Genomic DNA, 136,850 nt, shown 5'->3' with positions numbered 1-136,850 from the left:
TATGAGCAGCAGCGCAGGCGCTGGGAGGCCTGCAAGCTGGGGTGCGTATGGTCTTGCTGGGGAATTGGTCATGAGGTCTGTAGGACGGAGCTGGGATAATCACGCGGTGTTTGGCCTTTCACAGACGGGGCAAGGGTGGGGAGGTGGCTTTCTGTTGCATTTGTTTTTGTTGGTGGTGGAGGTTGCAAGCAGAGAAATCTGGTTCTGGGTCAGCTGTGTTATTCCTGTGACATACTGAGATATGGATCCATCTGCCTTTCAGTTGACTGACCAGTGGAGATGTGTGCGGGGAATCGGCATGGGTGGAGAGCTGGAGCTCAGGGAGAGGCAAGGGCCTGTGTAGGTCACACCTACAGCCCCTGGGTGTGGTGCGCTGACCCCTGTGTGTCAAGTCCCTGGCCCCTAGTAAGCAATCAGTGCCGTAGGTTTTGTGGTTATTGTTACTGGGTGTCCACTCCCCCTGCCCCCCACTGTCTCCCCTCCTCTCTGACATCTCGGGGTCTGTTGGTGTGGGGAAAGGTGTGTGCTGAAGCGGGAGCCCACAGTGGAAGGCTGTGGGGCAGGACCAATGCGTTCTTTGTCTGGAACGTCCCTGGCCATCTTGGCCTTGGCCTGAGCTAGCTGGCTCTTTCGGGGGGAGCAGAACAGGCTTCAGGTCCACTAGGCTGCTTCCTCCTGGAGCTGGCTCACCATCAGCCCAGCCATGTTCATCCTGGTGGTCGGAAGGCTTGGGGTGCCTCCCTCTCTGAAACCCCATCAGCCCAGACCCCGAGGGTGAGACAGTGCCTTGGTAGTCTACCACAGTCCCCACAATCCCACCCGGAAGCAGGGACACCTCGGCTCAGTCTGGGTGGCAACTAGACCTGGGGCACTTATGTGGGGAGGTGGCTGAGGGGAGGGTCTATGGAGTTCCTCCGACCTTCCCCTCAGCATCAGGTGCCTTGTTTGTCATGGAGAAAGCCCTGGCACTGGAGTCCAAAGACTCTCAGGATTCCGGTCGTGGCTTTGTGGCTAACAGCCTGGGCAGAGCCCTCGGTGTCACCTGCACCGTGCAGCGGCCAACAGCTCTGACACCCTGTTCCGAGCTCCCCCACCCGCCCTGAGATGAGAGAGCACACGGGCCTGGATGTCGCAGCTGGCGTCCCTGGCTGCGTGGGGGCGGGCGGAGGTCCTGGCAGGGCCCCGGGCCAGCCCATGTGCCGCCTTTCTCCGCAGTGCACTGCCAGAAGATCGTCCACAGGGACATCAAGCCGTCCAACCTGCTCCTGGGGGATGATGGGCACGTGAAGATTGCAGACTTCGGCGTCAGCAACCAGTTTGAGGGCAACGACGCTCAGCTGTCCAGCACGGCCGGGACCCCGGCGTTCATGGCCCCAGAGGCCATTTCTGATTCTGGCCAGAGCTTCAGTGGGAAGGTGACTCCCAGGGCCAACGCTGGGCTGGGGCTCAGAACAGCTTGCAGTGGGGACCCAGTTTCCAGCCTGAGGGTGACCAGGTCCTGGTGTCCGGGGTCGTGATGTGTTTCTCTTCCTTGGAGCCTCCTCACCTTTGACCTCTCCTTTACCAGCAAAATGGCCCCAAGTCTGCCCTGTAGATATTTCCTGCCGGTTACTCTGTCCTGGGCTCTGGGCTGGGCTGTGAAACAGGCAGAGCCGAAACTGTGTGGCTCTCTGCCCTTCAGGGTGGACAACAGCATGTGGGATTCATGGTTAGGGGATCTTGGTTGTGCAGGGTTTGAACTGGGCCTTGAAGAACGGGGAGGATTTGAGCAGGAGGTACAACCCAGAGAAAGTGCGAGAGAATGAGGGCATGGGGAGAGAGGCCCAGTGGGGTCTGGGCAGGCATCAGAGGGCCTGGAAGCTTGGGCTTTCTCCCTGAGAGACAGGGGCAGCCGCACTGCTTTCTGGGTAAGCGGTGACTGTAGCACCACACACGCCCTGGGGTGAACAACTGGTTTCACCTGCCCTGCTACACGTTGCCAGAGAGGTGAGAGTTAGGAGGCATTTGGATGCATGTGTGGCTCTGGGGCTCAAGACAGGTCAGGGAGGTGGATTGAGGTTTTAAACAATGTTTTATTTTTGTAGAATTCATGATGTTTTATTTTGAGAAATCCTTTTTTTTACTAGAATATATTTTTAAGTTTTTTAGTTTGTTTTTATTTTATTTGGAAAGCAGAGCGACAGAGAGATCTTCCATTTACTGATTCACCCCCCCCCAGATGCCCACAACAACCAGGGCTGAGCCAGGCCAAAACCAGCAGCCAGGAGCTCCCTCGGGGTCTCCCATGTGGGTGGCAGCGGCCCAAGCACTTGAGCCATCACTGCTGCCTTCCAGAGTGCACATCAGCAGGAAGCTGGATTGGAAGCAGAGCCAGGACTTGAACCTGGCACTCCAGTATGACAGGTGGCTGCCCAAGCAGTGACTTAACTGCAGAGCCACATGCTTGCCCCTAATTTTGATATAATCCTAAATTTGCAGAAGCATTGTAAGAATAGCACAAAGAAATCCCGTAAATCTTGTCACCCAGATCCACCAATTATCAACATTTTATCTGATTTGCTTTCATTCTCTATTTGGATGTACTCACATTACTTTTTTTTTTTTTTTAATGCTATTACTTTACTTATTTGAAAGGTAGAGTGACAGAGAGAGGGAGGGACAGAGAGAGAAAAAGAGATCTTCTATCTGTTGGTTCACTCCCCAATATTGGGAGGTACAATAGCCAGGGCTTGGCCAGGTCAAAGCCAGGAGCCTGGAACTCCATCTGGGTCTCCCACGTGGGTGCAGGGGCCCAGGTACTTGGGCCGTCTTCTGCTTTCCCAGGCACATCAGCAGGGAGCTGGATCAGAAGCAGAGCAGTGGGGACTCAAACTGGTGCTGCTATATGGGATGCAGGTTTTGCAAGCGGTGGCTTAACCCAAGTGCACCACAATGAGGGCCCCTGCTCCGTATAATTTTTCCTGGTCCAGGATCCAACCCAGGGTCACTTGTCATCTCTCTTTGGTGCCCTTTGATCTGTCTGGAAGGGTTCCTTGGCCTTTTGTTTTTGACTGTCGTGACCTTGGCATTTGGGAAGAGAACAGGCCTCTTTTGTAGCCTGGTGTCAGCTTGCATTTGTCTGGCATTCTGACTGGTTCAGACGGTGCACCTGCAGCTGGAGCAGGAAGGGAGAGATGGGAGACCCACACACATAAGGGACAGAGGGCAGGGGCGGGGTTGGGGGAATGTGAAGCGAGCACTGTTAGAGTCCAGGGCAGGGGGGGTGCCCGTTGGTGCCTGAAGCAGGGGTGCGGGAAGGTGGTCGGTGGCTTGTCCAGTGGGTTACTGGGAGGAGAGCTGACCCCTTCAAGCCAGAGCTGAGTTCGTGAGTGTAAGTTCAGTACACACCATCATTTCTGGGATGCACCTGTGTCGTGGGAGCAGCCAGAGCGACCCTGTGGATGTAGGAGGCTTTGCACCTGTTGAGCAGGAAGCCTACCTGGTTTGGGCCTGTCCTAAGAACACTTTAAATGCCTACAAGGCAAGGAACCCTGTTCTGGTCGTCCTAGATGACCAGCACAGGGCCCAGCACAGAGCAGACACCTGGCGGCATTTGTTGAGTGAATATGTGACTGGAGTGGGGTGGGCTGGGGTGCTGGTGCCTGCAGGGGGCTGATGTGGGCATGCTTCATCCTAGGCCTTGGATGTGTGGGCCACTGGAGTCACACTGTACTGCTTTGTCTATGGGAAGGTGAGTGCTGGGCGGCCGGCAGGGCAGGCACGGGCCCCGGCCCTGACAGAGCAGCTGGGCTCCATGAGCCAGCCCCTGCCTATTGCAGGAGACCACTTCACTTTGTCCACGTGGGAGGGATTCTTGCACAGGGGTCCTGGGCAGGGAGGCACGGGGGAGGCACGGGTGGTGGCGTTGCCACCTCTCCAGCCAGAGAGCTCCCTGTCCCGCATCCCTTGAAACCGTCCATTCAGTTGCTTATTCTTCCCAAAAACTGCCCTTCACCCCTGCCCTGGGTCAGGCTGCACCTTGGGGACATCCAATGATGACATGGCCAAGATCGCTGCCCATGGGTGCTACCACTCAGGGGACCTGTCCCCAGACTCCAGGTGCTGGGAGGGTACCCCGGCCTCATGGCTCCCACGTGCCACGTGCCAGACTCTGCACAAGTTAGATGAGCTCCTTCCCATTCCCATCTATGGGGGCCCCAGAGCCACCCAGCCCGTCCCACATCACTGGCCGAGGCCCTGGGCCTGCATCCGTTGCCTGCCCTCTCCGCCCCACAGTGCCCGTTCATCGATGATTACATCCTGGCCCTGCACAAGAAGATCAAGAACGAAGCTGTGGTGTTCCCTGAGCAGTGAGTTGTTCCCCCCCAAACCCAGGACTGAACAGTGGGGCTCCACCCACTCCTGGGGAGGGGCCTGGGTTTGAGCAGGGCTGCTGAGGGCCCCGTCCTGGCCTGCAGAGGTGGAGGGAGGGGTGCTTTTCCCTGAGCACCTAGAGGGCTGGGAGGGTGGAGCCCAGGGTCTCTGAGATGTCGGGGGCAGGTCTCACTGCCCGGAGGCAACCTCAGAGACCCGAAGCTCTCCCCCGTCATGGGGTCACAGTCACACCTTCACACCCTTCCTCTACCTGCCTGGGCTCAGTGACGCACCCCCACCCAGCCCGTGGACTCAGGGGGACCTCCACTGGCCCCACACAGGATGGGGGGAGCATCCAGATACCAGTGTGCGTCCCAGTTCACAGAGGAGAGTTGTCACTAGGGCTGGGACTCGAAGCTCCTCGGTCGTCCCCGCTCCTGCTCCCGTCGTGACTGGGCTGTGAGCTGGGGGCCGCCGGGAGGCCTCCCTACTCCTCCCTGCTGCTTCCGAGTGTGGCCTTGGCTACTGAGGCAGCGGCCTGAGTGCCCAGCTCCACACTTTCAAGACCCTTCTCGCATCTGCATGAGGGCCAGGGGCAGGTAGGAAATGGAAGTGGCCACTTCCGGTCTGGTCCACCTGCGGAGTCCAGCTCTTACCTGCGTGGAGGCTCCACTGGCCCCTGCACCCTGCCGACTTCGGCTGCAGCCCTGCTCCCCAGAGCCACCCGTCACCTCCTCCGGTGTCCGGACGAGCACAGGCTGGGTGGCCGTGTGCCAGCCTGCTGACCACTGGCCTTCCTGGCCACGTCCAGGTGGAGGACAGCATTAGGTGGTGAGAGCAAAGGCCGCTGTGTCACACCAGGCGATCTTTCTCAACGATCTTCGCCACCTGCACCCCCAGGGCCTGTGCAGCGCCCACGGAGCGCCGCGTGTCCGTGGCCTCTGCCTGAGCGAGCGGTCACTTCCTGCTCCGGGAGGAGATCTGCACTGCTTGTTCTGGAACTCTTCTGGAGCCTCAGGAGCCCCCTCTGAGGATCGAGGCGTGGCCGTGGCCACAGGGTGGGTCAAGCTCACCCTCATCTCCTTCCTTCCCTCTCTCTAGGCCAGAGGTCAGCGAGGAGCTCAAGGACCTGATCTTGAAGATGCTGGACAAGAACCCCGAAACAAGAATTGGGGTGCCAGACATCAAAGTAAGGGAGCTAGAGCTCTTGGGCTGGGCCAGGTCTCCTTTCTGGAGAGACCGGCCCTGGGATGTGTGTGTACCGGGTTCGGGTTGTGGGCTGAGGACTTTCGGACTGAGTGCTGGTGGAATGCCTGCAGTCCTTTGCCGACTGGGTGGCCATGTGCCCGTGGCCCTGCCCCACTGCTGCCCTCTTGGCCTCCACAGTTGCACCCTTGGGTGACCAAGAATGGGGAGGAGCCTCTTCCCTCGGAGGAGGAGCACTGTAGCGTGGTGGAGGTGACGGAGGAGGAGGTGAAGAACTCGGTCAAGCTCATCCCCAGCTGGACCACGGTGGTAAGAGGCAGGGGCGGAGGCTCCCTGGGCCCGGGAGGGCTGTGTCCTTGCTGTGCTGCCTGGCCTGGCCTCTCCTCCACACCATCCTCCCCACCTTGCTGGCCGGGACTTCCAGCCTGGTCTCGGCCCCTCCGCTCTGCACATCCCAGCCTGCCGCTTCCTCTGTCGGTTGAAATGGGTCAGCATTGCAGCAGCTGCCCTTGGGGGTGGGCAGCTACGGTGGATCTGGCTGCCTGGGGCCTGTGCGCCTCATACCGACGCGTCCTCTCCAGATCCTGGTCAAGTCCATGCTGAGAAAACGTTCCTTTGGGAACCCGTTTGAGCCGCAGGCACGCAGGGAAGAGCGTTCCATGTCTGCTCCCGGAAGCTTGCTGCCGTGAGTGCCGTCGCCTGTGGGTAGCAGTGGGGGGACCGAGGCCCATCCCCCCAGCTCTCACTGTCGTCAGTTCTGTAGGCTGAGCCCAGAGCCTGGGGCTTCACTCAGGTCTCGGGGCCGGGCCCTGTTTGCACCTGTCCTTGGGGCTAGCTGGGGCTCGAAGGTTGCTTCCTGGGCCTGCCTTGGCCTCAGTCCCAGGCCCAGCAGCTCTCGTTCACATCCTGCCAGGGGTGAGGAGCTTGCTCGGGCTTCCATGGAACAGGAAGACTTCTCCCTGTCGTGGGGGCTGGCTGTTGTCACACTCTCCCACTGGGTCCAGCTCAGCTCTTGGGGGCTTCAAACCCACCGCCCCTTAGTGCCTGGCAGCCTGGCAGCCTGGCAGAGGTTTGCAGACAGGCTTGTGGCTTGCAAGAAGCCTGTGGGTGGAGGGGCACTGCTGCTCACAGGTCCTGCTTTACTGAGTGGCTCGGGGCACCTGCAGCCCTTGGGGAGGCCGTGTGCCTAGGCGGTGCCTGGCGGGTGCTTTTGTCCTGAGGAGGTGTGGACAGCCCCCAAGGACTGGGCCAGGGCACGGGAACCCCATTGGCGGAAGGCTTTGTGAACCACACTTTTGTGGGTGCCCCACCTCCTGGAACAAAGGCATTTGCCCAAGCCTCTGAGCCCGTCTTCAGCCCTCCATGTCTCCCACTGCAGTCAGAGTCCCCAGAGCCTGCTGGAGACTGGATGCAGACCTGAGCGAGGCCTGAGGGGTCCTGGGCCAGGGCGGCCTTGTGCCTCGGCCCCTCGGGAGAGAACTTGCACCCGTGCGCCTCCAGGGTTTCCTGTGAGGTTCCTGGGGAGGTCAGGGCCCATCACAGTGGATACACTGGTGTCTGCCCCCTGCTGGTGGCTGCTTGCAGCTAGGGCCGCCCGTGGAGCCATGGCCAGGGCCTGGAGGAGGCCTGGTAGCCCCAGCTGCAGCTTTCCATCTCTTCCGGGAGGTGGTTGGGTTTGGGTATGGTGGGGGAGGATCCCTGAACTCATTGAGGCCGGAAGGCCCCAGATGCTGGAGTCTTGCCTAACAGTGCAGATCACATATAACTTGGCATCCAACGAGGCCACTTCTGAGAGTGAAAGGGGAAGCTACTTATGCTGGTGCCAGGACAGCAGGCAGAATCTGCACAGCACCGAGCAAACTGGCCACTGGGAGACTCTAGCTCAATGCCTATGTCCCAGCGCCCCCTAGTGGCGGGATGAGCCAATCGCGGGTCATAGAGCACCGAATTTGTACCCTGCAAGCTGTGATGGTGACATTGGGCTTAGTATTTCCCAGCTGTAAAATTCTAGAACTGATTCAGGTTTAATCTCAAAAGCGGATTTTACCTTCTCATCAGGTCTATGTTTGTCCTTGATTGACTCTCGGATAATTGGTGAAACTGTAGTAGAGTGAAATGGGATTGGTTTTTTTTCAAGATAGCAAAACCCATTCACTGGCTATTTTTCAAATATTTTTTTTTATTTACTTGAAAGAGTTAGAAGAAGATAAAGAGAGAGACAGAGACACAGAGAGAGACCTTCCATCTGCTTGTCACTCCCCAAGTGACTACAATGGCTGGGACCAGGCCAGGCTGAAGCCAGGACCCTGGAACTCCATCCAGGTGTCCCATGTGGGTAGCAGGGGCCCCAAGCACTTGGGCTATCTTCTGTTGCTTTCCCAGGCACATTAGCAAGGAGTTGGATCTGAAGTGGTGGAGCCTGGACTTGAACCAGCACTCATGTGGGATACTGGGACCACAGGTGGCGGCTTAACCAGCTGCGCCATGGTGCCGGCCCCACACTCTCTGGGAGGGAGAAATCAGATAGAGGAACCTGCCAGATGTGTAGCAGAATCCCGAGACTGGCGGATAGGAGCTGCGCACTGGGCAAAGCAGATGCAGAACAGAAGCCCCTCTGCCCAGCCATGGGAGGCTCGTGGAGGCCTTGACCTTGCTGATTCTCTGAGGATGCAGAGAAGTGAGCTGGCGAGAGGCTCTGGAGGCTGGCTGGGAAGTTTAGACTTCATCTTGGGAGCCACAGAGGGGTGTGGCCTGAGGCTGGGCGTGTGGGTACCAGCAGGAGTGACCACCATGATGCAGGGGCCGGACAGAGGCTGGGCTTGGAGGGGTCGTTGAGAGGGATTCAGATGCCTTGTGAGTGTCCCCCGAGGGCCCTCTCTGTGTCCCCTGAGGGCCCTCCCTGTGTCCCTGAGGGCCCTCTGCCCCCGTGTCCTCTGAACAGGAAAGAAGGGTGTGGCGAAGGGGGCATGAGCTCGGAGCTCCCCGGCGTCCAAGAAGACGAGGCTGCGTCCTGAGCCCCTGCATGCGCCCAGGGCCGCCGGCAGCACGCTCATCCTGCGCCTCCAGAGGCCTGCCGCCCTCCTGCGACAGCCGCCCCTGCGGGCAGGGGGCTGGGCCCTGCAGCCCCTCTCCTGGCCCCTCCCCCGTCGTGCTGCATGACCTCCGCGCGTGCACGTCCAGGGACAGGATCAGAATGTGTGTCGTCTAGGGTGTGGCCAGGGGGCTCTCCCTGGCCTGACTCAGCCCGTGGAGGAGCCTTGGAAGCCCCTCCCCCCGCTGGTGGGCAGGGCCCAGGGCAGGAGGTGGGAAACCCAGAAGGCAGGTGGAGGCCTGGCTTAGCACAGGGGCGGAGCCCTCCCACTAGGGTCAGCGGCCACATGCCCTGCCCCCTCAGGGGCTACCCAGAAGGCTGCTGCAGAGGCCCTGGGCTCCTCCAAGTGTTCCTGGGCTGCACCAAGCAGAGGGCCAGTGTTGGGAGAACTTGGATTCCTTTTTTGTCATCTCTTCTGTTTTCAACATGAGGGATGGGAGGAGAAACTATGTGATAGCATTGCATAGTTACCAGCACAGGAGGACTGAACAGGCTGTTTCCCCGTCTGGAAAATGGGCTGAACTGAACCGAGCGATGGCCTGAGCAGGAGCCACCGACTGCCCTCCCTCCTGCCTTCAACGGCTTCCCAGAGCCAAAGCTGCCGAGGAGACAGCAGGGGCCAGCCCTGACCGAGGGCCGGGAGCTGCGCACAGGGCTGTGGCCCCGCAACTGCTGCAGTAACTGGAATCCAGTCGCCGGGCCTGCGCTGGCTTACCTGTCTGGTCCTGGAAGCCTCCATCACATTCCTACGATGAAGGGAGAACTGCCCGGGTTGGAGGCATTGCTGGGTGAGGGGGCCCAGAGGGCTGTGCCCCCTGCAGGCAGCGGTCGGCCTACGGCCTCACCCTGAGGACAGTCAGCGGCCAGCCTGCCTGGAGCAGCTGTGGACGGCCCTTCCAGAACGCTCACCTCTGCGGGACCAGGGCCTGGCCGGCGGGAACGCTCGGAGGGGCTGACTCCTGAAAGGAGATGAGTCGGGCCTCAGACGGCATCCCCGAACACATGGGGCTCCGCATGGGTTTCCGATGCACAAGGGCTTGTTGGGAGGAGGAGAGGGAGCCGCGCCGGAGGAGGGCCCAGGTCCTGCCGCGTCCCACGCACACGCACACGCGCCCGTGCGTGCCCATCTGCTGCACGCAGCGCATTCGCATGTCTTGCCCCGACCAGTACATGCATCTGTGGTCGAGTTTCTGTGTCTATTTAGGCCTGGGAGCAGGACGTGGCCATTGTCGGGGGGCCCACACTGCTCCCCAGCTCCCCTGCACTGAGCAGCAGTGCGACCCAGGGCTTAACAAATGCTTCGGCGCTGTCTTTAAGAGCACTTTATGGGAGCCACTGGGGGACCAGGGACCCTCTGTGTGCTGGGGCCCAGAGGGCCACGGCTTCAGGGAACTCTGGGTGGGACCCACCTTGGAGGAAGCTTGGAGGCGGGTCTGGCTTCAGGGCCCATGGCGGAGCCCAGTGGGTGTGTGCCTGTGCCCGGGGGTTTCGCAGGCAGCACAAGTGATAAGCAAGCTCCCTAAGAGTGTTTTAAACATTAACTTCCCAGGAAGTGAGCTAAACACAATAAAAGCCCTTTCTTGAATTAAAAGAGTACAGCTGTGTGTGTGTGTTTTCTGCACCTGGAGACCTCTTCTCCTGCGCCAGCTGGCTTTGCTCATTTTTCTGGAAGGATCTGAATTGCCCGAAGTCCCACCTGCGCAGGACGGGAGTCGTGAGAGGTGCTCTTAGGGGAGGTGGGGGCGGGGAGGACTGGCTCAGGGTCCAGGACACAGCTCAGACCCCTAGGGAAGTCCCATGGCTCCTCCCTGCGAAGAACTGGGTATTTGGGAGCTTAAGATGCCTGTAGGGCACCCTGCCTGTTTCACAGGGGCTCTGGACAGGCCAAGGTCTGGTCCAGCTGGGAGGCATCACTGCTCCTGGGCCAGAGGTCCCCGTGGAGTGGCACCGGCCCCCGTGTTGGGCACTGCAGCTGCCCTCCCAGAGCACGGCCTTCCAGGGTGGTGGTGAGAAATCCCCGGGCACAGCCAGCCCTGAGCCTGAAGCCAGGCTTTGCTGCTTAGTAACTGTCATGGGAGGAGCCTCCGTCTCCACATTGGCATAAGGCAAACAGTACCAGCACTTCCTTCCATGGGTTCTGGACAGGAAATGAAGTCCCTGTGCCAGGGCACTGGGCATGTAGTAATCAAACGAGACCCGAAAAGAAACATGGTTTTCTGCCTCTCGGGTGGTCAGAACCCGGCTCAGCACGTGCGGCACGACTGGTATTTGGCCACTGTGCAGCTTCCAGCCGAGTGGCGCTGGAGGGCCCGGCATGGCAGAGCAGGCAGTAGAGTGAGTCAAGGCTGCCCCATGTGACCGGACTTTCCACCCGAGACCACAGCTGCCCCTGCCTGCCTGCTGGTCGTCCTTCGAAGCTCCTGTTGGCCTTCTCCTGGTCGGTGCTGGCGGCCGGGGAGATGCTCCCCTAACACCAAACCCAACAAGCACTTCTCCACGGCTCTGTAAGTCCAGCCCCCACCGGCTCGCAGCCCCTCACTGGTGTCCCAGCCTCAGTGCTCAGCCCTCAGAGCCACACCTCGCCGCCTGCTGGCGTGATGTGAGCACCTGCATGGCCAGGCCCTGGCCCCTCTCACGACCCTTCCACGGTCCTTACACTGCTTGCTCGGCCTGGTGTTTGAGGCCCCCAGCCATCTGGCCCCACTAGCCTCTCCCGATGCCCTTCTAACAGGTGCACCTACCTCCCTTCACCCCTTGGTCACCGCTGCTGCTGGGGCTGGCCCATTCCTCCAGGGAGCTTCTCCCCCTACCCTCTAAGACTTATGCCTCAGTTAGAAAAAACCGCTGGGATGGTCCATCCAGAGGGCCACCAATCCCTGGGCCAGGGGTCCGACAGTCGGAGCATGAACGTGAGAGCACTGGGGAGGGCCACGCTGCTTGGGAGCTGCACTGTGGTGGGGAAGCTTTGGCCCAGAGAGCAGTGGCTCACCCAGGGCTCCCACAGTCCCCTAGGTCTCCCCATCTCAGCTGCCAGGAGAATGGGGGCCTGCACACATGGACATCTGGGGAAGCGCGAGAAGAAGCCATACCCCCAGACCTAAGTCGTCGGGGAGCTGCGCCCGGGGCAGGGCCTGGGGACAGTTGGGTGTGCCCTGGGAGGCCTGGGCGCCTCTCAGAGGACAGCTCTGGGCTCCGGGCCTGGTCTTTGCCTCCCCACACCTGTCAGCCCATGGGGTCTCACGGTGGGAAGGGAGGGTCAGAGGACAAGACCCCAGGGCAGCGTCACTTCTGTCCAGATCCTGCTCACAGATGTGTCTTCTCCCCTTGCCCTGCCCCACTGCCCATCTCCAAGGCACCTCCACCGGGAAGCCTTCCATAGTCTGCAGCTGTGGCCTGGTGCTGGGCTTACCCTCTAGGGCTGTCTCCTGCGCTGCCTATGCACTATGCCACCCGCTGAATCCCCTGCCCAGAGCTCCTCTTGGTGGAATCACAAGACCTAGGCCTCTCCTTTGGGGACCCCTTCTCCCTACTGACTCCTGGTGGGCCCCTTCTCTGACTCTCTGTGCCCTGCCCCTCGGCCTGCAAACTTGCTCAGGCCTCTCCCCCAGGGATGAGCCACAGCTCTGCCCCTCTACTTTCAAGGGCAGTCAGCAGTGGTTGTGCGACACCCTCTGCGTGGACTCCCGGGTCTTCACCATCCCACCTCCGGCAGGCCTGTCACTCTCCGTCCTAGCTAGCTGTGGTCCCTACGGTCGGTGCTGCCTGCACTTTGAGCCCCGGGTGTCTCCATCCCCCGTATGCGGCCATAGTTAGCAGGGAAGGAATGGATCTCCGTGTGCAGATCTGCAGCATCAAGGGCGCTCCTTCTTCTCACTCCGATCTCCTGCAGAGCCCGAGAGGGGCGCTGCCTAAGGCTGGAGCTTTCGCAAGGACAGGGCTCCCCCTGCCTGAGCCCAAGCTGCTCCCCCTCCTCCTAGGCAGTCTCCACCCACCACGCTGGGAAGCCTCCCCAGAGTTGAGAAAGGGCGCCCCCCTGTGGTTGGCCTGGTCCCCACGCCCCTCTTCCCGGTTTTCTTCACCTGGCCACACACTAGCTAGGGTCTCCAGGGCAGCTTGGGACAAGTCCCAGTGCCTGCGTTTGCTCCCTCTCTGAGCTTCACATTCGAATGTGCTGGGACATGGCCCAGGTGTCAGGACTAAAATTAAAAAAAATGAATGGACTTCTTTTTTTGGAAAGAGTTTTAAGTTCACAGGAAAACCAAGCAGAAAGCGGACAGGTTCCCCGCGTGCCCTTGGCATCCAGTTTTACCAGCATTGTGTTAGCGGCTCCTGCTGCAATGGATGAGCCGACGCGGTTGTTAGCTACAGCCCATGGTCTGCTTGGTGTTGTAAGTTCTAGGGTTCTGACAGACGTTGAAGGCTGCACCTGCCATCACAGCATCATACAGAACATGTCACTGCCCCACTCCCTGACTGTGTCCATCTGTCTGCCTTTTCTGGAAGGTCACGGACAATCACACGCCACATGACCGCGTTTGCACCCACAATGGGCTGCACAGCTGACGGCAGTCCCGTGAGATGGCCCTGCCTGGCGACACGGTAATCAGCTCAGTGTGTGTATGTGTGGGCCCGCATGCTCACGTAAGGACCAAGTCACCCAATGGTGCACCTGGCGACACGCCCCGTCACCAGTGCTGCCTGCCTACAGTAGGCAGTCTGTCACCTCTCCAGCTCCCCAGCTGGCTTTTGTTTTTACTTTATAGTCTTGCTATTTCCTTTAAAAATATTATTTATTTGAAAGGCAAAATGACAGAGGCAGAGAGGGAAGGAGAGAGGTCTTCCCTCTGCTGGTTCACTCCCCAGATGGCCACAATGGTCAGGGCTGGGCCAGGCCAAAGCCAGGAGCCAGGAGCTTCACCCGAGTGTCCCAAGGACTTGAGCCATCACGCACTGCCTCCCAGAGTGCATTAGCAGGGAGCAGGGTTGGAAGCAGAGTGCGTAGGACGTAAACAGGCACTCACGTGGGATGCTGGAGTCCCAGGCAGTGGCCTGACCCACGTGCCACCATGCCCGCCCTGTTATTATTTTTTAATTAATGAATTAGTGTGAGGTGGACAGAGAGAAGGAGAGTTTCCATCTGCTAGTTCACTCCCCCAGTGCCCACGCTGGCTGGGGCTTGGCTGAGGCCAAAGCTGGGAGCTGGGAATTCAACTGAGGTCTCCCACACGAATGTCAGGAACCCAAGTGCTTGAGCCACTGCCTGCTGCTTCCCAGGGTGCACATTAGCAGGAAGCGGAAGTCAGGAGCCAAAGGCAGCTGTCAATCCAGGCACTGCGATCAGGGATATGGGTGTCTTAGCCAGCGTCCTAACCACTAGCCCAGTGTCCACGCGTCCCAGGTGGACTCAATGCGCAGCAGAATGGACAGCAATAGCTCGGGCCCAGAACGGTGAGAGATGGTAAAGGCAGGCCAGGGCCTTGGAGCTCTGTGCTCCTGGACCCAGTGTGGCCAGAGGCCTCGTTTCCCTCTGATATGTCCGTCCAGCAACCTCTCAATATTGCCCAGGACTTTCTGCAACCAGACGCTGAGCTGGGCACTAAGCCAGGCTGTGGCTCTCACAGCCCACTGCAGGAGACAGACACGAATGTGTGTGCCTGGATGACTTTGAGCCGACAGAGGGGCTGCACAGGAAAGGCCTGTGGCAAGTGGCTCTCTGAGGACGGTTAGGACGGTTTCCCAGAGGCAAGAAGGCTCCGGCTGAGACACAAAGCTAAAACTGAACAGACCAAGGTGGGTCGGGGTGGGGGGAGCAAGGGAACACAGCTCTAAACTGACAGACCAGCTGGTGCAAGGGCCCTGGGGTAGGAGAGTGTGATGTTTCCCAAGAACTGGAGTGGTGATGTCAGGGGCGAGGAGTCAGGAGTGGAGCAAGATGAAGATGGAGAGTGAGCAGGAGCTGGGAGGACGTGTGCTGAGAAGGCCGCTCTGGCTACGGTGTAGAACAGGAGTGGGGCCGGCGTGGCGGTGCAGCGGGTTACACCACCACCTTTGCTGCCGGCATCCCTCATCGGCGTGCCGGTTTGAGTCCCAGCTGCTCCGCTTCTGATCCAGCTCTCCCTGCGGATGTGCCTGGGGAAGCGGTGGAGGATGACCTGAGAGCTTGGGCCCCTGCCACCCACGTGGGAGACCCAGATGGAGTTCCAGACCCTTGGCTTTGGCCTGGATGAGCCCTGGCTGTTGCAGCCATTTGGGGGAGTGAACCCGCAGACACAGCATCCCTCTCTCTCTCTCTCTCTCTCCTTCCTCCTCTCCCCATCCCCCATAACTCTGTCTTTCAAATAAATAAATAATTAAAAAAAAAAAAAAGGAGTGGAAGAACCAGAAGAAGAGAGGGCCCAGAGGTGAGGCACTGAGGTGTGCAGACAAGCGATGGTGTGATGGTGGCTGGGAGGATGGAATCGAGGCAGAGGGTGGGGTGGGGAGGGGAAGCAGGTGGGCATGAGCCATCCTCGAGAGGCCACACCCCTGCTATGCCCGGGGGTGGGGGGAGAGGAGGTGGTTTGGTGCTTCCAGGCTGCCCCCCTGGAGTGGCCACTGTGCTGATCAGGGATGGCCCCAGCAGGGTGAGTCTGAGGGGCCTCAGAATGTTCCAGAAAAGACTCCAACAGGAAGCCGGACATGAGGGTCTGCAGCTGTCCGTGCCTATGATGCTGAGTGGTCAGGGGAGGCGAAGGTGGGGGCTCGGATGGAGGACTTCCCTCTGAGGGCATGGGGGACACGGACCCAGCTCCTCCACCAGGCTCGGCTACCTCATGAACCCTCCCTTGACTATCAACTTGTGTGTGGTCCAAGGAGACGTGAACCAGGGGCCCTGGGTTGGGTGCGTCCCATTTAAAACCACGGCACAGCATCCCTCCCAGCCGGGCAGTGCCTGGGCCACCTTCCTGCCGCCAGCAGCCGCTGGTGTCACAGCGAGGGCGTCTTGTCTCCAGATGGCTTTGCCCTTTGTTACCCCAGGACAGGTAGGGCTCCACCATTTTTATTCCCCTTATCCTTGGGTGGGAGGGGGAAGGATAAAGGAAAGGGAGGGGCCAACTCCAGTTAGAGGAGAAAAAGAAAAGGGATGCTCACAGGGACCACTTGGCCACCCTCCCCCACACACGTCTCAGCTTCTCAAAAGGGCTGTCCCTGCTGCTCAGCTCCCAGCATGGACCTGCCTTCTCCAGGGCCATCGGGGCTTGAGAGCCAAACCAAGCTCCCCCGGGGAGGTGCACCTGCATCTGACATCTGCTCATGCCCTCCTTGAGACCCGCTCCCCCATCTGCCCCAATGGCCCACTCTCCTGGTCTTCTGTTAGTGACCCGGACTGAATTCCGGGCTCCTGGCTTCGGCCTGGCTCAGGCCCGGAAGTTGCAGATATTTGGGGGAATGGACCAGCAGATGGAAGATCTCTGTCGCTGACAAATAAATGCAATTAAAGAAAATTTTAATTAAATGCAGGCCACGCATCCCGTCTAAGATCATCATTACCTTGTGCGCCATCCATCAAACAAATGCAGACCACCAAGGCTCAGACCAAGGTTTTATCCCTTAAACAGGCATTACCCTGGGCAAAAGTCTCTACCTGCTTCCTCCTGTGTGCAATGCGGGTTATAATAGGAACTAACTCCTAACTCCTGTTTAAGGGTTCAAGCGCTTGTAAGCATAGAGTAGTGGCTCGGAAAAGTTAGCTTTCAGTGCAGGTGTAGTCCTCAAAGCATTGACTGTCCGGTTTCTGTAATCACAAACCTCACCCGCTCGCCTCCGGCAGGCCCGCCCCCATCCCCACTCGGTCCCGCCTTCTCCACCCCAGACCCCGCCCCAGCTGGCTGGGGTCCCTCTCGCCGCCAGGGGGCGGCGGCGCTGTGGGCGTCCTTCTGACAGAGGCAGACGACGCTCTAGGTAGCGGCGGCGGCTCCTCTGTGGGCTGTGGCGGCGGCGCTCTAGCCGGCGGGTGTGTGGGGCGGGCTCTCAGTGGTGCGGCCGGCGGGCAGCGATGGCGGCCGTACGGGGCCTGCGAGTGTCGGTGAAGGCGGAGGCCCCGGCCGGCCCTGCCCTGGCGCTCTCGTTGCCTGAAGTAGAGTCCGGTTTGGAGCGCGGAGAGCCGGAGCCCATGGAGGTGGAGGAGGGCGAGCTGGAGATCGTGCCGGTGCGGCGCTCGCTGAAGGAACTGATCCCGGTACGGGCTGGGGGCGAGGAGGAGGTCGCGGAGCGAGCGTCCCGTGCCGGAGGGGACTGAAGGGGGCCGAAAGGAGTCGGAAGGGGGGGTGACCGGCGCCTCAGCCAGAAGACTGGAGAGCGGGGGAGAGGGGCGCGAACGCCGGGGGGCGGGGGCACCCGGCTGGAGCAGGGACGCGGAGCGAGAGAAAGGACGCCGGGGCGCCCGGAAATGGGTGTCGGGCGGACTGGAGGAGGGGGAGAGCTGGGAGGTGGCCGAGGACACCCCGTTGGCGGTCCTTCGAGCCCGGCCGTGCTCGGGAGTGAGCGAGGAGGGGCTGGGGCTGAGGTCGGCGGGAGCCCCTGGCGGGAGCCGAACCAGGAGCGGGCCCGAAGGGACAGTGAGGGTAGCGCCGGCTGCCAGGTCCCGCTGCGGGTCCTGTCCTGTGCCTGTGGGGTTGGTGTCCGTTAGACATGGCCCTTACCCTTTCTCTGGAAGGCTAGGCTTGGCGGCGGCCAACACTCGCCATGTTTCTGCTTGCTGCCACTCGAGGGTCGTCTTTCCCCCGCGCAGCTCCACTGCGGTGTAGCCCCGCACCCGTGGCGCCGGCATCCGACCCTTAGTGAAACCAGCCATGGGCCGGGGTGCCTCTGTTGCGGCCGTGGGCGTGTGGCTTGGTGGCCGTCTGTCCGGCTGGTAGAACTGGTGTCAGGCTGCATGGCTCCTTTCGTGTACTTAATTTTTAATTTCCCACACAATACCAGCTATGGGTGGTTTTTTTTTTTTTCAAGCTGTATCTCAGCAAGTCTTGTTACTATGATTTTTTAATTTTTATTGTTTATTTTCCTTTATGTGAAAGGCAGAGAGAGTCAGAAAAACAGAAATTAGCCACCGGCTGGTTCAACCCTCAAATGCTGGCAACAGCCAGGGCTGGACTTGGCTAAAGCCAGGAGCCTGGAACTCAGTCTTGGTTTCCCATTTGGGTGGCAGGAACCCAAGCACTTGAACCATCCTCTGCTGCCTCCCAGGGTGTGCTTTAGCAAGGAGTTGAATTGGAAGTGGAAGCAGCCAGGATCTGAACCCAGCGCTCCCTCCTGGGATGTGGGTGACCTAAGCCGTGACTTACCTGCCCTGTCAAATGCCTGCCCCCATATCTTGCATTTAAACTGAGTACGGGCAGAGGTTAAGGTAGGACACTGGAGATGACAAACAGCACCGTGAGAACAGTCTATTAGATGGCATTTCTCGTTTATTCATTACTTCATTTACGTTGTGAAGTGAGAATTATTATAGGTCATTCATTTAACTCATTATGTGTTTATTGTAAGCGCCACTGTGCCAGGTGCAGTCCTAGACGCTTGATCAGTGTCCTGATCAGACGCCCTCTTGGAGACACAATGAGTAATTTTCATTAGCATTAAATGCTGTGAGGAAAAGGTTAATGGGACAGGGGTGCAGGGGTGAGGTGAGGAGGGTTACAGAGGGGGAAGAGGAACATGGTAGGATGGCCAGAGAGAGGATGACCTCTGAGTGACATTTAAGCTGAACCCTCGGTGACACAAGGAGCCAGCCGTGTGCAGATTGAGAGAGCCTTCCCAGCAGGGGCACCTGCAGGGGTGGGTGGGAACTTGGCGCAGCCTTTGGGAGAGCGGGAGAAGAGGTCAGGAAGGTTGGCAGGTGCCTGGGCGGGCCCCGAGGCCTGAGGAGCGCCGAGGCGGTGTGTGGTATCCTGTGTGTCCGGGTCCAGGTCCCATCTCTCGCTGCGCTTCGCTGGGTCCCCCAGGTCTGGAGGAGTGCACGCCATCCTTGTGCTCCACCTGGTGGCCTGGCAGGGGACTCTTGTCCAGTCCGGGGTGGAAAGGCTGTGCCTCCTCTGTGACATTTTTCACGAGAACCTTTAGGTTTTCATTTATGTGGGTACCTCCAGCTGATGCTGAACAGGCTCTGATCTTGTTGGAGTGGTTGGTTGGTACCCTGGAGTCGCTGGGATGGGCTTCTTAATGAGGGGTTGTCAGTGGTGGGGAAGGGTTGCTGACACGAACAACTGTCCCAAATAACCAGATGTCAGGCTGTGTTTGTCATGGGTTTTTCCCTCAGTTACGGTGGCGTTTCTTACCCTTCCCTTTTGTGTTAGGACACAAGCAGAAGATACGAAAACAAGGCTGGCAGCTTCATCACCGGGATTGACGTCACCTCCAAGGTAAGAGAGGCCACGGTTTGTTCAGCTTGATACACAGGGGAGCTTAGTGAACTCGGTCCCTAGGACCTGCAAAACAGTGAATATTTTTAACCTCCTCCTTTTCTTTTGTCAGTGCATTAAACCTGAGGGAAACTGTGTGATACCGTCAGTGATGCCCTCATGCATCCTGAAAGTGTCCAGGCAGCGTTTTTGTGTTCCTCATCCACAAAAAGATCAAAATCACTGTACTTAGATGCCTGCGCTTAACCATTTCCAAGAAAAAGCTTTGTACCGAGAATGCTTTTTTTTGAGCTGTGTCTCTTCTTAGAAAATATGTATCTCTTCTACTTTAAATGAAAGAAAACATGAAAAGTGCCTGGCACGTGGTAGGTGCTTAGTAAATGTCTTCATTCTTCATGGGTCACAGACTTGAAAAACAGGTTTTCTGACTGTGGTGATCTAAACTTGACTTTATTATTTTTTTCATAAAGATTTATTTCTTTGAAAGGTAGATTTTGAGAGAGAGAGAGATCTTCAGTCTGTTGGTTCACTCCCTAAATGGCTGCAAGGACCAGGGCGGGGCCAGTCTGAAGCCAGGAGCCAGGATTTTCTTCTAGGTCTCCTACATGGGTGCAGGGGCCCAAGGACTTGGGCCATCCCTCGCTGCTTTTCCAGGCACATTAGCATGGAGCTGTGTCGGAAGTGAAGGGACCGGAATTCCAACCAGTGCTCACATGGGATGCCAGCCTTGCAAGTGGCGGCTCTACCCGCCATGCCACAACGCGGGCCCCACAATCTAAACTTTAAGAGCCAAGCCACCCGGTACCTGAGAGTATTACCTTTCTTCCACTGAATGCTGCTCAAACCCATGATTTTTGTTATAAATAGCTAATACATATTTGTTTTAAGCACTGATAGCCAATTTAGATATTCTTTCTGATTTTAATGTGTGTAATTAAGTTTGGCACAGAATTTTAAATTACACTTCTGAAAGGCCAAAAGAAAGAGAACTGATCATCTTTTAGACAGCTGTGGAAGTAGAATGAAATGAAAATGTTTTCTTAGTGCAGGGTTCTTAAGAGCCACTAGAGGCGGGCAGTTGGACCTGGATTTATCTTAGGTGTTGGGAGAAACTCACAACGTAGATGATTTTTCCAGTGAGGCATCAGTGCTTCTTGTCACTTAAAGGTGAAAACTGGCAATTCCGGGGACACAGGCTGGAAGAGTGGAGAGTGTGTCTTTGCATCAGAGTTATTTTTAAACGAGGATCTAGCTTTAGGGCGGGGACTGCTTGGGCGGATGTAACGTGGCGGAGTGTGCCAGGTGTGATTACTGTGCCCACAGATGATGGAAGTGGTGGTGATGGGGAGAGGCTCCTAGAAATAGCCCTAGAATCAGAAGCTTGTCCCCCTTAACGTGAGCAGGCACCTCCAGCCTTCTGACTTGGGCCTCAGTTCTGTACCCGGGGAATTGGAATGTTGAGGTTGTGTAGCTGTGATTTGTTGGCATCATTGCTAATAGTTCAGGAACTGGACAGCACTATTCGTTCAATCAGCAAATGCTTGCTGAATTCCTCCTGTGTCCCAGCCACAGCGATAGGCTGTGATAGAATGCAGAGTATTACAGTATACAGCAGTGTTCACGTGGGCCCTCCCACACCATAGACTATGAAATCCAGTGTTCTATAAAACTGTTCAGTTTCAGTATTTCAGATTTATTTTTGTGTTTAAATTAGTGAGAGGGAATAAGAGAGTTCCCATCTTCTGGTTCACTCCTCACATGCCAGTGATGAGCTGCCTGGGCCCAAGGTGGCAGCAGGAGCTCAGTGCAGGAGTGCAGTTGTCTGAGCCATCGCTGCTGCCTCTTAGGGTCTGCACGGATAGGAAGCTGCCGTCAGCACCCAGAGCTGGCGTTGAACTCAGGCACTCCTCACTCCTCGCTGACGGGCCAAGTGCCTGACCCCTGATGTGTTTTGGAGTTGCCGCCGATTCATGTGATAATTTAACTTTCCTTTTCCATGTTTCACTTCCTTGACTTTTTCTATACTTTCTAGGAAGCAATTGAGAAGAAAGAACAGCGAGCCAGGCGTTTCCATTTTCGATCAGAAGTCAATCTTGCCCAGAGAAACGTCGCCTTGGACCGAGACATGATGAAGAAAGGTACAAGGTGTTTCTGGGGGAATCTGTGCACGTTAACCCAGGGAGTGACTTTTCCCTGCCATTGCCTCATGCATCTAACCTTGCTTTATATGAGGAATCTTCTAAAAGTTCATGGTTGCACCAAAATAAACTTATCTTTTAACTCCATTTTCTATTAACTTTCTGAAGTACACACAGCCTGAAAGTAATTTTATGCAGTATTTTTAATGCACCTTTGTTTTGACTGTGACCTGTCACATGAAATCAGGTATATGATTTTCCATCATGTTCAAGAAGTTCTGGTTTTGGGGGCGGGTGTTTGGTGCAGTGGTTAAGCTACTGCTTGAGACACTCGCATCCCATATTGGAGTGTCAGTTTGATTTCAGTTTCCTGCTGCTGCATGCCATGGGAGACAGCAGGTGGTGGCTCAAGTACTTGGGTCCCTTCCACCCATGTGGGAGACCAGGATTAAGTTCTGAGCTCCTGGCTTCCGCCTGGCCAAGCCCCAGCTTTTATGGGCATTGAAGGAGTGAACTAGCAGATGGAAAAGTGCTTTCTGTCTTTCTCCCTTTCAAGTAGATGAAAATAAATAAAAATCTTCAAGAAGGGTTTGGTTTTGGAGCCTTTCATGTTTCAGGTTTTTAGATTAGAAATTCTCAACTGGTACAGCAATCTGTTCCAGTCTTCCAAAGCAGTGTACAGATAGAGGGAAAATTAGTACTCTTAGTGAGCCTATGTCCTTATTTATTATTCCACTCTAATATAAATATTTGAATGCAGAAGGCCCCCCTGTGTTGTATTTGTAAGTTTGTATGTGTTGGGGGGGGTTGGGGGTTTAATTATTTATTTGAAAGGCAGAGAGAGAGAGCGAGCGAGAAAGATCTTCCATTTGCTGAGTCAGTTCCCAAATGCCTGCAGCAGCTGGAGCTGGGCCAGACCAAAACCCAGAACCTGTCATCCGCACGTTGCACGTGGGTGGCAGGGACACATGCTTCCGCTGCCTTCCTGGGTACACTAGCAGGACTGTGGCTGGGAAGCAGAGCAGCTTAGACTTGAGTGAGCACTCTGATATGGATGAACCCACCGTGCCACGAAGCCTGCACTCAGTTTGGCTTTTTTTTTTAAGGGCTCCATGGCAGCCTCTGAATGTGCATGGAAGGTCTGTGTGTGCGAGCTTCTCCAGCCGTGCTTGGCTGATGGGAGCAGAAGCTCAGCACCATGTTGAGTGAAAGGAAGAATCGGGAATAGTTACTATTTCTTGGGAACTTGCTTTCTTACCAAGTACTTGTCAAGCACGTGTTGCATTTGTTTATTGTTTCCCACAACTCTATGAGGTATATATTTTTATCCCCATTTTACACAAAAAAGCTAGAACACATTCATTTAATGAAATGCCCACGGTCGCTCAGCTAGTAAACATGAAGCGGTGTTTGAGCCCAGGGTTGGGTATTTGGTGCAGCAGGTTAAGATGCTGCTTGGGACACCTGTATCCCATGTTGGAGTGCAGGTTCTCATCCTGGCTGCTCCCAGCGGTGACAAAACGTTAAGTTGTTAGAGTGGTGCTTGGCATGTAGGAGGTGCTCAGTAAATGTTATTGTCATTTACTAAGTGAGCAGCCTCTTGGGAGAATGGAGAAGTTGGAAACAGCATCTTGCTTCCTCCAGGTGACAAGTTGTTCATTCCTACTATGAATACCAATATCAATACCAATACCAATACCAATACTACTACTAATAAAAAATAACGTTTGTTAAATGCTGGTCACTCTGCCAGAAGTTAACTTATCCTTTCAATAACCTTATGAGGGAATGCACTTAGCATTTGTGTTTTACCTGAGAGGTTAAGATGCTTGCCCAGAGTTCTACAGCTAGGTTAGGAGCAAGGCTGGACTGAAGGATTGGCCTGGCTAAAGCCTGTGTTCCCACCCAGGCTGCCAGCACTGGGGACCATGCTTTGGGATGCGCTACACTACACTGTTCTGTCCCAAGAGTGACTTGCTTCTTTTGGATGATTTGATGTCAAACTCCTTCTGTCTTGTCCCCAACATCAAGGGTCTCAGGGATGGAAGGCACCTTAAAGGTCATCCAGACCAAGCTCCCAAGCCCAGGGCTGCAGGCCTTTTCCCAAAGTTCCTGTTGGTCCTTTGGCGTCTGCTTAAATGTTTCCTAGTGATAGCACTGAGAACTGTTTACAAGACAGGCAGCTTTGGTTTTGGATTCTTCCTTGTGTTGAAGAAGCATTGTCTTCTAGTTATTGGTTGTTAGTTATTGTGTGGCCCTTTGAGCCACACAATGTAGCCTTCATGTAATGAAAGCATGGGCTTACTGGCGTCCCTACGCTTCCTTTATATGACACAGCTTTCTGATCTCTCTTCTCTGGACCCTTTTCAGTTTCCAAATGACCTTCATCAGGTGAGGTGTTGATTCCAGACAGGCCTGGATTCTTGGAGAGTATGGCAGGACTGGTAGTGCTGTCTCGGTCCTGGCCAGGTCATGGCGGGATACTCTTTGTCTGGTCAGCTCTTTTCTCCCAGGAATTGCACCCAGCAAAACAACTTGTATTTGAGGCACCTTTAGAAAATCCTTTTTTATTTACCGCAGTTTCATTACATCTTGTGAATTGAAAGTGTGCGTGTTTAGTCTGTTGAGTTAGCGTTCGTGTTACTTCTGCCCTTCAGTGCTATGCCCTCCTGCCTTTGTGTCCTCTCTGCCTTGGTCCGCATGGCTTCGACTTCAGCCAGTTGTCGGTGAATGTTGAACAGCGTCTGGCTGTAATCATGCCGCGAACATAGATGCATTAATTATAAGTCTTTTCATTTTATTGTCATGAGAAACTAGAGCAAGAGCACCATCTATGGTATTCCTTGAATTTCTTGGCCTAGTAATCCTGTCAGGAAAGAAACGAGGTTAGTGTGCCTTTCTTACACAGCTCATGTCATTTCCTAAGGGAAAGACTGGTTTCTTAAGAGATCACATATTCTGTCTAATAAGCTATTTTTTATTTCAGAGACTTAGTGTAAGCTTTTAATCTGTGGTCAGATTTCCCTTTTCCTCCTCTATGAAAATCAGTAGATTAGTCCTTCTCAAGACTTTAAGGTGCTTCTTTGCTTCCCTGCCACTTTTAGAGATTACTACCTAATTTTGAAATCACAGCTGCAGTCAGTACACTGGAATGTAATTCTGGACCTGAAGGTTAAAATCTATTGAAACTAATGCTGGGGCCAGCACTGTGGTGTAGCAGGTGAAGCCACCGCCCACAGTGCTGGCATCCCGTATGTGCGCCAGTTTGAGTCCGGGTGCTCCACTTCCAATCCAGCTCTCTGCTATCGCCTGGGAAAGCAGTGGAAGATGGCCCAGGTCCTTGGGCCCCTGCCACCCGCATGGGAGACTCAGAGGAAGCTCCAGGCTCCTGGCTTGGGATTGGCTCAGCTCCGGCCATTGCGGCCATTTGGGGAGTGAACCAGCGGATGGAAGACCTCTCTCTCTGCCTCTGCTTCTCTGTAACTCTGCCTTTCAAATAAATAGATAAATCTTAAAAAAACAAAAACCTAATGCTATGCTGTCGTCACCTGTTGTGGGTTTGGGTTCTGTAACGACAGCTCTCCTAGCTGATAGTGGACTAGCAGAAGAGTTCAGCAGCTCTGCTTTGGTTCTGCATCATCTTCCCACAGCAGTGACGGCTGTGGACACTTAGACAGAAGAAAGCCGTCAGCAGTGGGGGTGAGCATGTCCGCCCCGGACGCTCACCTTTCTTCTTAGGTGGTTTGCAGTTTGTGCTCGTCAGGGAGCATTGGGAAAGCAGACTAAGGAAGAAGTTGCGGTAGCTCAGCGCTCACAGCAGGCAGTGCCGTGCTCTGTGTGCTTCCTTCCTGTCTCTCTTCTGGGAATTAACTTTGTTTTTTCCCTCTGTGGTCATACTACTGTTTTCCCTTTTCCATTTGAAGTAATGAGCATTTTGTCGTTTGTCGTTTAGCCTTTATCTGTCTCCTGTAGGTGTTCTTTGGTGAGTTGTGCTCACTGAAGTTTTGCAGCCTTCTCTTGGGTCACCTGTTAGGCTGTGTGTGACTGTATTTAGGGATTACTCTGATCTGAGGCTTTGGCTTTGGCCACTTTGTCTTGGGATTTTCTGAAATATGCTCTCCTAAAGGCTTGAATTTCATGTCTTACTGCCCGTTATTCATTTCTTCTTTTCCTGTTAGAAAAGCCCACCCTGACCTCACCACCTGGCTTGTGGTGAACACTCAGTAAACGTCCAGTCCTCAAACCCAGCGCCTGTGTGTTCTGCAGCCGCGGCTGTCGGCCGACAGCCCTATGGCGTGGGTTGGCACGCATGTGGGAGCCGTCTTTGTCTCATTGTTTCATTTTGGGAGCCGTCTTTGTCGCATTGTTTCATTTTGGGAGCCGTCTTTGTCGCATTGTTTCATTTTGAGCAGTGCAGTTGTCAGCGAGGTGCAGAAGCGTTGGACATTCTTTGGCAGCTTCCATCAGATCTGGAGCTGCTTGCAGTGGTGCTGTCTCGAGTGGGTCGTGCCGCTGTCAGTTTGGGACTCTTCCGAGAACGGACCTTTCTTGTCCTCTAGCTAACTAAGGCTACTTCAGCTCTGTGACGTGCCTTTGCATCTCTTTCTCTGTCTCTTTACTGCTTTTTCTGAATGAAATTGCCTGTTGTCCAGTTCTTAGCTGTGTGTGCCAGTCTCTGCGTAAAGATAGGCGTGTGAGGTCTGACAATGTGTTCCTCACGTGCCTTCCCTTTTGTTTTTATTTTAATTTCCATCCCTGTCAGCTTTCTTTTTTTAATGTAATACTTTGATAAAGCAGTGCTATGATGCTTTTTATATTTACTTATGTAATTTTTTCTTTTCTTTTCTTTTTTTTTTTTTTTTTTTGCCTTTGTTTTCTCTGCTTGTTTCATTTAAGATTAGTCTTTATCGGGTAATCCATCTCCTGCTCTTCAGTCCACCTGGTCTGCCACCATCAGGAGCCGTCTCTGTCCTCTGTTCCCTTCTGTGGAACCGTCGGCTCACTCCTCCAGAGTCACAGGCAAGAGCAGAAGCCAGCCCCTGGGCTTCACACCTTGCCTCCCATCTTACATTCGAGCCCCTATTACTCCTGTGCTGCCCCTAAAGACTTGTTGAGGTTCACAAGACTTGATGCCACTCCGTCTTCAAGAACCTGAGCTGTCAGGGAGAATATTTACCAGATTTGTCTGACCACACGGACACAGACTTTCAATAAACATGGGCTCTCTTCTCTTCCTCTTCAAAATGTAGTAACAAAACTATTAAAATTGTTTGTGTCTGTTAGTGTTCATATGTATTGTAAGTTTATTTATTTATTTTTATTTTTTTTTTGTAAAGATTTATTTATTTGAAAGAGTTACATAGAGAGGGAGAGGTCTTCCATCCACTGGTTCATTCCCCAGATGGCTGCAAAGGCCAGACCAGAGCCAGGAGCCGGGAGCTTCATCCAGGTCTCCCGCTTGAAAGTGGAGCAGCTAGGACTTGAGCCAGCACCCATATGGGATGCTGGCACTGCAGGCAGTGGCTTTTACCCACTATGTTACAGGGCTGGCCCTCTGGCCATCTTCTGCTTTCTCAGGCAGTAGCCAGGAAGCAAGATCAGAAGTTGAGCATCTGGGACTTGAACCAGTTCTTGCATTGGATGTTGGTGTCGCAAGCAGCAGCTTAACCCGCTGTGCCACAATGCCAACCCCTATATAGATTTCTTTTTTTTTTTCTTATTTATATATTGTCTCATTTCACAATTTAAAGGGTTAAATGAGATAATGTAATTAAAGTAGTAAAAAATTAAGATAGTTCTGCTAAGGCTCAAGTTCCTTTTTGACCCTAGCCCTCAACATTCTTCTTTTCCTAAAGGTAACAGTTATTACCAGAATGGTGAAAATCATATTATGCTTTTTTTCTGGGTATTTGTGTACACAAATGTAAACTAGAAAATGTATGGAAGTGTTTTATGTTCTTTTTTTAAAAATATTTATTTATTTACTTGAAAGTCAGAGTTACACAGAGAAGGAGAGGCAGAGAGAGAGAGAGAGGCCCTCCATCCGCTGGTTTGCTCCCCAGTTGGCTGCAACAGCTGGAGCTGCACCGATCTAAAGCCGGGAGCCAGGAGCTTCTTCTGGGACTCCCACTCGGGTGCAGAGACCCAAGGACTTAGGCCATCTTCTACTGTTTTCCCAGGCCATAGCAGGGAGCTGGATCGGAAGTATAGTAGCTGGGTCTTGAACCGGCGCCCATATGGGAACCGGCGCCTGGCACTGCAGGCAGCGGCTTAACCCGCTATGCCACAGCACTGACCCTTATGTTCTTCTTCAGTGTCAACACATTATATGTAATTTTCTACAGCTTGGTTTTTTTTCCTTTCTGAATGTGTCTTAGAATATTTCCATGGTATATAATAATCTCTTTTTTTGCTGTATAGACAAATCATAATTGATTACTCTGATAGCTACCAGGTTATTAGAAATAGTGCTGCTGTGGACATTCTGAGCCACTTTGTGAAATCAGGTGTGTTTGTGTCTGTAGGGTAGATGCCGGGACAAGAATTCCTAGTGATAAAGACACTCACCATTTGTCCTTCAAAGAGTTACAATTCATACTCTACCAGCAGGGGGAGTAAGTGTCCCAATGGATGGCCAAAAGACATAAACTGCATACCAAAAGACAAAACCTGGTTAATGAATTTGGTGTATTCTTGTGCTGGTGTGCATTTTCCTGATTACTAGTGAGGCCAACCCATCTCTTTGTGTTTACTAGGCTTTTGTATTTCCTTTTGCATAAATTGCTTGCTTTTGTTCTTTGCCCATTTTTATTTTGAATTACCATTTTCTTAACGACTTTCAGGATTTCTTTAGTTTCATACTATAGTTTCTTTACCCTAGTTTCATACTTTGATATATTTGAGGGAATGCCTGCTTTTCTTTTAGAATCGTTTCTACTGTTGTACATCTCTGTTTGACATACGTTTAAATATTTTGGAATCAGCTTGTCAGACTGAAGAATTATTAGGTTTGTTATTGTTTTGATTATAACAGGTTAATGTGTGGAGAGATTATTTGTTTAATCTTTTGAAGCTTAATATGCCTGTTCTAAATTAAATTATTTATTTAATGCTCTGTTCAGAGATAAAAATTAACTTACTGTCATGTCTCATGTTCTTTGGAAATAATTGCCATTTTATTCAGCATATTTCTTTTCTGGACACGTGTTATCTGAATGTTACAAAGGTGTCTGGTGGCATGTGCAGTGGCACATGGTAAATTCTGTCATGTCTTGTGTGTCTCATTTTTCTAGCAATCCCCAAAGTGAGGCTGGAGACAATCTACATTTGTGGAGTGGATGAGATGAGTACCCAGGATATCTTTTCCTATTTTAAAGAATACCCTCCGGCTCACATTGAGTGGTTGGATGATACCTCCTGTAAGTACACTGGCTTTTCTGTTGTGTATGTTTTTGTTTATGGTTTTTAAAGAGTTCTTGCCATCTGAGGTGGTAAATGATTATGACCCAGACTGTGTGTTTATGCCTTGCCTCAGCCCTTAGCCTAGGAGAAAAGAACTTGCCCATTGGTGAGGATCAGCATGCCTTACCCAGTCTGCCAGCTCACACGCCATGGGTGTTCCAGGTCGGCTCAGAGGTGGTGCCTGGGGCCCTAGGAGGCTGGTGGCCAGTGTCTGAGTCTAGTATACATGATGTGGCTTCTTTAACACCCAGGTTTCCTGACTAAGGGCTGCATTTTCAGGGCTTGCATGTTGTCATGGCTACTTGTCATAGAGTTATTCAGAGGGCTGGCTCTGCCTCAGTGTTTGGGACCTAGAACTAGACCAGAATACCAGACTCACCTCTGCTCACATTTGAACTGTGTTTTCTGGAACGTCATCTGCTTGCCAAGTACTGAGTTGTCCAACTTGTGGGCTAACTATAATTTTGATCTTGCTTCCCCACGCCAGGACTGGGCTGACTTGACTTGCTGCCTGCAGGCAGTACCCCAGATAGCCACCTGGCTTTCTTGACGACTTGCTGAATGTTGAATCAGTGTTGTCATTGAAAGAAGAAACACGACTGAGAAAAATATTTTTCTTCATTTTCCTTTCTGCTTAACTTTATGCTGTCCAGATCAGATGAGCAAACCTTTTTCTATAAAGGGCTGGACAGTAAATATTTGAATCTTTGCAAGCTACATGGTCTTTGTCACATGTACTCGGCTCTGCCAAGGTGGCAGGAGAGCACCCATAAACACTGTATGGATTGCTTCTGCTAATGATCCTGGCTCGGCTCGGCTCAGCTCTTCTCTTCTCTTCTCTTCTCTTCTCTTCTCTTCTCTTCTCTTCTCTTCGTCTTCCTTCCTCCCTTCCTCCCTTCCTCCCTTCCTCCCTTCCTCCCTTCCTCCCTTCCTTCCTTCCTTCCTTCCTTATTTATTTATTTATTTGGGAGGCAGAGAGAAAGAGAAGTCTTCCCTCTGCTGGTTCATGCCCTAGATGGCCACAACAGCCGGAGTTGGGCCTATCCAAAACCAGGAGCCGGGAGCTTCTTCCAGGTCTCCCACACAGGTGCAGGGGCCCAAGGACTTGGACCATCTTCTACTGCTTTCCCAGGCCATAGCAGAGAGCTGGATCAGAAGTGGAATAGCCAGGACTCGAACTGGCATGCATATAGGATGCCAACACTGCAGGCGGTGGCTTTAGCAGCTATGCCACAGTGCTGGCCCCAACTAATTTCATAGGAGAGATTTTATGGGTTGAGTGTGTGGTGCAATGGTTAAGATGCCTCTGGGGATGTCTACATCCCATACTGGAGTGCCTGGGTTCAAGTCCCAGCTCTGTTTCCAGTTCCAACTTCCTGCTGGTGTGTACCCTAAGAGGCAGCAGTGATGTCTCAAGTACTTGGGTCGCTGCCAGCCATGTGGGAGACCTGAACTGAGTTCTGGGCTTCTGGCTTCAACCTGGCCTAGCCCTGACTGTTGAGGCCATATGGGGAGTAAGCCAGCAGGTGGAAGATCTCTCTCTTGTCTCTTCTCTTTCTCTGTAACTCTGTCTTTCAAATAAATAAATTTTTTAAAAAGACATTTAAAAATAGATTATTTTTTTTTAAGATTTATTTATTTATTTGAAAGACAGAGTTGCAGAGAGGTAGAGAGAGAGAGAGAGAGATCTTTCATCTGTTGGTTCACTCCCCAGATGGCCACAGTGGCTGGAGCTGTGCCTGTCTAGAGCCAGGAGCTTCTTCCAGGTCTCCCACACGGGTGCAGGTGCCCAAGGACTTGGCCATCTTCCACTGCTTTCTCAGGCCATAGCAGAGAGCTGGATCGGAAATGGAGCTGCAGGGACTCGAACCTGCACCCATATGGGATGCCAGCACTGCAGGCAGCAGCTTTACCTACTATGCACAGTGCTGGCCCCAATAGATTATTTTTAAAAAACAGACTGTGCTACTACTGTCTACTCTCTACACTTGTTTCCTTCCTTCCTTCCTTTTTTTTTTTTTTTTTTTCCAGATAGAGTTAGACAGTGAGAGAGAGAGACAGAGAGAAAGGTCTTCCCAAATGGCTGCCACGGCCGGCACAGCCAGGAGCCAGGTGCTTCTCCTGGTCTCCCATGGGGTGCAGGGCCCAAGCACTTGGGCCATCCTCCACTGCCTTCCCGGGCCACAGCAGAGAGCTGGCCTGGAAGAGGGGCAACCGGGTCAGAATCCGGCACCCCAACCGGGACTAGAACCCGGTGTGCCGGCACCACAGGCGGAGGATTAGCCTAGTGAGCCGCGGCGCCAGCGTCTACACTTGTGTTCATTTTTTGGTGTGTATGTTGACTGATGGCAGTCTGTAGCTGGATGAGACCGCAACAGTGAATTTGATCTGCTTTCCAGAAATAAAACCAGGGCTGACACTGTGGCATAGCAGGTAAAACCACTGCCTGCAGTGTTGGGAACCCACATGGGTGTTGGTTTGAGTCCTGGCTGTTCCGCTTCTGATCCAACTCCCTGTTAATGCTCCTGGGAGAGCAGTGGAAGGTGGCCCAAGTGTTGGGGCTCCTGGCTCCTGGTCACCCCAGCTATGGCCATTTGGGGAGTGAACCAGGGGGTGAAAGATCTCACTGTCTCTCCCTCTCTCTGTAGCTCTGCCTTTCAAATGAACAGATAAATCTTTTAAAAAGGAAAATAACCATTTGGGCACAATGTGATATTTTATTTTACATTTTATTTTAGGTAATGTGGTTTGGCTAGATGAAATGACAGCCACACGAGCCCTTATTAATATGAGTTCTCTGCCAGCCCAGGATAAGATAAGAAGCAGGGACGCCAGTGAAGACAAGTCATCTGAGAAAAGTAAGAAAGGTAACTGAGCACAAAGGTGGGACCTGTGGCCTAAAAGTCCTGTTTTGCACAGTCTTGTTTTGGGCTTTGGGTTACAGAGCAGAGCATTGAAACATCCCGTCAATGAGTGTGTCTGATGTTAGCTTGAATGCTTTGGACCCTCAGTAGAAAGGATGTTCCTTTACCATGATATAAGATGGACTGACACTAAGGTTCATCGTCTTCCTCACATTCCATTTTAGATAAGCAGGAGGACAGCTCAGATGATGATGAGGCTGAAGAAGGAGAAGTTGAAGATGAAAACCCAAGTGACGCAGAGGTTAGTAATAGGGCGAAATAATGTGTAAGGTTTTATTGTGAAAGTTTCTTACTGTGCTAGCTTTTACCATAAAACCTTTTGGGGGTGCATCAGGCTCTTGGCCTTTAAAATAACTGTAACAGTTCATCTTGAGATCTAGAGTAGTGCTCACACTTCTGTGTCAAAGAAAATGGCTTTATTGAGAAGTACTTTAAAGTATTTCATCATTAAGTGATGGTATATTTACTAATGATTTGTATACTATTGTTGGAAATATTTGAATATTCATTTCTAAAGTATTTGCCAAGTTCCTACTGTATACCAAGTTCTAGGTGCTAAAGATATGGAATGAAGCAAAACAAAGCTCATTACCCTCTCAGAACCTACTTTCTGGTGGGAAGTTGGACAGTGCACAGGTCCTTAGATGATGGACCGTCAGGAGGGAGTGAGTGCAGTGCAGAAAAGGGAGGGTGGGGGCAGAGGATGATGGGACTGTTGCTTTAGACAAGGTGGTGTGGGAAGCCTCTGACCTGGAAATTCTGCAGAGGAACTGGTGCTGCAACGCTGATGGATTCAGTGCTGTCTTGATGGTAATTTAGCTACTAAGGAAATACTAGTGACTAATTTTTATGTTGAAAATGTGTTTCTCTTTTGTTAAGTTGGACACATTGTCTCAGGTAGAAGAAGAGTCTCTGTTAAGAAACGATCTTCGTCCAGCTAACAAACTAGCTAAAGGAAATAGATTGTTCATGAGATTTGCTACAAAAGGTAAATTTGATACTGATTTTTACTTTTAATCAAATGATTAATGATTGAATGGCGTCTTTCTCTTCTGATTAGACGTTAGGTCAGGTCATCTCAAAATTCCCTTAAAAGTGTGATATTCTGTGCTGATGAAATAACAGCTTGCTGCCTGAGTAGGAATTTGTGCCTTTGAAAGTGAAAGTTAATTGTGTATTTTCGTGACTTCTGGCTGAAGTAGATTATTTCTGTTAAAGCTGGTTTACTCTAAATGCTTCTTAGCCAGTTACCATCTGAACTTTGAAAACTTTAAAATTAGACTTTGTAAATTTTTTTTGAAAGATTTATTTATTTATTGGGGGGCTGGTGCCATGGCTCCCTTGGCTAATCCTCTGCCTGTGGCACCGGCATCCCATATGGGCACTGGGTTCTAGTCCCAGTTCCTCCTCTTCCAGTCCAGCTCTCTGCTGTGGCCCGGGAGGGCAGGGGAGGATGGCCCAAGTGCTTGGGCCCCTGAACCTGCATGGGAGACCAGGAGGAAGCACCTGGCTCTTGGCTTCGGATCGGCATAGCTCCAGCCATAGCGGCCATCTAGGGGGTGAACCAACAGAGGGAAGACCTTTGTCTCTGTCTCTCTCTCTCACTGTCTTTAACTCTACCTGTCAAAAAAAAAAAAAAAAAAAAAAGATTGATTTATTTATTTGAACGTCAGAATTACACAGAGAGAGGAGAGGCAGAGAGAGAGAGAGGTCTTCCATCTGCTGGTTCACTCCCCAGATGGCCGCAATGGACAGAGCTGTGCTGATCTGAAGCCAGGAGCCAGGAGCTTCTTTTGGGTCTCCCACATGGGTGCAGGGGCCCAAGGACTTGGGCTATCTTCCATTGCTTTCCCAGACCACAGCAGAGAGCTGGATTGGAAGTGGAGCAGCCGGAACTAGAACCGGCACACATATGGGATGCTGGTGCTTCAGGCTGGGGCGTTAACCTGCTGTGCCACAGCGCCAGCCCAGACTGTAAATTTTTTTTTTTTTTTTTTTTTTTTTTTTTTTAGTAAAAGGCAAAAGATTTATTCGATCTGAAGAGAAACCAGAGTATGTAAATTTATCATACCAAGATCCTTGTTGATGTACATGCTAACTTACCGTTCAACTCTAATTCCCTCTCACGAGACATTTTATGCATAGTAATCTTTGGTGGGTATTAGAAACACACACACAAACTCATCCAAGTCAGATGTTGCTGGATAGCGGGGACACAAGCTGAGAAATGCATTGTTAGGTGATTTTGTTGCTATGTGAACATCATACTTACACAAACCTAGATGATTGTTAGAATGTCTAAAATTATTTTATCAGATGAATTGATTTTACTGTTCCTTTTCTGATAATGAAAATAAGCTGCTGAATTGAGTGCTGTACACTCATTGGCTTATGCACACAAATGTCTCAGAAAAGTGGGCTATCCCCTGTTAATCACTCATTGTGCCTCTTGATGCAGTCAAGAGCTAGAAACATGAGGTGTGTGAGGTTGCTGGCTTTGGGACGTGACATACTGTTTGACAGGAAACAGAGGAATGTACTGTAAGGCTGATGAAAGTATGGTATAATAAACACATAAACCAGGGAGTCAGTCATTTATTATCATTACCAAGTTTGATGTATTACATGTAACTTGCTGTTCTATGCAGCTGGCGGCACAGCGGATTCGTTACACCAGCATTCCACAAAGGTGTGACTAATGGGCATTACCACCTCACTAGATCATAGAACACATTAGCTGTTGTGGTGGTCTGGGGCCACTGTTGTGTAGACAGTCCATGGTTCACTAAGGCGCCTTAGGCTGAGTGTGCCTATGTACACAAGTATGTATACATCCACATCTGTGTTTTTAGTCACTTGAGAGTTAGTCGGAGATAATACCCATTACCCCCTCGGTGTGTATATCCAGAGAACAAGGACACTCTTATACAGAGCAGTTATCAAGATTGGAAAATTTAACATTAAGTACAATACTGCCATCTAATCCATAGTCAGGTTTCTTCTGTCTCCCAAATTGTCCTTTATAGAGTCCCTCACCCCAGGTTTAGGATCCACTCCAGGACTGAGTATTGTGTCTTATCTCCTTAGTCTCTCTTTCTTTCTTTCTTTTTTTTTTTTTTTTAAGATTTATTTTAAATTTATTTTGGAAGAGTTAGAGAAAGAGAGCTCTTTTTCCAGTGGTTCACTTTCAGTTGCCACAATGACTGGGACTGGGCCAGGCCAAAACCAGGAGACAGGAGCTTCATCTGGGTCTCCCATGCAGGTGCAGGGGCCCGAGCACTTGGGCCATCTTCCATTGCTTTCCCAGGCCAAAGCAGAGAGCTGGATGGGAAGTGGAGCAGCCAAAATTTGAACCGGTGCCCATTTGGGATGCAGCAATGACTTAACCCACTGTGCCACAACACTGGTCCCCTAGTCTCTTTTTTATTTATTTATTTATTTATTTTTTATTTTGACAGGCAGAGTGGACAGTGAGAGAGAGAGATAGAGAGAAAAGTCTTCCTTTTGCCGTTGGTTCACCTTCCAATGGCTGCCACGGCTGGCGCGCTGCGGCTGGCGCACTGCGCTGATCTGAAGCCAGGAGCCAGGTGCTTCTCCTGGTCTCCTATGGGGTGCAGGGCCCAAGCACTTGGGCCATCCTCCACTGCCCTCCCGGGCCACAGCAGAAAGCTGGCCTGGAAGAGGGGCTACTGGGACAGAATCCGGCGCCCCAACTGGGACTAGAATCCGGTGTGCTGGCGCCGCTAGGCGGAGGATTAGCCTATTGAGCTGCGGCGCTGGCCCTTCTTAGTCTCTTAATCTGCAATGACTCTATTGTGCATTCCTTGACTGAGAGTTTTGGAGTGTATGGCCTCATTATTTAATAGATAGAATGCCCCTCAGTTTGGTGTTTCCTCCTAATTAGTTTTAGGTTGTGCATTTGATGTGAGCATACCATATTGGTGATAAATCAGCCATTTTCAGTTCATCATGTCAGGGGACACATGATATTTGTTTGTCCCCTTTCCAAGGATGTTATTTTTTCACTTAGTTAGAGTAGTGATGGGCTGGTGTTGTGTTGTAGCCAGTTAAACCACTGCTGCTTGTGACACTGGCATCCCATTTTGGAGTGCTAGTTTGGGTCCCGGCTGCTCTGCTTCTGGTCCAGCTTCCTACTAATGTACCTGGGAAGGCAGCAGGTTTTGGCCCAAGTGGCCCTGCCACCCACGTCTGAGATCTGGATGGAGTTCCTGCCTCCTGGCTTTGGCCTGACCCTGCCCTGGCTATTGAAAGCCATTTGGGGCCGGAGCCGCGGCTCACTAGGCTAATCCTCCACCTAGCGGTGCCGGCACACCGGGTTCTAGTCCCAGTCGGGGCGCTGGATTCTTTCCCGGTTGCCCCTCTTCCAGGCCAGCTCTCTGTTGTGGCCCGGGAGTGCAGTGGAGGATGGCCCAAGTGCTTGGGCCCTGCACCCCATGGGAGACCAGGAGAAGCACCTGGCTCCTGCCTTCGGATCAGCACGGTGCGCCAGCTGCAGCACGCCAGCCATGGCAGCCATTGGAGGGTGAACCAATGGCAAAGGAAGACCTTTCTCTCTGTCTGTCTCTCTCTCTCACTATCCACTCTGCCTGTCAAAAAAAAAAAAAAAAAAAAAAAAAGGCAAGCCATTTGGGAAGTGAACCAGCAGATGGAAGATTGATCATTCTCTCTCACTCTGCCTTTTCACTGTAAATTTACTGTTTTTCCATTTATAATGGGAGAGAACAGATTATGCAGTGCTGGCTGCAGGTCAGACTTTCAGGCAGTAGCATTAACATCATTGATGATTTCTAACTCCATCGTTTCTTTATTGATTGGCAGTCTGCCTTTGTTACGTATCTGTTTACTTATTATCTGTTTAGACTCCTGGATTCTTATTTATTTGGTGGATTATCGTGCATTGCTGTCATTATTTTGATAAACAGATGCTTCTGGATTGGGCCAGTAAAGCCCCTTCAGGCTGTGTTTTGACTCTAGACTTGCCCCATCATTCTTCGTCTGCTTTCCTACTTTCCTGCACAACACAAACTGTTGTGATTTGCTTTCTTTTTTTCTTTTTAAGGTTTATTTGATTTATTGAAAGGCAGAGTTATAGAGAGGCAGAGGCAGAGAGAGAGGTCTTCCATCCACTGGTTCACTCCCCAAATGACCCCAGTGGCCAGAGCTGGGCCAGGTCAAAGCCAGGAGCTTCTGGGTCTCCCACCTGATTGCAGGGGCCTTAGAACTTGGGCCATCTTCCACTGCTTTCCATGACAGAGAGCTAGATTGGAAGTGGAGCAGCCAGGACTTGAACCAGCACCCATATGGGATGTCAGCACTGCAGGCAGCGCTTTACCTGCTGTGCCACAGTGCCGGCCCCACCATTGTGATTTTCTAGATGCAGGTTATACTTACCTGCCCCAAATCTGGAATGAAGGAAGTGGTGGGTGTTTCTTTTCTGGGAAGTGTGCACTGCTGGTGTGTTTTGCACTGGCTGCATTACCATGGTGTTTGTCCTCGACAGTCAGAGTGTGTGTGGAGGTGTCAGGGGCCTTTACTGCTTTTGATAAAACGTGTTAGCCCTGATCACCTTTCCTCACTGGTGGCTGGCGTTTGAACCTGATGAATCTGATTTTTTTCACGTGTACATTCCACTGGAGTGGCTGTTGAGTACACACGGAAAGTATAGCATTATGCAGGCTTTTTTTAAGCCTTTTTGAAGAACCGTACAATTAGCTAGAAAAAAAAAGATGCACTAAATATATGGAATTGTGTCTCGTCTGTTTCTTTCTCTCTTATTCTATGTTAGAGTGTTGTGATTCACAAGCAAGAGTCTTTCAGGGGCAGCTTTAGACAGGTCAGGCTCACGCATCTGAGAATTTTACTTTTATTTTTATTTTAAGCATTTTTCCTGGTAAGTTAGTCATCTACATGACAGCTTTACCTTGGTCATCTCTATTTACCTCTATGCCTCCCACACTACATTGGCTTAGTAGGCATTCAGAGTGAATATAGTGAATCTTTCCTTTTGTCTTTTTTTTTTTTTAAGACTTATTTATTTATTTGAAAGAGTTACAGAGATGCAGAGAGAGAAAGAGACAGAAAGAGAGAGGGAGAGAGGAGTCTTCCTTCCACTAGTTCACTCCCCAAATGGCCGCAATGGCCAGAGCTGGGCCAGTCTGAAGCCAAGAGCCGGGAGCTTCTTCCGGGTCTCCCACTTGGGCACAGGGGCCCAAAGACTTGGGCCATCTTCCATTGCTTTCCCAGGCCATAGCAGAGAGCTGGATGGGAAGTGGAGCAGCCGGGACTGGAACCAGCGCCCATATGGGATGCTGGCACTGCAGGTGGCAGCTTTACCCGCTATCCACAGCACTGGCCCTGTGAATCTCTCCTGATTCATTGATTGCACTGATCTGATCTCAGCTGTAGAAAACTTATTTTTTAAACCATTCAACATTGTCCTCACATCCACAGGAAATCCTAGATAACTGTTGTAATTGATTTTTAGATGACAAAAAGGAGCTTGGAGCAGCCAGAAGGAGTCAGTACTACATGAAATATGGGAATCCTAATTATGGAGGCATGAAAGGAATTCTTAGCAATTCTTGGTGAGTCAAAAGCCATAAAGTTCAATTGTTTAAGTAGGACTTAAGCCTTTCTGAATTTTTAAAAAGATGGTGTTATTTATTTGAAAGAATTAGAGAGAGGAGAGATAGACCTTCTGTCCACTGGTTCACTCCCCAAATGGGCCATCCTCTGCTACTTTCCCAGGTGCATTTAGCAGAGAACTGGATCAGAAGTGGAGTAGCTGGGACTCGAACCAGCACCCATATGGGGTGTTGGCATTACAGGTGGCGGCTTAACCTGCTACACCACAATGGCAGCCCTGGATACTATTCTGTAGGGGAATATCAAAAGCTCAGGACTGAAGGGAAGACGGGAGGGATGAATTCATGTTTGTTAATGTGGTAAATGGTGTGAGGATGCTGAGTGTCCTTGTCATTAAAAGGATCTCTATTTCAGCCCCTAACATTGTGTCAGGGTTTAGTTAAAATGAATTAGCGGGTTTCAAGGTCCTCCTATCGGTTTTGATGATGTTCTTGTTTTGCCAATGTTACAGGAAGCGAAGATACCATTCCCGTCGCATTCAGCGGGATGTGATCAAGAAGCGAGCTCTGATTGGGGATGACGTTGGCTTGACATCGTATAAACATCGACATTCCGGTAGTTGCGTGCTCAGCTCTTGGTAGACACATATTTGGCTCGCAAAATCATATTTTTATTCTTAATACAGTCTTTTAAGGTTCCAAACTTTATCATCCTCTCTTTCTTGCCTTCACCCTCTGCCAACATATAGGAAAGTCAGTCAAGTCACAGTTAATTTTAAATTGTGCTTACCAAGAGGTCAAGTGATTTTATAAAGCTGTTCTAACAAAAAAGACCAAATGCGACATAGGGAAAATAAATAAAACTTTCCTTAGGAACCTGATTCTTCTGTGAATATCGACAGCTGCATGAAAAACAATTTTTCAGGTTATTTCATAAGATGATCTGATTTTATTGTTCCCTTTCTGATAATGAAACTAGGCTGCTGTGTTGAGGGCTTTAAACTTACTGTCTTGTGCACGAGGGCGCCTCAGAAAAGTGGGGTGTCGTGTCTCAGTTACTTTCTCCTTTTTTTTCATGGGAGGTGCTTTTTATGAAAGAACCATTTTCATTATGTTAACCTACTGTAGAATTTTTAGTGTGCCAAGGCAGCATACAGACAGGTAACAGGCAACATGTATGTCCTGTAGTAAGATAGGAAGAGATGAAATCTGCACATTTTTATTTAATGCAAATATACAAAATTTCATGTTTGAGAGCTGCATATTAATAATGTACATACTTTTTAGTATAGTTACATTTTTCCAATTTCAGTTGCTTTAAGATATTTTTATCATATACTTTTTCTATTCCTATTAAATATATCAAAAAGCAAATTACCTCTAATTCTAGCATGCTAATGGAACAACTGATTTCATTTTTTATATTTTTCCCATTTGTCTCTTTTAATAGTAGATATTATAATTTTTTTTTTTTTTTTTTGACAGGCAGAGTTAGAGAGAGACAGAGAGAAAGGTCTTCCTTCCGTTGGTTCACCCCCAAATGGCCACTGCGGCCGGCACTGCGCTGATCCGAAGCCAGGAGCCAGGCGCTTCCCTCCCGGTCTCCCATGTGGGTGCGGAGGATTAGCCAAGTGAGCCGCGGCGCCGGCCAATATTATAATCCTTGTGAATATATAATTTCCATCTTGCTTGTTCCTCTTACCATAAGTGTTCTTCCTTTAACTTTAAAATTACAGTTAATTTTTGTTGTTTGAGGTGAGTGTATTCTGTAAATACAGTTAGGGAACACTGAATCAGCAAGTACTGATCCATGTAAAGCCTGTGGTCACACCATTTGCCTCAACTGATTAGTATGTAGAATTGGTTTTTTATATGGTTTTCTGTTTGAAGACACTTTTTTTAATAAAGGAAATGTGTTATTTGTATATGTAAATTAATTACTGATTCATTAGCTGAATTCAGAACCACCAGCCTTGTGACTTGCCTAAGTGAGGCTCATTTCACGCAGGCGGTTTCCCTGCAAAGACAGATTAGAGCTGCCTTGTGCTTAAGGGCACTGGACCCCTTTCAGTGCCACGCCTAGGGGCCATTTGAAACAGGGGGCTACCTAAGCAAAAAGCACAGGGCTGTAGGACAGGTGGCCCTCAGTAGACTGTGGAAAGGATGCCTGTGTACAGGCTGAGGATGAAATAAGCAGAGAGCTGTTGCTTTGTGTGGGAATGTGTGTGTCTGCTGACTTAGGTTTTTGTTGTTGTTGCTCTGTACTCCTCTGCAAATGACGGTGGAAATACTTCAGGTATTGATTCTGGAGCTACCAGTAAATTTGCCAAGGTCAGAAATATAAAACCTGTGAGTAATGGAGGTTTACTGTGTTTTAAGTGACTTTACAGTATTCCGCTAGGCTGCTCAGTCATACTTGATCAGACTGTTCTTGGGCTGTAGACATCGCGTTGGTATCCAGTTTGGCACTGTTCTAGGCAGTGCACCAGTAAAATCTTGGAGGGAGACCTCATCTTATCAGAAGGTCACAGGTTGGAATGGAATGTTAGTGCTTTTCCTGATGGTCTTGGTTACATTTCTTCAGGACTGGTGAATGTTCCTGAGGAGCCCATTGAAGAGGAGGAAGAGGAGGAGGAGGAGGAGGACCAGGACATGGATGCAGACGACAGGGTGGTGGTAGAGTACCACGAGGAGCTCCCGGCTGTCAGGCAGGCACGGGAGCGGAGCGCATCCAGGCGGTCGAGTGACAGCAGCTCAGACTCGGATGAAATGGACTATGATCTCGAACTGAAAATGATTTCCACTCCCTCACCAAAGAAAAGCATGAAAATGACTATGTATGCTGATGAAGTGGAATCTCAGTTGAAGAGTATTAGGTACGGTGCTTTTTTTAAAACTTTTTCAACTTTAGCTTCTAATTTGATTTTAAGTATTAATTACAAGTTTGTCAATTCCTCTTAATCTTATGATCATTTATCTATTCTAATTTTAGTCCTTTGTAGCAGTTGAATGAAACAGCCGATTTTCCCTGTGTACAAGCGGCGATCCTTGTGTGAAAACTGTAGACAGAATAGAAATGAAATCGCTGTCCTCTCCTGATGTCAGCGGCTGTCAGCAGTTAGGTGAATGAGCGGCCAGCTGTTTTTCATGTATCTGCACAACTAAAGGAAAAGACTGTAGACGTATTTGTATCAAATGAGCTTGAGCTATTGGTGTTTGTGCTGTGCTTTTCCCATTTTATATATCATAGCCATCTATTATTTTACTCGACTGCAAGTAATTCATTGTTTGAAAGTATGGTTCTTTAATCCATCGTTGCTAGGCATTTTGGTCTGTATTCTTACTCTCTCACTAACTAGTTAAATTCTTTAGTTGTTTGACAGCAGATGCATGTTTTACAATGTGATAAGCATTGCTGAATTCCTCTTAGAAGGGTTTTCTCATTCACATTGCCACCTGTTAGCTACGGTCTCACCAGCCTTAGGTGTTAGCATCTTTACTCACTAACAGTAACAGGAAAGGTTATGTGAATGCGCATTTCTTCTTCTTTTTTAAAATTTAAAGATTTATTTATTGTATTTGAAAGAGTTACACAGATAGAGGAGAGAGAGAGAGAGAGAGAGAGAGAGATCGATCTTCCATTGGCTGGTTCACTCCTCAGTTAGCCACAACAGCCAGAGCTGCACCGATCCAAAGCCAGGAGCTAGGAGCCTCCTCTGGGTCTTCCAGAGGAAGACCTCTAGGTGCAGGGGCCCAAGGACTTGAGCCATCTCTCACTGCCTTCCCAGGCCACAGCAGAGAGCTGGATGGGAAGTGGAGCAGCTGGAACTCGAACTGGCGCCCATATGGGATTCCAGCACTGGAGGTGGCGGCTCTATCCACTATGCCACAGCTCCGGCCCCGTGAATGTGCATTTCTTTATTATTAGTAGGGCTGAGCATGTGGTGTATCTATAGCTCCAAGGGTTAGAGTCTAGGTCTGGTGTCTCTAAGGTGCCTTTGGAGGCATATTAGATGGAATAAAAAAAAAAGACTTTTCATGTTGATTTGTTTGTATGACCTTGTTTACATTTGTATGTTTAGTTTTCAGAGACCCTTCTGATAGAAACTGCTGCCAGAATCATGCTGCACCTAGCGTGGTAATAGATCTCTTTGACCTAGAAGTTTTCCTTGACCAGAAGAAGGGACAATAGACTCTGACTGTGTCGTGTTGTGGTTTTTTTTGTTTTTTTGTTTTGTTTTGTTTCCATTTGATTTATTTGAAGGGCTGAGATAGAAAGATAGTGAGATCTGCCATCCTCTGGTTCACTCCCCAGATGTCTGCAATGGCTGGAGCTGGGCCAGACCAAAGACAGGAGCTGCTTCTGGGTCTCCCACATGGGTGCAGGGGCCCAAGGACTTGGGCCATCTTCTGCTGCTTTCTGAGGCACATTTGCAGGGAGCTGGATTGGAAATGGAGTGGCTGGGACTTTGAACTGGCACTCATGTGGGATGCTGGCATTGCAGGCAGCAGCTTTGCCTGCTATGCCACAACCCTGGCCTTTGGATTGGATTTCTTAAAAATCATTTTCTCCGAAGTGGATTAACTGTGCCTTTTTTATTTTTAAAGGAACTCCATGAAGGCAGATAGCATTTCCACAAGCAATATCAAAAACCGAATTGGTAGCAAATTACCAACTGAGAAATTTGCAGATGTACGGCATCTGTTAGATGAAAAACGCCAGCATTCACGTCCACGGCCACCTGGCAGCAGTACAAAATCAGGTGGTATTCTTCATCTGAGCTCCGGCACGCAGATCGGGGCAGGGACGGGGTCGGGGCTGAACGTTCTGTTTGTGATGATGCTGTGCTGCTTTAGGATGTGAAGAACAGACTTTTGCCAGACAGGCTTTCAGTATTTTTGTCCCAAACACTTCTTTTACTCTATATGCCATTAACATAGTTTATACAGAAGAATCATAGAAATTAAGTTGAGTGGTTGTGTAAGTGGTTAGGAGTTTGATCTGGATCATTGATGTGCCCAGACACTCCTAGAGCGAGCATGTGACTGTGCCTGCTCTGGGCCAGGACTCCAAGACTGGGAACATTCCGAGTCCTCGGAGGGCACACCGTTGACCTCCAGGGAGAACAGTGGAAGGCGTCTCAGGGAAGGGGGCTTCAGAGCTAGGCCTTGGAGAGGGAACAGGGCTCAATCGGCAAGCCTGATTTTTTGACCATATACCGGCTTTAGAAAGATAACTTGGGGGTGGTTTAAGTAACAAGGGCCTGATCTAGGTCAAGGACAGTGGAGACAATGAGGACAAGAAGCCCCATGAAGGAAGATTCGGTACTGGGCATCATGGGAAGAAAGTTGGAGAAACCAAGGGCTCAGCCAGAGTCATGCGAGAAATGCGTGCTGCTATCAGAGAGCTTTCAGTGAGGTGGGCGAAGTGTGTGTGCGTGTGTGTGTGTGTGTCGTCTTGATCCTTTGCTTTCTCCTGTCTCATTATATTTATTGGTTACATATAGTAAGTTTATTGGAAACTACTTACGTGTTTAGATTGTGGCTTCTGCTCTTAGGAACTTGTAGTTTTGTTTGTTAGTTGAAATTTTTTGCTGCAATTATTTAATTTGCTTGGTTCTACCAAAAAAAAATTGATTCTCCTTCAAACATTTTTTTCTGGAGAATCAGCAGAGATTCTCCTCGTCTAGTGGCCTTTATCTCCAAATTTTCTTAGAGACATGCAAACAGATTCTGGAAAGAAAAGCCTTTTAGAAGCCCGAGCGTGTCGGGTGCCCAGTCCCCTTCAGGGGAGCTCCAGTCATCGGCACAGGTGGTAAAGTACGCACGTGGTCACAGTGCTTTTTCTCTTTTCCAGATATACGCCAGCGGTTAGGAAAAAGACCATATTCTCCAGAGAAGGCTTTTAGTGGTAACCCAGTTGCTCGGAGAGAGCCCTCTTCTGATGTGCACAGTCGGCTAGGTGTTCCCAGGCAAGATATTAAAGGCCTCTACTCAGATACTCGAGAGAAGAAGTCAGGTTGGTGACATGGTGACACTTAAATCTGCTGGGAGGGGTTTGGGTAAGAGCGGAGGGCAAATGGGTTAGCATAGAAGCATAAGGCAGGAAATGGCACATGCCAAGAGTGAACCATTTTTTCTCTTCTGTTATAATTGTTGTCACCACCACCACCATCATCATCCTAACAGTAAGAAAGGTTTAAAAGAACAGAAAAGTCCCACAACCCTGGTTCTTTCTGTTCAGCACAAATTCTTTTTCAGTTTCATGTGTTCTGTCTTTGTTCCACATATTCATACATAGCCTACTTCTTCCATATTGCATTTTATTATAATCATTTTCCCACGTGAAACTTGTAAGTGTGGCTGTTCCAAAGTGCTGCACACTTTTTTTTCTTGATGGTGTCCTGAGCAACTCCCAGTTCCCCTCCCCTCCCCTCCCCTCCCCTCCCCTCCCTTCCCCTTATTTATTTGAAAGAGTTACAGAGAGAGAGAGAGAGAGAGAGAGAGAGAGAGAGAGAGCTCTTCCATCTCCTGGTTTACTCCCCAAATGTCTACAATAGCTGGGGCTGGGCCAGACCAAAGCCAGGAGCCAGGAGCTTCTTCCTTGTCTCCCACATGGGTGCAGGGGCCCAAGCACTTGAGCTATCCTTTGCTGCTTTCCTAGGCACATTAGCAGGGAGCTGGATCAGAAATGGAGCAGCTGGGACTCAAACCGGCACCCTTGTGAGTTGCTGGCATCATGGGTGGTGGCTTTACCCACTACAACATGACACTGGCCCTTTTTGCACACTTTTTGTCTAATGTTAGATTTTAATAAGATAACATTTTAAAAAGTAATGGATAGTGGGCAGAAAATATGAATGTTCACAGTATACTGGGCCCATCAGTTCACAGAGTGTTAGAGCTAAAAACACATGAGAGAATGGCCCACCCACTCCTGGCAGACTGAAGTGGTACGCAGGTCCTGGTGGGTCTCACCAGGGAGCACAGCTAGCTGTGGCAGGAGACAGCTTCTTGGGTAATTCTTTGGATGTATGCCCAAGGGTAACAATATCCCTTTGAGTTCAGAGCCCTGCATTTGCAGGCCAAACTGCAGCCAGGGAAGTGGGGTTGCCTACCCAAGGCTGTGCTGTGGCTGCAAGTGCCACAGGCCACTGGTCTTTCCTGTACAGCAGGCATTGGCAGTGCCCCTGCTTCCCCAGCACTACCCGGCTCTTGGCATTGACTGCTGACTCAAGTGCCTTCTCACCCAAACAGGTGGCTTATGGACTCGCTTAGGATCTGCACCCAAGACCAAAGAAAAGAATACAAAGAAAGTGGACCACAGGGCGCCTGGCACTGAGGAAGATGACTCCGAGCTGCAAAGGGCATGGGGGGCTCTGATAAAGGAGAAAGAACAGTCTCGCCAAAAGAAGAGCCGGTTAGATCACTTACCATCTCTCCAGATTGAAGTTAGTCGGGAAAGCAGCTCTGGTTCAGAGGCAGAGTCCTGATGCCCCCGGGGCTTGTGGCAGCTGCCCTCAGGCCTGACCTTCTCGCACAGGGTGGGGTGCACAGTAGGAAGCTCCCCCTGCAGGAGTTGGCGCCCTCCTGCTCTGACTCACACAGTCACTGTCAGCTCTTGCCTCTTGCGCAAGACGTCTGTAAGAATGTGATGAGTTTTGAAGGGCATCGCTCTGGCTTTTGCTGCAGAGTTGTAGTTCTGGGCCCTCGATTCTCTTCCCACCGCCCCACAAGCTTTACCCTTTTGAGGAAAAGGCAGCCCTCCAGATTTTGTAGACGTTTTTCTTAATATTTTTAACATTGTGTCTTTTAAAAGAAATGTTTTACACAGTTCATCCAAAGAGCAGAGAACTGAACTTCTCACTATTGCCTTGGCCCTGACAGCTGTTACCAGCACCCTTTTCCCAAGAAAAGTCAATTCCCAGGTGCTTATTGGACAGCCTTCGAGGGGGAAGATGAGGGAAGCTGCCAGCTCACCCTTCCAGGACCCTAGTGTGGGGCCGAATCTCACGGACCTGACCTCAGAGGTGCACCAGTTCCGCCCAGGTAGATAAGAGACACAGCATTGATCGCCCTTCCATTCCTCCCCGGGGGATTTCTGTTAGAGGCCTCTTTCTGGCTGTCAGCTTGACGTGAAGATCAAGATGTTCAGTGCTGGGATTTTTAGGAACAAAAAACTGTGACTTCTGGATTTGGGATTGATTTTTGTGCTGGGGTGGGGTTGTGGGTTAATGTTGAACAATTTTTAAGTATTATGTTTAAGAAATATTAATGATTTAAAAGTTTAAATTTTTAATTTTTATATGTGGAAATTCTTCCTGTTGGCTACAGGGGAAGCTCAAGTAGTGTCTTCTTTTGTGCTGTTAAATATATATTATATACTTTGGAAGAAGGCAAAGAGAGGAGTCTCATTATTTTTAAATGACTCAGACTGTATAGTTTGTTCATTGTATGTAGAGTTCCGCTTGCTTTGGGTCCACTGTAGGAAAGGGTCCATCCATCCGAGATGGGAAACTGTCTGTCATCACTTTAGAAGTGATGCCTTAATATTTATTCTTTCTGTTTCCAAGTTGTGGCACTCTAAGACTGTTTCAAAACCTGCAAATAAGATACTAGTTACAGAAATTTTCGTTGCTTTAGTTTTAAACTCCTTTCAGATAATTTTCCTTCAAAAAGGAGATCAATTCATTTGTCGTCTGATTTTTATCTGGAAGTATTTAACTTTGTTTTCTTCTGCAGGCTTAAAAATAGTGTTTCAGTTCAGTTCACTTGAACTTAAAGAGTCAGAGATAATAATAAGCCTTTGTCCCTTTTGTGTTGTCTCCGCTCTTCACCTGCCTGGAGTGTTCTATTGGAGCCCTGGACCCCAGAGATCTTGGGGCTGAGCTAATGGCCATACTGACAGTTGATTCCACTGGGGTCCAAATGAATCCAGAACATGTTGCTAATAAAGCAAAGGGCTTTGTTTTTTTGAAACTTGAAAGCTGCGACAAAAGCTGCATTGTACTGTATTTTGTTGGTCACCCTGTTCTCCCCCTCCTTTTGGAAAGCTTAGCGCAGAACCCCTGTAGGTTCCAGCTTCCTGGGATTCTGCGAAAGGTATGATGTTGGTGTCTCTGTCAGCTGAGACCTCAGGTATCTGAGCTTTCTCAGCTCTTCTCGCCCAGGGTCAGGTTCTTAGGAGGGGCAGGGTTTGAGTGCTGGTAGAGTCAGAGACCTGCATGACAGCCCATGCTGTGTTCCATGGACCTCCCTTTCCCCCTGGCAGACGAGCGGGCTGCTCTAGAGCTTCTGGCCTTGTCGGCACATCTCAGCCGTGCTGCCCTGGGCTGCCCAGCGCTGGCTTCTGTTGCAGGTGGGAGAGGGCTCAAGGAGACAGCTGAGGGCGTGCATTAGCTTGTGGATAGGAACTTACTTAGCCTCATCCCTTTACAGTCTCTGGTTTTCCTAATGAGACAAAGATGTCCTTGTGTTCAAGGTCCCAGCCGGCTTGGTCGCAGGGTTTAGAAAAGGCCTCCCTTTTTGTCTTAGTCGTGACCCTCCCCCACTGGTAGTTGAGGCCCCTTTGCCCCCGAGCCTTTAGGTGCTCCCGGTCTCCTGCTAAAGATCAAGAAGACTACAGAAGGGGGACAGTGTGTAGCCACTGCAGCAGCCTTGCGCTTCCCGCAGAGACACCCCGCACAGGTGACTCCAGAGGCTGTCATTTGTTTCCCAGAGTTATTTGCCTGCTTACCCTTCTTCTTTCTCCCCAGCCTGCACTCAGGCACTCAGCGTTGTAGTGTTGCACGGGCCTCCTGCATGTCCAGGCCCTGTCTTTGGATCTTAGGAGTGCGGATGAGCAGTGAGGACAGCTCATGGCACTCCCCATCCATGTGGGCAGCAGGGCGACACGCTTTCTGTATCCCTCGTAGTCCTTCTATGTAGGAGATGTTAAATACGATTTTGCTGCTTGAGAGCAACTGCAGATACCTCACTTCTATTTCCCACTCTCCATCTCTGGTACCAGGTTCCCAGGAGAACTTGTTAGAACCCACAGTAAGCTGTAAACCCTCTCCCCCGGCCCCTCTGGGCTCATCCAGCAGATCCCCCACCCGGTTCAGTACTGTCCGTCCCACTGGGCTGCACAGCAGCCTCTTCACTCACCTCTGCCCCATCTCCCTCCCACTCTGCACACTGCAGTCGGGACGGGCTTCTGTGGTGTTAGCAGCTCAACTGAGACGTGATTTACAGAGCATGCGTTCACCCGTGTGAGTTGGACAGCCATCATGATATTCAGTTTCTGGACATTTTCATCACCCATTTAGCGTCTCTCCCGTTCCCTGTTCTCTAGCCCTTGGCAGCTACTGAGGTGCTTTCCGTCTTTGTGGATTTACCTGTCTGGACATTCATGTTAGTGCAGTCACATACCAAGTCTCTACAAGAGACTTCAGGACATTCATGGAAAATGGAATTGAAGATAAGCTTGTTTTGGTGTAAAAAATGTTTTTAGATCCACACATTTGTTTTTTCATGATATGCATTTTCCATGAACCCTTGTATTTGTGACTTGCTTCTTTCACTTAACATATTTTCGAGATTCATCCATGTTGTAGCATGCATCAGTATTTCATTTTTAAATTGCTGAATAATATTCTGTTGTATGCATATGCCATAGTTTGAATTTTTTTGTCTTTTTTTTGTTTACCATATTTTTAATTTATCACTCATCAGCTGGTAGACATTTGTGTCCACTTCTTGGCTATTATGAATAATGTTGCTGTGAGCTTTTATGTGAATGTGTGTTTTCATTACTCTTGGGTTTGCACCCAGGAGTGAAACTGCCACTGTCACTGTCTTTAACCTTTTGAGGAGATACCAACCTGTTTTCCCCAGCCGCTGTGTCATTTCCAGTGAGGGTCCCACTTTCCCCACGTCTTCACCAGCACTTCCTGTTTGCCCATGTGAAGTGGTGTCTTGCTGTAGGTTTGATGTGTGTTTCTTTAAGGACCATGATGTTGGGCGTCTTTTCATGTGCTTCAGGATGAGTTTTCTTAGAGACCTGATGCTGTTATTTTTTTTTCTTGAAACCTTTCCCAAGCTTCACCATCGCCCTTGGAATCAATTCCAGACTTCCAGACTCCTTTACTAGCTTATAAATTTGGTCAGGATCGCTTCTGGCCTCTCTGGTCTGTTCTCCCCATTCTCCTGCCCTTGACTCGCTAGTTTGCTGGCTCCATCTTGGGCTCATCAGCCTTCCAGGCTGCACACACTGCTGTCTACCCCAGTGATATCGCCACCTCCCACTCTCTCCCACTGTGCCTCAGCCTTACCTTCTTTATTCCCCTCATCTTCAGGGTCTTAGGGACCCCTCTAGGAGGTGACCCTCAGCTTCGAGAGCCAGGAAGTGGGCCCCTTTTCTGTGTCCTGTGGTCCTGTCATGAAGAATTCTTGGTTTACGCTAGGGTTAGGTTAAAAAGTAAGCACCTAAGGTAAAGTTGAGTGTAATCAAAATTCTTCTTGGAAATGCCTGGGAAGGCACCATGTTGAAGGCCCGCACTGCAAGATGTCTTGTAGTGAGCTCTGCCTGTGTGGGAGCAGCGCACTGTGCTAGGTGAAGTGTGCGGCCTGCAGTTAGGCCCTTGTTGTACTTGTTGTACAAAAGTCGCTTATTTTTAGGTGTCGGAACCACACTCAGGTGAGAAGCTTGCTGTAGAGGAGCTTGGGGGCTGAGGCAGGCCGCAGGGGCCGCAAGAGACACAGGCTTGCCCGGTCCCGCCAGTGCTCAAACAACTGAACGTCACTGTCCTTTCTCCTTGTCCTCTTTTTTCTCTTTCAGCTTTTTCAGACAAATACTGTTGTGTTTAACCAAGTGATGTGTGTACCCATGTACTGCCAAATCACTGTACCCCCCAAACCCAGCACAGCTGTACACTGGACTGTAATTTCCTGTTCCTAGTTTGTGTGTGTTAGACTGTGAGCTCTGTGAGAGCAGGGACCATGTGTGACTTGTTCATGGGGCTCGGCCAGAGCCCACTACCACGCCCATGTTGTGGGACCTCCATAAGCCCGTGCTGAACTTGTAAACCCTCCGGCCTCAGGAGCGGCTCCACCCTCTGAGGCCCCGCGTCCTCATAGCCAGTCCTTGGTTTTGTTCCGTGTACATACAACACTTGACTTTCCTGCGTCAGTTTCCTTTCTAGCCTGTGCGCTCCTCTGGAGCAGGTGTCTTCATGTTCTCTCTGGCCTCCCACCGCACCAGCCCAGAATAAGTAGCACTTCCCACTGAGGGAGCTGTGTACCCAACCCAGCTGGGTACCGTTGTCTGCAGGCCGTGCTGATTCTAGGTGAGACTACCTGATTTGAGAAGGGAAGACTCGTCAGGGGTGCAGACGCTATTGCATCTAAGGATAAAAAATCTCACAAGTAGACCTGAGGAAACCTCAGATTTTGACGAGCTGGCTGTCACAGCAAGTTACACAGTTCTGTAAGCACTGGCTGGGGAATCGTGCATATAGCCCAGAATGCTTTTCAGAAAAGTGCGCATGGGCCCCGCATAGGAGAAGAAGCAGCCAGCAGGTAGGGGAGGAGCCCCAAGGAGGCACTGCTGAGCAGGTGAGAGGTACAGCTCTTTCCCGCAGCCCCTCCCCTACCTACCGCAGTACTCATGAAACCCCCCAGGGAGCCCTGATGCGGTCATGGTGGAAGGCCACCACGCACTTTGGATTAAAGTCAGCAGCAAATCGTGGCTTCGTAGGTGACTTAATTGCTGCACGAAGAAGTTTGATACATAAATATTTGCTTTTAAACCTTATGTCATAGGAAGTAAATTAGAAGCTACAGCATTTTTTTTCTTTTAAGATCTAAAAGGAGAGAATGCTTTTGGTAACCTTGAGAATAGCATGCTCGCTTCGAGGCAGACTGTTACTGCATAATCTGACCAACAATGAACATCTAGAACTTTTCTTACATGTTTATAAAATAAAGCTTAGAAGAAAAACTACCGCCGCTGCTTTTTTCCCAGTGGGACACCGTGACTGTTTGGTGGAACTGACGCTGCTCGGAGCGGTGAGACGTGGCCCCGAAGCCTGTTTTAAGCGGTTGACAGGCACTGAAGTGAGAGCTGACTGCTGGAAGTGAAACTGCAGGGTGGGTGGCGTTTCTCCTCCCAAAGCCAGGACCCTGCCTGGGGACTCTTAACTGCTTGCTTGAGCAACTCCAGCGGCCCTCCCAGGGTGGCCAGATCCCGAAGTCGTTGAGACCTCATTGTCACCCTGACCCCTGGAGGAGGGCAGGGGAGGAGACAGGGCTTTCTGTGCCTGTGTGGCATTCTTGTAGCGTCTGGTTAATTCGCCCCTCGTCTGTCTTCTCGTGGGCAAGTGCTCCTCAGAGCAGGTGGGAGCCACAGGCAGCACGTCTGCCGCAGACGGAACGCCTTTTGGGGAAGGCTGGATAGGACAGCGGCCTGGGCCAGGCCCAGGGAGTCATTCTGCCGAGTAGGAAAGACAGCAGGTCCCCTCACCCCCCGGGCCTCCGTCCCCTGCCTGTCAGATAAAGGGTTTGCCTGGCTCACTCCCGTGTGAGACAGGAAGGGGTTGGGACGAGCATGAGACTGAGACATTGGACCCTTGATCTCATGGCTCTGTGCTGTCCTCCCTTCTCCCAGCCCCTCGGCTGTGATGGACAAGAGAGTCCCCTCCCTGCTCCATCATCCTCCCAGCCCCCAGGACGTGCACACACACCATTCAAGGCTTTTATTAGGAAGATGTGTATGGGGTGCTCACAAGCGTCTGGACTGATGCACAAGTCATTTTGCTCGCTGATCTGGAGGCTGGAGTCTGCGATCGAGGTGGCAGCATGGCGAGGGCCCTCCTCCTGGCGGGCTCACGGCTGCTCCCCCTGTGTGGCATGAGGCCCTTCTGCTAAGGCCACCAATCCTATCAGATTAGGACCCTCTTCCCCACCACATCACAGAACCTTAATTACCTCCTAAAAGCTGTGTCTAAATCCAAATACACTCTCCCTGGTGTGTATGTGGAGGGGAGGGACAGTGATGCAAGCTTGGTCTGTAGGAATTTGAAGAATGAGGTTTCTGCTGTTTAGAAGCTCACAAAGCCATGGATCCGCGGTGGGAGGGTTTGTACCCATTCAGCAACCTGGTTCTGGAGCAGACAGACCTGCTTCTGAGTTCCAGTTCTGCCCACCTAGTGGCCATGTGGCCTTGGGCAAAGTACTTGCCCTCTGGAAGCCAGCTTCCTCAGCTGTGAGACTGGGGCCTTTGTGGGGTGACTGAAGGTCACATGAGGGCTCCATGGAAGGCCTTGGGCCTGAGGCTGACTCCAGCGCTGTCCACGAGGGGTTACGTCTGCTCTACGCTCTACCCTCCCTCCATGCTCCTCTCTCCCCGGCCCCAGCACTCTGCAGCCCTCTGCATTCTCCCCAGCTTCCTAGGACTCAGGCAGTTGGGTGGTTCCAACAGGGGCAGGCTGGGGCAGACCCCACAGACCCCAGGGAAGCCCCTGCCTCATGCAGAACACCCCTCCACCTGGGAGTGTTCTGTTCAATTTTTTTAATTTAGAATAATTTAAAGATCACAGAACGTTTCCAAGGATAGAGCGAGGATTGTGCCACGTTGTATCTTGTCCTTCCTCCCTTCCCTGTCTGGACCACGCACCAAGCACCACCCAGCTTTACCCCTGCTGTGTGCTGTGGCCACAGTGGAGTCAGCACGTTCAGGAAGTGTGTTCAGCATGTTATCAGAATGATAGCTGCCGACTTGTCATGTCCAGGTCTCTGTCCTGTCAGCGGTCTCTCAGAGACTGTTACCACCACGTTTTTCTGGTCTGGGGTCTGGCCAGGGCCAGGCGCTGCCTTTAGGGAGCATCTGTTCTGTAGCCTTGTCTGGCGTGGTTCCTGAGCCTTTCATGTGGTTTTTGAAGAGTCAAGTTTATGCTATAGAACGGCTGTCAAGTGGGTCCCTTGGTGTTTGCGATGTGTTAGGAGGCGCCTTGAGGTTTGCTTGGTTAGGGTGTGTATTTGTGAACACCTAGCTGTGTCCTAGGTGCTGCGAGCGAGGAGCGTCACACAACACAGCCTGGCCCTGACCTTGGGGCCTGAAGTTTGGGTGTTGGGGGCAAGCAGTTACTGTCCGTTGGGCTTAAAGGGCCCCTGTGTGTTCTCGTGATTAGAGGCACTGACAAGCTTGGGCGAATACATCTTCGATGGATGCAGGATGAGTCTGTTCTGGACGTCTACAGAGATGGAGAATTTGCCCGCTGAGGTGCCCCCAAGTCCACACTCTCAGCACGAAGTCCTGCTCCTCAGTCCAGCGTCCAGCTCTGCCCTTCCGAGGACCTACTCTATGACTTTGGGCTTCTCCCCTCCCCCTCCAGGTCTAGTGTCCTTGGGACTCAAAATGAGCTGAGGGGGGCAGGAGAGTCACGGAGCCCTGGAGTGGAGGAAGATAGCCTGCAACAAGGCTGAGCAGGTGTGCACGCCTGCACTGTGCTCTGGGGGCAAAGTCAGACCCGAACTCGCTTTCTGGATGGTATGCCGTAGGGGAACATGGTGAATTGTCATTTCTGCCCCAATAGCCACGTTAAGATTTTGTCATGGGTGTTTTGGTGAGACCAAAGCAGGCCATGCAAAAATGTTTGAAAGTGTCATCAGATCTCCACAGAACTGTGGCCGAGCAAGCTTTCAATGTGAGAAGATAAAATTGATTTTCATCTAGTCATTCAGTCAACACCACTCTTACCTTTATTTAACGCATTTCAAAGTGCACCCCTGGGGCAGGGTGCCCAGCAGAGTAGCTTCTTGCTAATGTGCACCCTGGGAGGCAGCACATGATGGCTGGGTCCCTGCCACCCACATGGGAGACCTGGGTTGAAGTTCTGGGCCCCCAGCTCAGCCTGGTCCGGCCCCAGCTGTTTCAGTTATTTGGGGAGTGAACCATTGGATGGAAGAAGATCTCACCCTTCCCTCCTGCCCTTTCAGAAAAATAAATTTCTAAAAACTGCTCTTCCTGGAGCTGTAGATGTTCATGTGAGAGAGAACCTGATTAAAGTCCAGTTCTCTGCACTGGCGATTTACCAAGGGCTCAGTAGCCACATGGGACTGATGTCTTTGTGTTGGAGAGTGCAGATGGAGAGCAGCCCCCTGCACTTCCCAACAACCCGGAAGCGGAGGTGCAGGAGGAGACCTGCAGGCCCTCACACAGGACTGCAGGCGGTCAGCCCTGCGGTCTCTGGTGGCTGGGGTGGGTCAGAGGTGTGCAGTGAGATCGCAGGAACATCACCCCTTCTGTTACTTGAGCAGCTCAGGGCTCTGTTAAATCAGGGGTTGCACCAGGGTGCTGTAGCCAGAGTTTAAAGAGGATCCAGCCAGCGTGGAACTGAGACATTGATTCCAGCCAGGGCTTTGGTTCTTTCTGCTTTCCTGGCCTTCCATAATCTCAGGGCCTTGAGTGCACAGGCAGGTACAGGAGCCCAGTTTCTGGCCCGGGGTGGGGGAAGTTCCTAGAAGAACGGGATCCCTGTCTCCCTGCCACCAAGGACCCTGGGCTGGGAGCTGGGCCAGGGTGGCCGGCGGTGGTCCTGGGGCAGGGCAGGGGACTGGGACTCTTGGATGACACGATGGGCTGAGTTGGTATTGCCCCTGCACGGCCACCGTCTGCCACTCAGCTCACCGTTCCACAGGGGTGTAGGTCCAAGTGTGGGTGATGGAGCAGAACCCACTGCTGGCTCTAAGCTCCCAGGAACCAGCCCACAACTACTGAGAAAGCCACGTGGCTGGCGGTGTACAAGCAGAAACGTGCCTACTCGAGAGTGCCTGCCTGCCCGTGGGTGCCTGCTGGTCTCTGTCCCCGCCTCCTGGCCTCCTAAACCGACGAGGGGAAGCTGAGGCTCCTCTGCAGCTCCTGGCTCGGTCTGCACGCAGCTGCCTCCGCTCCAGCCGGGATGTGGCTGTTCCTCTCTCTGCTCTGCACGGCCGGTAAGTCGGCTTCGCCTCCTGCCTCTGGAGGCTGCTCGGCCCCACGTCTGTCTGTCTAGCCAGGATCAGTGAGGGGAGCTTCCCTGGGGAAGGGGAAGGGCTGCTATGGCTGTGTTGACTGCTGACGGACGGCTCAGGGTTCTGCTGCCCTGTTCCCCAGGGTCTGGTGGGGGTCTGGTCGGAGTCAGCCCCCTCTCTCCTTGGCATCCACTCCGGGCAGGTTGTGAAGTCGGATCGTTCTCAGCGTGTGGAGGCTGATGGTGCCTGTTCCACCTGCAGAGCTCCCTTCTCTTACTGAGCGGGGCTCAGCCACTGAGGGCGAGGCCCCTGTGAGTGGGTAGGGTGGGCGTTGAGATCTGCGCCTTGGGGGGAGCCAGCATCCTGTTCTTGTTGTCAGGGTTCGTGTGAAAACCCGGGTGTGGGTGGAAGGGAGGCACTTCTGCCTGGGGGTCCTGTTCTGTGTGTTGAGCCGCCCATGGAACATTATGGGTGAGCCAAGCCGGGAGCCTGCCCACAAGGTCCCAGGAAGGACATGGCACGGTCAGGTGAACCCTTGGAGGTGGCTGGGATCAGGCCTGAGGCCAGTGTGGTCCTGCCTAGTGGTCTGGGGAGACTTCTGGGGTCTCCTGCCTCCGTCAGGAGCTTGGCAGGGGAGTTAGATGGACGTGAGCATGTGTAGCTTAAGGGCTTTTGGGAGCCTGCACTCTCCCTGAAAGCAAGCTGGGGCTGGCCAGTGGGCCCCAGTGTCTGGATGAGCTGAGTCCATGGCAGGTCACCGAGAGAGACCCAAGCCTGCACGGGGCCCCGGCAGAGTGTGCGTTTGGGGAGAGACATTAATAATTGATATTTCAAAACCAACAAAATAGTTGTTATGGAAAGATCGAAGTTCTGTTGAACTTCCTTTACAACGCCGAGCTGTCTTTATTGTCAGTTACACAGAGTGTGGAGAGGGCCTCACGCTGTCTCTGGGGCTTAGGACCCTGACACACAAATGCCAGAGAAGGGGCTTAGGGTGGGCCCTGGCGTCCCTCTCCCATGCAGAGGAGACAGCCAGAGAAGGGCAGTGACTCCAGGGCCACGAGCAGGTGCCAGCAGAGGGGCTCAGGCCCAGGCCCCTGTCCTGCCTGGGGGCCCCGGGACAGCTGTCCCTCACCGCAGTGCCTTTTCTAGTGGGTGACATTTACCAGACCCCTGTGAGGCCCGAGCTGCGAGGCAGCAGGGCCAGGTGGGGGAGGCGTCATCAAGAGCCCCGTCCTGAAGGTGCCCTGAGCCCCGCTGGGGGAAGCGATGCTGTGGCAGTTCCACCCTGAGCAAGGGCCCAGTGCTGGAGAGCTCCCTGCAAGAGATGACGCTGGAGCCGTCTTGAGGGCTGGAGAGTCTGAGTGGCAGGGAGGTAGCAGGGAAGGCAGGAAGAACCTCTCAGACTGCAGCCCCAGGACCTGGGCCTGCCTCGGCTGGAGACGGCCCACGGCTGTCCCTGGCCTGGCCTGCTCCTCACCTTCCATGTCCCCCAGCCGCCCTCCCTGGCCATGACCGAACAACGGCCCAGGGAGGTTTTAGGGAGAGTGCAGGTGCAGAGGGGCGCGGCCTCACGGCCTGCTGTCCTCAGGTCAGCCCCACCCCCGACTCATTCTGTGTCCACAGCCACTCACTTCTCCATCCTGGGTCTCAGCACCCCGGGGCAACATCCCTCACCGTGCAAACAGGGAACTGGGCTGTCTGCCCGTGTCCTTACAGGGGTGAAGAAGAAGGAACCAAAAGTCCAGGGCCTGCTCTGCTGATACCAACTCAGGCCGAGGCTCGGGGCCCTGCCGGGGCGATGGGAAGGCAGCATGTGTGGGGCATGAATGAAGAACTTAACTGATGGCGGGCCGGCGCCGCGGCTCACTAGGCTAATCCTCCGCCTTGCAGTGCCGGCACACCGGGTTCTAGTCCCGGTCGGGGTGCCGGATTCTGTCCTGGTTGCCCCTCTTCCAGGCCAGCTCTCTGCTGTGGCCAGGGAGTGCAGTGGAGGATGGCCCAAGTCCTTGGGCCCTGCACCCCATGGGAGACCAGGAGAAGCACCTGGCTCCTGCCATCGGATCAGCGTGGTGCGCCGGCCGCAACGGCAAAGGAAGACCTTTCTCTCTGTCTCTCTCTCTCACTGTCCACTCTGCCTGTCAAAAAACAAAAAAACAAAACAAAAAAAACTGATGGCGGTCATCATGGCGTGTGAATTGGGCCCCAAGGATGGGGCACAGTGGAGAAAAGGGGCTTCCTGTCTAGGGAAACAGTGTAGACAAAGGCCTGGGAGTGAGGAGTCTGGCTTTGGAGGGGGGGAGGGGTGAGGCTGGGGTGAGGCAGCAGCATCAGCAGGCCCCAGCTCCTCCCCCAAAGTCAGACCAGAGCGGAGGGCAGTGGCCCTGTCTGGGGGTCCCAGTGTGATGCATGTGTGCGCGCACACACACACACACACACGTTCTGACCCCTTGAGCCCCTGCAAGAGAGGCCATTACAGATGTCTGTGGGTCTCAACATGGTGGTGGGGGGAGGGTATTCAGGCAGAAGGGAGCCCAAGCAAACGTGAAGTGTCCAAGAGGGGCAGTGTTCATGGGAGAACCGGGGCGTGGCAGGGGGCAGGCCCTGTGGGAGCTCCAGTCTGTGCTAGCTTGGCTTGTGCAGGGCGGGTATGATGTGTGTGGGTCCTGAGTGCTGTGGATGGGGTGTGTGGGTTTACGGTGTGTATAGGATCTAGGGGTGGGTTGTGTTGGGGTGTGCATGAGGTATAGAGGGTATATGGGGTGTGTGTGATACATATGGGGTATGGATGAGAAGTACGGGGTGCGGATATATGAGGTGTGTGAGATGTGTACGGGTGTGGGGTGTATAGGGTGTGTAGGGGGTACGTGGGGTGTGGCTGTGTGTGGTGCACATGGGGTGGGTGTGCGCTGAGTGAGGGGATGAGATGGATGGCATGTGTAGTGTGTACTGGGGGGCACATGGGTAGCCCGGCCTGGGAGTGCCTCGGTACAGGGGTGAGGAATGGGGAGGACCCAGAGTGCCAGGCTGAGGGGGCTTGGACTTCAGCGGGAGGGCACCGGGAAGCGCCAGATGGCCTTGAGCAGCATAGTGACCGCCAACCTGTGTGTCGTATGGAAGGCGGAGGCCAGTGCAGAGGCTGCTGCTGTGGTCCAGTCCACAGATTGCCGAGGAGGTGGGGCCGCCCAGAGAAACACTGGGCATGGAAAGCAGTGCCCTAGGCCGTTGTCTCCCTGAGGTGGACGGAAGGGAGGGGGCAGCTTAGGTTGAGGTGATGAGGCTCCGAGAAAAAGAGGCGGGGCCAGCGCGCTGCTTCCCTGGAGGGCTGGTGCTCTGCAGGTGGGTCCCGGGAGGCACCCCCTGTCAGGCCCTGCTGGGTGCTCTGGGGCAGGCCTCGGGGTGCCTGAGTCTTCCGTAGCCCGCTGCTCGCACAATTCCTCATAGGGACTGTGCCCCCGGACCTCAGCGTCCAGTGATGACCTACTGTACTGTGACAGTGTGCATCGAAAATGCCCAGGGCAGGGGCTGGCGCTGTGGTGTAGTAGGTTAAGCTCCGCCTGCAGCCCTGGCATCCCATATGGGCGGCTGTTCAAGTCCCGGCTGCTCCACTTCCCATCCAGCTCCCTGCTAATGGTCTGGAAAAGCAGAGGAAAGTGACCCAAGCGCTTGGACCCCTGCACCCAGCTGGGAGACCCAGAAGAAGCTCCTGGCTCCTGGCTTCGGCCTAGCCCAATGCTGGCCATTATGGCCATCTGGGAAGTAAACCAGCAGACAGGAGATCCCCCCACCAACTCTTTCAGATAAAAATAAATCTTTTAAAAAAAATAAATTTAAAAAGTAGCATTTAAAACATGAAGAAGTAAAATGCCCAGGGTGGGGTGGGTGTTGGGCCTAGTGGTTAAAAGTCACCAGTTGGGACGCTCACGTGTCACATTAGTCTGCATTCTGCACTTGCTGCAGCTCGTGACTCCTGGCTTCTTGCTAATGCAGACCCTGGGAGGCAGCAGCGTGACTCGGGTGCGTGGATCCCTGGCACCCGGGCGGGGGGGGGAGGCCTGGATTGGGTCCCTGGCTCCTGGCTTCAACCTGGCCTAGTCCCAGCTGTTGCAGATATTGGTGGGGTGAATCAGCAGCTGGGAGCTCCTGCTGTTGTTCTGTTTGTCTCTCTTTTGGCCTCTTAATGAATTAAAAAAATAAAAACAAAAATGCCCAGTGTGATGGGGAGGCGAGGGAGGGGAGGCAGTGGTGAGTGACAGGATGGAGGGGGCCGCGCAGTCTGACTCAGCTGCCCTGTGCCTGGGAACAGCTGGCGGGAAGCAGGCCTACGGGTCTTGTGGTGACAGACGCTGGTTTAGGTGGGCTGTGCAGTCTGACAGCTTGCAAGGGGCTGCTGCCGGGGGTGGGCGAGACTGTGAGACAGAAGGTGCCAGGCCTCGGGTGCGGTTATGACTCTGACAAGCAGATGGGGGAACTGAGGTGGGGTGACGAGCACCAGGTCCTTTGTGGCTCCCAGGCAGAGTGAAGGTTTGAACCGGGACTGTCTCTGGGGTCCACACTGTTGGCTCTGAGTCTGGGTGGGCAGTGCAGTGGAAAGGGGGCCCCCATACACACACACACACACACACACACACACACACAGGTTCTCCTGCCCTCCCTGCGTCCCCGCAGGGGGCTCTGACCCCGTTGTGGGCTCTTTATCACTGCCAGCTGCCCAGGCCCTGATGCAGGCACCGCAGGCGGCCTTGCCCAGATCTGAGGGCCATCGCCCCACTCCCTGTTTCCCAGCCCCTCCTGGCTTCAGCTTTTACAAAAGTCTTTGGAAGCAGGCGGGCCTGGGTGGCAGACTCTGTTGTCCCGCTTCCCCGGGGCCCCCAAGCGAGCTGGTGGCCTGCACAGCCTCAGCACACGGCGCAGTGCTGCGGGGGGTGGGGAGGCCTCTCATTCCCACCCCGCCAGGCAGCTTGCTCCCAGGCGCCTCAATGGGAGAGCCTGGAAATGGGCTGGCGATGGGGTGGGGTGTGGGGGGTCTGGCTGGCTTTGACGCTGCCAGGCACCTCTTCTGGGCCAGGTCCTTTGCTGAGCTGGGCTTTGCGGCTGGCGGGTGTCACGGATGACTCAGACCGGATCACAGTCTAGGGGAGACAGCCGTCATCACGGGTTACCTTGGCTGAGACAGGGTTTCATCGAAGTCAGACAGAGATACCACAGGACGTTTAGGGGAGGCAGGGACCCATGCGTGACTCTGACCAAGGGTCTCGACTGGCTCCTGGTTTCTGGCTGTCTGAGCAGGGCCCCTGCACGCAGAGGTGCCAGGGTGGGGAGGCAGGCCTGCTGGGCAGAGGGGACAACTTGTGCAAAGGCCCAGAGGTAGCCAGTGTGAGATGGCGGCCAGGCAGTGAATGCAGAGGTGCGGGGTGTGGCGGTGCCACAGACGCCCGGCCAGGAGTCTGGATTTTCCCTGGAGCTTCAAGTCATTTCTGTGGGTTACACCAGGGAGCAATACATGGGGAGAAAAGGCCTCCTGCTTGCCCTGTGACAAGCTGGTGCTCACTCTTCAGTGCTCTCCTTGTCAGTATGCTCACCTCGTCAGTTTGCTCACCTCCTGTCCCCCCCCCCCCCCCCGCCCCGACCTGGCTGACCAAGAAACAGCAGGAGGCGGGGCCAGGAGCTTGAGTCCAGAGCCGCTGGCAGCCTTGCTTTATCTAAGGATGGCATGAGCCCCTTCCCGGCCTGGGAGACCTCATCTGAACCCCAGCCAGTGCATGTGCAGGCTGCAGGGGGTTACCCTCCCAGCACCCACCACGTGCAGGCCATCGGGCCAGGCCCCAGAGAACGTGGCGAGTGAGGCAGACACAGTCTTTGTCCTTGTGGGACTGGGCAGAGGGTGCAGGCACAGGCAGTGAGTGAGTAAAGAGGTGGGCAAGGTCCTTGTAGACCGGGGTCGGTGCTGTGGTCAAGGCTGGTGGGAGCCAGCGCCCCGGTGGGGTCAGGAGGTCAGGAAGGCCTCTCCTGGGAGTCAGCTGTGGGACAAGTTGTGTAGAGGTCTCTACAGCCTGGGGCAGAGCCTTTCTGAGGGGGAGGCAGAATGACTTCTCGCCATCTTTCTGGGTTCCTCTGCAAGGCTACCAATTACATTGACACGGGGCAGACGGACGGGAGAAAATAGGGTCAGAAACAGGTCCGATGGTGGAGGCTTGGCTGGCATCCTGAGCTACAGAAAGGACTAGGGGCTTGGGACCCCCGGGGGTGGCGGCACACATGCTGGGAGGGTGAGGAGGTGGTTTTGTTAAGCAGACGAAGTCGTCTGGAGTGGCTTGCCTTCACGGGCCTGTTCCTGGGACACCACGGGCCAGCTCCACCCAACTCCCCCTGTGTCTGAGCTCAGAGTTTCAAACTCAGACTTCGCCTGTGAGGTCTAATTTGGGGGTGGCACTCTGACCTCCTGCAGTCATGTTTTGGGGGGCGCTAGCCGTGCCATTGTGTGTCTGGAGACCTCCCGAGCGCTCTGGAGCGCTCCTCAGGTTCTCAGGGTCACGAGGCCTCCCTCAAAGCCCCAGAAGGACAGCACTACGGAGCTTCCGGAGAGCCGAGGGCCCCCTCCCTCCTGCCCTGCCCCGTGCCTGTGTTCATCTGTAGGTAGCCCTCGTTCTAAGCCAGCAGATGTGCTTCTTCTCCGAGCTGGGCCCACCTGCTCAGGGTGTGGGGGGGCCTCCACACACCCGGCGTCACAGAAGCGCTTAAGTTCTGAGATCAGAAAATAAACAGTTGGTTTTTCCCAGAGTCTCTTGCTGCTTTGTGCAGGGCTCTCATCTCTGGGAATTGAGAGACAAAGACATAGACCCCGCCTTTATAGCCCCTCACTGTCCTCCTTGCTTTTAATCATAATTCTATTTTTAATTTTATTGATTTTTTTTCCAAAGATGTATTTTATTAATTTGAAAGGCAGAGTTACAAAGTGAGAGAGGGAAAGAGAGAGAGAAATCTTCCATCTGCTGGTTCACTCCCCAAATGCCTGCAGTGGCCCTGGGCCAGGGGCCAAAGCTGGGAGCCAGGAACTCAGTCCAGGTCCCACGTGAGCAACAGGAACCCAATCACTTGAGCCATCACTACTGCCTCCCAGGTCTGCGTTAACAGGGAGCTGGCGTTGGGAGGGGAGCCAGTCTTCAAACTCAGGGATTCCAATATGGGACATAGAAACCAGCACCCTAACTGCTAGGCTACACAGCTACCCCAACAGCAAAATTTTAAGATAACAATAAACCCAACATGCTTATTACCCGGATGGCACATTGTCAGGACTCGACCACACTTCCTGCAGTTACTTCACTCTCCCTTGTTTTATTGCCTTTGCTAACGTGTTTTCAAGCCTTGCTACTCGAAATATGGTGTGGAGGCCAGCCATGTGGGCATCACTTAGGAGCATCCCAGAAATGCAGGGTCTGGGACCCCTGGACCCTTCCTCAGGCCTCACAGCAGGAAGCACCGACGCCTGGGGCTCGCCAGCGCAGGTGCCGGGGCTGGCAGACTCCGGTGGTGTCGGCCTCATTGTAAAGTTCTCCACCAGGCTGTCGTCTAGCAATTTTATCCATTGGTGATCGAGGCTGAAGTCTTGACGGTGTTTCGTTAGGCCTCACCAAACAGTGCTTTTCTTCTACATTCATTAATAATAATTCTTCCAGCTGGCGCTGTGGCTCACTAGGCTAATCCACTGCCTGTGGCGCTGGCACTCCGGGTTCTAGTCCTGGTCGGGGCGCCGGATTCTGTCCCGGTTGCTCCTCTTCCAGGCCAGCTCTTTGCTGTGGCCCAGGAAGGCAGTGGAGGATGGCCCAACTGCTTGGGCCCTGCACCCCATGGGAGACCAGGAGAAGCACCTGGCTCCTGGCTTCAGAGCGCTGTGCGCCGGCCGCAGCAGCCATTGGGGGGTAAACCAATGGCAAAAAGGAAGACCTTTCTCTCTGTCTCTCTCTCTCACTGTCCACTCTGCCTGTCAAAAATAATAATAATAATAATAATACTCCAGAACATTTTGGTGGCCTTGAAATACACTTCGTAAAAGGAAGGCAAGAAGAACACTAAACACTTTCTCTTCACAGTCAGGTGATGGTGACTTCATTTCTTCCAGTGATGACCAACTGGAAAGTGGTTTCTTTTATCTTCATTTTTCCCCTCTTTTAAATATCATTATGAACTTATGAGGTTTTTATATATTTAATGTGAAATTCTTATATATATATATATATATATAAACATATTTAAAAAATACAACAAACAGGGGGTTGGTGCTGTGGCACAGTGGGTTAAAGCTGCTGCCTGCAGTGCCAGCATCCCATCTGGGCACTGGTTCTAGTCTTGGATGCTCCCCTTCTGATCCAGTCTCTGCTATGGCCTGGGAAAGCAGTAGAAGATGGCCCAAATCCTTGGGCCCCTGCACCCACGTGAGAGACCCAGAAGAAGCTCCTGGCTCCTGGCTTTGGATCGGCGCAGCTCTGGCCATTTCAGCCATCTGGGGAGTGAACCAGCAGATGGAAGACCTTTCTCTCTGTCTCTACCTTTCTCTTTAACTTTGTCTTTCAAATAAATAAAATAAATCTTTTTTTAAAAAGTACAACAAACAGAAAATGCATTTACCGAGATCAGTGAATCTCCAAAGAAAAGCAGATCCATGCAGGCAGTAGCATGTCCAGGAGTGGAAGGTCTGGGGTGAGTGGTACAGCGGTCAAGACAGCAGCTGGGACACCCATTCCCACATCAGAGGGCCTGGAGTTGAGTCCCAGCTCTGCTCCTGAGTCCGGCTTCCTGAATATGCACCCTGGGGCCAGGAAGAATGAATCAAGTATTTCAACCCCTGCCACCACCCGCATCCACATAGAGATCTGGGGCTCCTGGCTTTGGCCTGGCCTGGTCCTGGCTGTTTCAATCTTGGGGAGCAAACCAGTGCATAGAAGTTTCTCTCTCTCTCCCACCCTCCCTCTCTCCTCCTGCCTTTCAAATAGAGAAAGCAGTCTTCAAACAAAAAAACATGGGCTGGCACTGTGGCCCAGCAGATTGGCCCATGCTTGTGACACTGGCATCCCATATCCATCTGAGTGCTGCCTAGAGTCCCAGCTGCTTTAGTTCCAATCCAGCTCCCTGTTAATGTGCCTGGGAAGGCAGCAGATGATGGCTCAAGGGCTCAGACCCCTGCCAGCCATGTGGGAAACCAGAATGGAGTTCCTGGCTCCTGGCTTTGGCCCGGCCCAGTCTTGATTTTTGTGGTCATTTGGAGAAGGAACCAACAAATAGAAAATCTCTCTCTTCCTCTTTCCCTCTCTCTCTCTGTCACTCTGCCTTTCAGATAAATAAATCTAATAATAATGATAATAATAATAAAGTTATAGCACAGAAAAATACCTTGAGGACAAAATAAATACCAAACCTCAAAACAGTTTACAACATGTAGAAGGGGCAGGTGTTTAGCCTGGTGGTAAGGACAGGGGTTAGGGTGCCTGCATCCCACATCAGAGCTGCTAGGTTCAACTTCTTGTCTGGGCTTTGATTCCAGCTTCCTGCTAATGTATAACCTGGAAAGCAGCAGTGGAGATGGCTCAAGTACATGGCCCCCTGCCATGCATGTGGGAGACCTGGATTGAGTTCTGGGCTCCTGGCACCAACCCTGGCACAGTCCTGGCCACTGAAGGCATTTTGGAGTAAATCAGCAGATGGAAAAATCTGCCAGTCTGTCTATCTGTCTGCCTGTCTCTCTCTGACACAAATAAATAAAATAAATTTTAAAGGCTGGCGCCGCAGCTCACTAGGCTAATCCTCCGCCTTGTGGTGCAGGCACACCGGGTTCTAGTCCCAGTTGGGGCGCCGGATTCTGTCCCGGTTGCCCCTCTTCCAGACCAGCTCTCTGCTGTGGCCAGGGAGTGCAGTGGAGAAAGGCCCAAGTGCTTGGGCCCTGCACCCCATGGGAGACCAGGATAAGTACCTGGCTCCTGCCATCGGATCAGCGCGGTGCGCCGGCCACAGTACACTGGACGCGGCGGCCATTGGAGGGTGAACCAACGGCAAAAAGGAAGACCTTTCTCTCTGTCTCTCTCTCTCTCTGTCCACTCTGCCTGTCAAAACAAACAAACAACAACAACAACAAAAAAACAAACAAAAAAAAAACACAACTTTTTACAAAGGAGAAAGAATGTTTAGACAATTTCATTTAGGGGACAAACAAGCATAGTTGGATCCCTGTTTGACCCTGTGGCAAAGATTCAAGCGTGAAGTTAAACGAACAAGCAAAAATGTCCAAGATGTGAGTGAATTTAAAAACATTGCTGAGTGGGGAAGCATGACATAAAACTCAAGAGTGACAAAGGAAAAACCATTTGACATAATAAAAAGTAGCTATGGGGAAAATGTAATAAGCAAGCCAAATAAAAAACAGCTCAGTGAGCAACATTGCCTGTAACACACTGCCAATTTCTCTTGGGTAGGAAAAAGCTCATACGAATGAATAAGAAAATAGTCAATATGTACTCCAAAAATGGGCAATGCGTACAAATAGGCAGCACACGTATAAAAGGCTTGATCTTGCTCTTAATTAAAAACTTGTCTTAAAACACGGATAGGGGCTGGTGCTGTGGAATAGTGGGTAAATCTGCCTCCTGCAGCATTAACATCCCATATGGGTACCAGTTCAAATCCTGGCTGCTCCATCTCTGATCCAGCTCCCTGCTAGTGTGCCTGAGATTGCAGCAGCAGATGTCCTTGGGCCCCTGTACTCACGTGGGAGACCCAGATGAAGCTCCTGGCTCCTGGCTTCCACCTGGCCCAAACCTGGCTTTTGTGGCCATTTGGGGAGTGAACCAGTGGATGGAAGACTTAAAAAAAAAAATGGAAAAAGGCTCTGCTCACAGAGTTCAGGTGATGTGGGGAAATGACCTCCCATTCTCTTGTTGCAGCATGAGTTAGCACAGCCTCATTGGGGCCTGATTGTCAATATCAATTCTTCCCATAAAATTGTTCATGAAAAATATCAAATGTACAGAACAGTGGACAATTGGATTTTGCTATTGTCAACATTAAAATAAATTTTCTTTATCATTGTATATTTTGATGTACTTCAAATAGATTGCAGACATCAGCACAATCTATCCCTAAACATATTGCCTAGAGTTCAAAAATATGTTTGCGTTTATTTCTTTTTTTAGGTAAAATATATGCACAGTGAAATGCACAAGTGGATCATACATTGTGCTTTGACAAACTCATGCACCTTTGTAATCCAAACCTCCATCAAGAGACAGAATGGTTCCATCACCCCAGAAAATCCCTTGTACTTCCTACCCAGTTAATTCCTACACACCCTGGTGCACCCCAGGCAATTTTTTTAAAAACTATAAATTAGGCCGGCGCCGTGGCTCAATAGGCTAATCCTCCACCTTGCGGCGCCGGCACACTGGGTTCTAGTCCCGGTTGGGGCGCCGGATTCTGTCCCGGTTGCCCCTCTTCCAGGCCAGCTCTCTGCTATGGCCAGGGAGTGCAGTGGAGGATGGCCCAGGTGCTTGGGCCCTGCACCCCATGGGAGACCAGGAAAAGCACCTGGCTCCTGGCTCCTGCCAGGATCAGCGCGGTGCGCCGGCTGCAGCGGCGGCCATTGGAGGGTGAACCAACGGCAAAGGAAGACCTTTCTCTCTGTCTCTCTCTCTCACTGTCCACTCTGCCTGTCAAAAAACAAAACAAAACAAAACAAAAAAAAACTATAAATTAATTCTGCTAATTTCAGAACATTGTATAAATGGAATTAAACAGTAAATGCTCTTTTTAGGTAAGGCTTCTTTTATTCAGCATAATTTGAAAAAAAATATTTATTTTCATTTTATCTGAAAGGTAGAGAGAGAAAGAGAGAGAGATCTTCCATCCACTGGTTTCATTCTCCAAATGACCGCAACAGCCAGGGCTGGACCAGGCCAAAACTAAGCCAAACTACCACACGGGTGGTAGGCTATCCAAGAGCTAGAGCCACCGCTGCGGCCTCCCAGAGCGTGCACTAGCAGGAAGCTGAATTGGAAGCGAAGTATCTGGGGACTGCAGGCAGGCAGTCAGAGACGGGATGAGGGCGTCTAGGCTGCACCTTTACGGCTGCACCCAACGCCCGCCCCATCAGCATCACTCCTGAGATGCGCTCACGCTGCTGTGTGAGCAGTTTGTTTCCTTTTAGTCCTCAGCAGCACCCTGGTGTGTGGCTGCGCCCGGACAGTGGGGTTTAGCCATTGTCCCACTGGTGAGCGTTTGCTTGTTTCCAGTTTAGGGGTATCACAAATAAAGCTGCTGTAAACATTCCTGCGCAAGTACTCTTTGAGGACACATGAGGACTTTAAAAAGTTTCTGGAAAAATGAAATTAAAAGGTAACTTTATTTTGGTGCAAAAAAAATTTTGAAATCCATGCATTACAACAGCTTGTCAAAGCAGTCACAGAAATGCACATTACGAAAAAACTATATAAGGATTCCAAAAGTTTTTAATACCAAAAATAATATCTTTTAACTCTGTTTTTCCACTAACTTTCTTTGATAGATTTATTTATTTGAAAGGCAAGAGTTACAGAGAGAGAGGGAGAGAGGTCTTCCATCCACTGGTTCACTTCCCAAATGAACACAACAGCTGGGGCTGGGCCAGATCAAGCCAGGAGCCACGTGGGTGCAAGGACCCAAGGACCTGGGACATCTTTCGCTGCTGTCCCAGGCGCCTTAGCAGGGAGCTGGTCAGAAGTGGAGCAGCCGGGACTTGAACTGGTGCCCATGTTAGTTGCTGGCATCACAGGTGGTGGCTTAACCTGCTGCGCCACAAATGCCCCTGCACTAAGTACCGTCAGATGTTTTCTCTTGGATCACTTGAGAGACACACAACAGAATGAGCATAAAGTGGACCCTCTTGCTGGTGCTCACGGTCTGTTTTAACTTGTCCAGTGATGAATACGTGCTGTGTGACAGGCGCAGGAAAGGGTAGGGGGAGGCAGGACGTGCATCTCAGGGGAGAGCCTGAGAAGGCTTCCTGGAGGAAGGGGCTCCATTGCTGGCCCAGAGGCTCTGGGTCAGATATATCTGCATCCAGTCCTACTGCCATGGGGAAAAGTATCTTTGGGGAGTCTCACTTTTCTCATCTATAAAATGGGTATAGTGGCAGCACAAGACTTGGAGGGATAATGAAAGGCCCAGCTGTGGCTCAACTCTGTGCCTCTTCTCACCCACAGTACCGACGCCCCTAGCGGCCTTCAACGTGGACGAGGCCGGGGCCTGGGTCACACCTGCGGGAGCACCTTTCGTGCTGAGTGCACTTCTGCACCAGGACCCCAGCACCAACCAGACCTGGTGAGTGGGGGCGGCAGGCAGAGGGCGGGGGTTGCCTTGGCGCCCCACCTCTGCAGCCTGGGGAGAACCTTTCACTGTCACAGGGGTGAGCTGAAGAGAGAAGCAGTGAGCACCAGGCCAGTGTCGGGGGTCCCCAGGGTCTGAACCCTCTCCTCACCCTGGTTCTCTGAGCTCCACTGCCTGGGGGGGAAAGAGACTTAACACCTACTTTACTTTTTTTTTTTTTTTTTTTTTTTAAGATTTACTTTTTTATTTGAAAGTCAGAGTTAGAGAGAGAAGGAGATAGAGAGGAAGAGACAGAGAGAGATCTTCCACCCTCTGGTTCACTCCCCAGATGGCTGCAACAGCCAGAGCTGCACTGATCTGAAGCCAGGAGCTAGGAGCTTCCTCCGGGTCTCCCACGAGGGTGCGGGGGCCCAAGCACTTGGGCCATCTTCTGCTGCTTTTCCAGGCCATTAGCAGGGAGCTGGAACAGAAGTAGAGCAGCCAGGACTTGAACCAGCACCCATATTGGATACTGGCATTGAATTTGCAGACAGCGGCTTAACCCCCTGAGCCACAGCACCAGTCCCTTAACACCCACTTTAAAACAGAGTCGACGAAGGCTCCTTACCAAAGTGACAAGTGCTAGATACAGAAAATTTGGAAGGCAACAAGATAGTGAGAACACAGGGACTGTGCCCGAGAGAGGAGGGGTTCAGAGGCAGGCTGAGGGGCTGCTAGGCCTGATTCAAGGGCAGCTGGGCTCTGTGTTTACAGCCTTAGCAAGGAGCTCAGCCCTGAGCCTCAGCTTCCCCTGTCTGCAGTTGGGGGTGGGGTGGGGTGGGGTGGGGGTGAGTTGCCTGCCTCCATGCGTTGTTGCAAAGACCATTCGGAATGATCTGCATACAAAGGGTTTCACAGAGTTGCTTTCCAAAGTGAAGCTCAACAGATGTTATCTGGTATTTGAAAAACATCATCAGTATCCACTCGTTAGATAGGTAAAAGTGTAAACTGTGCCCACCGTGTGCTGGTGAGACAGGGGTGCAGCAGGACTGTGTGGGAGTGTGACTTGGTCCCACCACCCCGGCATCGGGTGAAGCTGAGGGTGCACTGGCCTTTGAATCGGACATTTCGCCCCTCGATTCAAGTGCCAGAGCAGTTGTCAGGCACGTGGGACACCGTTGATTGTAGCCCTGCTTGGCATCGTGAAAGAGGGAAAAAAGGAAGGTGTGAGTCAAATGAGACGAAAAGCAGGTCCAGTGACTCAAACTGGCGCCCTGGTTACTAACCTGGGTCTGAAGGCAAATTGTAAATTATCTATGCAATGCCCATCCATGCAACCAATGTGGAGCTCCCACCACGAGGGTACTTCAGAAAGCTCGTGGGGAAATGGAGTTAAAAGGGAAGTGCAGGAGCAGGCGTTTGGCCTAGAAGTCAAGACGTCCATTTGCTATGTGGGAGTACCTGGGTTCAGTTCCTGGTCCGGCTCCTGGCTCCAGCATACCACTAACGCAGACCCTGCTTGGCAACAGGGATGGCTCAGGTGATTGGGTTTCTGCCCCCCATGTGGGAGACCTGAACTAATCCCAGCTCTTGGATTCAGCTCTGGCCTAGCCCTAGCTGCTCAGATGTGAGCATCTGGGGAGTGAAGCAGCAGATAGGAGCCCTCTCCCTCTCCCTCTTTCTCTCCCCAAATAAATACACACATAATTATTTTTAAAAATAGTCTGGGTGCAAAAAAAAATGAAATCCATACATAATTTTCTTGTAATGTGCATTTTCCATGAATTTGTTGCTAGGCCTTGGGGATACAACGGTGAGCTCAGGGAGCCCATGTGTCGTCCGGGGGAGGTGGACAGGAAGGGAAGGATCTGAGGTGCATTCTGTGACGGCAGGGTGCTGATGTCTGAGCGTGTCTGTAGTTTGAGGAGAGGCTCTGAAGTGAAGGTCACCAGATCCAAGGCCCCTTTCAGTTTCTCCTGTTGTCACCAAAATGGCTTTCAGAGCTGTGTCTTTTTTTAAAAAAAAAGATTTATTTGAAACCCCAAGTTGCAGAGAGAGAAAGAAAGACAGAGAGATGTCCCATCCACTGGTTCACTCCCCAGGTGGCCACAATGGCCGGGACTGGGCCAGACTGAAACCAGGAGTCAGGAGCTTCTTCAGGTCTCCCAAGCACTTGGACCATCTTTCGCTGTTTCCCAGGCACATTAGCAGGGAGCTGGATCAGAATCAGAGCAGCCAAATAGGAACCAGTGCCCACGTGGCATGTTTGCATGGCAGGCGGCAGCTCTGCCCACTATGCCACAACACTGGGTCCAGAACCGTGTCTTTTTAAAGTCAGGTTCACAAAACATTCCATTTTGTTGTTTTGTCTCTTTGTTCGTCCCTCCTCCTCTTCCTGTTTGTTGCATAGTGGTCATGAGGCTTTGTCTGTGCTCGTTCTATCACCTGGCAAGGCTCAGGCCCAGCATGCGTGGGCGTCAGAGCCCAGGGTCCCGATGGGCCTTGGGGTGGAGCCTGGTGAAGTGCTCAGGGCTCCTGGCTGTGCAGAGCAGCTCCATGTGGTGGGGGCTGGGTGGACACTGGTAGATCCTAGGCAGCCTGATGGGCCCTGGACTTGATCAAGGCCTTACCCACCAAGCAGTCTTGGATCTTTTTCCTGGCCCTGCTGTCCTCATCTCCACAGTGGAAAAATCTGGTGACTGTTAGGTTTCAACTCCTGGTTGCTTAAGTTGTCACTGGTGAATTTCTGTTGCTTGCAACCAAGAACTCCCACACAGCAATAGTAAAGTAGAAAGGGCAGGCGTTGCTCACTGATAGGGATGATCTGTGAGTCCCCAAACCACTGCTCCAGAGATTAAACCCTCTCCATGCCAGGAACAATGTATCACCTGCTGGCCCAACCTCTGTTCCTAGAATAGCAAAGATTGCTGTGTTAGGCGCTAGGCCTGCACCTGGCTCTCGGCTTTAGTCCATGGATTTAAGTGGTCAGGATAGGCTCGGCCCATCTACTTACTCAGCAGGTATTCATGCAGGCAGAGTGTGGGGGATAAGCTAGTGAAGGAGACACGGCCACTGGTTCCTGGAGCTCCTGGGCTCATGAGGGAAACCAACAAGCCAGACAATGACAGGAGTGACGTCCGCTCCCGTGGGGCGCCTGGGGTAGTCAAGGCAGGTGTGTTCTTCAGCGTTTCTGCTAGGACCTGCACAGGAATTAGCATGAGAAGGGGTGGGAAAGGGGAAGGCCAGGAGAGACAGCAGCTTGGTCAAAAGCCCGGAAGCCAGCCTGCGCAAGGCCAAGGCCGGGAGTGACAGAAAATCAAATGCAGGAGACGGGCGGTGCCGCCTCTCCCAGGCACCGAGGGTTGGGAGGAGCCAGAAGCAGAGAGCGGGCAGTGAAAGGTTGTCAGAGAGGTTTTGGCTACAGGAGGATAGATTTGGTGTTTGTTGCATTTCGTTTTGGTAAACATTCTAATGACAAACAGCAGCCAGAACACGGCACCCACGCTACGTGGGCAGCCCAGTGAGTGCAGAGTGAACGGCTTGTGCGGGCTGCACCCAGGTCAAGACCACCGAGCCCCTCCCGGAAGCCCCTCCCAGACTCATCCCCTAGCCAGAACAACCTCCAGCTGACCTCATCTCTGCAGGCCGTCCTCCGGCTTTGGGAACTTGGCACAACGAAGGCCTACGGTGTGTGCTCTTGGCCCAGGAACGTCCCCCTCGGTGTTGCCTGAGGCGAGGCCGCCCATCCTCCTTGCTGGAGTTTGCCATGTGAACAGCACTGGTGAGGGGCAGCTTCCCTGGGCCTTGTAGCACCTTGAGTGGAACCACTGGGTGGTAGGTTATGTATTGGCTCGGTGTTCAATTTTCCAAACCGCTTGCCACCCGTGAGTGGGGTTTGGGCTGACGTGTTTGTGGCCATCCCCTGCCCAGTCCCTTCCCGCCAACCCCAGTGGGGCCCTCCTCAGCTGCAGCCCCTGTCCCGCAGATGCAGGGCCAAGGGGACCAAGGGGAGTCTGCAGCCCCTGGCACAGAGCTCAGGGCCTGCCAAGGAGGAGGGAGAGGACCTGGGGGGCTCACGGAACACCCCCCCAACCCCTGCTGAAGCAGACAGGGGCTCATGAGTTTGAGCAGGCTGGGAAGAGGATGTGGTGAAGGCACTCTGGGCTCCCACCACAGATGATGGGGTTGACAACCACAGGCCTGCTGCACGGAGCAGGAAATGAGCCAGGGAGAAGCACGGACGGGCGCCCTGTGCACAGGAAAATGGCGTGTCCCCCTCCCTGTTCCTCTCTAAGATATACCACAGCAGGCCTGCCACATCCTGGCTTTGGCTGCCCCAGAGGGCACGGAGCAAGCCGTAAGGCAGGCCTTCCCCTGGGAGCTGGGGACCAGCCTCTGAGAACAGGGCTGGGTTAGTGCTGCGAGAAGGCAGGAGAACAGGGGGTGCAGGGTTGTCAGCTGGTCAGTCATAGGTTTGCAGTCATTCCGGCCATAAACCTGGAGACCACCAGCCAGGGGGGGTGCGGAAGGGGTGGGAGCAGAGGCGGCCGAGACTGGGTCCCTGGCCACGGGCCTGCGTGGCGGTCTGAGCCATCTGCAGTGCACAGCCAACTTGCACAGCCCACACACGGTGGTGTCCTGGAACTCACAGTTGGGGGTGGGAAAAAGGCCATGGTTGTGGGTGGGACTCCAACAGTCCAGGCCACGGGAGGGCCTGGAAGGGTCAGGTTGCACCTGCCTTTGGGGAGGCACCCTGGGGAATGATGTTTGGGGTGATCGTATAGAGCCAACGGCTAGGGGGTGAAGTCCGAAGGGGAGGGAGAGCCAAGGCTGCCCTCCAGCAAAACGTGGTTGGGGTGGAGCCCAGTTCTGAGCCCACCCTTCAGGGCTGAGGCTCAGGCTGGTTGCTGAGGGGGTGACCTAGTTTGGGAGCTCAGCAGCAGAACCCAAACAGAGGAGCAGAGCTTAGCAGCACTCGGCTTTCCCCCAGATTAGTCCTGCAGCTGTTACTGAGCCTCCGTCTGTGCTAGACACTGCTCCAGGCTCTGGGAGTGATACCTGGATCGAGAGAGACAGGATCCTTGGAGCTTCCTGTCTAGTGAGCGAGACAGCGAGAAAGCAGGTGAACAGCGACACAGGGTTCTATCAGATGCTGGCAAGTTCTGAGAAAGCGAGCGAGCCGGTGATGCGATGCGAGGCGGAGCTGGGCTGAGAGGCACAGGCCGTAGAGCCAGCACTAGCGAGGAAGCAGGCTGGAGGGAGAGGACTGAGTGAGGCAGCCTGGGGAAGCGAGGGCTGTGCGGCGGGCACGGGAGAGGCTTCAGGGGTAGGGCGGGGCCCCGGTTGTGCAGGGCCCCGTGGGCTGCAGGAAAGGCTCTGGTCTTTTTTCTAAGTGCCTGGGAGGCTGCTGAAGCAAGGGAGTGAGTTGCTATTTAAAATAAATAAATAGGAGCCAGCGCCGCGGCTCACTAAGCTAATCCTCCGCCTTGCGGCGCCGGCACACCAGGTTCTAGTCCCGGTCGGGGCGCCGGATTCTGTCCCGGTTGCCCCTCTTCCAGGCCAGCTCTCTGCTATGGCCAGGGAGTGCAGTGGAGGATGGCCCAGGTGCTTGGGCCCTGTACCCCATGGGAGACCAGGAGAAGCACCTGGCTCCTGCCATTGGATCAGCGTGGTGAGCCGGCCGCAGCACGCCGGCCGCGGCGGCCATTGGAGGGTGAACCAACAGTAAAGGAAGACCTTTCTCTCTGTCTCTCTCACTATCCACTCTGCCTGTAAACACACACACACACACACACACACATGTTGTGGCCCAGTGGGCGAGCCTCTGCTTGTGATGTGGACATCCCATATCAGAGTACCAGTACGAGGCCCGGCTCCCTGCTCGTGCACCTGGGGGGCAGCAGAGGACGGCTCAAGTACCTGGGCTCCCGCCACCCATGTGGGAGACCTGGATGGAGTCTTGGCTCCTGGCTTTAGCCTGGTCCAGCCCTTGCTGATACAGTCATTTGGGGAGTGAACCAGCAGATGAAGATCTTGTTTTCTCTGTCTCTCCCTCTCTGTCACTCTGCCTTTCAAATAAATAAAATAATCTTAAAAAAAAAAAATAGGGTGATTACCATAGGTCAGATAAGATGGTGGCGGCCACGCAAGTGGAGGGAGGAGATCCACTCTAGATGTAACTGAGGAAAAAGCCTGAGAAGGATGTCCCCAGGCTCGGGAGTTGGTGGTGGGTGGGCCGCTTGGTGGGGAAGACGGTGGGAGCAGGTGTGGGGACCAGGCGTGAGCCCTGTCTTGGGCATTCTGAGCTCGAGATGCCCACTGGCCCGGCAGCTAGCAACAGAGCGGCAGCGCAATGAGGGAGTGGGGCGCGTGGAGGGGGAAGAGGTTTCAGGAGGCGGTCGCTTATGCCCAGGGCTGCCAAGGGACACAAGGACAGAAAGGGGCCCACTGGCTGTGGCAGCACAAGACTGCGTCAGGGGGTGGATCTGCCTAGGGGCCACACACAGGTGCAGACTCGGTATTATTCAGTACACCACACAGAAATGTGAATGCGTTGCCTAATATGGAGAGCGACAGGGGCTGAGGAAGTGGAGACGGAACCTCATTTCTGCCCCCCATCCTGTGCTCTCTCTGCCCCCCAACCACAGCAGCCACACAGTGACCTTTCGAGGTGTAGACGAGTCCTGGGCTTCCCTTTTCTGTGCTCCCTACTGCCCTCAGCATCAAGAGCCCTGTGCCCCCTCCCCTACCAGCCTGAGGCGCTCACCCCTGGCCTCAGGTGGCCACAGGGAAGATGTTCAGGCTGACCCTGGACCCTGCTGTCTCTCGGGTCTGGGCTGGGGCTGGGGACAGGGACCGGAAGCTTCCAGCCAGGAATCACCTCCCCTGGGGCTGCCTGTGTCATGCTCAGGCACCCAGCCCCAAACCTCCCGCTGTGACTGACCCAGAGGCTGGGGCACCTGGTGTTCTCCTGGGGCGACGCTATCACCGGGGCAGGTCCCCTGGACAGCCACCAGGAAGCCAGCACTGCCTCCAACAGAACCAGTGGTGGCTTCCTGGTTCTGCCACCCCCCACAAGAGAGCATCTCTGACAGGGTGGGTACAGGGAAGGAGGGGTTGCATTTAACCATTTCATGCCTGAAGATATGCCTGCCCCTCATGCAGCCTGGAGGGCTGGGTTGGGAGTCTGCAGCCCTTTTCCAGGTTGGGGCCTTCTCCCTCGCTGGCCACACAGAGAGCTGCAGTGCTCATGGGCACATCATGCCGGGAGGCAGGGGAGAAGGGAGCCAGCAGTCAGCTCAGCTTTACCGTCTATGCCCCCACCCCCACCAGGCTCCTGGTCACCAGCCCGAGAACCAGCAGGCCATCATGGCCCCTACACCAGTGTTCTCTCGTCCAGAATGAAATCCAGTGCCGGCCCGTGGGTGAGTCAGCCCCAACTCCAGGGAGTGCTCTCCAGCAGCCCTGGGCAGGCATCCCGCACAGCCCAACCCAAACCATTCCAACCCCAGATGCACCTCCTGCAGCTTGTCCACCCCTGCTCCAGCAATGCGCAGAGCCAGCCTTCCACCCCAACAGCATGAGCGAGACCTTCCACAGAGTGAGTGCTCTCTGCTGAGTGCTTCATTCGCCTCCAGTCCTCAAAACCACGCCACTCACAGGAAAGGCAGCCACCGCTCAGAGATGTCCTTTGGTTGCCAGTGCGGCCATGGGATCACACCTTAGTACTGGTGACTCCTCAGATGCAAGCCCCAGTCCCAGCCCATCCCAACACAACTCCTCACACCTTAGTGGAATTCAGCCTGACCCGTGCCAGTCTCTCTGTGGCCATGACACATGGAGCCTGGCATATACGAAGTGTGCACTACATGCTACGTGAATGAATGGTTGCCTCATTAGCCAAACTCTGCCAAACCCACACAATCCAACTCAAGTCACATGCGTACTGATGACCACTGGGCTGCGTAAGCAGACTGTCTGTGACACAGAGTGCGTGATCCCATGACTCAAAGGGAAGATTCCACAGGGACAAGTCTTCGAGGCTGGAGGTCCTCGGCCTACAGTGCCATACTGCAGCCTCTGGCCTGCTCCTCCAGCCCAGTTCACACCCAACGAGTGGGCTTCTCTCCATACCCACCCTGCCAGGACAGGGCCCCTGGTGGAAGAATAGGTCAGTCTTTGCTGCACACCCATCCCCAAGTCCCAAGGCTGGGGCCAGAGTGGACATCGGTGGGCACTTGCCCAATGAGTGAGTGTGGGTGACCAGGTTTGACCCTGAAAGCCCCCGCTCCAGCTTCTAGAGGCTGCCCTGAGTGGCCAATGGTTCCTCGTGGGGCCCTGATCAAGGTGGTCCCATGCCCCCTGACCTGGGCTCCCGGCTTGCCACCCAGTGCCCTGGCCTTTCTACCTGAGTTCTGTGTTACAGAGCATGTCCCCATGTCCAAGGGGAAGCACCTGGGAGTGACAGTGGTCCGGAACCACCATGGTGTTTTGGTGAGTGTGTGTGTGTGGCAATGTGCAAGGCCCCAACAAGGCAGGTGCTGACCCTTGTGGGTGACCCTAGCTTGGAGACCCGTCCTGACTGGCATGTTATGCCCAGGGCTGAGCCCAGCCATCTCCCTAGGACCAGCCCCACGGCTGTCGGTATCTCTGACTACCTAGGCTGATGCCAGGGCTGCCCCAGGTGTACCTTGTGACCTGAACACCTGTCCCAGGGGCTGACCTCTGCTCTGATCCCAACACTGACTCCTGCCCCTGGTGAGCGAGTAGCTAGGTAGCTGTTTCTGTGTCACCTACCTGATTGAGTCCCTGCATTCTGGATAGGGTGACAGTTGGCTGGGGCTAGGGATATAGGGTGACCAGTCTTTTCTCTCTCATCAGATATGCACCCAAATGCAGTCTAGGCAGCCCCACAGCCTCAGCTCAGAGCTCACAGGCAACTGCACCTTGCTGGACTCTGACCTGCGTCCCCGAACCCAGGTCTCCTTCATTGATCTTGGTAAGAACTGAACCCACACTGGCCTTGGACAGCTTACAGAAATCCCCTTCGGTCTCCAAAGAGGGGCAGCAGCCCCTGGAGAATGCAGAGGGACCCTGAGGCCCAGAGAAAGGCAAGGCAGGGTGGAGGCCTTGTGTGAAAGGAATTGGGATCCAGTTCTGGGCTCTTCCATGCATGTTCTTTGAAGAGAATCACCTGGATCCACATGTACGTGTGGATGCTGGAGACTGCTATCAAAACAAAGAAGGCGGCATGGGGGAGGAAGAGAGCACAGCCAGGTGGCGCCGGGCTCTGGAGAAGGCAGAGGAGGAGGAGGAAGAGGAAGAAGAGGCAGGTGAGAAGAGGTGGCCTCCAGGGGTGAGGAGTGCCTTGCTCCAGGAGATGGAAAGCAGTGGTTGTGTGCACATGTCTGGCCAGTCCTATCCTACACATGGGGAAACTCAGGCCAGAGAGCAGGAGTGATGGGAGTCGTGACTCACACAGAAAGAGCAGAGCCCATTCCAGCTCCCTCTGCCTCTGAGACAAAAGCTTTGCTCCTGGGAGCGTGCCTGGCTTCTTCCCTGAACTGAGCCCTCAGGACATAGAGGAGGTGGGGGTGTGTGTGCCCTACAAGGCAGGACATGCTGCCCTCACTCCTGTCCCAAACCCCACACCCACTCCTGACCTGCTTGCTGTCTTGGCCAGGCACCGAGATTGCTATCGTCCTAGATGGTTCAGGAAGCATTGACCCCCCAGACTTCCAGAGAGCCAAAGACTTCATCGCCAACATGATGACGAACTTCAGTGAGAAGTGTTTTGAGGTGGGCCTCCCTAAGAGCCAGTCTCATATCACCTGTTACTTATCTACTGTTTTGTGACAGCCTGCCTTAAAATAAGCAGTGCTTCATTTGCTCATAGCTCTGTGGGTCAGGAGGTATTTGGGCTGGGCTCAGCTGGGTGGTTCTTCTGTCGGTCTTGATGTTACCTTTAGCTGCAGGCATCTGGTCATTCGTCTGTGGCTGGGTGGTCTAAGAGGGCCCCACTCACTTGTCTGTCTCCTGTAGCCCAACCTTTTCAGGGCAGCAACCCTAGGCAAGAGCCAGTGCACATGGCTGATTTCAAGACGGCATCACATTTGCTGATATCCCAGTCTCACAGTCACTGTGGAGTGGGACATAGATTCAGGGGGAAATCTGTGATTCTCTCTTCCATCATTACTTGCCTAATTGGAAATTTCCCTTCTGCCCAGAGACAAAGTAGAATGGGTGCATGTATCCACCGCTTTCAGGGGGAGCCTCTCAGTGCCAGAGGTGGCCTTGGGGATGGCCACTCTGCCAACACCCCGTTACCCCTCCTTCCCCCTCCAGTGCAGCTTCGCCCTGGTGCAATATGGGCGGGTCATCCAGACAGAGTTCAACCTTCAGGACAGCCAGAATATGACAGCCTCCCTCGCCAAGGTCCAGAACATCACTCAAGTGAGGAACGTCACCAGGACTGCCTCGGCCATTCAGCACGTGCTGTGAGTGTGAGCGTTGCAGGAATGACCTGACCTTGCACCGGGGTGGGGGTGGGGGCTGCCTGGGGCCTGCACAGGGGCACTGTGGGTGGCGGGATGGCTCTGAGAGAGGAGGGGCTGAGGCTTCAACTGCCCTGTGGGGGCTGCCCTCCAAAAGCTCTTCCAGAGACGTCTTCCTGCACGAGGCTGTAGAGCCGAGCACACAGGGACAGGCCGTGGGGGTTCAGATCCCACTTCCAGCTTGTCCCTGGGCAAGGGAGCCACCCCGCTCTGTGCTTCAGTTTCCGTTAAAATGAGGATGCTAACGGTGCTTGCCCTGTGGGACTCTCTGAGGATTCTTCTCACCGTGGAAGAGCTGAAACCTCAGCACAGACCAGGCTTGCGCCGCCTGGCCTGGCCTGGCCTGTGGCTCTCATGCCGTCACTGTTCCTGCGCACGCATGAAAGGGCCACACTCAAGCGCTGTCCGGCACCTTTGTGTTGGGAGCAGCGAGGAGGGAGACACCTGTGCTGCAGATGCCTCGCTGTTCCCCCTCTGGGAGGGCTGGGTAATCCTCTCCAGTTCTAACACAGGCCAGGGAGTCAGCTCTACCCCTGAGCCCACGCACCCCTGGGCAAACTGCTCCTCATTCACGGTAACTCTCCGACAGAGACGACATCTTCACGCAGAGGCACGGCTCCAGAAAAAAGGCCTCGAAGGTCATCGTGGTGCTCACCGACGGGGACACATTCGAGGACCCCCTCAACCTCACGGTTGTCATCAACTCACCCAAGATGCAGGGCATTGAACGTTTTGCCATCGGGGTGAGAGCCTGGTGCTGGGGGCCACCGCCAGACCCTGCACAGTCTGGGGTGGGGAACAGAGGGCCTCCTGAAAACAGTGTCCTGCTCCCCGCATCCGGTGTCCCCACTTCCTGTCCCTTTCCTAGTGGCAGTCACAGCTCGCTGGCTGAGTAGTGATGGGGGAAGCACGCAGGGGGAACATCAGGGAGCTTCCTGGAGGAGGTGGTGCTGGAGCACAGACAGTACTGGCTGACGCGGGGCACAGCAGAGGGACCAGCATGTGCAGACAGGAAAAGGAGCCTGGTGGGCCCAGGAAAGCACATGGAGCTTGGGAAAACTGGAGTTTGGCTCCAAGAGTGTGGGGACAGAAGGAGGCAGGTGAAGGGGGCCCTGGAGGGCATGTAGGGGCGCCCGGCTCGCTCTCGTGGCCTGGTGAGCCACTGGGGCTTGAGGAATCAGCCAGCCCTCCCTGGGCTGCCCCAGTGACCCAGTGCCTCGGTGCAGGTGGGAGATGCATTTAAGAAACATCAGACTGAACAGGAGCTGAAGCTGATCGCCTCGGACCCTGATGAGACCCACGCCTTCAAGGTGACCAACTACTCGGCGCTGGACGGGCTGCTGAGCAGGCTGCAGCAAAGCATCATCCGCACGGAAGGTGAGGGCTCGGGGGTCCGGCCCGGCCCTGCGCCCCCAGCCTCGCCTCTGTCTGACTTCCACGAGGCACAAGCAGTTCCTGTCCCCTCTCTGGGCCTCTGCTGTTCCATGTCTAAAACGGCCGCAGTCCCCCAGCCCTCCCCTCCCCAGCTTGCTGGAATCCCCACAAGGCTCTGAGGACCTGATCCGGGGCTGGAGAAACACGGGGACAGAGCTCCTTCTCTCCGGAGCTCCGCCCACACCTACTGGGCATTAGCTGCCGAAGCAGCGCCCATGTCTGCCGTGAGCCCGCTGCCGGGTGCATTTCCCCACCTGGTCACACTTCACGGGCTTCTTGGCTCCCAGGCGCAGTCGGAGAGGCCCTCCACTTCCAGCTGGCACAGATTGGCTTCAGTGCCCAGATCCTGGACGAGGTACGTGGCCCACAGGGCCCCAGGCAGGCTCACCTGTGGGCATCGGGCTGGTACCCAGGGACTCAGGACCCCAGTAGTTGCTCTTAACACAGCCAAGCGAGACAGGGTTGGGCCTGTGTCAGTTTGCAGGCAGAGCTCCCGGTGGTTCCAGGAGGTGCAGGGGACCCCCGGTTAGCTTCTTGAGGCATCTACGCTGACAGTGTCACCCATCCAAGGCAGGAGCCTGGGGCAGTCTCCCTATCCTGCCGGCTTCTCAGGCCCTGCGGGTCCAGACCTCAGAGTGCACCCCTGCCCTCAGCGAGGTTTGCTGCATTGGCACCTGGCTCCCTCCGGCTCACTGGCCCCCTTCCCCGCCCCTGCAGGAGCAGGTGCTGCTTGGCGCTGTCGGGGCCTTTGACTGGTCCGGAGGCGCCCTGCTCTACCACATGCACAGCCGCCAGGGCCGCTTCCTCAACCACACTGCGGCTGATGCTGAGGCTGCGCAGTACGGCTACCTGGGTGAGCCGGATGAGACCCCACCTCTGAGACTGTGCCTTAGGCTGCATTCCACTTCCTCAAGGGGGCGGGCCCTGGTTGGTCACATGGGTCACACTGAGACTCCTGCGTGGGGTGGAGTGGGAGGCAGTGATCTCTCCTTTACTGCGGTGGGCATCCCCTGGCCTCTACGTAGGGATGGTGTGGGGGTGGCTGCGGGGCTCCATGCTGAGCCATACACGGCAGTATGTGCATCGTGTGACCATGATTGGTGCTGGGAAGGTGAAGTTCCCAGGGCCCAGGCGGCTGAGCACCTGTTCTTAGGCGCCACCTCCGCCTCCCCAGGTTACTCAGTGGCCGTGCTGCACAAGGCCTGTGGCCTCACCTACGTGGCAGGGGCTCCACGGTACAAGCAGCGAGGGGCAGTGTTTGAGCTCCAGAAGCAGGATGCACGGACCGCTTTCGCGCAGGTGCTAGAAGGAGAGCAGGTACCTGCCGGGGAAGCCCCCTCCATTGTTGGGGAGCGGGATCTGGAGGCACCTGGTGGGGGTACGTAACGGTGGGGGGAAGGACAGCGCTCCCTGAGCACTGGTCCTCCTGGGCTGTAGATGGGGTCCTATTTTGGCTCTGAGCTGTGCCCCGTGGACATCGACATGGATGGGACCACCGACTTGTTGCTGGTGGCTGCTCCGTTTTACCATATCCATAAAGAGGAAGGCAGAGTTTACGTGTACCGGCTGCATGAGCAGGTGGGTTGGTCTCTGTCTTCAGCCCAGCCAGCGGGCAGTACTGGGAGGTGCGGGGGGCGGGGGTGGCTGTACTCCCCCTGCCATAGCTCATCCTGATGGGCAGTGAGGGACCATCACACCCCTTCTCGCTGTGGGGTGCACTTTGCTATCTCACCTGTGGTGCTGAGACAGCAAGTGTGTGGGAGAGCCAGGACAGGCACTTGGGTGCCCCTGCCCATGGGAGTAGAGGAGGCAGGCTCTGGGCCCTGACCTTGAAGGCAGGCGGACTCCAGCTTGACCACTGGCCCCACCCCTCCTCTGAGCCTCAGACACCTGCTGAGAAAGCAGGATCAACCAGCCCGGTGCGGGGGCGCAGGGGTACCTCCTGGGTGGCCCTGGGGTGTGCTCGCCCTTCAGCCCCGAGCTGCCTGTGTGTTTTACAGGCTGGTTCCTTCTCCTTGGAACACACACTGAGCGGGCCCCCGGGGCTCACTGATGCCCGCTTCGGCTTCGCCATGGCGGCTGTGGGGGACATCAGTCAGGACGGGTTCACGGATGTGGCCATCGGGGCCCCCCTGGAGGGTGTCGGGGCAGACGATGGCGCCAGCTTCGGCAGCGTGTACATCTACAACGGACGCCGGGACGGTCTCTTCACCAGCCCCTCACAGGTGACCCTGGGCCCTCTGCTGCCTCCCCTCTGGAACCTGAGGTCGGCAGTGGTCCCCAGTGCCGGGCAGGCCTCAGGGGCTGGGGGTGCCCAGTGAAGGGGAGGTTCCGGGCCAGGGCCTCCCGGCAGACCCTTCAGTGGGGGGACAATGTCTGTCTCCTCCCCTGACTGATACCTCCCTCCCTCCTTGGACCGCCTCAGCTCTCTCCTTCCTCTCTGCTCTTTCTCTGGCTCCTGCCTCCCCAAGACCCTCCCTGCTTACTTCTTGTCCCCCAGGCCCGGCTGCCAGCCTCTCACACCACATCTCTGATGGACACAGCCCTCCACTCCCAGCTACTCTGGAGCCACCTCCCCCTGGAAGGCCCCCAGGGGTCTCATGCTCCTTGGCCCAGCAGGGCCATCCTTTCCCCCTAGAGTGGCTGCCTTTCTGTCCCCCACCTACCTCCATTCTCCACAGCAGAAGCTTGGGATTGGCTGGACACTGGGCACTGTGTCGGTGCCCACGTCCTAATGAGTCTTGCTCGCTCTCAAATCCAGCCCTTCTGTTCCATTCCCCAGCCACCAGCCCAGCTCACCCCTCTCCCCGGATGCCCACCCACCATGCCCAGCTCTCATGGCCTCCCCCTCTCCCACCCTGTGCCTGCCTCTCCAAAGCCCTTGATTTTCCCCACACTTCACCCTTCCCTTCATTGTCCCCTAGCAAGTCGCACCTGCCTCTCGGGTCTCCATCCCAGTGCCACTTCCTCTGGGAAGCCTTGCCCTCTTTCCTGTTTCTAGATGGAGGAGCCCGGGGGCGGGATGGTGGCGGGATGGTGGCTGCTGCTGCCCCCACCCCGCCCCGCTGCCATGCGTTGTGTTTCTGTCTCCACAGCGGATCAAGGCCTCAGCCGTGGCCACAGGACTCCATTACTTCGGCATATCTGTGGCCGGTGGCTCAGATTTCAGTGGCGATGGCCTTGCTGACATCACTGTGGGCACGCTGGGCCGAGCAGTTGTGCTCCGGTAGGAGTCTGCCTTCTGGGGTCCTGGGCCCCAGCCTCACCCACTTGCCTGCCCTAAGTGGCCTCATGCAAAGCCCCAGTGCGGTGGGAGGGAGGGAGGAAGTGCAGGGGGTAAGGGCTGGTATTCTGAAGTCTGGCCTTGAACCTCAGCTCTCACTTGTAGGTGTGCTCTGGGGCAGGCTATTTGATTCCAAGTCCCAACTTCCCTTTCTATCTATAGTCAGGAACAGCATGGAGTAGTGAGGACTATGGGCGGGGATTCTGAGGAGGGGAAGATGCTGCTTGGGGCTCCTGTATCCCACATCCGAGTGCCTGCATTTCAGTCCCTGCTCTCTGCTAATCTGCACCCTGGGAGGCAGTAGGTGAGGGGTACTTAGGTCCCTGCCACTCACATAGGAGACCCGGATGGAGTTCCAGGCATTCAGCCTTGGCCTGACCCAGCCCTGGCTGTTGCGGGCATTTGGGGAGTGAACCAACGGATAGAAGATCCCTTTCTCTGTCTTTCTCTGTTGCTCTGCCTTTTAAATAAAATCAATAAGTAAAATACACTTTCAAAAATCATTTAAAAAGTTTTTGGAAAATGGAATTAAGATACAAGGTTATTTTGTTTGATCCAAAATTGTTTGAAATCCAAGTTTCAAATCTAAGTTTTTGACAGTACGCATTTTCTATGAGCTTTTTGAAGCCCCCTTATATGCACAAAGTGTCTGACGCAGTGCTTCCTGGTGGCTGCTGTTACCATGGGGAACCTTGGAGCTGCCAGGCTCCATCCCCAGGGACGCTTGAGCCCTGGCCCTGTCGCTAGAAATAACTGGACGGAGCTCCTGTCTGCTCATCCCCCGCATGTGCTCGGGCTTGGTTGTCCGCTTGCCCCTGCTCAGCCACTGCGCAACGTGTGTGCGCCTAAGACTGGGCTCTGCATCTCACCCAGCCTTCATTCCCCCAGATCTGCCGCTCCCTCAGGCTTCCTGTCTCAGCAATGCTGTCGTCATCTGCCCACACATTCAGGACAAAAACCTACACATCCTCCAGAATCTTCTCCCTCCCTCTCCACCCCATCAGCAAGCCCACGCTGGCTCTGTGGGCACCGCAGCTCCTCCTCTTCCCTCTTCCATGTTCCGTTCTCCATCTAGCTGCCAGAGTGGTCCTGCACTTTGCTGCTGCAGACCCCTCCATGGCTCCCACTTAGAGTAAACCCAGACTCCTTAGCGTGGCCTCTAGGGCTGCCTGTGACCTGGCCCTACCCACCGCTCCACTCCCATCTCCTGTCACTTCTCTGTTTCACCAGTCTTGCTGACCTTTGCCTTCCTCAGACAAAGCAAGCTCATTCCTGCCACAGGCCCTTTGCACTAGCCACGCTTGCTGCTTATAATTCCTCTTCCTTCAGCTCTACATAGGCATCTCTTAAAAAAAAAAAAAGATTTATTTTATTTGAAAGGCAGAGTTACAGAGAGAGAGGGAGACACAGAGAGGTCTTCCATCTGCTGGTTTACTCCCTAAATGGTCACAATGGCTGGGGCTGGGCCAGGCTGAAACCAGGAGCTTCTTCCACATGGGTTTAGGGGCCCAAGCACCTGAACCAGCTTCCACTGCTTTCCCAGGTACATTAGCAGGGAGCTGGATCAGAAGTGGAGCAGCCGGGACTTGAACCAATGCTCACTGGGATGCTGGCATTACAGGCAGCAACTTCCTCTACTACGGCATAACACTGGCTCTTGGGCAGCTCTTTCTTTTCTAAGATGTATTTATTTATTTGAAAGTCAGAGTTACACAGAGGGAGGAGCGGCAGAGAGAGAGAGAGAGGTCTTCCATCCACTGGTTCACTCCCCAATTGGCTGCAATGGCCGGAGCTGCACCGATCCGAAGCCATGTGTCAGGAGCTTAATACAGGTCTCCAACGCAGGTGCAGGAGCCCAGGGACTTGGGCCATCCTCTACTGCTTTTCCAGGCCATAGCAGAGTGCTGAATCAGAAGTGGAGCAGCCGGGTCTTGAACCGGCGCCCATATGGGATGCCAGCACTTCAGGCCAGAGCATTAAGCCGCTGTGCCACCGGCAGCTCTTTCTTGTTAACAGATCTCTACTTAAATGCTCCCCATCAGTGAGGCCATCCCTACCACCTGGCCTCTATTACTTTATCTTGCGTTATGTTTATCCTGCTGTTACAGTACACAGTTTCCCTCTTTTGTGTATTTGCCCACTGCTTTCATACCAGAGCAGGGCTTTGCCTCTTTCCTTCCTGGGTCCTGAGGACTCAGCGCAGCACCTGCGTATTGGAGATGTTCAGTGGAAATCCCCTGGATGCACGCATGCACCAGCCGAGCACACCCCGACAAGTCCCCCCGCCACTTCTCATGGTCCTCCTTGTTGTGTTGCGTAGCTCCCGGCCCGTGGTTCGTCTGAATGTGTCCATGAACTTCAAACCCAGCCAACTGCCAATTGGTTTCAACGGCAGCACGATGGCGACTTTGTGTTTTAATAGCAGCTCCAAGTCAGGTAAGAGGCAGCTGGGCTGAGCCTGGGCCTTAGGGGACATTGCTCTCTGGCTGTGGCAGGGGCAGGGAAGGCGGCTGCAGAGGGTGCTTCCATGAGGTCCCAGCCTTGCAGGCCACACTCTGACCCTATTGTGAAGCACGGTATGGGGTCCTCGCCTCAGGGCTGAGTTTCAGGTAGAAGACTCAGAAGAAGGTTCCAAGTCCCATTGCTGTGCCCGCCGCTGTGCTGGTGCAGGGCAGCTGGGAAGGGCGTTCCTCTGTCTGTGTCTCCCAGGTCAGGGTGGGATTGGCGAAACGAAGGAGGCCTGGCCTCTCCACATCCCCCTTCCTGACCCTTGCGGGGCTGCTGTTTCCCGGGGCAGGGAGGGTGGGCCACTGGTGGGGGCAGGTCGAGGCCCCTCCCAGCCTGATGTGCATTCCCAGACCTCGGAGGGACAGCCCTCAACTTCACGCTGGACGTGGACGTGCTGAAACCCAGGAGAAGGCTGCAGTGCCTAAACACGAGAACCTGTCTCGGCCAGCTGAAGGAGTGGGCCAATGGCTCTTCTGTGCGTGAGAACTTTCAGCTCACCTCCACGGAGGCACAGGTGCGTGGAGGAGTTCAGGCGGGAGTCTGGAGCCGCCTGTCCTTGAGAAAAGACTGCAAGTGAGCGGTGCGTGTTCCTCACGCAAACGAGGTGAGGAAGACGGTCATGGCAGGGAGCAGGCGGTTGGCATAGCGGCTAAGATGCCCGTGTCCCACATCGGAGTACCGAGCTTCGGTTCCCAGCTCCAGCTTCCTGCTGATGCAGGCCTGGGGAGGCCACAGGGGTGGCTCAGGTAACTGGGTGCCTGCCCACCACGATTTCTGGCTCCTGGCTTTAGCTCAACCCAGCTCTGGCCATTGTGGGCGGTTGGAGAGTGAACCAGCACGTGGGAGCCTCTCAAATACATGTTTAAAAATAGTCATAATGGACCAAGAATCACATAATGGCGCGGAAGCTGGAGGCGATTATAGCAGAAATGCTGCTGTCGTGGAGGGCGGGCTCTGAGTCTCCTAGAAGTGGACGGAAAGGGAGATGCCCTGATAGCCGGCATTTCTTAGTAACAACCAGGCAGAACGAGCGCCCCTCCCCGATGTTCCCCAGCCTCACCTGGTACTAACGGGAGCTGGAGGCAAGTCACCATCAGAAAAACTAAACAACTCAAAGGTAGAAATAGAAAAAAAGAAAAAGAAAGGGGAGTGTTGTGGCATCGTGGGTTAAGCCACTGTTTGCAATGCCAGCATCCCATATCAGCATGCTGGATGGAGCCCTAGCTGCTCTACTTCAGATCCAGCTCCCTGCCGTGGCCTGGGAAGGCAGCAGAAGACGGCCCAAGTGCTTGGGCCCCTCCCACCCACGTGGGAGACCCGGATGGAGTTCCTGACTCCTGGCTCCAGCTTGACCCAGACCTGGCCATTACAAGAATTTGGGGAATGAACCAGAACTCAGCCTAGTAGGACCCAGAACTTTGGACTAATGGGGATTGTTTATTTCAATAAACAAATTCATGAATTATTCTTCTGACCACAAATCTGCTTCCAAGTTGATTGTAATTTTTTTTGAGAGAAAGAGAGACAGAGACAGACACAGAGAGCGTTCCCATCTGCTGGATCCCCAAATGCCTCCACCCAATGGGGCTGGGCCTGGCTAAAGTTGGTAGCCAGGGACTCAATCCAGGTCTCCCTAGGGGGTGGCAGGGATCCCTTTGCTTGGGCTGTCATTGTGACCTCCCAAAGTTAGCAGGAAGCTGGAGTCAAGAACCAGAGCCAGATACTGAACGCGGCTATGCCAGTTTGGGCCATGGGTGTCCTGACCTCCAGGCCAATGCCCGGATTAAGAACGAGTTTCTTGCGTGTCTGTGTAAAAGCTACATTTTTCTGCCAGGGGTCACGTTCACAAACTCTCCAGTGTTTTAAAACTGTTATGGTAGAAAGCCTCATTTTATTTCATTATTGAGAGAGACAGAGGAATCTCCCATCAGCTGGTTCATTCCCCAAGTGCCTGCAACAGCTTGGGCTCAGTCAGGCTGAAGCTAGGAGCCAGAAACTCAGTCCAGGTTTCCCACGGAGGGGCAGGAACCCCAGTGCCTCTGAGGATCCGCATGGCAGGAAGCTGGGATCAGGAATGGGGCCAGGGCTCAAACCCTGGCATCTGAGATGGGATGTGGGCACCGCAAGGGCTTTCCCAGACCATTAGCAGGGAGCTGGATCCGAAGTGGAGCAGCTGGGACTTGAACTGGCACCCATATGGGATGCTTGCACCGTAAGTGGGTTTACCCGCTACACCACGGTGCTGATGCCCATTTTAATATTTTTGGAAGGTGGTTGGGACTGCTGACTCACCACCTCTGTTGTTTATTTCTTACTGTGACTCTGTCATGGTTAAAAGCATTCTCCTTTTCACCTGTTCTCCGGCACGGATCCCACAGCTCTGTGAGGAAGACTGCTTTTCCAACATCACTGTCAAGGTCAGCTACCGACTGCAGACCCAGGAGGGACAGTGGGACCGCCCCCAGCCCATCCTGGACAAGTACACGGAGCCCACCGCCATCTTCCAGGTGACCTGCCCGGGGGGCTGTCCCACACAAAGCACCGGCTCCCCTGACCCCACGGGATATGTGAGTGGGATGGACAGGCCTCAGGCTGCATGTAGGCCCCTCACTCTACAAATGGGGTGGCCGAGTCCTGGAGGTATCCAAACCCACCCACCCACCCACCCAGGACTCGTTTGCTTTCTGGTCACTCAGAGGTGCAGCATGTGAGTTGCAGACGGCCGCCCTTCCATGGCAAGGGTCTCTGATGGGGGGTGGTGGGGCTCCCTTGAGGGGGCTGCGCTGGAGCCATCCTGCCCTGCGTTGCAGAAAAGGTGCCCTCTGGTGAGCTGCCACTTGAACCCAGCCCACAGGCCGAATGTCTGGCCCCACCCACCTGCACCCCAACCTCTGCTCCAGTGCCCCGGTGGGGAGTGTCACAAGAAGCGGTTCTTATGAGTAAGGGAGATCACGGAGAGTGAAGAGTCAGCTCGCTGACCCTCTGGGGTCTGAGGGGATTTTCCCACCCCATGGAGCCCTGGCCGCCAGGCTGTTTAACCCACCTCCTTGTAGAGTGTGGACACACCAGCAGGGAGGGCGGTAGTAGTTACAGCTGGCGGGAGTGAATCTGGTCTCCAGAGAAGCAGTCCAGCAGGCACAAGCAAGCTCCAGGTAGCAAAGTGTGTTCCTAGGTCATCATAGCACGCTCGCCGCTGTCTCTGTCTTTAATAAAAATGTTCTGGATGAATTAGGTCATAGAAACCTTTAGCTCCGGTTTTGGTTGCTACCCTCTGCACATGTCAGTCACACAGAGTGAGTGGGAACAGACAAGCTGGTGAAGTCCACGCGGCCCCTCTGCCCGGGAAGTGGGAAAATCCAGTGCCACAGCAAAGGCTGTCATCTTAATATACATATTTTTATAGAAAACTTTTATTTAATAAATATAAATTTTGAAAGTACAACTTTTGGATTATAGCGGTTCTTCTCTCCCTAACCACCCTCTCACCTGCAAACCATCCCATCTCCTACTCCCTCTCCATCCCAATCTTAATATATTTTTTAAAGATTTATTTATTTGAAGGGCAGAATTACAGAGAGAGAGAGACAGACAGACAGAGACAGAGAGCGAGCAAAGTCCTCCATCTGCTGGTTCACTCTCCAGATGGCCCAATAGCTGGAGCCGAGCCGATCTGAAGACAGGAATGAGGAGCTTCTTCCTGGTTTCTCATGTGGGTGCAGGGGCCCAGGCACTTGGGCCATTCTCCACTGCTTTCCCAGACCATTAGCTGGGAGCTGGATCAGAAGTGGAGCAGCTGGGACTAGAACCGGTGCTTCAGGCCAGGGCTTTAACCCACTGAGCCACAGCGCCGGCCCCATCAAAATTTGTTCAAATAATCTTTGGAAAATAAATGTCAAATGCATATTAAAAAGTGCACATCACTGTGTAACTTGTGTTTGGTAAAGCAGTTGAGCCTTTTAAACAATTAACATATCGCTGACTTTATGGACAAGACCGAAGTCTATTTAGAAAATGGAAAGTTTGATCCAGCTCTCTGCTAATGGGCTTGGGAAAGCAGTGGAAGATGGCCCAAGTGTTTGGGCCTCTACATCCATGTGGAGACCTGGAAGAAGCTCCTGGCTTCAGCCTGGCCCAGCCCCAGCTGTTGTGGCCATCTGGGGAGTGAACCAGCAAATGGAAGTTATCTTTCTCTCTCTCACTCTGACTTGCAGTTTGAAAAAAAAAAAAAAAAGGAGTAAATGACTTACTAACAAAAGTTTCTGGGGCCAGTGCTGTGGCACAGTGAGTTAAGCCACCACCTGCAGAGCCCGTATCCCTTATGGGCGCCGGTTCAAGTTCCAGCTGCTCCAGTCTTGACCCAGCTCCCTGCCAATTTTTTGGGAAAGGCAGTGGAGGATGGCCCAGTCCTTGGGCCCCTGCACTTATGTGGGAGACCAGGAAGAAGCTCCTGACTCCTGGCTTCAGCCTGGCCCAGCCCCTGCTATTGTGGCCATCTGGGGAGTATACCAGTGGATAGAAGATTCTCTCCCTCTCTCTCTCTGTAACTCTGCTTTTCAAATAAATAAATAAATCTTTTTTTTTAAAAAAAAACTTCCTATTTTTTTCCTTTTCCTCCCAAAAGAATTGAAAAGAAGGGATGCTCAGTCAGGCCCATCTTCCTGTAGTTTGTTTATTTTTAACTATTTTATTTATTTTATTTAATAGAGTTATGGAGAGGGAGAGGGAAAGATAGAGAGTGCTGGTTCACTCCCCAAATGACCACAAGGGCGGGAGCTGGGGCAGACTGAAGCTGGGGGCCAGGAGCTTCTTCAGGGTCTCCCACATAGGTGCAGGGGCCCAAGCACTTGGGCCATCCTCCACTGCTTTCCCAAGCATATTAGTAGGAAACTGGATCGGAAATGCAGCAGCTGGGATTCAAACCGTTGCCCATATGGAATGCAGGCATCTCAGGAGGCAGCTTTATCCGCTACGCCGCAGCGCCAATGCCTTTTATTTTAGCTTTAGTAATACCTGGAAACCCAGTGAATTATCCACAGAATATTTTCAAATTGTCCACTGACCTGGAGGTTTCTGAAGGGCACAGGCCATTTTGTAGAAGGTTCTTCAAGCTGGACTGTCTGAGGCTTCTTCGTGATCAGGTTCAGATTGTGCACTTTTAGCAAGACTGTCACGGAAGCAGAGTCGTGTCCCTACCACCTCAGATCAGGTGGCACCTGGAGCTGATGGCTTCCATCCCTGGTGCTGTTTCCCCGGGAAAGTGAGAGGCCCCGAGGTCATGCAGCCTACTTAACATCTATTTATGATTCTTGTCTCAGTCAGTTATGACTGTATGGGTTTGCAAAGATATTGAAAAGAATGTAACCCACATATGAAATGATGAAGGAATGTGGTGGAGGCCCTAAATGAGCTTCGTGCTGAACTCCTCCGGTTCACTGGGGCTGGCTGAAAAGAACAGGCTACCAGGCGATTTTAGAAACAAAGCAGAAGCCCCTGTACAAGGCTGCTGACCCAGTTAGAGCCCCGCGCTCTGACCTCTGCTAATCACAGTTCCCTTCTCTGGGAAGCAGACGCCGCTGGGGTGCTCCCGGGCTGCCAAGGAGCCAACCCAGAGACTCCCAGTGAAGCAGGTGGCCATGTGGCTTCCTGCTAAAAACTAGACCTAGTGGCTTTAGAGAATTTTACTTTTCAGCTCAGATAACTGGGGCTTTTCCACCTCAATGGAGCCCTTGGAAGCCGCTGTAGCTTTCTGGAATAGTTTGTGATGCATGGGCTAGATTGCAAGGGAGCTCGATCATTGATGAGAAACTGGTCACAGGGCAGGGGCCCTCGTGGGCCAGGCCCTGGCACTGCTCCGTGCGTGGGCCCCTTCCTGCTGTTGCCACCTGTGGTGGGGATGGAAGCTTTTCTGTTGGTGGCTTCCTCTCTGTTCGCAGCAGGGAGGGAGTCCTGAGTGTCGTGCACATGCTGTCCATGTGGCGGGTGCGCCCACCCTTCCACAAAGTGCACCCAGCTTTGGCTGTGGCCGGAGGCCTGGCTCACAGGCTGCCATGGCGTCAGAGTCACAGCTCTGTGGGGCCCCCACCTCCCTCCGACCACGCTGCTCAGGATAGGGGGGAAGGATTGGCCAATCCCTGGCCGGGTCGCTGGTGAATGTGGCGTCCCTGATCTCGTCCTGCTTTGTCTGGTTACAGTTGCCCTACGAGAAGGCCTGCAAGAACCCGCTGTTCTGTGTCGCGGAGCTACACGTGGCCACCGCCGTTTCTCCGTGAGTCGGGTCTGCTCATTCCTGCAGTGGCTTAGCTGGGCAAAGCCTCCCCCAGCTGTGCTGTGCACCCTCCCCCTCCTCCTTCCCTTCTGGGCCCTCAGGGCTACATGGGATGTGTATTCCGGTCTTACAGATTAGGAGGCAGGCTTGCATGGGGTCTTGGGGGCCATTTGGTGGACTTGAACCCTGGTCTCTTGATGTTGTGGGCAATGCCAGGTTCATAATCCACTGTTCCTCACTCCAAGGAAAAGCTCAGTTGGAGCTGCTCTCTTTCATGGATCCGCCCTTGGCCCAGTTCCCCCCATTCATTCACTGTTTCTGGAGGTCCTCTTAGGGGCTTTCCCTGTGAGCTGGGGAACCAGACAAGGGGGTGACCTTGCATTTTAACAGGGCTGTTCTTGCTGCATGTTGAGCATAGGCTATTGGGGCAGAGGTGGAAGCAGGGACACTGGTCACTGCTCCCATTTGACTATTTCAATTTTTTTTAAAAAGACTTACTTATTAATTTGAAACGCAGAGTTACAGAGAGAGAGGGAGAGGTAGAGAGAGTGATTTTCCATCCATAAGTTCACTCCCCAAATTGCTGCCAGAGCTGGTCCAGGCCAAAGTCAGATGCCCAGAGCTCCAAATGTGTCACCCACAAGGGTGGCAGGGGCCCAAGCCCTGCGCCGTCTTCTGTTGCTTTACCCAGATGCATTAGTAAGGAGCTGGGTTGGAAGCGGAGCAGCTAGGAGTCCAACCCGTGCTCTGATATGCAATGCCAGCTTAACCCATTGTGTCACAATGCTGGCTCCTGGCTGTTTCCATTTAAAATCAACACAATGGAAAGTTAGTTTCTCTGTTGCACCTGCCGCCTCTCAAAGGCTGCATACCTATACCCGACTGCTGGGTGTGGCAGAGCAGCATGGAGACCATGCCGGGCACTGCAGACGTTCTGGGGACCACGCTGGGCTTGGCAAGGGCCGACGAGGTCACGCGCGTGGTTTTGGACACACGGTGGCCTTAGCATGCCCTCCATTGCTACTCACGCCGCATGTGTGTCCTGAGACGGATGGCGGCTTGGCCAGACTTGGCATCTGGAGAAGAGCACCCACCCCGCGTTCTGGTAAGGCCTCTCAGACATTCGGAGGACTTGCATTCAGATGGGGACGCCTGGTGCAGCCCATCACTAAGGACCCAATTCAGGACTTTCGAGTGCTTTGGAATCCAGCCTAACAGGCGTTCCAGCTGCTTCTAACAGGGAGTGGATCACAGCCCAGAAAGCCCTCCCCACCAGCTGCCAGCCAGAGACACAGCATACACGGCTTGCCCAACAGTGCCCCCTGGTGTCCACAGTGAGCAAGCTCTTCTTTTTCAAGGGCATTGATCTAAGTGGTTTTTGACCTTTCTGTGTTCACGCACCCCCTGAAGAACCTAATGAATACTGCAGACCCCTCTCCCTAGGCAGTCACCTGTGCCGACATAGACATCGGCATCCCAGGCCCTGTGAAACTGTTCCTGGGCCTCAGGGGAAGGCACTGGGTGAAGCAGGCTGGTGACACTCACCCTTCCCCTGGACGCCAGGACGGCAGATCCAGCGGGCACTTCTACTCCTCCAGCTCGTCATCCTACACACACCTCTCGCCACGTCCCAGACCAGACGGGCTCTTTCTCCTGGGTTCTCTCCTGCTGGCAGTGGCACCACTCGGCCGTGCAAGCTGGAAACTTGGAACACATCACTGGCTCCCTGTCTTGTTCATTTGTCTCTGCTCTGCTCACCCCGCGGTCTGACTCCTCCTCCCTCTTCCCATCCCCGTGCCTGTAGGCGTGTGCGTCTCCTCTGTCAGATGGGTCCTCACGGCAGGCTGTCACCGTCTCTGCAGCTTATCTCCAGCCTCTTCTCAGCTGTGATAAAAAGCCAAACGGCACAGGCATTCGGCCTGGCAGGGAAGATGCTCACGTCCCATATCGGAGTCCCTGGGTTTGAGTCCCAGTCACGCTCCTGATTCCAGCTTCCTGCTCCTGTGCACCCTGGGAGCTGATAGCTCAAATACTTGAGTCCCTGCCACCCACGTAGGAGACCTGGATGGAGTTCCAGGCTCCTGGCCTTGACCTGACCCAGGCTGTTGTGAGCATCTAGATAATGAGACAGCATTTGGAAGCTCTGTCTGCCTGTCAAATAAAACAAAGCAGTGACAACACATATCATGTTGCTTCCAGAGCTGCACATTTCGCCTTTGGACGTTTCAGCTGGTTAGGAGGTTTTCTTGGTGTGGTTAGTGTTTTCCTGTGTATTTCAATGGCTGACAGTGGTTATGCAGCCCAGGGCCCCACAGCTCATCAGCATTTGGAAGGACAAGTCTCTCCAGGCTGAATGGACTCCTGCCTTTAATTTGGAAGGGCCTGGGCGGTTTTGTGGGTCGGAAAGCTGAGGCCAAGGAAGCTGCCTCAGTGGGGGCAGAATGGTGTGTGCGTCTCACACACACTGATCTCCAGTGAGAGAGCACGCGGTGTATAGAACGTGCTCAGAAATCCGTGTGCAGTCACCGCGCTGGTGTCGGGGAGAACCCTGCTTGGGATCAGAGTGGCTCGGTGGTAGGAGCAGATTTAGATTCACTTCTCCCAACTCCCCGTGGAGGTTGTTAGACCTCAGGCAAAATAGCCCCTCTTGTGGCCAGCGCCCTGGCGTAGCCAGTAAAGCCTCAGCCTGCGAGGCTGGCGTCCCAGATGGGAGACAGTTCCTGTCCGTGCGGCTCCACTTCCAATCCAGCTCTCTGCTAATGCACCTGGGAAAGCAGCAGAAGACGGATCAAGTGTTTGGGCCTCTGCTACCCATGTAGGAGACCAGGATGAAGCTCCTGGCTCCTGGCTTTGGCCTGGCTCAATCCTGGCTGGGGGAATGAACCAGCAGATGGAAGATCTCTCTCTCTCTCTCTCCCTCTCTGTATAGAACTCTTTCAAATAAGTAAATCTTAAATTACCCTATCTTGGCTTATTTCCTCTTCTATAAAACTGGAGTAACTGTACTATTTATTTTTAAGTTTTAAAAAATTTTCATCTACTTGCAAAGCAGAGAGAGAGAGAGAGAGAGAGAGAGAGAGAGAGAGAAATAGATCTCCTATATATATGCTTACTCCTGCAATAGCCAATCTGGGCCAGGCTGAAACTAAGAGCCTGGAAATCCATCCATGTCTCCCATGTGGGTGGCAAAGACCCAAGCACTTGAACCATTGTCTGCTGCCACCCGAAACGCATTAGCAGGAAGCTGGATTAGGAGTGAGCAGCTGGGACTTGAACCAACACTCTGGTATGGGATATGGGTATCCAAGTGGTGGCTTACCCTGCTGTGCCACATGGGCCCTGTATTATTTCATAAGGTTATTGATGGGATTAGTCGAGTGTGTGAAGCACAGTTCTTGGCACGTGGTCAGCATTAAGTCAAAGGTAGATGTTATTTTATCTTACTCAGCAACCCATGGGATGGGTGTGGCCGGCCAGGCGTTTGCTTATGTTAAAGGTGAGTCAGTGCAGGCTAAGGGTGTCCTTGAAGTAACTTACCTAAGCAGTCAGTAAAGAGCATGCTGTCCTGGCGCGTCCAAGTTTTATCGATTGGATGAGCTGGTAACACTGTCATCTATACCCTGTGCAGGCAGGAACTGGTGGTAGGTCTCACGAAGGAGCTGACCATGAACATCAGCCTGACTAACTCTGGGGAGGATTCCTTCATGACCAGTCTGGCTCTGAGTTATCCCCGAAACTTACACTTCAAGAGGATGCAAAAGGTAACTACATGGGAATGGGAATGGGAATGGGAATGGGAATGGGAATGGGAATGGGAATGGGAACGGGGACGCCTATCTGCTTCCTGGCGCTGCCTCCCCCTCCTCCTGGTTCACACATGAATGAGTAGTAACTGGATGAATCCCTGCTCGCAGCCTTTCTTAACCAGGGAGAGAAGCGAGCTCTGCTGCCCTAAGGCACTGAGAAAGGAAAAGTGAATTCTACCCGGCCTTTCCCTGGGGCTGGGACCCTCCCCCCGCCTTACCCGCAGTGGCAAAGTGGGACGACACCGAGCAAGGCTGTTCTCCCGCTCACAGGCCATCAGAAGCGCGGCTGTCTGAGGTCCGATCTGTTATTATGAACTCATCTCTCTGTCACTGTCACTTTGACAAAGAGAAGCAACGTCCGTTCCCATCTGAGGTGCTGAGCCTCAGGTGGTGTTTCTGGACGGAGCTTTCCACACCTCTAGTAATGGAACCATTTCCAAGGAAAAGGGCCTGATGTGGCCTGACCCCTGCACTTCCAGCCCTGCTTCGCCTACGTTTTGCTGGAACTCCACACTTCCCCAGAACCCATGAATAGCCCTCTCTCTGGTGAGATGGACCACTGCACAGTTTCCCTCTTGGCAATGAGTCAGTAAACCTGACTTTGTCAAAGTAGAGGTTTGTCCCTGGTCATCTTAGGCTATTTGGGCTAGGACAGCATCCCTTGTAGGCAAACATGAAAACATCTCTTATACATATAGAATATACCGTCCCTGGGAGAAGTCAGAAAATAGTCCCTCCAATAAGGTTCTGCAGCCAGTGGTCCAGATGAGGAACCGTGGCTGAGAATGGCTGCGTGGCAGTGCCTGGGCTCCTGCTGGCCTTCCACTCTCAATGCATCAAGGGTGCTCTTGGCCCACAGTCCAGCTCAAGTGTCTCCTTCCCCACAAAGACTTGGCAGGCTTCCCCGGAGCTGAATTCATTTTCTTCTGCACTGCTGTTCTCTGTAGCTGGCTCACAGAACTATTCCTTGGCCTTGAATGTAAATTCAATGTGTGAGAAAGATAAGGGACCCAGACTGATTTGTGTCCCCAGCTCCTGGCAGGGTGTGACTGCCGGTTTTGTTGTTGTTAAGAAGTATCTTCTGTGTTAACAGCCTCCCTCTCCAGACATTCAGTGTGATGACCCTAAGCCAGTTGCTTCTGTCCTGATCATGAAGTGCAAGATCGGTCACCCCATATTCAAGAGGTCATCTGTGAGTCTGCCTTGACTGGTTGGCTGTTCGCACCACCCTAGGGTCACCGCCTTCTACATCCTAGCCTCATCTGAATCTCAGCTGTGGTCAATCTACAGCTGGGCCTAGAACTGCTGTGTGCTCTGAAAGGAGAGAGTGTGGGATGGGGGAGAGTTTTCTGGTGTACAGCCAGCCAGAATGTTGGCTCGCCTCAGGGAAGCAGGGTGAAGTTGGGGGGAGGATAGAACACCTGGCCAAGTTACTGGCTCCAAGGTGAGTTCCTCTCCTGCCACCTTCTGTGTTGGGGAACTCTGAAGTGGTTCCCTCAACTGTCAAAGGGGAAATAATGCTGTGTTCACAGCACACCTTGAGGTTTACACGAGTAAGGGATGTGAAAGTCGCTGTGGGGAAGAGGAATTCTGTCTCCTAGGTCTGCTTAGTTGGTAATAAGCAGTTTGAATATGGTGCTATGACAATTTTTTTCCCCTTTAAAGCAGGCAAATGTTTTGGTAGTTTGGCAGCTAGAGGAAAGTGCTTTTCCAAACAGGACAGCAAACATCACCGTGACCTTCACCAAGTAAGTAGTGCCTCTCCGCAGATGTAGGCTGTGGCGCTGGAAGAAATCTCCCTCCCACATGCGTGCTGGGAGCTATGGCCCTGTCAGAGTGAGACCATAAAAGGTACCTACTCTGCAGTGACTCAGCTTTCTTGGTATCAAAGATATTCAAAATATTCTTTTATTCACAAATAAAACTGTGGTGTACAATGCGGCTCAGATGGGAATTCTAGTTCTGGCTTAACTTTGGCATAACTCTGTTGTCTGCTAACCTGCATGCCTGGGGGTGGAGGCACTGCACAGTTGGGAAGGGATTCTCAAGCACGGGTGATTCAGAGACATTTTTGGGTTGCTGTGACTTGGGGGTGTTACTGGTAAGCATCAGAAATGCACAGGATGACCCCACAGCTAAGAATCACGTGGTCCCAATTGTTGATGCCGGAAATCTTTGAAATCACTGTTTGTCTAAGTATGGTCTTGTTGTGATTCGTTTGCATTCTAATTTCTTACCTCCAAGAGCCTTTTCTTATCCAACTCTCCCAAAACCCCAGGGAGCCAATGTACAGATGCAACATTTACATACAAAGCAGATGCACTGTGAACTAACACTCTTATTCCTAGTTCCAATGAAAAATCTTCTTCGGCTATAGAGACCCACAGCCTTCAATTCAAGCACGCCTTTGTTGCAGCTCTTTCCAAGTAAGTCGTGCCCAGGGCCAACACCTCTGTGACTGCTGTAGTCACAGATACTTCACTCTCTGCAGTCAGTCAGGGAGGAAGTGGGCATTGCCTTTCTCTAAGAGGCTGCTCAGAGCCCAAGGCTCTGACACTGAACTCTAGGGCACCGTTGGTCAGGTCCTAGAAACCCCCGGTGGTTATCAGAGGAGCAGTGCCAACTGGTCCTGGTACAAAAGAGAACTGACATGATATAATGGAGGAAAGAGAGGGGCTGTAACATTGGGAAATAAAGAGAAAGGTAAGATCACTTTAAGGTGTAACAGAAAATGAACCAGCCCAGGGCCAGTGCTGTGGCATGGGGCTGCCGATTGCAGTGCCGGCATCCCATGTGGGTGCTGGTTCAAGTCCCAGCTGCTGTACTTCCAGTCCAGCTCTTGGCTATGGCCTGGGCCCCTGTACCCACGTGGGAGACCCGGACAAAGCTCTTGGCTTCAGATCGGTCAGCTGTAGCTGTTGTGGCCATCTGGGAGGTAGACCAGCAGATGGAAGACCACTCTCTCTGTAACACTACCTCTCAAGGAAATAAATTTAAAAAAATAAAATAGCCTAAAGAGGAAGCTGGGTCAGAGTAGCTGGAACTTGAACCAGGCACCTCAATATGGGATGCGAGTATCCCAGGCAGTGACTTGACCGCTGCACCACACACCCACCCCTACTGGACATTTTGACATTCAGCTTTGATTCTTAAGGGCCTGGTGCCATCTGTCCTAGTGTATCCAAATAGTGTATCCACATGGAAGCGTTAAAGTTCATTCCAAGTGAGAAGGGCACCCCTGAGGCTTAATCCATGTCCTCTGAATTGCAGACCGTCAGTGATGTACGTGAACATGGGCAGGGGGCTTTCTGACCACAAAGAATTCCTCTTCAACGTAAGTGCTCAGGGCCCATCCCTGCAGAGCTGCGGGCGGCCGAGTCCTGCCAGCCTTGACTGTCTACTGTCTGATTTGATCTGCAGATACATGGGGAGAATCTCTTTGGAGCCGAATTTCAGCTGCAGATTTGTGTCCCAGTCAAATTACAAGGTCTCCAGATTGTAAAAGTGAAGGCCCTGACAAAGACTCAGGTACTTGCTGACGATTCTTTATTACAAACACATCTCTGTCTGGAGTGACTGGTTCCTCAAAGGTATAAAAACTGAGTTCTAGAAAAGGAGTGAAGACAAGATTAGTGAACTTTCGGAAAACATTAGGAGTGAATTACCCAAGTCACGTTCAGGAGTATCGACCACTCAAATCTTAAAGCAACATTTGTTTTTCTCTCCTTGATGCATAAGCAAAAATGCAAACCTTTTGAGTAGCCTTTGAAAACTGATAAACATGTGACATTTCTTACACTACCCGCATCCCTATTATCTCCCTTTCCTTTCCCCATCTCTGCTTTGACTCCATATCTCTAGTCTGGTTCCCAAAGCCAGCCTTGAAACCTAAGGCAGTGGGCTCTGATCAGTATGACAGCTGAAGCTGGGCCTTTCCTGACTTTATTTAAAAAGATTTTTATATACTTAAGTGGCGCAGAGACAGAAAGGGAGAGACAGAGATCGATCTGCTGGTCTACTCCCCAAATGCCCACAACAGGGCTGGGCCAGATCAAAACCAGGAGCAAGCAAACTCCAGCTAGGTCTCCCATATGGGTGGCAGGGACCCAAGTACTTGGGCCACCATCTGCAGTCTCCCAAGTCCATTACCAGGACGCTGAATCAGAGCAGAGGTGGGAGTGAATCTGATTTGGGATGTGAGTGTCGCAAGTGGCAGCTTAGCCTGCTGCACCACAAAGCCTGCAGCTATTTGTGTGTGTGTGTGTGTGTGTCCCCCCCCCCCTCAGGTTACATAAAGCGTCAAGGTTCAAAAATGAACATACAGTCAGGAAGTTACAGAACAGCCTGCTGGCAATTAGAAAGAGGGCGTCGACGTTGTAAATACTTGTTCTCAGCTGTAGTTTATTTTTAAGGATATTTGTTAACAGCAAGTTTAAACATTTCCAGCTTCCATTTGGAAACAAAATTCTTTGATTAGCTGTCTGAAAACAAGTGGCAATGGAAATCTCCCCTGCTCTGGGGCTGGGGCTGGGGCACAGCACCCGAGGCTCCAGAACCAGTGCCCTCTGGGCGGGAGCCCTTCGGCTTACTGAAACAGACTGTGTTCGCAGAGCAGGTCGGTGGCGGAGCTGAAGTTCAGCACTGTCTTATGGAAATGCTGGATCTTCTTCCTCATTCTCCTCATGGCGGGGGTGTTGCATTTGGTCCTGAAGGTCATCTGTTTCAGGATCTTGTCGGTGAGGTAGTGGAGCCAGAGCACGTTATTGTAAGGGTGATACTCGCCCCAGCAGTTGTTGTTCTCCTTCCTCATGAGCCTGTAGATCTCGAACTGATAGTCGCCCTCCCCCGAAAACAGGTCCTCGTCCCTGGACACGTCACAGAACACCACGATGCCGTCGCGCTCCAGGCGGGACAGGGTGTAGTCGATGATGTTGACCTGCAGCCCGCAGGTGGGGATGGTCCTGGTCTGCCCGTTGAGGGTGTACTGGAGCTCCCTGAGGTCGGTTTTCTTCAGCAGCACGTTCCCCCAGTGCAGGTCTCGGTGCTCAAAGTGCAGGGACGCCTCTGCCACGGCGAGGGACGCCGTGATCTGGTGCAGGATGCTCTTGGCCGTGGCCAGGGAGGACAGCTTTGTTTTCATCTGCTCTAAGTCAGTCCCTCCAAACTCAAACTCCAATACAATGAAGAGCTGGTCTTCCTCAAAAAAGTCAGGCCGGTCATTGAGGGACCCTTTGGCTGCGTGGTAGTGATCCCAGGCTTGGAGGAGCAAGGGAGGGTAGGACCCTTGGACGCAGTGCACCGAGTGCAGCCCAATAAAGCCCTCTGTGCGGTTGCACACCTCATCGGACAAGAGGCTCAACTCTTTGGAGATGATAATCTCTGGCAGGATTTCCTCAAAGGTTTTCTGATGGGCTCCGTTGACTAAATCGGGTCCTTCGATCGCAATGATCTTTAGGGCGACGGGCGTGTTGTGATCAGCAAGTGTTTGAAACACTTCCCCAAACACCCCTTCCCCGATCTTCTCGCAGCATTCCAGTTTTTCTCTGGAGAGGCAATAGCTAAACGGGACAGGGCCTTCCTGATTGCATTCCCAGTAAACCTTTTCAGCATCGCACGCCTTTTTGTCCGTGACGTGCAGGGAGTTTAAGGGGCTTAGCAAATAGATGGAAGACGAGCGCCAGGGGGACACCGCGCTGCTGGTTCTGTGCGCGCCGGGATGGTCTGAGCAGTCCGACAGGAGGGACCCCGAGAGGGAGCTGGCAGTGGTGTGGGCGCTGCACACCTCCACCACATCGGCCACGATCTTCTTCTTATGGAAACTGAAGGAGGCCCTGACTTTAGTCCAAGAGCAGGCGTCCTGTAAACGAATCCGGTCCCGGGCGAGGGCTGACTCCTTCCCCACCCTGTGGCCTTTTTTACACTGGAGGGAGGTCTCCACTGCCTCTCGATGTCTCCTCTTCCGGCTTGGCCGCGTTCTCTCAGGTACGACACAGTCATTGCCACCACTGGCTTTCCTACAGTCTCTGGGAACAGCCTTGGGGGACCCCAGTTGCTGCCAAGAGCCCGGCCCCTCCAGGCTGCTTCCCACACGTCCTCTGTTACCGCAGGACTCCCCCCCCTTCTCCCCATTTACCCCGAACTCGGAGTCCTCGGGGTTTCCCGAGTCTGTAAGGCTAAAAAGAGCTGACCTGAGGCCGGCACGGGCTCGGAGGACCATCCTGGTGAACCTGCCTCCGGGTGCTGTCTCCCGGGAGCCGGGGAGAACCGTTCGGTCCAGGGGTGTTGCCGGGACGTGGGCTGCAGAGGGGCCGGTGGGGACGACGGCGCCCCTTGGGGAGGCCGGGGAGCTGAAGAGGGAGGCGCTGGTGCCCAGCTCGTCGCCATCCGTGGGCTGGCTGCACATGCTGAGGTCGTGGCTCAGGCTGCCGGGGCTGCGGCCGGGGAAGGGCGGCGGTCGGAGCGGGTTGCAGGGGGTGCTGCACTTCTGCGGGGCCCGAGCTCGCAGCCTCAGGCGTCTCGGGGTCGCGGTCGGCCGATTCCGGGAGACGCGGCGGCCAGGACGCCTCCGCCGACGACCGACCGGGCTGCCGGGGTAGTCGGGGTCTTCAGGGTTGTCGGAAGCCACGGACTGCGAGTGGCTGGCGCTGCTGGTGTCGCTGCTGGCGCTGCTGCTGAAGAAACGCTTCCGATCCTCGGGCGGGAACCACTGCGCCACTGCCCGGCCCGGCTGCCGCCGCCGCCGCCGCGGCCCCTGGCCACGGGCTACCCCATACGTTCTAAAGAGCCGGCTTCCAGCCGGACCGAGTGACGCCGCCATGGCCGGCACCCGCCAAGTAGTTCAAACGCAAACACCGCGAGACTTCCGCGTGACGCGTAGGCGCGCGCCTGCCTGCCTGCCTGCTGGGTCCTAGAGCCCGGCCCTGCGCATGCGCGTCTCGCCCAGGCTGACCGGACTGGGGAGTTGGGTGCGATAGGGGGGCGGTGGTGGTCGCTCACTCATTGGCGCCAATGGCTGTCGTTTCAGAACCTCACGGTGTGCTCCCAGGGTCCGCAGAGTGATTGTGTGAGCGATCGGCTTCAGGTGAGCGCGGCCGCCCGGACAGACTGAGGGAGCGGGAGACGGGAGCGGCCGGGATTGTCCAGGGTTGCAGCGAGGGCGGACGGGGGGCGGCCCCGAGACGCTGCTTTGCCTCGTCCCCGGGTCACTGTAGCCGGGGCTGAGATGGGCGCCGGCACCGTGCACCCTGTCTGCTCCGGGACGTTCAGATCCCCGCGTGCACAGGGTGGAGGATGCCAGCCCTTCCGCCGCACAGGCCGTGGGCTAGCTGACGGGCTTTGCTTTTCCAGCGTGTGGAAAAGTGGTGTTCCGTGAGCTGCGCTGTCAGGTCGGCCAGAGAGAACGTGACCGTGGCTGCCGAGCTCGCCCTGGGTCCGGCTGCGCAGGTACCGGAGCCGCAAACGCCTCGGGTGCTGCTGTCCCGTGTCCCAGGCTGGTCCCCGACCCACCTGCTGCCCAGCGCCTGCCTTCACCGCTCAGGCTGCTCTCTCTAGAACCATTTTTCTCCGGCTCCGTACCGGGAATTCCCTGCGGCTCCTCCCTGTCTGAGATCCCCGGTGCACACCAGCAGCAAGCCCTGCCTAAGTTCATGCCGAATCCAGTCTTTCCTCTGCATCTCTACGGCCACCAGGTGGGGTGGTGGAGGCTACGGCAGTGCAACCTTGAACCCCTGCTTCTTGCCTCTGTTTTCTCCGCACTCTACAGATAGTTCTCGTAACAGCTCTGCATCGTTTTTTGTTTTAAATATTTATTTATTGGCCGGCGCCGCGGCTCACTAGGCTAATCCTCCGCCTGCGGCGCCGGCACACCGGGTTCTAGTCCCGGTCGGGGCGCCGGATTCTGTCCTGGTTGCCCCTCTTCCAGGCCAGCTCTCTGCTGTGGCCAGGGAGTACAGTGGAGGATGGCCCAAGTGCTTGGGCCCTGCACCCCATGGGAGACCAGGAGAAGCACCTGGCTCCTGGCTTCGGATTGGTGCAGTGCACCGGCCGTAACGGCCATTTGGGGGGTGAACCTTTCTCTGTGTCTCTAACTCTGCCTGTCAAAAAAAATTATAAAAAAAAATTTAGGGCCGGCGCCGCGGCTCACTAGGCTAATCCTCCGCCTAGCGGCACCGGCACACCGGGTTCTAGTCCCGGTTGGGGCGCCGGATTCTGTCCCGGTTGGGGCGCCGGATTCTGTCCCGGTTGCCCCTCTTCCAGGCCAGCTCTCTGCTGTGGCCAGGGAGTGCAGTGGAGGATGGCCCAGGTGCTTGGGCCCTGCACCCCATGGGAGACCAGGAAAAGCACCTGGCTCCTGGCTCCTGCCACCGGATCAGCGCGGTGTGCCGGCTGCAGCACGCCGGCCGCGGCGGCCATTGGAGGGTGAACCAATGGCAAAGGAAGACCTTTCTCTCTGTCTCTCTCTCACTGTCCACTCTGCCTGTCAAAAAAAAATTTTTTTTTAAATTTTAATTTATTTATTTGGAGGGCAGAGATACAGAGAGAGAAAGAGGTTGATCGATCAGTCTTCTATCCGCTGGTTCACTCCCCAAATGGCCACAAAAGTGGGGGCCGGGCCAGGCTGAAGCCAGAAGTTTCTTCCGTTTTTCCCACGTGGGTGCAGGGGCCTAAGTACGTGGGCCATCTTCTGCTGCTTTCCCAGGTGCATTAGCAGGGAGCTGGATCAGAAGTGGAGCAGCCGGGACAAGAACCTAATGGGATGCAGGCACTGCAGGTGGAGGCTTAACCTTCTGCGCCACAGCATGGGCCCCTCTGCATCTTCTAAAAGCAAATACTCAATTGTGCCTCTCTTCTGCTTTAAAAAAAAAAAAAAAAAGAGCAAAAACTGGTTCTGACCCGTCTCTAGCCCTCACGGGCATCTGGGGAGTGAACCAACAGACGGAAGATGTCTCTCTCTCTCTCTCTTTCTCTCTATCCTCTCTCCTTGTCTCTTTCTCTCTCTCTAACTCTGACTTTGAAATAAATCAGTCTTAAAAAGAAAGTCGTTTGCTTCTTTTGGACTAAAATCCATGCTCTTTGCGACTTGTAAGGTCCTACAGGATCTGGTCTCTGCTGAATTCTCCATCTTCCAGAACTGTCCTTTCTCACCCCCAGCCCTGGCTCACCACCAGCTGTTCTGTCCTTCCTGATAACACAGCTTGCCAATATTATTCTGGCCACTGGACTTCTGGCCACTGCTCTTGCCCCAGATCTGCACGCGGGTGGTATGTCAGCCCGTCCCTGGCTTTATTCTAAAGTGGGAGCTGGTGACCACGTGAGAGCACCAGGCCTGAGCTGAAGCAGCAGCAGTGGGGAATGGAGAAGTGGGGACGGGTGCTAGAGAAAATTAAAAAAAACAAGAACTGACTTTGGGTGGGGGTTGGGCATAAGATAAGAGGTAAGGGGAAAGAAGCTGGGGAGTAACTGGAAATGCCTTGCTTGGTGGTGGCTGGGGCCATGAACGAAGCTAGGGAATGTGGGCGAAGGAACACGTTCGAAGGGAAAGGTGGTGAGCACTGTGCAAAAACGGTTGAGTTCGTGTCTAAAATCTGTCTTGTTTCCCGCCCTCTTTCCTGCCATCTTGTAGTTACTAAGAGATGTCCGTGAACTGCAGGTCTTCGGGAAAATTGTTTTCAACGAATCTTTCTATGTGGGGCTGAACCCAGAGAACCACAGAACCCAGGTAATACCTGGAATTCTAGGCACCTCCTGGGAAAGGTGTGCGGAGCCTCTGAGTCCCACCACACAGCTCTGCTGTGGCCTTCTTTCTGCTTTCAGTCTCGGCTCCCCTGAGCTCGGTTCTGCCATTAGCTGCCTTTGCAACATGGAACGGGGCAGCTTCTGCCTCCGTTGTCTTTGCCTGATAAATAAAGCAATTGAATGAGAGGCCTAAGCGGAGGGAGGTCTAGGTTGAAATAACTAGGCTGGAATCAACAGCCATATATGCTCTGATTCAAAGATACATTGATTAAAAAAATTCCTAGGTGGGAAATTGTTGTCTGTATACATTAACAACCTCCCTAGTGTGCAGCTCAGTGTTTACAGTATGAAACAGGTGTACAGGCTGGTGCCGGGACTGGGCCAGGCCAAAGCCAGGAACCAGCAACTCAGTCTGTGTCTCCCGCATGGATAGCAGGGTCCCAAGTACTTGAACCACCACCTGCTGCCTCCCAGGGCGTGTTTAGCAGGAAGCTGAAATTGGGAGTGGAGCAAGGGCTTAAATCCAGGCCCTCCGATACAGGATGCAGGCATCTTACTGCACACACTCGGTGTTTCTGTTTTTTAAGTTTTATTTTGGATTCTGGTTCAGGTCCTGGCTGCTCCACTTTCGATCCTGCTCTCTGCTATGGCCTGGGAAAGCATGGCCCAAGAAGATTTTGCCCAAGTTCTTGGGCCCCTGCACCCGCATGGGAGACTTGGAGGAAGCTCCTGGCTTCAGATCAGCCCATCTTCAGCTGTTGTGGCCATTTGGGGAGTGAACCAGCAGATGGATGACTTCTCTCTCTCTCTCTCTCTCTCTGCCTCTGTCTCTCTGTAACTCTACCTTTCTTTCAAGTAAACAAAATAATCTTTAAAAGGATTTATTTATTTACTTGAGAGGCAGAGAGAGGTCTTCCATTTGCTGGTTCAGTCCCCAAATGGGCGCAACAGCCAGAGCTGGGCTGATCTGAAGCCAAGAGCCAGGAGCTTCCTCCTGGTCCCCCATGTGGGTGCAGGGGTCCAAGGACTTGTACCGTCATCCATTGCTTTCCCAGGCCATCAGCAGGAAGCTGGATCGGAAGTGGAGCAACCAGGACTTGAAAATCTGGCACTCATACGATGCCATCGTCGTAGGCAGTAGCTTAACCCGCTGTGCCACATGCTGATCCCAGCACCCAGGTTTTGTGTGTTTTTTTTTTTTTTTAAAAGATTTATTTATTTGAAAGGCAGAGAGGTAGAGGCAGAGTGAGAGAGAGAGAGAGAGAGAGAGAGAGAGAGAGAAAGAGAAAGAGGTCTTTCATCTGCTGGTTCACTCTTCACTTCACAACGGCCAGAGCTGTGCTGATCCAAAGTCAGGAGCTTCTTTCGGGTCTCTTGCAGGTTCCCAAGCACTTGGGCCATCTTCTACTGCTTTCCCAGTCCATAGCAGAGAGCTGGATCAGTGGCACTGCAGACAGCAGCTTCACCTGCTATGTCATGGTGCCGGCCCCAAGCACCCAGGTTTTAAAAAGTAAATAATACCAAAAAAAAAAAAAAAAAAAAATCCAAGCCTCATAGAAGGCACCAAATGAAAATAATTATCCTTTCATTCTTCCTCATCCTATGTATCTCTTCCCAAAGGGAGTTACTACTGTTAACAATATCTTGTATACATATTCTAAATTTATATAGTTTAGGTATTACTGATTTTTTTATTTCTAGAGCATAGATTCCCCTAAACTGATGAAATTCTGTATCCTAGGATAGGCAGTTGGCACAGCGGTTAAGATGCTGCTTAGGACACCAGCATCATATATTACACTGCCTGAGTTTGGGTCCTGGCTCTGCCTCCAGCTCCTGGTTCCTGTTAATGTGCACCTGAGAGGCAGCAGGTGATGGCTCCTAGGTTTCTTGCCACTGACATGGGAGACCTGAGGCTCCTGGCTTCTGCCTGGCTCAAGTCTGGCTGTTGTGGGATTTGAACAACGAACCAGTGGATAAAAGATCTTTGCGTTTTTTTTTTTTTTCTCTCTCTCTTTTCTCTTTCAAATATAAATAAGAAAAAAATGTTTAAAAAAAAAGCACCTGGGGCTGGTGCTGTGGCACAATAGGCTAAACTTCTGCCTGTGGTGCCAGCATCCCATGTGGGCGCTGGTTCGTGTTCTGGCTGCCCTCTTCCCATCCAGCTCTCCTTTATGGCCTGGGGAAGAGTAGCAGATGGCCCAAGTGCTTGGGCCCATGTCCCTGCATTGGAGATCGAGTAAAAGCTCCTGGCTGCTGGCTTCAGATTAGCACAGCTCTGGCCGTTGTGGCCACTTGGGGAGTGAACCAGCGGATGAAAGACCTTTCTCTCTGTCTTTACCTCTCTCTGACTATAACTCTACCTCCTAAATAAATAAACAAAATCTTAAAAAAAAACAAACAAACAAGCATCTGACTTGGAGTGAATCTATGAGTATAAATAGCGGTGCTCCAAATGCATTTCAGCTGAGGTAAGGAACCCCAGCGAAGGTTCCGGAAGGGCATATGCTGCATATCTAGTGAGGGAAGCACACCCAGGGTCGCCGCCTTGCCCCTCCTCCCGTACTCTAGTGTGTGTTGGGGATGAAGCCCGCACAAAGTGGCCACATCTGCGTAGCCTGTATTTTCAGATGGCAGAGGACACAGTAGGACGCAAGGGGTCAGTAACAAAAGGATTTCTTTTCCCAGGTACCTTCCCTTTTCACAGAGGACAATTTTCCTAAAAGTTCCCAGGAGATGTCCCCTTATCTTATAGTGAGAACTGGAGCCCATGTCAGTCACTGGCAGAGGCAAGCTCAGACCAGTCACGATTCCTGGATGGCTGTGGGGTAGTTCACGCCGGTGCTGGCTGCAAGCTGCAGTGCCCTGTGTCCTGCTCCTCCCTGCCCCACCAGGGCAGCTTGGAGGCCCTGCTGGGAACCTGTGCGCTTAGAACAGGACTAAAGGTCTACTCCGATCTGGCCTCTTCACCAGTGCCTCCCTGGGACTGCTTTCGTTTCCTAAACCCGGGTGTGTTAGCTTCCCAGCCTCCTACCTGTGGGAGAGAAAGGCAGCTCTCTTCCTGTTTTTCCTCCTTTGTTTGGGTGCCTTCCTGTTCTCAAGTCCTGGAGGGTCACCCCATGTCCATCAGCCTTTATAGTGTCATTGGAGAAGGCCTTTCAAGGGAACCCAGGGCTCAGGGCAGGCAGAGAAGTCGTGCTGGCGCCCCGGGCTCGCCCGAGTCCCCGGAGCACGCTCTGGCCACGACGCAGGAGGCCGCATCTGCCCTCAGGCGGGCCTGGCGTTCCCTGAGCTTCCCCACAGAGCCCAGTCCGTAAGAAGAGGGATGCAACTCCTAGAATTGAGGGGACCCCTGGAAGACAGCGCGGGGAGGCATTCCGGTAGAAGAGCTCTGCGGTGGTGCGCACGGATGCAGTGTGCGTTTACTTTCGTGTTGCTGAAGTCACACGTGCTTTTAGCCTGGGGAAGGGCAGACCGGTACCTTTGTATGTAGGCTTCCTGTGGGGAGACCGTGTCGCCGAAGACTAGGGGTTTGTGCAAGATCAAAAGGAGCTGTCAGAACAGAGTTGGAGAGGACTTGGAGGTCATTGCAATGAGTCACCATTTTGGAGACAATGAGCATGAATTAAGAAGTTTAAGGACACAGGGTGACACCCAGCTGGATGTGGACTCTTGGTTTCCTTTTCTTTCTTTTTTAAAAATTTATTTATTTACTTGAGAGGCGGAGTTACAGAGAGAAAAATCTTCCATCTGCTGGTTGACTGCTCAAATAGCTGCAGTGGCTGGAGCTGGGCTAGGCCAAAGCCATGAGCCTGGAACTCTATCCGGGTCTCCCACATAGGAGGCAGGGGCCATCTTCCGCTGCTTTCCCAGGCACATTAGCAGGGAACTGGATCGGAAGTGGAGCAGCTGGCACTTGAACCTGGCACTCATGTGGGATGCTGCAGGCAGAGGCTTAACCTGCTGTGCCACAATGCCAGCCCTGGCATCTTGGTTTCTGTCTCCTAGGACAATGTCCTTTTTGTTTTGCTTTGTTTGTTTTTAAAGATTTATTCATTCAGGGGCCTGCGCTGAGGTGCAGTAGGTTAATCCTCCGCCTGCAATGCTAGCATCCCGTATGGGTGCTGGTTCTAGTCCCAGCTGCTCCTCTTCCAGTCCAGCTCTCTGCTGTGGCCTGGGAAAGCAGTGGAGGATGGCCCAAGTGCTTGGGCCCTGCACCCACATGGGAGACCAGGAGGAAGCACCTGACTCCTGGCTTTGGATCGGTGCAGCGCCGGCCGTGGCGGCCACCTGGGGAGTGAACCAATGGAAGGAAGACCTTTCTCTCTGTTTCTACCTCTCACTGTCTGTAACTCTACCTCTCAAATAAATAAATAATCTTTTTAAAAAAAGATTTATTCATTTATTTGAAAGGCACAGTTACGGAGAGGCAGAGAGAGAGAGAAGTCTTCCATCTGCTGATTCACTTCCCAGATGGCTGCAACAGCCGGAGCTGGGCCCATCCTAAACCAGGAACTTCTTCTGCGTCTCCCACGTGGGTGCAGGGGCCCAAGCACTTGAGCCATCTTGTCTTCTAGTGCTTTCCCAGGCCACAGCAGAGAGCTGGATCAGAAATGGAGCTGCCAGGACTTGAACCGGCGCCCATATGGGATGCTGGCACTGCAGGCGGTGGCTTTACCCGTTACGCCATTAAGCCACAGCGCAGGCCCCAGTCAGTGTCCTTTAAAACCTAGAGAACTGACTCCTGGGACCCTCTTTCAAATGGCGGGAACATCTTCAGTAGAAGGTCACAGTCTCCTGACACATTTTGCTCTTCCAGCTAAGACACCAAAATAGTTTTCCTACCAAGTATCCTGATCACCTGACTCAAAATGAGTAAAAAGCAGTGGAGATGGTTAGCTTTCTGCATTGTCCTTATCAGTCACGATCGATACTCAGGATGTGGCCAGCCTTCATGTTTTGCTTCTTCAGCATGTTCCTCCTTTGCTTCCCCGATGTATTAGATGGTCTCTTTGTCATGTCCAGATCACCGTCGTCTTCCTGCAAGATGAGTGGAACTACTCCCTGCTGCTCATCCTTGGCAGCAGTGTTGGTGGCCTGCTGGTTTTGGTCCTGATTATCGCCATCCTGTTCAAGGTCAGTTCTACTCAGGTTCACTGGGCCGGAGAGGCCTGGGCCCTGCCTGGGGCACTGCTTCCTAGGACAGGAGCGGCTACCCTGGCCTCCTGGCCAAGTTTCCTTTTTCCTTCAGTCACACACAGCCCCTGTTTGGCCAGTGAGTGAAACAGTTTGAAAGAATAAAAAAAAATCTACTTGAGATATTGAAGTACAGGGAGGTCTTTGTTACACAGATCTGACTGTCATCCCCCAGCGAGAACCTTTCCTTGCTTTCCCTGTTGTAATGTGCAAATGTCTACTCTCTGGCATCTGCCCCTCTCCACCCTTTTATTTTTATTTATTTATTTATTTTTTGGACATGCAGAGTGGACAGTGAGAGAGAGACAGAGAGAAAGGTCTTCCTTTGCCATTGGTTCACCCTCCAATGGCCACCGCAGCTGGCGTGCTGCGGCCAGCACACCGCGCTGATCCGAAGGCAGGAGCCAGGTACTTCTCCTGGTCTCCCATGGGGTGCAGGGCCCAAGCACTTGGGCCATCCTCCACTGCACTCCCTGGCCACAACCACCCTTTTAAATCTTGCTCTTTTTTTTTTTCCCAAAACAAGCTGGACTGTTCCCTAAGGAGGGCCACGCCTTTGTGCTGCACATCGGTGAGTCCCCTGCCGGGAATGTCCATCCCCACCCCTTGCGCTCACTCCTCTGAAGACTCTGCCTGGCGATGCCTGAGTCATGGGCGTTGGGTTTTATGCTTTTCCTGTGAGCTGCCTTCTGGAAACTTCCAGGTGGCCATCATCCCACCGAGTTGTGGTTCTCTTCCTACTGACTGAGCTGGTTGATGGAGGAAGCCATACTCAATCTCTCTGTCCTCAGCGACTGGGCCATATTTTGAATATTTTTATGTAAGTGAAATTAGATCCAGTATAGCCAAAACTATCATGCTTTGCAGAATTAATTAAGAAAAGTTAGAGTGCTCTAGGGGTGCAGAGGCAGGTAGGGAGTCAGCCCGCGTGGTGGACCCGGAGGAGGCTTCAGGCTCCTGGCTTCAGATCGGCCCAGCTCCAGCCACTGCAGCCGTTTGAAGAGTAAACTAGTAGATGGAAGACTTCTCTCTGCCTCTCAAATAAATAAGTAAAACCTAAAAAAAAAAAAAAAAGTAAAGTCTGGAGCAATTGGCTCACTGGGAGAGATTCAGGGGAAGGCAGGGACAGGGAACAGGAAGTAGGAGAAGCAGAGAAGTGTAGGGGCTGTTTCAGGGGCAACCAGAAATAGGGTTTTCTAAAACATAAAGCGCGCTATCTTACACCTCTAATCGGGCTTCCCCTCCCTCTGTTGCAGTGTGGCTTTTTTAAAAGGAAATACCAGCAACTGAACTTGGAGAGCATAAGAAGGGCCCAGCTGAGAGCCGAGAGCCTGCTCCTGGAAGACAGTTAGGACCTGCGCTCGCGTCCGCTGGAAGAGGCTGTCGGCCGGCCCTGGAGCTCCGAGAGGCTCAGTGTCGTGGGGGCTGCTTCTTCCCGTGGCACGAGCTAGAGCAGATCAGACAGATTGTAGGAGATTGTTCTGCAGCCAGACGCTGCCCCTAAAGTGTCTGCGCGTTGTGTGAAAGTAAGAAAAACTCGGAAGACATTTGGTATTAAATAAAGTTAAACTGTTTTCTTTACAGTAGCACCGCTAATATGAATACGTTCTTTATGATATGCAGTGAATTTTGATATTTGATAAAGCAGATTTTCACTTTCATTTTTGAAAAATTATTGATTATTCTTCACATTAGCCTTTCAGATTTCTAAAAGAAGCTCCTTGGGGTTGACTTTAAACGAAGGTCACGTAGGGGGCATCGCCCCAGCGTCTCCTCCTGCTCAGGAAGAGGATGTGTCTCCACTTGCTGAGGTTTTTTTTTTTAAGATTCTGATTCAGTGGGTCTAAGATCAAGCCAAGAATTCTGCATTTTTTTCTTTTTAAATTATTTTCATGGCAAGAGATAGAGAGGGATGGTCCATCTGCTGGTTCACTCCCCAAATGCCGACAGCAGCCATGCCTGAAACTCAGTCTGGCATCCCACGTGGGTGGCAGGGACCCAAACACTTCCACCATCACCTGTTGCCTCCCGGGGTGCTCATTAGCAGGAAGCTGGATCGGAACAGTGTAGCAGGGGCTGGCCTTGTGGCACAGTCGGTTAAACCACTGCTTGCTACATGGACATCCCATATTGGGAGCACTGAACTCCCCCCCCTCCACTTTTTCAAATAAATAAATAAAAAATAAAAGCATACAAATCTAAACAAAAACAGTGGAGTATTTGGACTTAAACTGGACATTCTGATATGGAATGCAAGTGTCCCTAATGTCCCCAGCTTGCTGACATTTTAAAAAATATTGCACTGCAAAGTTTATCATTGTCTTCAAAGAGGTCTTAATGTACAAGGACTTTTTATTCCCATCTGTACTGTGTTTTTTGTTGCTACTCTGGAAAATATCTTTTGTTTCCCTGTCTAATTTGTACTTAGAGTGGTTGGTTGACTTGAATATTTGTCTTAATTGGCCATCTTACTGAACTCTTTGTTTTGTTTGAATTTTTAAAAAGTTTGATTCACTGTTTTTTTTTTTTTTTTTTTTTTTTTTTTAATTTGAAAGGCAGAGAGACAGGAACAGAGAAAGAGAGAAAAGTACAGAAATTCTGCCTACTGGTTGTCTCCCTAAATGTCCAATTGGGTGGGGCTGAACCAGGTCAAAGCCAAAGCTGGGACTGAGTCTGGGTCTCCCGCATGGGCACTTGAGCCGTTGCTTGCCTGTCAGTGTGCATGTTAGCAGGAAGCTGGAATCGGGGGCAGAGCCTGAACTCTTACCCACTGTGCCAAATACCCACCACCTTTGTTATTATTATTAATAGTTCTTTAGTGAATTCTCTTAGTCAGCTCCCAGGACCCTGGTGCCAGTTGCAGCCCGCGGGCAGGTGGTCGGGAGGACTGATGGGGTGGTCTCTGTGGGTGCCTCCTCTCCTGTTCAGGGCCTTTTCCAGGCTGATGTTCTTGGGCTCTTTGGCCTCTGGAGTGGTCTTTCTCTTTAGAGCTATGGGGTCTGACGAAGGCTGGGTGCTGGGGTGGGAGGAAACACCACTGGCCACCGTGCTCCTGACAAGCTTTTACATGTGCTGGTCCAGCAAAAGGCTGCCAGCCCAAGTGGCAGCAGCACCCAGGGGCCTGGGGTCTCTTGCCCCTGGGTGCAGAACACACTGGGTGCATTTGCTAGCTGGTTAAGGACACTAGTACCTCGTACGCCAGGGGATTCTCATCTGTTTCTGTGTTATAGACCCTTTTGCCAATTTTGTGACCCTGTCTCAGATGTTTTTTCCTAACCATTGTTTTATGAAAATGGTCAGACCTACAGAAAAGTTGAACTTTACACTGAGCACATGTCTGCCCCTTGCCTACCATTGACATTTTACTTATTCACACATTTTCCCATCTGTCCATTCATCAGCTTGATTTTTTAAATACATAAAAGTTAGCTGGCGCTGCGGCTCACTAGGCTAATCCTCCACCTAGCGGTGCCGGCACACCGGGTCCTAGTCCTGGTCGGGATGCCAGATTCTTTTGCCGGTTGCCCCTCTTCCAGGCCAGCTCTCTGCTGTGGCCAGGGAGTGCAGTGGAGGATGGCCCAAGTGCTTGGGCCCTGCACCCGCATGGGAGACCAGGAGAAGTACCTGGCTCCTGCCTTCGGATCAGCGCGGTGCGCCGGCCGCAGCATGCCAGCTGTGGCAGCCATTGGAGGGTGAACCAACGGCAAAAGGAAGACCTTTCTCTCTGTCTCTTTCTCTCACTATCCACTCTGTCAAAAACAAACAAACAAACAAAACACATAAAAGTTTACGAAGGCCCAGTGCTGTGGTACAGCAGGCAAAGCCACTGCCTGCAATGCCAGCATCCTTTATGGGTGTCAGTTCAAGTCCCAGCTGCTCCACTTCCAATCCAGCTCCCTGCTAATGGCCTGGGAAAAGCATACACATGGGAGACCTGGAAAAAGCCCCAGGCTCCTGGCTTTGGTTTGGCCCAGCCCTGGCTGCTGTGGCCATCTAGGGAGTGAACCAGCCAATGGAAGACCTCTCTCTCTCTCTTTCTCTCTCTCTCTCTCTCTCTCTCTCTCTCTCTCTCTCTCTCCTGCACTCTCTGTAAATCTTACTTTTTTAAAAAAGTTTACAAAGAGGCAACTTTGTTGAAATATAATGATCAGAATATTTTTCTAAGTGTTATTGATAAGTGGGTCTGTATTACTACATTAAAGCAGTGGGTCTAATAACTCTTTTAAAATAGCGATGAGTTTAAAATTCTTGAGACACCTGCAGCGGTTATCATACGAGAGGGTGGATAGCTGGTTTTCCAGATCACAGGTACTGCTACTGCTGCTATGGTTGTGGCCTATGCTGACAGCGGAGGAAGTGCCGCATTTCAAGTCAAGTGTAGGGAAAACAGATAGGAGCTTTTTTTCCCATCCAGTGTCACAGACCTGCCCTATACATGTGCCGTGGTCCCATGTAGGAAAGCAGACATCCTACGGGGCTTTGTGCTTTGCAGCTAACCTTTATTATTATTTTTTTTCTTAAGATTTATCTATTTATTTGAAAGGTAGAGTTAGAGAAGAGGGGAGGAGAGAGAGAGAGAAAGGTGAACCATCCGCTGGTTCACTCCCCAAATGACTGCCAACAGCCAGGAGCCTGGAACTCCATCTGCGTCTCCCAAGTGGGTGCATGGGCCTAAATACTTGGTTCACCTGCTGCTGCCTTCCTGGGTGCATCAGCAGGGAGCGGGATCAGAAGCAGAGCAGCCAGGACTTGAACTGACGCTCATGCGGGATGCCAGTGTTGCAGGTGGCAGCTTATCCTCCTGCGCCATGACTCCGACCCCTGGTTTTTACATCTGATCTTTAGCAATCACCCTAGAGGGTGTTTCCTCCGTTTGATGAAGGAGACAACTTGCTCAGGGCCACTGTCCTGTAGAAGGTTCTGGATTACAGGTCTAACGCTTTTTCCCACAAAAGCTTCACAGTGGACTGGGCAAGGAGCGGGCGATGACCTCAGAGAGGGTGTTGTCCTTCAGACTCGAGTGGGCAGAGAGTGACTTGAGCAGAACTGTGCAATTCCTCGCCTCATTTCCCGGCCAGCCCCGAGGCTTGGCCGCCCCAGCGCTGTCTGGGCCTGGGAATCTGCCTTCTGGATGCAGACTGCCCGTGATGCAGATGTGAGAACTGCACTATGTCACTGTGTGAGACGGGGGTGTAGAGGTCCACTGTGGGTCCGACTGCACTTTGCTAGCCGGTGGTGCTCAGCCACAGATGGAGTCCCGATGGTAAACTGCTTCAGGAAACAAACGTGACTGAGTGCTCTGGTAGGATCTCCCACTGAAATCGGCAAACGTGCACACGAATCAAGGCTTAGTCACGCCCCCCAGGCTTCAGTGTGGGGGCTGGCGGGTCAGGAATGTGGTTCCCTCCCTTATTCATTCATTCTTGGCAGAAGCCTCAGTGACCCTCGGCTTCATGGCTTCATGGTGGCCCTGTGGTACGGGACTGGTGCAGCCCTTCCCTGCCCTCACAGCCTAACTTGACAGCACCTGTGACAGCAAGGGAGGAAGGAACAAGAGACCCTGTCGCCTGGGGCCTCAGAGCAGCGGGGTCCAGGAGGCCTGGGTGGGGACGACAGACTCCCGTGAGCTGAGCCTTGACGCGGAGGAGGAAGAAGGGGAGAGTGCCCCGTGGGAGCAGGCGCAGGGCGGGGAAGTGACGCGCTGGATAAAGCAGCAAGCTGTGTGCCCGTGGGGAAGGAGGCTGGGAAGGCAGGCGGGAACAGCGGGCTGTAAAGAATCTATGTCAGAATTGGGTTCCTTCCCAAGGAATCTTGGGAAGCCACAGACACCTGGTGCTTGGTGGGAGGATGTCGCGCCCCTTCTCGTGTCATTGCCACTGTGATGACCACATGACCTGTGAACGTGACAGTGATGGAGGTTGTGGGGAGGGCACTGCAGGCAGCGGGTGGAGTGCGCTGGTCCTGCCCCACGTCAGAGACATCATTGCTTTGTGGGTTTGTGGGTCTGGGTTTGAATCTTTATTTCCAGCGCCCAGTGGGCAATCATTCATTCACCTCTCTGCTCTTGAAGTGTTTGATGCTGCAGACCAATTGTTGGGTACTAAGTAGCCATCAGTTAGGACAGGTCTCTGTGCAGCTGCCGGACATGGGACACGCTTTTCCCTGTGGACTGTATTCAGGCCACATTAATGATGCATCTGCTGTTTCTTAAATGGATCTGAGATGTTTATTAATGGAATATGTTTGTCATAGCCGTACTGTAAGGGCCCGGTCCTAGAAAGTAGCCCCCCCCCACCCCCTCCCCCCGCCCACCACCACCACCACCGTCTCTCCTGTGGTCTCTAAGGCTCCAGGGTGGTTCTCAAGGAAGTCACAGCCTGGTCTTGGCTGTGCCTAGAGGAGTCCAGGAAGGGCTGCCCACGCTGGAGGCAGATCAGACAGGACTGGGAGCCCTCCCCCAAAGCCGGAGCAGGGCCAGTACCTCCAGCCACACAGGGCAGGCATCAGTAAAGGTGTCTTTGTTTTTGTTTTTATTTTTGTTTAAGACTCTATTTCTTTATTTGAGAGGTAGAGTTACAGAGAGAGGGAGAGACAGAAAGAAAGGTCTTCCATCCACTGGTTCACTCCCCAAATGGCCGCAATGGCCGGAGCTGCACCGATCCAAAGCCAGGACCCAGGAGCTGCTTCTGTGTCTCCCACGTGGGTACAGGGGCCCAAGGACTTGGGCCATCTTCTACTGCTTTCCCAGGCCATAGCAGAGAGCTTGATGGAAAGAGAGGCAGCCAGCGCCTGCCCATATGGGATGCAGGCACTGCAGGCAGAGGCTTAGCCCACTGTGCCACAGAGCCAGCCCTCAGTAAAGGTTTGACCAATCAAGAACCGGAGAGCAGGCCTGCGTTGTGGCACAGCAGGTTAAACTGCCTCTTGAGTGGCAGTTGGGTTCTACTGCCCATCATCTCCCTGCTAACATGCCTGGGAAGGCGATGGATGGTAGCCCAAGTTCTTGGGTCAGTGCCGCCCATGTGGGAGACCAGGATGGAGTTTCTGGCTCCAGGCTTTGGCCTGGCCCAGCCCTGGCCTTTGCAGCTATTTGGGGAGGGAACCAGCAGATGGAGATCAGTCTGTCTCGCTCTCACTCTCATTCTCTTGTCTCTTTTCTTTCCCTGTCACTCTGACTTTAAAATAAATGAATTGTGGGCCAACTCTGGCATAGCAGGTAAAAGCAGGATACCTGAAGCGCCGGCATCCCATATGAGCACCAGTTCGAGTCCCGGCTGCTCCACTTCTGATCCAGCTCTCTGCTATAGCCTAGGAAAGCAGTAGAAGATGACCCAAGTCCTTGGGCCCCTGCACCGGTGTGGGGGACCTGGTGGAAGCTCCTGGCTCCTGGCTCCTGGCTTCAGATCAGTTCAGCTCTGGTGGTTGCAGCCATTTGGGGGAGTGAACCAGAGGGAGGAAGACTTCTGTCTCCCTCTCACTCTTGCTCTCCCTTTCTCTCTGCCTCTGCCTCTCTGTAACTCTGCCTTTCAAATAAACAAAGAAATCTTTAACACACACACACACACACACACACACAAAGAATCTTTAAAAAGGGGCGGGGGGCAAGTGTCCTACAAAATGAAGGAGGATCCCTTTGCAGGACAAACAAGCCCTGGCCACAAAACCCAGAGTCCCACTGGGGAGTGAGGGACTCCTGGTGATGCCATCCTCTGTGCTTGGAGCACCAAGGCGGCTGCGTTCTAGCCTGTGGAGCTCTCCACCAGGCCAATTGCCATTCAGGGTCTGTGTGAGGCCCAGGAAGTCCACCTTCTGCACCCTCACCCTGGAGCAGCTTCCCAGGGCATCTACACGGTGCCATGTCCCTGGATGGTGACTGTGTCTCTCTGGGGAGGGCCCAGGAAGAGCCGGCAACAGACTGGGATGGGGGCAGTAGCACATGCCCTTCCTATTTACAAAACACCAGGGCCAGGGCGGGCGTGGTGGTGGTGCAGTGGGTTAAGCCACCACCTGTGCCGCTGGCATCCCCTGTGGGAGCGCTGGTTCAAGTCCTGGCTGCTCTGCTTGCAGTGTAGCTCCATGCTGATGCGCCGTGGAAAGCAGCAGTGGATGGCCCACATCCTCAGGCCCCCGCCACCCACGTGGGAGACCCGTATGGAGTCCCAGGCTCTGGGATTTGCTCTGAACCAGCCCTGGCCATTGCGACCATTTTGGGGGAATGAACCAACAGATGAATGAGATCTCTCTCTGCTTCACAGATAAACAAATCTTCAATAAAGCCACCAGGGCTGGGTTTGCTCACGCGCTCCACAACCAAGTGCAGGGCCCTGCCCTCCTGGAGCTTCTGGTCTCTGGGGCCACACACTCCCACCCGGCCTGTCCTGCGTGCGGAGCAGGTTCTCACGCTGTGGGTGCCGACTCCAGCTCCGCAGCAGTGTGGGGTTTTAAGCCAGCTGCACCTGCTGCAGTGGGAACATGTGGTTCATTATGGCAGCCACAGGCCAGCAAGTGTTAGTCTCCCCCAGGAAACACGTATCTGCCTGCCAGGAAATCCTGGTGGCCGATGAGCTGCGTTTACCTGGGAGTGTTCTCTGTCCCCACTTCCTTTGTGGTAGGTCTCGCGCCTCCCGGCCTCAGTTTCCCCATTCACGAGAAGAGAAACCCTTTGGTAAGAGAGGGGGCAGGGATTTCGCCTTAAAAGCTGCCCTGCCCTCTTTCGTTCCTTCCCGGCCCACTCCTGCCCTACGACCGACCGTCCCGTGCGTGCGTGTCTGCGGCTCGCCTGACCTCCCAGGCGAGCGGCCGGGGCGCACGCTGCTGCTGTGCCGCGCTGCCGCGGCGTGGCGGGGCCGGGAGAGGAGGGGAGGAGGTGGCGGCAAGGTCGCCGCCCCCGCGCTGGCCGCAGCCAGTCCCAGCGGGGGCTGTGTCAGCCGCACCGGTAACCGGCCGGCCCCGGGCGCCCGCGCGCTCTGCGGCCCCGGCCCGTTGGAGCCGCGCAGCCGGGCTGCGGCAGCGGCGAGCGGGACGGCCGCGCCGGGAGCCGGGAGCCGGGCGCAGGGCGCAGGCCGGGCAGCGGCTGCCCAAGCGGCACACGTGCGTCTGGGCGGTCCGCAGGCCCGGGTGAGGCGGCTCCATGGACGGCAAGGGGCTCTGCCTGTCCTTCTTCGACTACAAGACAGAAAAGTATGTGGTGGCCAAGAACAAGAAGGTGGGCCTGCTCTACAGGCTGCTGCAGTTCGGCATCCTGCTCTACCTGCTCCTGTGAGTACCCCGGGGCGCGGGGCAGGCTCGGGTCCGCACCTGTGCGCAGGGGTCCGCCTGGGGAGGGGGGGAGGGACCCTCACTGGGCCCTGCGGAGTTTGCGTTGGGGAGCCATGGACTCCCACGTTGGCCCTGGAGGAGGTGAGATGAAGCAGGGGCTTCCCGGTTCCTTAATGTAAGAGGTTGTCCGTGGGCAGCCCCTTCCCCCAGGGCTGCAGGCTCCAGGGATTGAGCCCTGGGCAGGGGGCTGGGCCGCAGCTGATTCTGCCCCACCCCCCACCCCCCACCCCCCACCCCCCAGCCTCCCTGGGTTCTGGCTAGACAGCTGCACGGAGGCGGGGCAGTTATTTATAATCCCTGAGGGTCAGAGCCATGCTCCGGCTGCGCCACTCATCAGCCTGGCACGGCCCCGGCTCCCTTCCGGTCAGCTCACCCTGCCACCTTTGGCCAGCCTCTCTAGTCTCCGGCTGGGGGTCCTGCCAGAAGCTTCCACCTCTGCCCCCAGCTCAGCTGCCCGCCGCCCCATCCCAGCTGGAGGAAGTCTGTGCCAGCCCGATGGGGTTGCCCAGCCAGGCCCTGCTCAGTCCTGGGGGCAGGGACGGCAGAGGTGGAGGGAGGCTGGCACCCTGGACAGCTGGGATGCACCTTCTTTTACTCATTCAGCGAGCACTGTTGGGTGCCTCCTGTTTCCTCCTGGGATGCCAAGCGCCCAGAGACTCTCGAGCTTCGTCCTTCATAGCCCTGGCCGTCTCCTGCCTCGGGCCCTGTGAACGAGCCAGGTTGTTCCTTGAGTGTTCACCTGGTGCTTCCGCCTGGGCCAGGCCGTGTGTTAGGACGCTCAGAGTTCCCGGAATGTGTGCTGGCCCAGGGCCCGGGGCATCCCAGGTGTGCCCCTAGGGATAAGAAGGCAGGTGCGCTGGCGCCGCGGCTCACTAGGCTAATCCTCCGCCTTGCGGCGCTGGCACACCAGGTTCTAGTCCCGATTGGGGCGCCGGATTCTTTCCCGGTTGCCCCTCTTCCAGGCCAGCCCTCTGCTGTGGCCAGGGAGTGCAGTGGAGGATGGCCCAAGTGCTTGGGCCCTGCACCCCATGGGAGACCAGGAGAAGCACCTGGCTCCTGCCATCGGATCAGCGCGGTACGCCGGCCGCAGCGCACCGGCCGTGGCGGCCATTGGAGGGTGAACCAACGGCAAAGGAAGACCTTTCTCTCTGTCTCTCTCTCTCACTGTCCACTCTGCCTGTCAAAAAAAAAAAAAAAAAAAAAAAAGAAGAAGGCAGGTGCATCCCGGTTGGCACCTGCTGTGCAGAAAACCCCGCTCCGGGAACCCTAGGCGGTGCAGGGTGTCAGGCAGCTGCTTCCTGCTCTGTTAGCCCCAGTTCTCCCGACGGCACCGAGGCAGGCTCACCAGGGCAACCTCGAACCTTAACTGCAGCCTTGGCCAGAAGCCGCTGGGTTGTGCTCATTGAGCTCGTGCCAGGGGCTCCCAGCGCTATGCAGTCATCTCATTTAGAAAGGAAAACTCCTTTGTGTGTTGACATAATTTTGATTTACAGGAAAGTTGTAAGAAGAGTGACTGTTAACCTCTGTTAACCTTCTATGGTTATGTGGTCCCTTTCCATTTCTTTGTGCTCACACATGCACACACACACACACACACACACACACACAGAGAAATCTCCCCAAATGCCAGCAAACAGCCAAGGCTGGGCCCGGCCAAAACCAGGAGTCAGCAATTCAGTTCTGGTCTCCCGTGTAGGTGGCAGATACCCAAGTACCAGAGCCACTGCCTGTTGGCTCCCAGGGTGTGCATTAGCAGGGACCTGGGTCAGAAGTGGAGGTGGAACTCAAAGCCATGCGCTCCAGTATGAGATGTGGCAGTTTAACCACTGTGCCAGATGCCTGCCCGCTGCGCATTAGCAGGAAGCTGGAGCCCAGAATGAAACCCAGGCAGCCTAGCCTAGATGTGAGTGTGTTAGCTGATGGGCTCCTCGCCCACTCCCCCGGGTCTTTGTATTTCACAACCCTGAAGAGTACAGAAATTGTTTCTTTATCTATTTTTTTGATTGAGGTAAAATTCACATGATATATACTTCACCATTGTAGCCATTTCAAATGATACAGTTCAGTGCTTTGGAGTATATTTATAGTGTTGTAGAACCATCACCACCATGGAATCCCAGTACCTGCCCATCAACTGGGAGAGAGCAGCGGTTGTGGTGGTCCCCACCCCGTCGCACGCTTTCTTTCCATCTCTGGGTTTTCCTGCTCTGGACATTTCAAGTTAAGGCAGCTATGTCACATGCGCCTCTGTTGTCTGGCTTCTTCCACTTAGCGTGATGTTTTCCAGACTCATTCAGGTTGTAAGGTGGATTAGCGAGTGCTCCATTCTTCATGGCCGCAACACTTCCCCTGGGAGGACGTGCCGAGTCCGTCCTGGGTCCTTTCGCCAGCTGTTTCCAGTTGTTGGCTGTTTGGAATGACTGAGAACATTCACGTTCAAGTTCTGCGCCATCTTCTGCTGCGTTTTCCCAGGCACTTTAGCAGGGAGCTGGATTGGAAGCGTGGTTTTCTTTTCTTTTTTATTTCAAGATTCATTTATTTGAAAAGTGGAGAGACAGCGGGTGGGGGGAGAGACAGAGATCTTCTGTTTGCTGGTTCACTCCCCAAGTGGCTGCCTCAGCCAGGGCTGGGCCAGGCCGAAGCCAGGAGCCCAGAATCCCATCCAGGTCTTTTCTGTGGCTGGCAGGAGCTCAAGTCCTTGAGCCATGACCGCCTGCTTCCCAGGCACGTTAGCAGCCGAGCTGGTTTGGAAGCGGAGCAGCTGGGACTCCTGAGCTGTGGCTTAAAACCCGGTGTCCCATGACACCCACCCCTGGGCTGTATTTTTTTTTTTTCCAGTTCCCTTGGGTATATCCTGAGTAGAGTTGTTGGGTCGTTTGGTGACTCTGTCTTTAATGTTTGGGGGACCTGTTTTACCTGAACCAAGTCACAGAGACACGGTCATACAAGGAGAATCTGGAATGAGTCCTTTATTTTAGCCAGTGGTTGAGAAGCAGGGTCATGCCCGAAAGAACTTTTAACCCCGAAGCTCAAAGCAGGTAGGGTTTAGAAAGGCAAAAACCACAAGGAGGAGAGGGGGGATATGTGGTTGCCAGGGTTAAGCTGGCCTGAAGCACTTAGGAAACCAATTATCAGTCACAATCTTGATGTTAGTCCGGGTGTCAGCCTACATGATACGTGGGACACAGACAAACTGCAATCTTAACAATAATCCAGGGACAGCCAATCTGTTTCAAACTTGAGCGACCACACTAGGGGATTTCTGTATTCTGCCAAGCAGGATGTGGTGTGTGGTTCTTAACTTTTAGATCCCGGTCTCACGGTAGGGCTTCTTTTCCAAGATGGCGCCTCGGGGTCTCTAAGATGGAGTCCCTACTGTCACGTCAGGGTGTCGCTCGGCTCGGACTTTTCCCCAGCAGCCGCACCCTGTTTGCATCCCCATGAGTGACGAGTGAGGCTTCCCACTTCTGTACATCCTCATCAAGATGTGGTTTTCTTTTCCCATTTTTGTTTTATAGCCATCCTCTAATGAAGTGGTGTCTGTTTTTTTTTTTAAATGCAAGCTTCAGTATATATATATATATATATATATATATAGTTTGATAGATAGAGTTATAGACAGTGAGAGAGAGAGAGAGACCAAGAGAAAGGTCTTCCTTCTGTTGGTTCACCCCCACAATGGCCACTACGGCCGGCACTGCGCCGATCCAAAGCCAGGAGCCAGGTGCTTCCTCCTGGTCTCCCATGCGGGTGCAGGGCCCAAGCACTTGGGCCATCCTCCACTGCCCTCCTGGGCCACAGCAGAGAGCTGGACTGGAAGAGGAGCAACCAGGACAGAATCCGGAGCCCATATGGGATGCCGGCGCCGCAGGTGGAGGATTAGCCAAGTGAGCCACCACGCTGGCCCCAAGCTTCAGTATATTTTAATTTGCTACATTTTAAGTTACACTCTAAGTTGGTAGGGAAAGAATGAGTGCCTACAACCAATTCCTCATCAAACAATTTGCGGATAAATTAACCATGTGTGTTTATTAGAAGAAAATCTAATGAAATATTTTGGGTAGTCTCGGGAACAGGCACTTAGGCTCGTGGTTAGGACGCCCTTGGTCCACATCAGGGGCCTGGGTTCAGTCCCCAGCTCTGGCTGCTGACTCCAGCTTCCTGCTAATGCAGACCCTGGGGAGCAGTGGTGGTGGCTGCAGTAACTGGGTCCCTGCACCCATGTGGAGACCTGCGTTGAGTTCCAGGCCCCTGGCCTCAGTCTGGCCCAGCCCCAGCTGTTGTAGACCTTTGAGGAGTGGACAAATGGATGGGAGCTCTGTGCCTACCTGGGCCTCTCTCTTTCTCTCTCTCTCAAAAACAGAAGTCTTTATATATGCTGGATACTGGATCCTTGCCAGAGAAGTGATTTGCAGATATTTTCTTTTGTTTTATGAGTTGAGTTTTCACTTTCTCAATCGTGGTCTTTGATGCACACAAGTTTTATAAATATTTTCACTTTATTTGAAAGGCAGAGAGGGGGACAGCGCTGTGGTATAGTAGGTTAAGCCGCTTCCTGTAGTGCTGGCGTCCCATAAATGCACTGGTTTGAGTCCTGGATGCTCCACTTCCAGTCCAGTTCTCCGCTATGGCCTGGGAAAGCAGTGGAAGATGGCCCAAGTCCTTGGGCCCTTGCACCCATGTGGGAGACCCAGAGGAAGCTCCTGGCTCCTGGCTTTGGCCTGGCCCAACCCTGGCTGGGGAGTGAACCAACAGATGGAAGATCTCTCCCTCTGTCTCTAACTCTGACTTCAGATGAAAAAATAAATCTTAAAGAAAAAAAAGAAAAATGAAGGGCAGAGAGACTGAGAAAGGTCTTCTGTCTGCAGTTTTACTCCCCATATGCCCACAGCAGCCAGGACTGGGCCAGGCCCAAGCTGGGAGCCAGGAGCTCAATCCAGGTCTCCCATGTGGTGACAGGGACCCAACTACTTGAGCCATCATCTGCTGCCTCCCAGGGTGGGCTTTGGAAGTGGAGCCAGGACTGAAATCCAGCCACTCGATAGGGATGCTGATGTCCCACACGGCATCTTAACCACCGCACCAGAAGCTTACTCAGCACAAGTTTTAAATGTTGATGAAGTCCAACCTATCTTTTTTTTTCTTCCCTTGTTTCTGTTTTTGGTACAAAGAGCACTCTGATTTTGTGTACCGCCCCTCTGTCTATCTGAGGCCTCCTCAGAATTAAGGTCAGGTGAGGCGCCAGCTCATTTAACAGCCTCACCCCCCCAGCCGAGGTCACACAGCCCGTGCGTGCCCAGGCCTGTCAGCTGTGGCCTCAACAGAGCCCCTGCCATTCCCGGACTGTGTCCTGGGCAGCAGTGGGAACCAGGAGCTGGTGGGACAGGTGCAGCCCTGAGCTGGTCCCCGCCCTCTCCAGGAGCCACTGGGACTCCCACCCTGGGTGGACCGGGGGACACATTCCTGAAAGGGAGCCTGTGGCTGATGCCCTGCGCTGACCCCTCCCTGCAGGTGGGTGTTCCTGGTCAAGAAGGGCTACCAGGAAGTGGACACCTCACTGCACAGTTCTGTGGTCACCAAAGTCAAGGGCGTGGCGTACACCAACACCTCGGAGCTCGGGGTGCGGCTCTGGGATGTCGCCGACTACGTCATTCCTCCCCAGGTCTGAGCCCGCTCCTGGCCCTGCTTGGGTTCCTTAGGCCCATCTGTTGTCTGCCTTGGCCTGGGCTGGCCACCAGGTAGCAGATAGAGTCTCCCCCCTCAACCCCCGATCCAAGCCCCGCTCCCCTGTACCAGGCCACACCCTGCCCTCCTAGACGGTGCCTTGTGTGGTGGCTTCCATGCCAGTGCCTCCCAAAACCCTGCCCAGCCTGTCTACCGCTGGCCCTGCCAGGCCTGGGGCGACCCCATCAGTGCCCCTTCTCCCCCGTCTGGGCTTCAACCCCAGTGGCTGAGGACAGAAGAGGATTCACGGGGTAGGCGGCAGGCGGGGTGTGCGGGACTAGAAGGCGCCCTATCCCAAGACCCACTCGGGAACTGTGGGGTCAGCAGGCAGACGGGGAGGGGGTGCAGGTTTTGTGGCACCATTGTGCCCAACACCCAGGCGGCCCTGGGGAGGACGGTCCCTCACCCCCTGTCTGGTTCCCTAGGGAGAGAACGTCTTCTTCATCGTCACCAACCTGGTTGTGACCCCTCACCAGCAGCAGGGTGTCTGTGCTGAGGTTTGATTGGCAGGGGCCGCTGGGGAGGGCGTGGGTGAGCCAGCAGCTGTGATAGACACGGGGGTTCGTGTCTGTGCATGGCACCTGCATTGTCGGGGGCGAACAGCAGGTTTTCAAAGGGTGTGTGGCGTCTGGGGTGGGCCTGGCTCTGGGGGGGGGGTGGGCTCCCCCCAGCCAGTGCCCTCTCTCCTGGCAGAATGAGCACATTCCCGACGGCCGGTGTTCTCAGGACAGCGACTGCCCCGCGGGAGTGCCCGTGAAGGCTGGAAATGGTGAGGGCACAGCATGGCCAGCCTGGAACGGGGCGCAGGGGCTCCCGGGGCTGGAAGGCTCCTGGCACCGTCCCTGTCCCCTCCCCCCGCCGTAGGAGTGAAGACTGGCCGCTGCCTGCTGGCAGGGAACTCCAGCAGGGGCACCTGTGAGATCTTCGCCTGGTGTCCGGTGGAGACCAGGTCCAAACCCAAGTGAGTGCTGGGGCCTCCCACCCTGAGGAGCTGCCCAGTCCCACCTGGTGGGTCCCAGGTGGAGGACAGAGCCACGCCCACTCGTTGGAGAAGTCAGGACATCCTGGGGAGCCCTAGGGGCCACCGCAATAAGAGCTGACTAACTGGCCTTGCCCAGGGCTCCAGGGGGCTCCAGGGGACCCCAGGGACCTGGCCTCAGCCCTGCCTCCTGCCTGGGGAGGCTGCGGCGAGGTGGGGAGGCAGGGGCAGGGCCTCCTGCTCAGGCTGCCCTGGGATGGTTTTCAGGAAGCCGCTCCTGGGGGACGCCGAAGACTTCACCATTTATATAAAGAACTTCATTCACTTCCCCAAATTCAACTTCTCCAAGTATGTGGGGCTTGGCAGCGGGGGCCCTGGCTCATGACTAAGGGCAGTGCAGGTGCCTGGGGTGAGTGTGTGTGAGCCCTCTGGATGTGCGTGGACGAGGGTGTTAGCTGGGGAGGGGTGAGGCCTGGGGTTGGGGCGGGTCAGGCCAGGCACAGCAAGTCCCACCCTGGCTTCCCTGGCCGCGCGTGGCCGGCACACAGGACAAACGTGCTGGACACGAAGGACACAACGCTGCTGAAGTCCTGTCACTTTGGTCCCAAGAACCACTACTGCCCCATCTTCCGCCTGGGGTCCGTGGTCCGCTGGGCCGGGAGCAGCTTCGAGGACATAGCCCTGGAGGTGGGTGCCATGCGCTCGGGGAGCCCTCCCTGGGGGCCCTGTGTTCAGAATTAGCTGGGCCACACAGCTGGGCTGTGCCAGCGTCCTAGCCACACACAATCCATGGACAGAGGGAGGTGCTGTGGCGGGTGGTCCCATGGGGCTGACCCCTGCCCCAGCTCGTCCCCCGTTGTGCGGCTCTGGGAGTCTGTGCCCCTCCCAGGAGGCAGCCTGCCCTGACCAGCGTCCCGCTCTCATCAAGGGCGGCGTGATAGGCATTCACATCGAATGGAACTGTGATCTCGACAAACCAGCCTCCGAATGCAACCCTCACTATGCTTTTAGCCGACTGGATCACAGCTTTGAAAAGTCTGTATCCACTGGGTACAACTTCAGGTAACTGTGGCCTCTGCCACCCTGGGTCCCTCATGACATCTCGGCCGGGTCACCGCCTTTCTTGGGGGTGGGTGTCAGAACAGGAGGGGCAGGGCGAGGCAGATGAGGGAAGGTACGGATCCCTGCGTGGTGGCCGGGACAGCAGCCGTGGCTGTGCCTGGCCGAGAGGATGCTGCCTGATGTCGCCATGGAGTCCACGACGCTTGGCTCCTCTGGTAGGCCAATACCTGCAGTGTTCTGGTGGCCCGCAGTGGGCGCAGAGGGAACAGGGCAAGCCCTGGCGACGTCTGTTGGAGGCGTCTTTGATGGTGGCTCAGTGAGAGGGTCTGCCGCCCCACTCCCGGAGCTGCTGGGCATCGGGGTCCTGGGAGCACCCCCCCCAGGAAGTCCCCGCAGTGCCACGTCCTTGCTGCCACAGAGGCTGCCTGGCCCCGTCTCCCCCAGGTTTGCCAAATACTACCGAGATGCCGCCGGGGTAGAGTTCCGCATCCTGATGAAAGCCTATGGCATCCGCTTCGACGTGCTGGTGAACGGCAAGGTGTGTGCAGTGGGCGTGCGCTCTGTGGCCGGGCCGGGGTCGGGGGAGGGACAGGTAAGGGACTTGGCGGGGTCCCTGGGATCCCATCATCCACCCTGCCCCGTGTCTTGCAGGCAGGGAAGTTCAACATCATCCCCACTGTCATCAACCTGGCCTCTGGGGTGGCGCTCATGAGTGCCGTGAGTACTGCTCCCTCCCACCCTGCTTCCTACCTGGGCCTGTCCCAGTGCCAGCTGCCAGGTCCCCATGGAAGTGAGCTCCTGGGATTTCGTGCCTGGCCGGCTGCCCCCAGCGGCAGTGACAGCTCAGTTCCTCTCTCAGAGCCAGAGAGCACCCGCCTGGAGCTCTGGATCTGGCAGGGGTGGGCAGGCTTTCTCTGGGGTCAGAGGTCGGCCCCTGAGCCTCTGGCTCCCTCTCTACTTGCGCTTAAAGAGGGCAGGACTATGTGCAATGGACTAGGATTCTCAGCCTGGGCACTGCTGACATTTGGGGCCAGGCCGTTCCCTGCGCGGTGCAGGATGCGTAGGAGCCACCAGACATGACTTCTGGGGAAGTCAGCCCTGGCTGAGGCCCACTGGGCTACGTGGACACAAGGCAGGGGAGACGGCCCTGTGACCCGTGCTTAAAGGAGGGGCCACACAGGCGGGGCCGGAGTGGCTGGTGGGCAGAGACAGGCTCCTTCCCATCCCCTGCGACGCCCCTCTGGGCTCGTGCCCACTCTGCAAGTCCGGTCCCAAGGCCTCTGGCTGCCTCCTCCCTAGTTCCTCTGCCTGGGTGGTCCGGGCAGCCCCCTGGGAGGATTCCTGAGAGGCTGTTGATGGAGCCCCCAGCAATTCCTCCCCAGGCTGCCGGCAGTAACCTGCTGCAGCCACGGGTACAATGGGAACATGGGACTCCTGGCATTCACGCCTGTGAACCCAGGACCCAGGCAGGGAAGGGTGGTGGAGGCCTGCGGCTGAGGGGTTCTCAATGCCGCAAGGAATTGATAAATAGCATTTTCGGCATCTGGGGGAGGAAGGTGTGCAGCATCCGAGGTAAGAGGACCCAGTTCACCTGTTGGCCCCACCCACCACCCCATAGTCAATCAGGACCGTTCCCCAACCCTGTGCTGTGGGTGGAGTCTCCCCCTGGTGGAGGATAGAGGCACTGCACACAACCCGGCCTGGGTCCTTGACCACACGTGACTGTGGTGCCTCACCCACCAGACCCACAGCCTCAGAGACCTTCTGAGCTGCTTTCTGGGCTGGTCCCCATCGGCCCCTCCAGGAGCGGGGCTGGCTGTTCTCGCACAGGCCCTGGGGCGTGGTCTCTCCTGCGGAAGGCCCTTCCCAGCCTTTCGTTGCCCTGCCCTGATGTCCATCCCCAGGCCCGGTGGAGTCCTGCCTTCTCGCTGCCCCCCGCCCCCCGCCCTCCTGTTGTGATTGCCACCCTGCAGCAGAGGGAGACGCCCCAAGGTCTCCTCCAACCACACCCTCCCGCCCGCACCCTGTGTGGTCTCTGGAAGGGTTGGCTGGATGGGGGCAGGTCGTGGGGGGCGGGGCGGGGCGGGGCAGGCCAGTGCTCAGCCTGGGGAGCAGGTGGAGACCCTGTGGTCCCCCTGCGGCTCTGCCGTGGGCCAGCCCTGCGGCCTTTGGCATGGGGGCCCCTTTCCCAGCCCTACTTGCTCACCTGGGGGAAGCTGGCTCGCAGCTGTGGTGGGATCAGACAGCGGCAAGTGTGTCAGGGACCCTCATCCATTTGCAGGCGGCATTCATCTGCGACATGGTACTCATCTACATCATCAAAAAGAGCGAGTTCTACCGCGACAAGAAGTTTGAGAAAGTGAGGTCAGTGCCCAGGGGACAGCGGGGCGCCCGGCAGTGGGGGCGCAGCTGCAGGGCCCGGGGAGGCGGTGTGGTCCCAGGCCGCACTCAGCAGCCAGGGCACAGAGAGCCCAGCACGGGCCGGGCCCAGGCCTGGCTTCACGCCCTGCCTCAGCTCTCCCTCGGGACACCTTCAGCACGCGAGGATCAAGCCAGTCTCGGACTTGGTGCTGGTGGGCTGGGTTCAGGGATACTGGAGTGGGAAGCAAAGGGGAAACCAGGACTGCACCCCCCCTTCCCCCACCCCACTGCTGAGGCCTCTCCAGGTCTCTTGGGCCATGTGTGTGTTCATGTATGCGTGTGTCTCTGTGTGTATGTATGTGTCCATATGTGCATGTGAGTGTCCATGTGTATGCGTGTGTCCATGTGTGCATGCACGTGACATGTGTGTGCTATGTGGGTCTCTGTGTGCATGTGTGTGTGTGTATGTGAGTGAGTGTGGCTGTGTGTGTTCAATGCAGCAGCAGGCGGTAGATGGGAGGCCTGTGGGAGTCTGGTCATGCCCTTGGGAATGTCTCTGGGGGAGCTGGATCTGAACTGGGGCAGCCCCTCCACAAGCCGGGCCACAGGTGGATCTTGGCTGTGAGTGATGTCCTGAGCGGGGCCTTGCGGAGCTGCCAGAGGCGCGAGGGTGGCGGCCTGGGCTGCAGGGGGTGCACTCTGGCTGGCCCAGTTAACGGCTGCGACCTGCGCAGGGGACAAGAGCAGTCAGCCTTGGGGACTGAAGACCAGACAGCCGGGTTGGAGGAGCTGCCCAAGACGGGGCTGGAGAAACTGCCCCAGGCACCGCTGGGAAGCAGCTCTGACAGCGGCTTTAAGGGGAACGGCTGTGTGTGCCAGCAGCTGCTCGAGCCCGCCAGGTGAGGTCCTGCTGGGGTTCCCGCTGAGGCACCTGCTCCGGGGTGTCCAGGATCCGAGAGAGCCTCTCTGAGGGGAGGGCGTGCTGGTGGGGCTTATCCCGGCCCCCATGAGTGCCCCAAGCCCCCAGGCCAACTGTGCGTCCCAGGAACACAAATAAGCAAGTTCCTAGGGTGGGCACCGCCATTCCCTGTTTGACTCCTGGGAGCCCGAGGCATGGAAGTTAGGTGATCTGCACACGGCTACTACATACGATGCGGGTGCAGGGCCCTGGCGTCTCTGAAGTCCAGTTCCTCGGCCTGGTCAAGGCCCCCTGCCCCGCCCCTTTTCTGCAAGCAGATCTGGGGTGGCCCCAGCCGCAGCAGTTTGGCTGCCGTCCCTGGCACGCTGCTCAGCCTGGCCCTTCCTGCAGCTGTGACCCCAGCGCCGAGCCAGGAGCCCGCGTTCAGGCTGCTTTGCTTCAGCCTGGCTGCTGGGTTCTGGGTTTTGTTTGCCTGTTGTAACTCCCTTCCCAGTGGGGCTGGACACGTGGGGCCGCTCCTGCTACGTCAAGGCCCGGGTCTGTGTAAGCCATGTGCAGGGAGTTCACAGGCCTGAGCCGGCCTTGCTACTGGCCCCCAGCTTCCCTTCCAGCCTCGAGCTGGGAGCTGGGCCTGGGCAGGGGAGGGGTGAGAAACAGACTGGGGTGGAAAGTGGGCTACAGCAACGGGACACGGAGGCAGGGAGCCCGAGGGACCTGGATGGGGTGGGCCCTGAGCCCAGCTGCCCTCCAAGTGCTCCTCGAGCTGGCGGCCGCTTCCCGGGCGCCCACCTGAGCTCCTTACTGCGAGGGAGAGGATGGCGCCTGTGTGTTTCGGCCCAGCCTCAGCTGTTGCATGGGAGGCTCTGGCTGCTTGCACAGGTGCCCCCGCTCAGGGCTGGGCCCCTCCACAGGCCTCAGGCTGTCTCGGCGTGGGTGTGGGCTGCAGCCCAGCAGGACCCACAGCTCGCCCCTCCTCCGAATGCTCTGCCTGCCTGCAGGGTTACCGGTGGGAGGCTGACCCCGGCCACAGGGTACCTGATGGGGTCGTCTGCTCCCTGCGTGTCCCCCAGCTCCAGGCCTGGCTCCCCGGAGAGTGTGAACGTGGAGCTGCCGCAGAATCCGGAGGCAAAGCAGGCATAGCTGCGGCCGTTGGCCGGGAGTGGACTCGGTGAAGATGAGGACTTTGGGGCCAGAACCCTCACAGCTGTGAACTGGGGAGAGGACATCTTGGTGCCTCCGGGGAACCAGGCTGGCCGGCACAGCCACGTCTCTTGCACCACAAGTGTTCTGGAGGCCCCTCGCGGCCACGGTGACCGAGAGCTGGGAAGGGGCAGCCCTGGAGCAGACGCCCAGGGAAGGGGGCCGCCCGGGGCCCTGTGTGCCAGTGCACAGGCTTCCTCAGTCCTGGGACCCTGGCTGGACATTCAGTGGTGTGCACCTGCAGTGCGCCCTTGTTGACGCGTGATGTGCGCTGGACCCTATCCAAGGGACTCTTACATGAACCGCTGGCCTGGCCCCCAGGGAGGATGGCCCCTGGGGCTCCCGCCAGAGCCAGCAGGCATCCCGCCGCTCGCTGGTGGCTCAGAGAAAGGGGCATTTGGCTTCGCCCTCAGGGATACAAAGTGAAGGAGGCCCAGGAGGCAAGCAGGAGGGCCTGGACGTGCCTCTCTCTCGGGTAAGATGGGGAAGGGGAGGCTCTGGGCTGCCCCCAGGCTCTGTGCAAAGTGCGGATAAGCTCAAGGTGGCGCGCACTCAACAGGTGTGACCAGTTGATGGAGTGGGGGGTGGAGGCCCCACCTCCCCCTGCCCACTCTCAGCCTTTGCTGCCCTGAAGCCTAGTAGAGGTGCAGCACCCTGGGCCCCACCCTCGTCGTGCGAAATCAGTGCGGTGCTTCCACAAGTGCATCTTAGTGTCGGGGAAGCCTGGTTCTGCGGGGTGCACAGGGCAGCCTTGTGGTGGGGCCGGTTCTGGGCCAGACTGACACACCTGCTGCCTTGAGACCAATAGCATCCCTCCCTGCTCCCACCCGGAAGTGGCTTTATGCTGAATTTATTGAAATTAAAATATTTCGACCAGGTGGTTTTACTTACAATGATTCAAAATTTATTTTTAAATTTTTCTTTATTTTCATTTTAATTGAAAGACAGCATGCGTGAGAAAGCAAACTTCCATCTGCTGGTTTACTCCCCTGTCTGGGGCTAGGCCAGGCTGAAGGCAGGAACCCCAAATTCAACCCATGTCTTCCACGTGGGTAGCGGAGACCCGCGTACTTGAGCCATCACCTGCTGTCTCTTAGGGTGTGCATTAGCAGGGACCTGGAGCTGGGATTGGAACCCAGGCACTGCCATGTGGGATGCAGGCATCCCAAGTGGTGTCTTTTTTTTTTTTTTTTTGACAGGCAGAGTGGACAGTGAGAGCGAGAGACAAAGGTCTTCCTTTGCCATTGGTTCACCCTCCAATGGCCGCCACGGCTGGTGCACTGCGGCCGGCGCACTGCGCTGATCCAAAGGCAGGAGCCAGGTACTTCTCCTGGTCTCCCATGGGGTGCAGGGCCCTAGCACTTGGGCCATCCTCCACTGCACTCCCTGGCCACAGCAGAGAGCTGGCCTGGAAGAGGGGCAACCGGGACAGAATCCGGCGCCCCGACCGGGACTAGAACCTGGTGTGCCGGCGCCACAAGGTGGAGGATTAGCCTAGTGAGCCGCGGCGCCGGCCCCAAATGGTGTCTTAATGCTGTGCCAAACACACCGCCCCTGGTGATTCCACGTTGAAGGGTAGGAAAGCGCAGGCAATGAGGCATCCCCACCTGCTCTGCAGGGCTCCCCTGCGTGGCTGAGGCTCTCCTCGGTTAGCTGCGGGAAATCAAAGTTTCCAGATGGTTCCTGATGGCTACACCTGTCTGAAGCAGACATTGGGTAAGCTTCAGTATAGGGCATGGAGAGCTGGCTGGCCGGCTTCTCCCTTTGCCACGGTGTCTGAGGCTTCCCCGTGCAATCCCGAGTGAGGAAGCTGGAGCTTGTGTCTTGCTGCGGGCCCGGACGGGCTGACGGGCCAGGCAGAGAGCAGGGACTGCCCAGGCACTGGGTCTGAGCCACTTCTTGGCTAGTGGGGCCGTCCTTGTTGGCAACGGTGCTCTCAGTGCACAGAAGGGGCGGTGAGCATCCTTCCCCTGGGGCCTGGCAGAGAGGCGTGGTGCCCAGAGCAGAGTAGCCCCTTCCTAACCTTGGGGTGGCTGGGATCCTGTCCGTGAGCCCAACCTGCTGAGTACACAGTGAGAAATCTGGGTGACCCAGAGAGCAAACCCTTGGGTTTTATGGGCTAGCTTTGTTCATGTTTGGGAGGAAGTTCAAAGGGCAGGGGTCACGGCTGCCGAGGGACTGGTCTGCTTTCTCCTAACCTGGTTTCAGGAAGGCGTGGCAGCAGCCATTTAACCTGGAGATGGCTCTGGGTGGTCATTCGTTTGGTCAATCAGGATTTAGGACGTGTCTGTCCTGTGTCATGTGTGGACTCGTGTCAGCGCAAGCCTTACTCGGGTGGCCAACCCATCCTGCAGCCGGGATAGGGTGCTTTGTGTTCAGCCGGCAGTGCCCAGACGGGGCTTCCAGGTCGTGTAGAGGTTGAAGTCTGGAAGGTGACGGGCCATTCTAGTGAGGGGCTACCTGTGCGTGAAGGCGCTCTGACCCCGAGACGAGCAGCTGAGGAGCGGGGTGAAGGCACTCCGCTGCAGTAGGTTGTGTGAGACTTCCTTTTCAATGCTGGCTTTTTTTTTTTTTTTGATAGGCAGAGTGGACAGTGAGAGAGAGACAGAGAGAGAAAGGTCTTCCTTTGCCGTTGGTTCACCCTCCAATGGCCGCCGCTGCAGCCGGCGCACCGCGCTGATCCGATGGCAGGAGCCAGGATCCAGGTGCTTTTCCTGGTCTCCCATGGGGTGCAGGGCCCAAGCACCTGGGCCATCCTCCACTGCACTCCCTGGCCACAGCAGAGGGCTGGCCTGGAAGAGGGGCAACCGGGACAGAATCCGGCGCCCCGACCGGGACTAGAACCCGGTGTGCTGGCGCCGCAAGGTGGAGGATTAGCCTAGTGAGCCACGGCGCCGGCTAATGCTGGCTTTTTAATTTCTTTAGAAAGATTCATTTATTTGAAAGGCAGAGCAACAGGAAGAGGGAGAGGGAGAGAATGTTCCATCCACCGGTTTGTTCCACAGATGGCCTCAGCAGCTGGGGCTGGGCCAGGCCAAAGCCAGGAGCCCAGAACCCCATCTGGGGTGTTCTGCTGCCTGCCCAGGTGCATTAGCAGAGTGGACTGAAAGTGGAGCAGCTGGGACTGGAACTATCGCTCCAATATGGAACGGAGACACTCAGGCGTGGCTTAATGTGCTGCACCACAATGGCTGCCCCCAGGTTCAGCGTTCATTTGGCAAGGGTTGCCCCGGAAACCTACTGCCTTGGAGGACTTATTCAACCTCATTGTTTCCTCAAGGCCAGCCCAGCCTTCCAGGCGGCCTCTACTGCGTGTCCAGGGCCCCTGGCTCTGAGATGCTTGCGGCCCTGTCCCAGCCCACGGGCAGTGCTGCACTGTGCCCGCGTCTCACCTTTCCCCTGCACAATCTCACTGATCTACAGACTGGCCGCTAGGGGGCAGACGTGAGGCAGGAGCGGCATTGCTCAAGCCCTGTTCACTCTGGGCCCACACTGCTTCCCGGGAGGGCGAGAGCTCCCGCCCCTCAGGAGCTCCTCCCGCATCTGTGTATCGCCTGAGTGTCACGCTTGAGCCCAGCCTACGCCTGCCCACCTGGTATTTTCCTAGAGATTGAGAAATGCCTTTGGGCGCACCCTGGCTGGTGGGAGACTTGTACACTGGGTGGGCTCCGTATGACATGACGGGGACCCAGCTGAGAGAGAGCCAAGTGCCCTGGCCCTGATGCTGGGGTCTTCCTCCTTCCTCCGCGGGAACAGCTGTGAAGGGGGAGCAAGATCTCTGGGTGTCAGAGCAGCCAGCCAGTGCTCCCACATCGCGCCACGTGGAAAGGCGTCTTCAACGTCTGGGAGGGCTCCTTCTGGTCTAAGCCACCCCCTCCCTAGAGCTGCAGCTCCCCTCAGGGCAGTCACCTGGGGCCCCAGGAACACCTGTTCTCCCCTTTCTGCCTGCTGTCCCCCGAGGCCAGGGAAGGCGGCAGAGACCGTGGGGGGCGTCCAAGATGTGCATTCTCGGAT

The 136,850-nt window shown here is 54.0% G+C and overlaps 5 protein-coding genes and 1 long non-coding RNA gene across 31 annotated transcripts in view; 4 read left to right on the top strand and 2 right to left on the bottom strand.

The window, feature by feature from the left end:
* Positions 1 to 10,246, top strand: part of CAMKK1 (calcium/calmodulin dependent protein kinase kinase 1) — a 24,642-nt gene extending 14,396 nt beyond the window's left edge. For all 7 annotated transcript variants that reach the window (XM_070061232.1, XM_070061231.1, XM_070061236.1 and 4 more), the window contains 7 exons: positions 1,216 to 1,415; positions 3,677 to 3,730; positions 4,276 to 4,349; positions 5,455 to 5,542; positions 5,740 to 5,868; positions 6,141 to 6,244; positions 8,501 to 10,246. In XM_070061232.1, the coding sequence (XP_069917333.1) occupies positions 1,216 to 1,415; positions 3,677 to 3,730; positions 4,276 to 4,349; positions 5,455 to 5,542; positions 5,740 to 5,868; positions 6,141 to 6,244; positions 8,501 to 8,573 (722 nt within the window). In that variant the 3' untranslated portion in view covers positions 8,574 to 10,246. The remainder of the gene's footprint in view (positions 1 to 1,215; positions 1,416 to 3,676; positions 3,731 to 4,275; positions 4,350 to 5,454; positions 5,543 to 5,739; positions 5,869 to 6,140; positions 6,245 to 8,500) is intronic.
* Positions 10,247 to 16,618: 6,372 nt separating this feature from the next.
* NCBP3 (nuclear cap binding subunit 3) lies at positions 16,619 to 51,154 on the top strand. 2 transcript variants are annotated; one of them, XM_008270875.4, is made up of 14 exons: positions 16,619 to 16,868; positions 18,982 to 19,047; positions 21,080 to 21,185; positions 28,478 to 28,603; positions 31,385 to 31,513; positions 31,735 to 31,811; positions 32,450 to 32,558; positions 38,076 to 38,175; positions 38,688 to 38,791; positions 40,760 to 41,051; positions 42,784 to 42,938; positions 44,033 to 44,194; positions 45,433 to 45,595; positions 46,063 to 51,154. In XM_008270875.4, exons 1-14 carry the CDS (start codon positions 16,686 to 16,688, stop codon positions 46,169 to 46,171), a joined length of 1,881 nt encoding a protein of 626 aa, XP_008269097.1. In that variant the 5' UTR covers positions 16,619 to 16,685; the 3' UTR covers positions 46,172 to 51,154. The 2 variants fall into 2 exon arrangements, with proteins under 2 accessions (XP_008269097.1, XP_008269098.1); XM_008270876.4 differs by having other exon boundaries at positions 16,645 to 16,868; positions 31,385 to 31,504.
* A 3,832-nt stretch (positions 51,155 to 54,986) lies between these two features.
* ITGAE (integrin subunit alpha E) lies at positions 54,987 to 112,859 on the top strand. 18 transcript variants are annotated; one of them, XM_070061223.1, is made up of 32 exons: positions 54,987 to 55,146; positions 68,391 to 68,508; positions 75,826 to 75,917; positions 76,919 to 76,986; positions 77,374 to 77,491; positions 77,679 to 77,825; positions 78,176 to 78,291; positions 78,838 to 78,989; positions 79,636 to 79,789; positions 80,273 to 80,423; positions 80,768 to 80,835; positions 81,198 to 81,333; positions 81,655 to 81,797; positions 81,918 to 82,058; positions 82,481 to 82,705; positions 83,576 to 83,706; positions 86,084 to 86,199; positions 86,622 to 86,785; positions 88,650 to 88,778; positions 92,463 to 92,536; positions 96,165 to 96,297; positions 97,436 to 97,534; positions 98,011 to 98,090; positions 98,691 to 98,768; positions 99,613 to 99,676; positions 99,763 to 99,870; positions 103,367 to 103,423; positions 103,690 to 103,785; positions 105,965 to 106,060; positions 111,103 to 111,213; positions 111,800 to 111,844; positions 112,530 to 112,859. In XM_070061223.1, exons 1-32 carry the CDS (start codon positions 55,113 to 55,115, stop codon positions 112,623 to 112,625), a joined length of 3,540 nt encoding a protein of 1,179 aa, XP_069917324.1. In that variant the 5' UTR covers positions 54,987 to 55,112; the 3' UTR covers positions 112,626 to 112,859. The 18 variants fall into 18 exon arrangements, 14 of the variants coding, with proteins under 14 accessions (XP_069917324.1, XP_069917323.1, XP_069917327.1 ...); XM_070061222.1 differs by having other exon boundaries at positions 98,008 to 98,090; XR_001795252.3 differs by lacking the exon at positions 111,800 to 111,844 and having other exon boundaries at positions 98,008 to 98,090; positions 111,081 to 111,213.
* Positions 100,724 to 103,186, bottom strand: HASPIN (histone H3 associated protein kinase). Its single transcript, XM_051825359.2, has one exon. It carries the CDS (start codon positions 103,157 to 103,159, stop codon positions 100,928 to 100,930), a length of 2,232 nt encoding a protein of 743 aa, XP_051681319.1. The 5' UTR covers positions 103,160 to 103,186; the 3' UTR covers positions 100,724 to 100,927.
* A 6,736-nt stretch (positions 112,860 to 119,595) lies between the features above and the next one.
* Positions 119,596 to 120,187, bottom strand: LOC138846188 (uncharacterized). The gene is made up of 3 exons (XR_011383630.1): positions 120,058 to 120,187; positions 119,849 to 119,933; positions 119,596 to 119,732 (listed from the first exon to the last, which is right to left on the bottom strand). It is a non-coding gene; the product is annotated as an uncharacterized lncRNA (long non-coding RNA).
* P2RX5 (purinergic receptor P2X 5) lies at positions 119,924 to 133,729 on the top strand. 2 transcript variants are annotated; one of them, XM_051825361.2, is made up of 14 exons: positions 119,924 to 119,938; positions 120,385 to 120,531; positions 126,103 to 126,253; positions 126,741 to 126,812; positions 127,009 to 127,084; positions 127,180 to 127,276; positions 127,562 to 127,642; positions 127,843 to 127,981; positions 128,223 to 128,356; positions 128,801 to 128,894; positions 129,008 to 129,073; positions 130,638 to 130,720; positions 131,452 to 131,616; positions 132,635 to 133,729. In XM_051825361.2, exons 2-14 carry the CDS (start codon positions 120,404 to 120,406, stop codon positions 132,774 to 132,776), a joined length of 1,428 nt encoding a protein of 475 aa, XP_051681321.1. In that variant the 5' UTR covers positions 119,924 to 119,938; positions 120,385 to 120,403; the 3' UTR covers positions 132,777 to 133,729. The 2 variants fall into 2 exon arrangements, with proteins under 2 accessions (XP_051681321.1, XP_051681322.1); XM_051825362.2 differs by lacking the exon at positions 119,924 to 119,938 and having other exon boundaries at positions 120,266 to 120,531; positions 132,707 to 133,729.
* Positions 133,730 to 136,850: the final 3,121 nt, after the last annotated feature.

The sequence above is a fragment of the Oryctolagus cuniculus genome, chromosome 17, assembly GCF_964237555.1.
Source record: "Oryctolagus cuniculus chromosome 17, mOryCun1.1, whole genome shotgun sequence".
NCBI lineage: Eukaryota > Metazoa > Chordata > Mammalia > Lagomorpha > Leporidae > Oryctolagus > Oryctolagus cuniculus.
This window is presented reverse-complemented; position numbering and strand designations above follow the sequence as displayed.

Excerpts from the sequence above, each read along its gene's own strand:
- ITGAE (XM_070061222.1), top strand. The coding sequence starts at position 55,113 with ATGTGGCTGTTCCTCTCTCTGCTCTGCACGGCCG. Across the intron at positions 98,769-99,612 it reads TTTGTTGCAGCTCTTTCCAA|ACCGTCAGTGATGTACGTGA; the intron begins GTAAGTCGTGCC and ends TCTGAATTGCAG. Across the intron at positions 103,424-103,689 it reads GTGTGAGCGATCGGCTTCAG|CGTGTGGAAAAGTGGTGTTC; the intron begins GTGAGCGCGGCC and ends TTGCTTTTCCAG.
- HASPIN (XM_051825359.2), bottom strand. The coding sequence starts at position 103,159 with ATGGCGGCGTCACTCGGTCCGGCTGGAAGCCGGCTCTTTAGAACGTAT.
- P2RX5 (XM_051825361.2), top strand. The coding sequence starts at position 120,404 with ATGGACGGCAAGGGGCTCTGCCTGTCCTTCTTCGACTACAAGACAGAA. Across the intron at positions 120,532-126,102 it reads ATCCTGCTCTACCTGCTCCT|GTGGGTGTTCCTGGTCAAGA; the intron begins GTGAGTACCCCG and ends CCCTCCCTGCAG. Across the intron at positions 128,895-129,007 it reads ACGTGCTGGTGAACGGCAAG|GCAGGGAAGTTCAACATCAT; the intron begins GTGTGTGCAGTG and ends CGTGTCTTGCAG.
- NCBP3 (XM_008270875.4), top strand. The coding sequence starts at position 16,686 with ATGGCGGCCGTACGGGGCCTGCGAGTGTCGGTGAAGGCGGAGGCCCCG. Across the intron at positions 16,869-18,981 it reads CGCTGAAGGAACTGATCCCG|GACACAAGCAGAAGATACGA; the intron begins GTACGGGCTGGG and ends CTTTTGTGTTAG. Across the intron at positions 44,195-45,432 it reads TACTCGAGAGAAGAAGTCAG|GTGGCTTATGGACTCGCTTA; the intron begins GTTGGTGACATG and ends TCACCCAAACAG.